General features: G+C 38.5%; 8 protein-coding genes across 15 annotated transcripts; 4 read left to right on the top strand and 4 right to left on the bottom strand.

Annotated features, from left to right (window-relative positions):
- Positions 1-556: 556 nt before the first annotated feature.
- On the top strand, positions 557-19,123 carry LOC122416226 (uncharacterized). Its single transcript, XM_043428980.1, has 3 exons — positions 557-1,452; positions 16,557-16,914; positions 17,537-19,123. Exons 1-3 carry the CDS (start codon positions 1,145-1,147, stop codon positions 17,822-17,824), a joined length of 954 nt encoding a protein of 317 aa, XP_043284915.1. The 5' UTR covers positions 557-1,144; the 3' UTR covers positions 17,825-19,123.
- Positions 19,115-23,705, bottom strand: wap (DDB1 and CUL4 associated factor wap). The gene is made up of 4 exons (XM_043428979.1): positions 23,126-23,705; positions 22,247-22,535; positions 20,988-21,841; positions 19,115-20,280 (listed from the first exon to the last, which is right to left on the bottom strand). The coding sequence occupies exons 2-3, from the start codon at positions 22,497-22,499 to the stop codon at positions 21,054-21,056; spliced, it is 1,041 nt and encodes a 346-aa protein (XP_043284914.1). The 5' UTR covers positions 22,500-22,535; positions 23,126-23,705; the 3' UTR covers positions 19,115-20,280; positions 20,988-21,053.
- A 611-nt stretch (positions 23,706-24,316) lies between these two features.
- Positions 24,317-28,673, top strand: RnrS (ribonucleoside-diphosphate reductase subunit M2). Its single transcript, XM_043428978.1, has 7 exons — positions 24,317-24,473; positions 26,012-26,077; positions 26,172-26,372; positions 26,464-26,699; positions 26,822-27,050; positions 27,278-27,496; positions 27,604-28,673. Exons 1-7 carry the CDS (start codon positions 24,405-24,407, stop codon positions 27,754-27,756), a joined length of 1,173 nt encoding a protein of 390 aa, XP_043284913.1. The 5' UTR covers positions 24,317-24,404; the 3' UTR covers positions 27,757-28,673.
- Adi1 (acireductone dioxygenase 1) lies at positions 28,657-30,602 on the bottom strand. 2 transcript variants are annotated; one of them, XM_043428990.1, is made up of 5 exons: positions 30,561-30,602; positions 29,785-29,938; positions 29,511-29,630; positions 29,034-29,213; positions 28,657-28,948 (listed from the first exon to the last, which is right to left on the bottom strand). In XM_043428990.1, exons 2-5 carry the CDS (start codon positions 29,905-29,907, stop codon positions 28,814-28,816), a joined length of 558 nt encoding a protein of 185 aa, XP_043284925.1. In that variant the 5' UTR covers positions 29,908-29,938; positions 30,561-30,602; the 3' UTR covers positions 28,657-28,813. The 2 variants fall into 2 exon arrangements, with proteins under 2 accessions (XP_043284925.1, XP_043284924.1); XM_043428989.1 differs by lacking the exon at positions 30,561-30,602 and having other exon boundaries at positions 29,785-30,118.
- Positions 29,588-35,234, top strand: LOC122416223 (uncharacterized). The gene is made up of 2 exons (XM_043428977.1): positions 29,588-29,705; positions 30,589-35,234. Exon 2 carries the CDS (start codon positions 30,610-30,612, stop codon positions 33,478-33,480), a length of 2,871 nt encoding a protein of 956 aa, XP_043284912.1. The 5' UTR covers positions 29,588-29,705; positions 30,589-30,609; the 3' UTR covers positions 33,481-35,234.
- A 483-nt stretch (positions 35,235-35,717) lies between these two features.
- Positions 35,718-43,089, bottom strand: Rap2l (Ras-associated protein 2-like). The gene has a single exon (XM_043428991.1). It carries the CDS (start codon positions 41,487-41,489, stop codon positions 40,944-40,946), a length of 546 nt encoding a protein of 181 aa, XP_043284926.1. The 5' UTR covers positions 41,490-43,089; the 3' UTR covers positions 35,718-40,943.
- Positions 43,090-43,226: 137 nt separating this feature from the next.
- LOC122416227 (phospholipid scramblase 1-like) lies at positions 43,227-69,205 on the top strand. Of its 7 annotated transcripts, none has more exons than XM_043428982.1 (7): positions 43,227-43,383; positions 56,778-56,965; positions 65,219-65,317; positions 65,547-65,743; positions 66,007-66,168; positions 68,050-68,211; positions 68,499-69,205. In XM_043428982.1, the coding sequence occupies exons 2-7, from the start codon at positions 56,812-56,814 to the stop codon at positions 68,523-68,525; spliced, it is 801 nt and encodes a 266-aa protein (XP_043284917.1). In that variant the 5' UTR covers positions 43,227-43,383; positions 56,778-56,811; the 3' UTR covers positions 68,526-69,205. The 7 variants fall into 7 exon arrangements, with proteins under 7 accessions (XP_043284917.1, XP_043284918.1, XP_043284919.1 ...); XM_043428983.1 differs by lacking the exon at positions 43,227-43,383 and adding an exon at positions 43,784-44,147; XM_043428984.1 differs by lacking the exon at positions 43,227-43,383 and adding an exon at positions 52,675-52,866.
- Positions 69,206-72,971: 3,766 nt separating this feature from the next.
- LOC122415659 (arginine kinase) lies at positions 72,972-78,761 on the bottom strand. The gene is made up of 3 exons (XM_043427983.1): positions 77,556-78,761; positions 74,299-74,653; positions 72,972-73,899 (listed from the first exon to the last, which is right to left on the bottom strand). Exons 1-3 carry the CDS (start codon positions 77,594-77,596, stop codon positions 73,177-73,179), a joined length of 1,119 nt encoding a protein of 372 aa, XP_043283918.1. The 5' UTR covers positions 77,597-78,761; the 3' UTR covers positions 72,972-73,176.
- Between the last annotated feature and the right edge of the window lie 22,198 nt (positions 78,762-100,959).

The raw sequence follows: 100,959 nt of genomic DNA on the forward strand, positions 1-100,959 counted from the left end.
GCGAGATTTCGACCCCGTCGTAGAACCTCTTGTAAATGACAGTAAAAGTCTACCGCAAATGGTCGGAATAAACTCTTTTCATAGACCAATCTGTCAACACAATCGTCCCCCATGCCCTTCAAAGGTGGTTGGAAGCGGCGAATGGCCGAATGGCGAAGAAGGAAAAGAAGAAGAAGAATGAAAAGAGGCGGAGTAGCTAACGTTTACAGAAAACAAGACAGGTAGAGGGCTGCGGGCAGGAGATGAGAACGCGTAAGCCGCTCTCAAGACCACCCCGAAAACGAAATTACAGCTTTGAAGTAGTCTCCTCTATTCCCGAGTCGCCGGTCGCCGCTTATACAAACAAACACGTGCGCGCGGACAGAGCGCGGTAAACGAAAAAGCGCCAACACTTTACAAAGAACACGTGCCCCCTCCCCCCTCCCCCAATCGATGTCGCAGCTCGTCGAAAGATTTTTCATGGGTGTGCGCTCACCGCGTTAGGTGCAGCGATGCTTTGTTTCGTGTAGAGGGAGACCCGAGAGAGGGGGAAAGATTCGTGCTTGGATTACACGACGGTTCAAGTCGAGCCTCTCTCAACGGCTGAACCAAGACATCTCATTGGGCACTCGCCTCGCCTCCCCATCGTTCCACATCTCTCCTCTTCATCACTTTCAACTCCTTCTCTCTCACTTACCTTCGCCCCCTCTCGCCCCCTCTCAACTCTTTCTCTTTTCTCTCACTCTGGCTCCTTCAGTCTCTAGAGAATGTGTCGAGCTCGTGTGCCCGACACGTAGGTGTATATAAAAAGAGCCGCGCGTTCGCACCGAATCGCCACTGTGCAAGACGACACAGATACGTTGAGATCTCAATTTCGTAATAATTTTCGTAAATTTCAGTTCGATCGAATCGAGTGTTGTGTCGGAGAAAAATCAACGTTTTTTCCAATTCGATAATCGCTTTCGAAGAGTATTAACGTTAAAACGACGAGTGTTTTTACCCGGAAGAGAGCATCGACGCGATTACAAGTACGAGCACCCGTCACCGCGAGGGATCGAAGCATCCTGAAGATTCGAACGCTTGGATTCGCCTACCAATTTCGCGAGTCCCAAATTCCCCTGAAATATTGTCACGGGGATTTCAACAATTCGAGAAACCCGAGAAAATGTGTGTTCGAACCGGAACGGACGATACTATTGGGGGACGTCGTACGATCGAGGAAAACGTGCCGATCGATCGCACCCAGTTTCCGAACAAACTGACCAGAGCCAAGGAAAAGTACATGAAAATACACGACGAGATCGTCGAGCGAGAACTCGCCGCAGGAAAACAGATCGTCGATGATAACGACGAGGATATCGCTCATGCCAACTTAGCTGACAATCTACTTGCCAAATGCACCATCAAGTATGGCAACTTGATGAACCGTCTCGTACGACATTACGAAAACTTTCGGCAGTCCGACGCCTGCAAGTGAGTACGCACGACGATTTTTTATCTTTTCTATTACGCTCATCTTATTTCTTTGCTGGTCCCCCTAAAGGGACCCCTTTTTCGTAAACGAGCACCCAGAGTGCGCGCAATCATAACAATAATTCATGCAAACGCAACGTCAAAGGCATTCCGCAATCGTCCTTTTTTCGATCATTTTACAATCGGGTGTCTGCGAGAATTTAAAATGCGCTATAGGAAAAACTCTTTTTCGAAGAGATAGCAATAGGAATGAATAAAAATTTTTTTTACACGTTGATTATAAGTATTTAAAATTCGTAAAAAAATATTTCTTTTTTTTTCAATAATTACAACATAAAAAATCACGTTTCCCAAAGCACTATGAAAAAAGAGTGTACATTTTCTGTTACGAATATGTCACACTTTAATTGTGTTTGCAACATTTTTTCATCACAGTTTCAAAAATCCGGCTCGACAGACTACAAAGAAAACAATTTTGAATATTTAAAAACAAAAATGCATGAGAAAATATTGAAAACTGTACGAGTTATATCGTGCACGGGCCCTCTCGTTGGACAGTCACGTTTTCTACGATAACTTTCGATCTACAGAGAATTTTTATTTTATTTTTATTTTTTTTTTTTCACTTTTACAATCGACTTTCACAGAAATACGCCTATGGAGATTAATAATCTATAAAAAATATCGATTTTTTGAAAAATTCTGGACGTACGTAAGGCCTTAAAATATCCCTACAAAATGTGATTTATTCCGAACGATCGTTTCGAACTTTATTCGTAATCCCCCCCCGCTGACAGCCTCAACAAAAGATTCTTTCAATTTAACCGTCAAACGACTAAGTCTCATTGGAAATGAAAGAAAAACCAATTGTTTCAAACACTTTGATAGAACTTTTGAACCGCGAGCTCCCCGGATCATCGAACCCTCGATGAACACACCCGCGATTGCTTTTATTCGCTCGTTCGTCACGTATGCACTTAGGATTCGCACACGCTCTATGTCTGTATATTTATATATTGTTGTATATATATAAATGTATTTCGTTCTAACGAGTTCCTACTTAACTGACCTCAGCTCTCCCGCTCTCTCTCTCTCTCTCTCTTTTTCTCTCTTTCTCTTTCACCTACACAATGTTGGTTACGATACACCGATTATAGCAATACCGGTAGCCTTAATTATTCCCGGTTGAATTATCGCTCGCTGTACGATCGTGCGAAATCATGAGATCTGAGCTCCGTGTATATTTGTACACAAAACAGCATTTTTATTCCTCGCCAATTAGCGGCGACTCTGCGTTATGTCATTTCGTCGCACGATTTACGTCGGCATAAATCGATTCCCTATCGATTGAACACGGAGAGACCTTTATACGAATATTTCGGATGAATACATAGAAAAATTTTCTATGTTTTGTAGCAACGCTTTTCTTCATCGCCATTCTATTTTTCACCAAAGTGTATTGGAATATGAGCAAAAATAATCCATCAGCATGGTAATAAAACTTGATATTAAACAGTACACATGAGAGCGTGCTCGCAGTCCTATAAGTTTGTTTTTAAAACGAATATACAGATCAAGAAAGAGGTCGACACGAGGCCCTTTGTCGTTAGAGTCAGAGTCACTTTTTCGACCACTGCAACGCTCAGTTAATCGATAGATCTCTTAGAGTAAAGTTCATTGAATAAAATATGTAATTGCTCTGCTTAAACTTTGTGCCATTTATTTCGAAACCTGCTTCCATAATCCAATAAAGTGCATAGTAATTTTGATGCCGAAAGCAGTTCTTTCAAATTTTACTATGTACGACAGGCAAAGTGTTTAGGTCTGTGACATTCTTATATCGAACGATGTATCAATATCCGAATGTCACTCGTCTCTTTGGTGAAATGTCAAAAATTTTTGTATCGTTGAATCGCACCGTCCGAAAAGAAGTTGATTTTCTTTTCGACAAAGATTCACTTGACAAAGTCCGCTTATGAACGAAGCGATTGCTTGAAATTTTATTATGTGCCACTAGTTAATTTTCATGTTTATACTCGCCACGTCTCGTATAATTAGTGGACGCATGAATTTTGCTATGTTATCGAGAAAAATTCAGTGCGGTAAAAAGGAAAATACAAAATTATGCAATTTTTCGTATAGCACAGAGAAATGATTGCTATTTTATCTCCTAAATTTTCATCAAATCATTTCATCATTTGCTATGTTTTTAATCAAAATTCGCTCGGTGTTCATTTTTGATATAGCACAGCACGTTATTTACTATGGACTGTGGTAATGGTTCCCCAAACTTTTGCATTATTTGTCACACTCTGTAGCGATTATTATTATAATATCGATATGGTCGACGTCACTATAAAAACATAGTAATTTTTGCTATAAAAGTCTCTCCGTGAACTATCGAACGACTTTACCGAGCCGATCAGTTATTGTGCGTTGAAAAAGAGCTTTATGGGGAAACAAAAATCTCAATGTTTCCAATTGAACGAAAAAATTCGTCGTTTCGACAAAATTCAACGATCTCGTTACGCAAATTTCTGGCACGACACTGAAGTTTGCAACGTTGGAGTCCAACGAAATGAATGAAAAAAACTTTTGTAAATCACCCATTTTTTATTTCACGAAGTATCGGTGCAGGTTGAAAAACTGCGAATTGCAAATTCGGCAGGGAACGAAATTGGAGAACTACTCGTATTATATTGGAGGCTTTTTTGACAACATTTCGTTGAACTCCAACGTTGCAAACTTCAGTGTAATTTCGCTGGCTAATTTAGCTCGCAAGTTCAACTAGGAGGAAAAATTAATTGATCTTAAAACACCCTCATCCAGGACGATACGTAACGATTGAATTATTCCAAGACTATGTCATGAGAAATATCGAACGAAGACACATAAATCCCTTCGAACTCGCACGTCACGATCCTTTTCGATCGATGTACGACGAGCTCTTAGCGATAATATAGTATTCTCTGAAGTACTGTAATTATTTAATTATTAAAGAAACAAATTTTGAAAATTTTCGAAAACAATTGGAAACGCTATCGCTCCTGTAAAGACTCTCTGGCAGCGACTCGTCATATAACATAAATGTACTTGTCTCAAAGTCGCTGCCGCGACTCTAGATTAATTCACAGATAATGATCGCTCGCGATAAAGCCATAATTCACGAAGTCATTTTCCAAGAACATCATGAATACTCGAATTCTGACACGCGTAGAGCTCGAGATATATTCCGAAAAATGTTTTGTCACCCGTAGTCATTTAGAATTTCTCGCGGAGTATATACACGTGGTTGAATACGAACTAGCGAATAATTAAACTCATACTCGTCGATTCATTTTTTCGGATGATTTATTTTCCGTCACAAAGTTTCAATTAGTTACGACTCATTTGAGAATTACTGTTCTCATTACATTACAATTGAATTACATTTGAAAATTATTGTTCCGTTGTAACGGTGCGAGTTCACCGGCTCGTTAAGAGTCATTTTTCCTATTCGCGATGAAAACCGGTAGAAACGGATTTTAGTTTAATTTTTGAACACTTGGAACCTTCAGTCTGAAAATAAGGGGAAGATAAGAAAATAAGTGTAGATCACTCGAAGTTGTTAAGGTTCGCCATTTTGAGATCGGGAGTTGTTAAAAATGGTGAATCTGTCTGCGACGATCTCTTTGGCTGGTGACGCCATTTCTTAAAGTCTCATCCTTCGCTATCTCCTTGGGGACTTTGATCATCGTTTTTTGTCTCTCTCTCTCTCTCTCACATGCCAGCCTCGCGAATATTCTTCGGCATCGAAGCGTCTTAATTAATACAATTTGGGTCATCGATTTATGGATGCTGCGATTCATTGAGCCAATAAAAAATGAAGTCTCGTGCACGCAACGAGATCGAACAAACCGTATTGACTGTTACTTTTTTCGGCCTCTACAAAGCAAAGGGATCAACGGACATTGCGATATCCGCGTGAGAAGAACAATTACTTCTCAAAGCTCGCGTTAATCCCTGTTTTTTCAAACCATCGATCCAGAAAATTTCCAATAAATAGCTTAAAGATAAACTCTTTGCAAAGGTTTCAATTTGCTCCTCTGACGTACGATCAAACGATACTTGGCGTACGTGTGAAATCGTTCAGAGGAAATAATAGTTGAATATTCATCTACAATTCGTCAAATGTTTGGATCACGAGGTAATTTCATGAACTTCCACACGAAGAGTTCGAATGCTCGTAAATATTGTTTGCACAAGCTCAAATGATCAGAAGTTTCTTGTATTCGAAGTTCGTAGTTCCCAGTTAAGAGGATGGATCAGTCGGTATATCGCAACCGTGAGTGCGAGAGAGATAGCTGCAAATTTCTAAATCGAAATTCTTTGACACAGTTTGACCGATTAAAAAAAGGCTCTGTCAGCAGACACAGGACGATGACGAAAATCGGCTGACAGAGCCTTTTTTTTGTGATAATCGACTGATCCATCCTGCTCTTAACAGTGTATTTTTCTATCCGAAAAATATCGTTTCAATGACTATCAATCGATACAGAGAACCCAATGCTTTTTCGTCACGTTATACCGAGTGTTCAGCTGAGTAATTAATTTCCGAGCCCCGACGATATATGACTGTGAAGAAAAAAAATATTCTAATTTGCACAGCTTCGCTGTTTGCTTTTTCAATTGTTCACACTGCCAAAGAAAAAATTATTATCGCACGGTACTCGATAAAAAAGTAAAAATGCTCATTTTTATCTACTCATAGTGTTTGCCCATATGGAAATATGGAACTTTATGCGACACATTTTTTTAGTAAAGTCACAAAAACCGTGTCATGAGGAATCTCACGTAGGCTAAACGTGAAATTGGTCTCTGAAGTTTCATCAGAATCAAAACTCGATCCGAATTCTTACAATGGCGAATGGAGACTCTTCCATTGCAGAGTTGTCGATTTTCTGTCTTCCACTGACGATAGTTCTGGCCAGTCGATATTCATTTCACAGTTTCCTTTTAAAAAGGCTCTTGAAAAATTCCGAATCGTTGGAATCCGATGATGAGAAACGGCGACGGACATAATTGGGAACGAGGCAAAAAAAATATCAATAGCAGACGCAAAATGTGATCGATTTTCAATCACATTTATGGGAATTCAACAAGCACGAATCGAGCACATTTTCCAATCGGTGCATACATTCTCCTTAATATTTATGATGCGCACCAAAGATCGTGCTCGACATAAAGACAATTATTGTGTGTCACTGCAATCTTTCTCCTACGACACACTCGCACGCATATTACTAATATGAGAGGATACCGCGATGTCTGGAGGTCGAATGAAAAAAAAAGTTCTTCGAACTCTGCTGCAATCTCGAATGCTCCAAATTGCCATCGTATTTATCAAGAGACCCGCGCAATGAGTCTCGAAATCCTCCGTAATAAAAAGGCAAGTTTAAAGATTTCCAGATTCTCGTTGCTCCCAATCCAACGCTTCTCGATCTGTTGATCAATTTTTTCCTCAATTCATTAATTTTCGTTTGTCTGACACATTAAAAATTCATTCTTTTCGGAGCGAGAAGATTTATCATTTTATGCCGAATCCGACAGGATTTACGACGCTGAAGTTTGCAACGTTGGAGTTCAACGAAATGAACGAAAAAAATATTTATAATTCATTATTTTTTTATTTCACGAATTATTGATGTGGCTTGAAATATGACGAATTGGAAATTCGACAGGGAACAAAATTGGAGATTTACTGGAATTATTTGAGAGTTTTTTTAGACCATTTCGTTGGACTCCAACGTTGGAAACTTCAGCGTCATACAGGATTTCAAATAATAAAAAAATTTACGATCTTTCAGTGCAAATGAATCCTGAAAATTTTTCAGCTCGGGTAGGGTTCAATATATCAAATAACCAAATTGTAGAACGGTCGATATTTCGAAATTTTTTAAGTTGCAATATCAGATTGGAGAAAAATAAGTTATTCGAAACTCTTATTTTCGATCGACCATTTAGCAGATTACGCGTTTATTCGAACTTCTTTGAATTCGTATTTACTCGAAAATATATATTTTGATAGGTTTCATTTTGAATGCAATTTTCCAAAAGCTCATATTTTCGAATTCAAAATCGAAAATAGTTGTTTTATAGCCAGACTATAGCTCGAAAAAACGAAAGTCAAAATGGCGACGTTTCAAATTGGAGATCACCGGTCTGAGTAAGTGAATGAGTGAGACGCGTGTATTTTGAGCTCCGCTGCATTTCTTCATTTCGATCGGTCTTAACGTTTCGCCATTTTGGCCGTTCGACTTTTTGGCATTTCAGTATTTCAGTAATATTTAATCTTTCGTTATTATATTCTCGAAATTGTGAATATTCACAGTATTGCTGATTGTAGAAATTCATGAATCGAAAGAGTGATAGTCGAATTTTCGGAAAAACGATATTTTAGTGGTCGTTCTATGGGCGATTGTTACATTCTATTTTCGATGTAAACGTGCTTCTACTTTATTTATTTTCGACATTCAAAGCTCTAGTCGAATTAACCTGTCTCCATATTATCATTCGAATTTTATAAACTCGAAATTTTAGCTGTTTGAATTTGTTAGTCATTCCAGTATTTTATCCCTTTCGGCTCGATTGCCGATTGAAAGTCGATTCTCTTGGTTTTATCGCGACGACGGACGGCCTGGGAAAATCCAAGCCACTGAAAATGCTGTTCAACCTTATAGAACATTTATAGAAATCATGAGTGAAATCATATCGGAGGGAAGTGTACACAAAACGATGTACCCGGTGAATGAATAATTAGAAGCCGGTGATTATGCATTTTGCGTTATCTCGAGTCTGCATCGTTCCTGATTCGATAAAAATCTCCGATAATATTCTCTGACTCTTGTGAATCCGTTGCCGAGTTTTTTTTCATCTCCGGGTGATCGAATTTCTTCACCATGTAGCAATGAATAAAGAGCCACTAATTTCGAAGGCAAAGAATTTGATGCCTCGGAACGAGGCATGAAAAACATTTAAATTTCTCGCTGTCGAGACTCTCGCCGGAATCTCGGCGCATGCTCAGTGTTTTTTTTACTAAACGTGCACCTGGTCGAGGAAAAATTGAGTTCAGCGAATAAAAAAAAACATTCGAAGGTAGCGAGAGCAGTTTCTGAGGCAACGAGAACCGAAATACTTTCAAGATGGTTGAGTGTCCGATCGCCTCCACGTTTCTTTCGAAACGGGGATCCTCTTTGATCCTTGATCGAATACGAACGTGCAAGATTTCATTGCGACGGCGATGATTTAAAAAAAATCCCGGAGCCCTCGATCACATCTCAGCGTTCCATTTCAGCGAGCATGGACTTTTGATAACTGCGCATTAATGGTCGTCCCGCGCAAGGACGATTAAATAAAACGAACTCTCGATCGATTCGTGACTCCGAAGAGACTCGTGGTCAACGACTTTTTCGATAAGCTATATTCGTTAACGGATTTCCGTTGATCCTGATAATAACCCGGTTGGATTTCGTGCACGTAATACGATAAATTTTCTTCATATTCTCCAATAGCTTCCTAGAAAATTTGAGAGTGGAGTGAAGAGTTCTAAATCGATCCAAGGCTCGAAGACGTCAAAAAAAGGTCGTAACCGTCCAACACTTTCAATACCCAATTATATCATTTTTAATTTACCGATAATTCGATGAAAATTGAATTCCCGAATTGAAAGTTCCCCACGAACGTTCAACCGCGAGGTAATTGTCGCGAAAAAACGAGGTACACGATGATCGTAGACGCTCGTGACGTCCGTCAGTTGTTTCATTGGAACTCCGATAAGACGTCACATGCATTTATGTGTTGGCACGTTGAGATTTGCACATTCGTATTATCAGTTCACTGGCGAATGCAATGCGGATGCATGTATACTTGTTGGATTCGCGAACGACAATGCAGGGTTTATTTAATTCATACATATAGCTATAGAAGATGCGTTCTAACGTGGAGAGACTCCGTGCGATATCGCACGTTTGCCACAACTCAGGGGTCACAATGAACAAGAAGAAGGACACAATATGCAAGCGTTTAACTGCATTTAAGATAGATCATGTCCAACCGATCCATAAATCGGGTCGATTTTTACTTCCTAATTAAAAATATTATCACTTGAAATAACGTCAGAGTTATTAATTCGAAATTGTAAATAAATTTGTTCAACTTATCGTTTGGCGAATGAAATTACAAGGTTTTAATTAATTGGGGATCCATCACTGACTGAACCCCAAATTTCATTCGTCCCTGACGAAAATACTAAAGTTTTTTATGTCAAAAATCGCATTAGAGAGCACAAAGGGAAATGGATCAAGAAAAAAGTGTTAATAAAAAGACAGAAGGGTATGACAGCAATAAACCGGGCCAAGAAGAAAGAAAATGCCGAAATAAGCAAACATGTGAGATTACGAGTGCTCGTTTTACCAATTTCGTTCAATCTTTAACGTAATACATCGTTATTACTAGTAAAACAATCGTCTCGAATTTTTTCCCAGATCTTCATTATATACTTCATTGTTATTGTGTAGTTTTTTATAAACGTCGGAAGAAGCGTTCATACGACGCTGAAGTTTCCAACGTTGAAGTCCATAACGAAATGAACGAAAAAAACGTTTTTAATTCACCAATTTTTTATTTCACGAATCGTTGGTGCAGCTTGAAAAATGACGAATCGCAAATTTGGCAGGGAACAAAATAGGAGAATTACTGGAATTATTGAAGAGTTTTTTCGATCATTTCGTTGGACTCCAACGTTGGAAACTTCAGCGTCATGCGTTCATTCGTTATATGGAAAAATAACGATTTTTTATGCCAAGTCTGTGATTGTCGAAGTTTCACAGCTGCGTACAATGTGGAGATCGTAATTATTGTCTGTAAGAAAAATTCCAAATTTATTTTTCCATTTTCATATATTTTCTTTCCATATGAACTTATAAAAACCCGAAAAAATTGCCAAATTTTATATTTACAGCACGTTGAAGTGTACTCTTCTTTCTTAGAAACGTTTTTTTTTATTTTCAAACTCCCTAAAAATATAGAATACACACACATTGTACGCAGCTGAGAAAATTTGACAATCAGACTTTGCGCATAAATTATGTACAAACTATCATTTCTCACATTAAAAAAATATTTTTGTACTTTTTAAATATCCTATACCGAAAAGTTCGCTATGGTGAGTTATTTCCTTCTATCCTAAAAACATTCCCGAAAACAATCGAGTTTTTGGACTCTCTAATGCAGGGCCCCCCCTTAAATGTTCGATAACCTGACCTAAAGTTTCGCCAATTTGTTCGCATGCACTTTTACTTCACTGTAATTCAGAATCGATGTCAAATCATTAGATTCGAATCGGCGTGGGAGTTCGAACAAGCGTTTGAGTAAGAAAATTTTCAAGTATTTCAAAAGATAGATTTCTTGCTCGTAAATTACTCTCGTGATTGAAATTCAAGAGTGTTTTAAATTAACCGCTGGAAAGATTCGAATGTTCAGAGATTCGAATGCTTTAACCGGTGGAAAAATATTTCCGTTACTGTTTTTTCCGTCTTCGTGCACCTCTGGCTCGGCGAGGGGTGCAAAGTTTATAAACGAGTCGCGTAATGCTCGATGATTCGAATGCTCAGGAAAAAATGGTGACTGATAAACGTTCGACGACCCAGAGTCGCATGGAATAATTAATGGGATCAAGGATGGAAAGATTATTCGAGAATATCGAAAGTTTAGCGGCCTGTTTTCGTTCGGATTTCTGGGTATGAAAAAATTCGATTTTTCGAAAAAATTTCATTTTTCAAGGCGATAACAGTTCAACGAATTCTCAACAGATTTACATTCTTTTACAACATTCTCAATCGCTTGATGGATAATAAAACTGCCTCGAGAACAGATAAAATAATTTCTTTCACGCCGCTATCTCGAACTAAAGAACAACACTCGCAGTTACAAAAACAACAATTTTTTACATAACGCAAAACGATTGGACACATGCAAGGAAACTCGAACGCGAAGGCCTTGCTCAGACGTCCCTCAGACTCTCCTGACGCTGACTCTTATCGCCATTTTTTGTTCTTTTGCTCTCGCCAATGCCATTATCTTTTTCATTTCGCTGATTAAAGCTTAACAAAATGCAGCGAGAGGAAAATACATTTTGCTCCAAGGATGAAGCCGACTCGTCTCAATAAAATATTATTTACAGCTTCAACATTGTCGCTGAATATTGTTTGTGAGGAAAGTTGAATAGACTTTTCGTAATCGTCAATTCCATAGAAAAAAAGATTCCAAGTTCCCTCGTCGAATTCGAGGCTCGGAAGCTTTCAAGAAAAATGCATTTTTTTCTCGCTTTCGCTACGGTTGCTCAAGTTTGATGATCAACTCGTACAATATATTTACATCGCTTCGTCGCTGACCTCTCGTGCGAAACGTTCGATATTATGATACGAGTGATTAGCGAAGATTCGTTGTCGCGGGGAAATTCGGTCGAAGCAGTTTCGAGGATTGCTTAATCACCGTTTCTGTATTGACGAGAAATAAAATGCTTCCATTCTTTTTATCATTCGTTTGAATTTTCAGCTTGAAGCGAAGGAGAGAGAGCTGGAAATTCCGCGCACGCTATTACACTCGGCGTAATAAATCATTTTTTGAACGTCCCCCCGACAGGGCGCCCGGTCGCTCCTTTGCGCCGGTGCATCGACCGTCGTTTCTGAGAAATAATGAATTCGGTGGTCCAACGCGTTAGTCTCAAAGACACGATAATATTTTTCCTCTCGAATTCCTTCTTTTTCGTTTTATTCGTTTCCTTTCGAGTCGAAATTCACTGGGAGGATCGAGCCTCGCACGAAAACGTTGAATCCTTACACGAAAAATCGAGGCGAATATGCACACGGAGATAACAGATTCGTTTTGTATAGTGAGGAATATATTATTTTTCAAGAATTTTCAAAGCATTTAACCACCGATTGCAAAGAGCATAGTATTTTAAGAATTTTCCTATTTTTCCTCCCTTCAATTCTAGACAGCTTTATGTGGAGTGCAGAAAGTGATGCACCTCAGAACTATATTTCGTTTTGTTTTCGAGTGTCAGACTAGCACTTACCCATAAGTGAAAATGTATTGTTATAATCACAAATTTGGACTGTCAGCATTTCTATGATAAATACACGAATGTACACCGAATACGTGTGACATTTACGACGCTGAAGTTTACAACGTTGGAGTTCAACGAAATGAACGAAAAAAAGATTTATAATTCGTTATTTTTTTATTTCACGAATTATTGATGTGGCTTGAAAAATGATGAATTGGAAATTCGGCAGGGAACAAAATTGGAGATTTACTGGAATTATTTGAGAGTTTTTTTAGATCATTTCGTTGGACTCCAACGTTGAAAACTTCAGCGTCATTGACATTTTAGCATACATTTTTTCAGGGTTGCCCGAGCATATTTTACAATATAAACATTTGAATTGACTGAAAAGATTTTTTATTATGCTTATAGAGAAAGACTCTTGAGTCCTTTGAGTGAAAGGTATGGGTTTGGTCTTTTTACTATGGTGGAGAGAACAATTCTTATTATTGGTCTTCGAATTAGTGCTGCAATCCAGTACGTATCCGAGACGCAATATTCCATCTAGAATTTTCGGCCCCGTTTTCTCCGTGCACTTGAAAAAAATGGAAATAATAGAGAAAATAAATTTTTCTCTGATTGGAAGCACCAAAAAAGTGTCAAGTCAAAGAGATTGAATTGAGAAAACCTGATGGCGAAGAATCGTGCGTGGTGTGGGGCTCGCTAAACGTGGCAATTATTTCAGCACACAAACAAACGAGTTACGCGTTCGCACGACAAATACCGTCATGTTTTTACGATAAAGATTGCAAAAAACATTGTCAAATGCTCGCTAAATCGTATAATGGAGAACTTAAAATAATCCGATTCCAATTACGTACGCAAATTTAAAGTGACGCAAAAAATATACGGCATCGAAAGAAATCCAAAACAAACGTCGTCTCGAGTCGTGTTTGAGTTTTAAATCCACGCGCTCGTTTTTTTTTCACTGCTTACAATATGTTGCCCTCGTTTTCCCTGATCTGCTGCGTTTCGCGTGTGCAAAAGTGCCATCCGGATCATCTTCACACATGACGATGTGCGCACACGTTTCTAAAAACAACCTGCTATTTCGCCCTCTCCCAAAGGACTATACAGCGACGTGGGAGGCAATCTTTTTCTCTCTCATGATTAAAAGAGCTCCACTTTTTTCATGCACACAAAAACGTCATTGAAACTCAGCGACTTATTAGTTTCCTCTCCAATCTCCATGAGCAGTGATCCTATCGATTCTTAGCAGTTTTTTTTCGAATTTGTGTACTTTTTTCTTGACCAACGGATACAAAATTCGCCGTACAATAGTGTATATTAAGAAATAATTGTAAATTAAGACAAACCGTGTAAGCACTCAGAATAGATAAAGAAATATGGACAAAGATAAGGGAGAAATGAACGACGTTCGAATGCAACGTACTGAACGAGAAAAACATTGGAATTCACCAATTTTTTATTTCACGAAATCATTGGTGTAAGTTGAAAAATTACGAATTGCAAATTCCATGCGGAATAAAATTGAAGAATTACTAGAATTATTGGAGTTTTTTAGATCATTTCGTTGGACTCCAACGTTGCGAACTTCGACGTCATAGACATGGAAAGAAAGGGAAGGAGGAATGGATGTGCAGGACGTGCAAGCATAAAAATGAAACATTGGACCATCTAATAATTTGCGAAAAAGGCAGATGGTCGATAACAGAGGAAACGAATTAGAAGGGCGGACAAAAGAGGCTAAAGAAGGGAGGGGCATCAGGGAAGAGTTGATAAAGATACTGAAAGGAGAAATCAATGTGCAAATGTGTCAGTTTTTTAGAGAAATAAAATCAATATGCAGAAAAAGAGAAATGTAGAAAAGAAGAGGAGGAGAGTACTGTTATTAACCCTTAGTGTGCACACCTTGACAGCGAGACATTTCGTGCCCATGGGGTCACTTTGACCCCAGGTCATTTTTGACATCAAATATCTCGGTAACTATGCGCTTTTCGGAATAAAAGGTTTAGTCACTTTTTGCAGTTAATTGATCTAACTTTAAGGCTGCAAAGTCGGATTTCCAAAAAAATCTTTTTTCATTGTTCAAAAATGTGCTCAAAGTTGATAGTGCGCGTAAAAAGCACTTTTTTCCGTTAAATCTCTCGTAAGAAATTAAATTTTGAGTTTTGAAAAAAATCCTTAAAGAGTTTTACAGACGAGGGTCCATGCTTTAAGGGAAAAATAGTCCACTTTGCAACCGTTCCAAAAAGTGTATTTATTTTGGAGTATGAAGTTGGCTGTGCTCCCTACTTTTAGAGAGGGGATAACGATTTCTTAATATTGGGGGTTTTACTTGTGAGATGCTCATCTGTAAATGCTATTCATGTGAGAAAAAAATTTTGGGGTCAACCTGACCCCAGATGCACACTAAGGGTTAATATATAATAAGGACATATGTAAAGAACATAAATTTTGTAAGAGGCCGCAGAGGTCGTGCAAATAAAACTCATTACTACTACTACTTTTTTCTTGGCACATTCAATTTTTGTTAATATTTCTTCGATCGAAACTTGATCTCAATTTTTGGGAGTTTCATTTACTTTTCTAGCGAATAATTTCAAAGTTTACTTTTTACGAGCCCAGTAAAATCGTCTTTTTGCAACTTTGAGGCTCCCTGCTTCGCAACACTCGCGATTGGAAAATTACTGATTTCCTGGATTCTAATAAAATAAAAGTCCTCTCAAACCGAGGACGAGAGTGGAGTGCAAGAGAAATTATTTTGCAAAACGAATAAAATGTTTGGTGCGAGTGATCGAATCGAACGAGAATTTAAAGATAATTTGTCTGTTTTGTTGTCGATGAGGAATTTGGCAAAAGTAGAGCCAAAAAGCCGACCAGCCTCAACGAGGAGGAAAAATGCAACAGTTCGTTCCCGTCTGTATGGCGAAATTTGTTGATCTACGTGTTCTTCGCGCGCGTTCACCAGTAACGAAAATAGTTTTGAAATATCGTACCGTCCCTGACGAACACGAATGTTCTTGAAAGCAGGCCAAGTTAGATTTCGATCGTACCAAAAATACGATTTTTCCAATCTCAACAACAATCTTGATAACTTCGCTTTAAAATCCTATTTTGTATTTTTGCAGCTTTGATAAGATTCCAATTGATTCGAAGCCCATGAGATCATAGGAAGAGAAAATAAAATGTAAGAGTAGGCTTCCCTGAGCTCGACACGATCGAACGAGGTCCAAACCGTTTCGTCATTCTTCTACTTGATCTCTCACAATCTCGTTCTTTGATCAAGACGATAAAAGAGACGAAAATTTAGCTCGAAAACGTCCTAATTAACCTAATTTTACTTCCTAATTAAAAATATTATCACTCTAAATTAGTGTCAGAGTCATTCATTCAAAATTGTAAATAAATTTCTTCAACTTATCTTTTGGCGAAGGAAATTACTAGCCATTAATTAATCGTGGATCCATCACTGACTGAACCCCAAATTTCATTTGTCCCTGACGAAAATACTAAAGTTTTTTATGTCAAAAATCATTAGAGAGCACAAAGGGAAATGGATCAAGAAAAAAGTGTTAATAAAAAGACAGAAGGGTATGACAGCAATGGACCAAGAAGAAAGAAAATGCCGAAATAAGCAAACATGTGAGATTACGAATGCTCGTTTTACCAATTTCGTTCAATCTTTAACGTAATACATCGTTATTACTAGTAAGACAATCGTCTCGAATTTTTTCCCAGACCTTCATAATATACTTCATTATTATTGTGTACTTTTTCATAAATTTCGTAAGAAGCGTTCATTCGATATACGATATTTTGCTTCATATACGTTTATCTCAATACCCAATAAGACGAACCCCTTAAAATTTGATATGCGTATCAGTCGACTACTGATTTAAATTCTGTCTTTCAAGATTTCCTTAAGAAAATTGTTTCGTGGATGAACTAGCTTAAACATTCCTTTTCATTTTTTCGTCGATTTATTATTTTTCAGAATTCTCTTCTCGACGACGCAGCCGGCTCACGTGATCACAATCGTTGCTGTTCTCTGTGTGACTTCTGCTCTCGTACCTAATACCGAGAGGAATCAGATCGCCGGACATCCGCACTCACACGCAGCCGCATTCATTTATCTCGCTTCGTTTGTCATGCATTTTGGCGCCCAGATCTGGATGACCTTCGTTTCCGGTCTCTCCCTGTACTTTGCGCTACCGAGACACACCTTCGGCGAAGTTCAACGCGTGCTTTTCCCTCGCTATTTCACAATCAACGCTTGCTTGAGCCTCACCACTTTACTCATCTTCGTCAAGCATCATCCGGCTCAAACTTGGGACAGAGAGATCACGATTCAGGTACGAAACTTTCTGTTTTTAAATTCATCATTCTGGAATTTATCAATCGAAAATGGCCGGGGATAGTAGAAAAAGTTTGGATCAATGAAAATCTCCTCGAAACTTTAACCCGTAGAGACCACAGTGGTGCAAATTTGCACCCATGAAAAAAAAAACGGTTTTCTAAATTCCTTTCTTCAATTTGGCCATTATAATAAAAATTTATTTTTCAATTTTTCCAATGATTTTAATCGATTATTAAAGAATTGTTACCCCTAATAAAAGTCTCGTTGCACGATTAATTCCATACATTCATGAATGAAATAGAAAGTTTTGAAACGTCCAAGTGAAAATTTGCACCAATTCGGTGAGGGTGTGACCCCAAATAATTGTTTCATTTTTAATTCATCAAACAAAATCAACATTTTTTCATTCAACCATCTCTGGTTGTCCAAGTTTTTATGGAAACAAAGAGAAAAAAAAACTTTATCATCATACAACATCCCGTAATGGTGTTTATCGGTTTCCGCGAATAGATCTGATGAAAAAATGTGTACAAAGAAATAACAAGAAATGTCAATAAGTGGATGAGCTTGGAAATGTGTGAACAAAAATTTTGAAATTCCGTAAAATAATGTTTCAGGTTCTGGGAATGTCTAGTGCATTTTTCGTGGAGCTTTTGATTCGTCTTTATCTGACGCCACCTCTGCTGTCTCTGATGATCCAGAAGACGATGATAGAGCGCGCTGCTGGTGTTGGGAACGAAGTGGGCCGTCAAAATCCCGGATCGCTCAAGCATTGTCCTCATTATTTAAAAATCCATGAAGCTTTTCGTCGTATGCACGTTGGAATAGCGATGGGTAACATGTTCACGATGGCGTGCACGGTTCTCCACCTTCATTACATAGCGAGCAAATTGTGTGTATTATAAGAGAAAATGGAATTAGAGGTTGAAAAAAGTCTTTCGAGTCGAAAACACGCCTCGTCGCAGCTTGTTAGAAATAATTTTTTTTAATTTAATGACATCGTCTGGTAAAAAACTATCGAAATAATTATCCAGACTCCGTTGCAGGGAAGCCTTGAACGAAAACAGGATTGCCAGAGTCGAGAAAGAAAAAAAAAAGAAAGAAAAAAAGTGAGAAGACAGTAATAATGCAGTCCCTTATAAAATTGAGAATGAGCAGAAAACAAAAAGCTTCTTCGCTCTCCTGAGAATTTAAAGAAGGGGAAAATAAATAATCTCAATTCTTAGTCATGAACCAGAATCTCTCTGCTCATTCGAGGAACTCGGACCACTCGTAACTGATTATATTTATGTGAAATTATGAGCCGGATTTATTCAGCTTCGCTCGACTCTTCATTAACGAGATCGCAGAATTGATAGAAATCGCGTAATTAGCCATTCCGCTATCACGATCTTTCAATTTTACAACACGAATCGAATCTAGCGATATATTTCAGGAAAAAGAAATTGATAAATATTCAAGTGGCACTGCGATACGAACTTCCAATGAGTTTAGATTTAACAAATTCCTAAGGCTTGCTCTGTATCAGAGTTGCATCAGTATTTATTCTGATTTCACTTACGATGGAGCACAAGATATTGCGCTCAGTATACAATCGCTGTCATTTTTAGGCCAACAAATGGCAAAAGATGTATGAAAAAAATTTATAATGAAATTCGATAATTTCTGACTGTTTTTTCGGTAGAAAAAACTGCGTTCATGATATTTTTATCTTGCCAATTTAGGTCTTGCCAACTTAAAGAAATCTAATGTTCTAGAAAATTAGCCTCGTGATGATATACCTCGGTGTGTTCGATCGAAAAACCGTTTTCGACTGAACGAACATTCAATCTGGAACTAATAATCCATACTTCCGATCACACGAATATATGATACATCGATTACCAATAACATTGTGATAAAATGATTTTTTATTCGAGCTACACCGTTCCGTGAGACAACACGAAAGTGAGCAAGTTTCGATGAGGCATATTGAAACAATTAATGTAAAATATCCGGACTATGTCCTAAAATATAAAAAAATGATCGGGAAAGACGAAGATGCGATGAAATTTTGTTGTATAATAACAAATTGACTGACGTTTTATTTATATGCATACCGCGAGTCGTATCACGATTGTAAATAATACATTACGTCGTCTCATTCAGTGTATCGGCGTAAGGATTGATCGTTGAAAATATAAATATTACTTAGGTTTCCATTATTTCACATTTGTTTTATTTTCATGTACCTTGTAAAAAACTCTATTCCTTCGCAAATAAATTATCTCAACGCAATGACCATATTTCGGGATTTTCGAGCATCTTCCAACATTTTATTTCCTTCGCAATAAATATTGGCAAAGATTATATAATTTTCTTACGCGTTTACGACGTCATGATTAATCGTAATTACTGTTACACGTACAAATATAAAATTATAGAATACTACAATGGTATGGATTTGTATTTTCAACACACTGTTTATTTATCATTACTGAATTGTCTTCTCGTATTTCATTGCACTAATATATATATATATATATGTATATCCGAAATATCGGTGGCGACAATCACAACTTTTAATTTATCCTTCTCCTCCTCATAATTTATCGTCTGAATTCGGTATTTTTTCCTCGCACACCATCGATATAAACATATTTACAAATTATTCAACGAACAGATTCATTTTGTTCCAATTATATTTTCTTATTTCCTCGAATCAATGAAAAATCATTTTCATATCGACGTTTATTAGTTTTTTTATAGGTATTGTTTCACACGTTGATCGATTACGTCACTAGAATCGTACATTTCACTGACAGTAATAATCGCACTAGATTTATTCATCTCGTTTTTCATTAACTGTTTAGTTTATCAGATACAAAACAAATGGGAATATTCTCAATAATCACGATCGAAGTCTCGGTTATGTATTATTGTATTTTTTATGAAAAAATATGAAATATCGTTGCATCGTACGATCGGAAAAGCAAATAACGACGTACGCGATTTTATCGAAAGTAACATCATGGATTTTTGTTACTTTACATTCGAAACTTATTCGATTCTTTTTTGTCATCATTATCAAATGAATGGAACAATCAATCATTCGTCCATGCACGCTCTCAGTCACATCCATTCGCACTCACAATACACGGGATTGGAAGCAAAATTTTTCCAAGATCGGTACAAATTTAACGATCGTCCTTGTGTTAAAATTATCGGTTTCGTCACGTTTCATTTTCGTATAAATAATATTTATTTATAGTCCATCAGTCTGTCGTAATTTGCACCGCTGTTTGACAAAACAAAAATCACCATTTCACACGTTCGCATTTTGCTTTACCAAATTCTCGTTATTCGCCAACACTCGAACGATCTGAAATGAACAAAACATGAAGAGAATCGTTGATTATTTTTTGATAAAATTTTTCTCCAACAGATAAAGAATTTCATGTTTTTCAAACGTTTTGGTCTCGAAAATTCATAGAAAATTTAGAGCATTTTAAAGACACGTTCGATCAAACTTCGACCAAAAGAAAACACCTGTGCAAATATTCAAAACTAATGACAAACATATATATAAATGATAATTCATACGATTCTAAGAATTTCCGTCGGAATATGATTTGCAAGTAATGATTTGTAAATACACGTATAAATTTCAATTAATGCTAGATATCAAATTCTCAGGCGAATGACGTGATAAGATAGCAATTAATAAAATTCGTACCGAGACTTTCAGAACAATCGATCGACTGATTAGAATTTGACTCATGAGATCAATGTTTGACTATGAAGAAGGATCACCAAACGAGCATACTTTTTATTCAATACGATTTTATAAAAAAATACCACTGAAGCGAATTTATGAAAGTAGAAAACTGGAAATGTTTCGCTACTTATTTTCTCAAAACCAAAGGACTAGATGTGAGTAAACACAAAATATTCCTGCACCGGGGTAAGAACTAATTTGTTTCTTTTTTCAGAGTTATTTTTGACCCAGTTGCAAATTTTAAAGGTTGAAAAATCTTAGTTGAGTGGTGAGAACGTCTTGTGCATAATTCGGTCTTTCATATTACGTACCACGATGATAAAAGTAGTAGTAAAAACAGCAGTGGCAGCAGCATGGTAAATTCCCTTGAAATTCCGTTATACTCGTAAAATTTCAGCGGCTTTGTTATAACAGATCGCGATCCAATCTGGTTGAGTGGCGCCCCATTGTATCTGATTGACTTCACCCTCGGCAGCGGTGTAAGCAAGAATAGGATCTTCAATAGCGCGAGGCATTTGTTGAATATCCCAAATGAGAGCTTGATGGTCATCGCCAGCGGTGCAAATGTGACAAGAAGAGTGCGGTGCCCAAGCGATGCCGTTAACGCTCGCGCGATGGTTGTTCAAACGTGCGACCGGCGTGCAAGGTACTCGAACATCAAGTATTATAACTTCGCACGCGTCCATCGCAACAGTAGCGAGATAATTAGGATCTTGCTTGTTCCAAGCCAAACGAAGGAGCGGCGTGTGTTGCGGATCTTCGTAAATAATGGTGGAATGCTCGAGATGACGGAGATCGAACATTCGAACCGAGCCATCAGCGCCTACCGACGCAAACATGTCGCGTCCACCCCCAGCTCGACTGAACGCGATGTCGTAAACTTCCTTGTCGTGCGCGATCAATTGCGTTTTCACGTGTCCCGTGACCATATTTATTCGACCGAGTACCTGACCTGTTTCTAATCCCCAAATCGTACAAGTCGTGTCGATACTCGATGTACCTATCAAATTTGGATCAACCTCGTTCCAATCGAACGATGTCAGGGGCGCACAAAAATCTGAATTTTTGTTATTGTTTAACACACATTCTAGACGCGTATCTGGCTCAGCTGCTCTCCATACTCGCAAATAATCGCCTGACGTCGCCAGCAAATCTGGAAACAAACCTGAACCACAAAAAGCCATTAAGTCTCTATGAATAATTGACATGACGCTGAAGTTTGCAATGTCGGAGTGCAACGGAACGATCTAAAAAAACTCCAATAATTACAGTAATAAAAAATTGGCGAATTATAAATGTTTTTTCCGTTAATTTTGCTGGACTCCAACGTTACGAACTTCAACGTCGTTCATATTCAGTTTTGGGTGAGAAGAATAATTTTTTACGATATTATGCTGTTCAATAATAAGTTGAAAAGTTCTGACTGAAATTCATTGAAATCACAGATTTCATAGTACTGCAGTTTTCAACATTTCATGTTTCAACACATAAAATGTATTATTTTTGTGCTTCCATCATTCTTAATACAATATGCAAGAATATTGCAGGGATCTAGCCATAAAAAATGTACCTTTGCTATCTGGAATCCACATAATTTTGGTAGTTGGATAGGGATGATCAAAGGTGCTTTTGGCACTGAATTCCGAAGTCTCTTCATCTAAGGAAACTATCTGAACTTTGTTATTATATTCTTCCACAAAACTGCCAAGGGCCAGTCGAAATCGTTTGTCCGGTCGCACTGACCAATTCATGCTGTAAAGAGGCCATGGTGCCTCATACTTGTAAATTTCTTTGCGCTTCGGCGGCACACTGTGTAAAGCCATTTCTATATTTAGTTCCTATAGAACTATGACGGTTCACTGCAATGAAAATAACAGTATTTTAATTTTTTTCTTTTGAAACCAATTTAGAATGTTGAATCAATGTCAGTAAAATTTAATGTGACATGTGTACAATTTCCAGAATAAGTGGAAAAAATATTATTAGAGTTGAAAAGAACAAAAAAAATATGAATAAAAAATTTATACATTTGTCAAAACCAAGAATGAATATCTAATAAATCGTGAAAATCTGTATCCCTAAGAGTGTATGTGTTAGTGCAGTCATAATTTTTTTATCATATAAATTGAATATCATTTGTTTTTGTAACTTTTCAACCATTTATGCCAGTAGTTGTTACAAATAGAATACATAAACAAGTATAATAATGGAAATTTAACAGGTAAGATTCCAATCAATGAAATGATTTCATAATTTTGACAGCAACATGATAAAGTTTTATTTCCACTATTATTTTTTTGTGTCTATAATTGGAAACATTAAATGTAATGCCAATGTGCATTAAAAAAAATGACGAGCGATAGTATGATGAGAATATTAAAACCCAACTTTTAATTGCTCAACAACTGATCAAGTGATGAAGGAATGGTTCATTTGTAACAATACTTACGATATAAAATAATGTTCAAGTTTTAATCGCTGGTCCAATGAAATGTACAGAAATCTCAACAAGGATTCGTTTTTTTACACACACTTCAAAATCCTAACCCCTTCAAGCTCGTCAATTCACTCATCTAGACACCGCACTAGTCTAGAGCGCGTGATACCGGTCAAAACGTTAAGCGTACATTCAACTTGTGCAACAAATCAGTTTTTTTCCACACCTAACACTTTTCCGACATGTCTTAACAAGGGAGATTGTGACGCGATCGATCAATTATTCATGGAAAAAAAAGGTTTTCACACACGTTTTTCACGGTAGCGTCGACGCTTCGACAGCCTGAAGCCGACTCCATTTTTAAAAAATGGCGTCTATAATTAACACTTGTGAATTATTATAATGTCTAGTTTAAAACCCAATGGATGAAATCAATTATATTGTGGAGTATTTTGTTTATATTATTGTTCCGTTTATTCGTGTTTTATGTTGTTTTTCTTTAATTCTTTCAATGTCTGCTGCTTGATCCTTTTTGTGCTCCTCGTACCTGTCAATCGATGCCGAGCCGGAAGTTCCCTCTATGACCGACGTTAGATGGCGCGTATATGCGGAAAAATGGTATAGCATGAAATTTCTTTACCTTATAATTGCATTTGCGAGCATTTAAATTGATTTAGTAAACATGCGATCAAATTGCGAGATAATAATTCATCGTAACGGATCCGATGAAGGAAGGAAGATATTATCAATAAATTAAGTCCCATAGGCACTGACAATTAAGACTTTCTTATAAAAATCACATGGAAGATTTATTGATGAATGACTTCGAGTGAATCATTTCGTTGAATTCGGCGGTTATTGGTCACTCAACGAAGGCGCTGTCAGTACCAAAAGTAAACATAACACGTTTAGTATCGAAAGCGCGGGAAACGATTGAGTGCCAAATAAAATAACAAAACAATAATTTGTACAATTTTTCTTCGATATTGATGAAGAAATTTATTATCGCCATTACAGATCACGTGTTTGTAACAAATTTTGTTAGTTAACGTTACGCTGGAAGCATAAGTAGGATATGGCGGGAAACAAGTGTCATTTCATTGGCTACGAAGGACTTTTACTGATGTGCACAAGTTCCTGAACCAATCGTACAAGTTGTGAGTGTTTAATTTTGGAGCGATTTCGTAGTTCGTAGTATCCCAGCATTTATTTCATCACCTGACGTCTCGCGAGTTACACGTAGCTCTTTTACGCGGAAAATTTTCTATTATAACTATAACAAAGCAACAAAATGCCGCTCCAAGTTTCCAACAAAAATAACATCGTGCGAACATTGGAAAAAATCAGCTTCAAAGAAAATGTAAGTCATCAAAATTTGTTTTAACTGGATAGAATAGAAAAAATTTTCCAATCTTTCCCTCCTACTTTTCCCGCTCGAAGCCATTCTTGTTTTTATTTTTTGAATGATTCTATTCGAAGAATTTTGATTGTAAATTTCCAAAAATCTAGCACAGCAATCTCAACACATTCTTTCATCACAAATTCGCTTAAATTTTTTTATTTTCGGTTTCCTCATTTACCTAAACTCCTACATTTTGCCTGTTCTCTTAACGTTCTCGAACCTCGAAGATTATTGTGAATTGACCCGATTAGCGTTGATCGTTCATCAATTGCTAAGTAACGATACAAATTTTGTTCACCGTTAGATATTGACGTGGTTTTACCAGAGTTTTTCATCCCGATCAATGGCGTCTTATCAAAAATTCTATGCAACAGATTAGATAATTCTGCTCTCCGTTCTATTCGTTGCTTGTATTTATCTCACGTGTGAGGATTTCTGTAACAAATGTGATCATTACTCCTTTAAAAAATATAAATTTGTATTCTAATATGAATTTTCCATACTGTTTTATCTGTTTTATCTATTTCCTAGCTGTTGGAATAAACCAATAGCATTAAAACATTACCTCTTTCTTGCAGCTAAGACCTCTGTCATAGCATTCAACGATATTAAAATTTACAAAGTTCAACACAAAAAAAGAATATTTCAAACTTTTTAAAAACAGTTTCTTTTTTTTTTAACTGGTAAATCAATTTTGAATTTATCATTTTTCCCATCTTTTAATTTATAGCGCTAAACAAGCCACATTGTTGATTTAACTTATAATGAAAATGATTCTTTTTTGAGCCTCCGTATCCATCTATCATTCTTTTAATGCAATTTTCATATTTAATAAGTTATTTAAAAAGAGATCCCTGTCATACAGCTATTTTGGAGGTTTTTCATTATTATTACCTTTATTAGTAAAAAAGTAGTGCAAATTTTTTTCAATACTTTGAACGGTCCTCAGCTGACAGTGTCACCTATGCATAGAAAGTTCTATTAAAGGGCATGTTACTTCACAGAATATTTCAAACAACCACAAGTTCAGCATGTGAAAACCAAAGAGGTTATACATTTGTATAAGTGTATGGAAAACTAAAGATGTAATATGATATCAAAGAAGAGTTATTTGTTCCGATGAAAATGATCTTTAATCATGTCTAGTTATTTGAATTCAGTCTACGTGAGTAAAAATTATTTAAAAAATTCTTGTTCATCATTGGATTCTTGATAGTTGGAAATTTTGTCTCCGTGGTGCAACGAACAGTTGCGATAGCTTCATATTTTCAAGAACCAAAAGTTTTATTAAATTTTTTCACACAAACGAAGCTCTGAAATTTATAAGAACATTGAGACTTCTGAAAACATTTAAAATGATCATAAATAATGTATTGAGAATGAAACTTCTCATTAAGCGCGATGACACTATTGAATTGCGTTGGCAATTAAAGAGGTATTGCACATCATTGCATAATAATCCAGAAAGGAAAACTACAATGAAACTTGGGTTGCAGGTATCACCAAAGAAAAAGTTATGTCTGAGTCCGGAAAAGCTTCAAGAAAATGGAACTAAGAATGGGGTAAGCGAAGGAATAAATAAAAATCCATTTCCCAGTGTTTTTCTTTTCAATCATCGAAGCGATAGAAAACTACTTATTTCTCTTCCTCTTACAGATTGACAAATCAAACGTGGTTTCAAAATTGGATCTGTCTGAAAGTGGATCAGTATCAAAATTCGACATCACATTGGAGCCTTTGCTCAGAGAAAATCCCAAACGATTCGTTATATTCCCGATCCAGTGGCAAGACATCTGGGACATGTACAAAAAAGCTGAGGCATCTTTCTGGACAGTGGACGAAGTCGATCTCTCCAAGGTTGGGATGAAATTTTTTTTAATTCACTTTTCTAAACTAACATTTTCAGCGGAATTTTTAAAGAATAAAATATCTCATTTTTTCATAACAGGATTACAGCGATTGGAAAAATCTCAACAAGGACGAGCGTCATTTCATTTCCCACGTTTTGGCATTTTTCGCGGCTTCGGATGGCATTGTTAACGAGAATCTCGTAGAACGTTTCAGCCAGGAAGTTCAAGTTACCGAAGCTCGCTGCTTTTATGGCTTCCAAGTTGCCATGGAAAACGTCCATTCGGAGATGTATTCCCTTTTGATCGAGACTTATATCAAAAATCCTAATGAAAAGTAAAACATTTTTACGACTATTTTTGATAATGAGAATATTTTTTATCCAATTTTATACACTAGTTCATGCATTTTCCACACTTGATGCTTATGGAGAAAAATCTTTGTATCCATTTTGACAGAGACTTTTTGTTTAACGCCATCGAAAATCTTCCGTGCGTTGCAAAAAAAGCAAACTGGGCATTAAACTGGATAAACAATGACGAAGCAACTTTTGCCGAACGTGTAGTCGCCTTTGCAGCGGTCGAGGGTATATTTTTCAGTGGCAGTTTTGCAGCTATATTTTGGTTGAAAAAACGAGGTATCATGCCCGGACTTACCTTCAGTAATGAACTCATCTCAAGGGACGAGGTACTTTTTTCATCTTTTAAAATTCTTCAATTAGTTTTGCCTTCTTACGATTTTTGAACAATCTTTATTCATCAGAGTTGAAATGATAAAAGAAATGAAAAATATGAATAATTACAAAACTTTTCCGAAGTTTTGATATTCGTCGAGTGAATTACACGATTTCAATTCCATTTATTAGTTTGTTTATCTTTGTTTCATAGAAATATCAATGTACTTTCGTGTTACAGGGATTACATTGTGATTTTGCCTGCCTGATGTTCAAGCACATCGTACAAAAGCCAACGGAAGAGCGTGTAATATCGATAATAAGAGACGCGGTAACTATCGAACAAGAATTCTTGACAGAAGCATTGCCAGTCAACATGATTGGCATGAATTGCGATTTGATGAAAACCTATATTGAGTTCGTAGCCGACCGTCTTCTCGGGGAACTCGATTGTCCAAAGGTACTTGACCACAGGAGGAAAAAAGCTCTTATTTTGACGGTTACGCCTTGGACGCGTATTATCGAATGAATTTCCCATTAACTATTTTTTTCCTCGGCTATTTACAGATTTACAATTCTGAGAATCCCTTCGACTTCATGGAGCATATTTCGCTCGAGGGAAAAACGAATTTCTTCGAGAAGAAAGTCGGCGAGTACCAAAAGTGGGGAGTGATGGAAGAGGAGAGTACGTCAAATTTCGGAGTGAATGCCGATTTTTAACGAGATCGCAGGTGATCTAGAAAACAAAAACGACGACGATTTTTAACATCGTTTAAGAATCCAATCCACAAACATTGAAAACTTTGTGCTTAAACCAATCGATTTTTTTTACTAAGTTTTCTCGAGACAAAGTAGTCACGATCTTTATTCTTCGATAGACATCCATAACTTTTCTTTTGCACTGTTTCACAGTTTTTCTTGACGCATTCTGTAAAACAAGACTTATTTGTGATTAATCACAGAAATATCAATTGAAAATTGGACGTATTTTTCCAGCGCCCGATTTCAAATGTTCGTGAGTATTTGTGAGCGAATGAGAGCGTAAATGTGATGTCTGAATGTGTATGAGCTTTGAAAACCACACGCGGACAAAAAATAAGAGGCTTCCCCAACTAGCCAATTTCATAGTTAGTTTTTTTTATGTCGTGACTGCAATACATAACCTTGTAAGATAAATCGCACGGTAGCCACGCTGCAGTGAATTATAGAGACCAAATTCGTAATACCCGAATACTAAAGAGAGGACAAACGATTTAGGTCAACTGAACACATGGCTCGATTGTAATAATTTTCGACTTTTGTAATCTTTTTGAAAAATCTCGCTGGAAAATAATTATTTCGATATATTTTGTTAAAGAAAAAAAAAACAACGCTTATGTGTGAACAGGAATGACGATTATTGAGAAGAACTATGATTTTCATGCCCGTTATCCGAAGATTCTAATCGATTATTGAAAAATACCCAAGTTCTGCCTTGGCTACAAAAAATGAATGGGAATCTAAGCCTTAACAAATTATCAAGCGTTTCCTGAAAAGAATCGAATCGGCGTCGATTACTTTTGTAATTAAAACGTTTTGCAGTATTTGCATGTAAATAATCGAATAAATAAAATTTTGTAATTTACTGATGGAGAAAACTTTTTGTTTATTGATTTATGAACTTTTCAATACACGATTGTCAAAGTTCTGGATATTCTGGAAGGTTTTTGGAAGTTCACTTTGTAAATTGCTCGCGAAACGATTCGGTCAGTGGTCCCCCGTGGGAAATAATTCTTTGTCAATTCATATCGATCCTAAATCCATGCTTTACTCGGTCGAGATATTGCTGACGACAATCCATTTCATCAGCTGGTCTGTTGTAAGGCAGCCAGACTGGTTCACCAATGAAGTATCTCTTTGCCTTGATAAAATTCTGTTGAAGAAAATTAAGAGAAAAGCGTTTTTGAGAGTATTTTTTTCAGTATCAGAAATCGCGTATTTCGAAAATTTTAACTTACATTGACATTAAGAGTAAATCTGTGATAAATTCCACTCGGTATAATAATCAAATCTCCTTTAGTTACTTCAATACGGATCCATTCGTCGTTCGTGTCTCTAACGTCGAAGTAGCCAGATCCGTCCAAAACAAGACGAATTTCTTCGTCCGTGTGTAAATGTTCCGTGAAAAAAATTTTCAGCTGCATGAATACAATAAACAATAATATTATTCAAAAATTGTGCAATTATAATTTTTTAGTTGACTTGTTAAAGAAATATTTTTTGTGAGCTGCTAGCACAGTGTTGGCCACGTGACGATCAATTGACAGCGCTTTTCATTTTTTCCACATATCTCACGGGGTACACGAATTTGAAGGTTTTTCTTAGGAAAATTCATAATTAATTTGTTATCGACCTTATCAATGAATAGTTGGACAATATACCATAGAGGAATTATAAAGCGTATAGCATATTAAAAAGTGATCGATTCTACATACCTTTTCCTCGTAGTTTGGTAGACACTTTTCCGAGCACACGATCTCATCTTCGTACGTGTAACCGCGCTTTTTTTTGAGTTCACAAAGGACGTCGTCCGCTGCGTAGTTGTCTGCGTCGATCTAAAACAAACAGAACACTCAACATGAAAACTCATTAATCCTCTCGTCGATGTAAACATAAAACTTAAAATACAGGTTTGTTTGAACATTTATTCGAATCACGGTTTCAGTAATATCCGTACGAATGATATGCTGCTATATTATCTTTCCTAACCTTGAAATATTCGACGCCGGAAACCTCGTAAAGTTCATTCAAAGACAACAATTTTTGTGGCTCACGATGATGTTCCAAACGTTGATCAGCATCACTCGTATCCATATACCAAGCTCGCACCATTTTCAGAATTTTTCACACCTCTGAACGATGACTGATTATAAAAATAAACAAATTTTTATGTTCAAGTTTTTATGGTTAGAACTCAAAGCTCGAATTAAGTCGTTCCGAGTCCGAGTTGTTTCATGATTACTGCTGATTGCAATAGTGGATGTTCGTGCGTTATGTAAAATATTACGCATTTATACATAGACACAGACACACCCACGCACCGATAACAAGCATTGATAAATCTTTCTACTGTAATTGGATAACTTAAGATTTCATTGTCAACCTAATCAAATATTTTCTATTATCGTTCCTCAATATATTGATGAAATTTTGATCTCAAATTCTTAATCTGTCAATTATCAAATTTTATGATCAAGCTGTAAATAGTTAATCAGAATGTAATTAGATAGACATGACATAAATTTTATACTTTAAATCATAAAAACATTTTTCTTATTTTCTGTTTTCTTATTGTTGAAAATGTCTTGAGAACATCAATATTTTGAAGTTGCGTTCAAAATGAATTGAATACAAATAATTAACGAGAACCCTGAGTATCGAACGAATGACTCCACAGTACCTACATTTGTACGAATTTGACGTGTCTTTAATTGTACTTAATTCATTGCTACCAAATAAATATTATCTTGTCGATTGTTTCTCACGTTTTTCATTCTTGCTCTGGCTTAACAGTGGAACTGCTGGTCTCCTGCAATGGAGGAAATGGACAATCTTTACGCAAAACTGCAAGTTTACCTGATGAAGAAGGATGACCAATTTGGTAAATTGAGATTTCTTACATCGAGAACGACGAATGAAAATTTTAAGAACGTACAGGAGATTTGTGACACAGTTGGAGAAATATTGAAGGCTTGTGGGATTCCAACAGGAGAAAACACTTCGCTGAAAGATCCAAAGTGTGTGCAGACTTTCAAGTATCTTGTGTTAAACACAAATTTTGAATCGCAGGAAAATTTGGGGGAAGATCCATTAAATGGCTATTTGGTGGACATGTGCCCGCCCCTTTCGCCGTTCCTTCTCATTGAAGTTCTCTGGTCTCTGGAGTATGAAGAAATTTTGGCAAGATCGATACTCCACGTGCCTCTGGATTTGGCAGTCGAATTGATTGAAATATCAAAGCGTTGTGTAGCGCTCTTGGACTTTCCTCGTGCTCTGAACTTTTTGTTTCTTCTAACGGTCAACAATTATAAAAAACTGCATTTGATTGCTGCAAACGGTGCAATAACAACGAAACTTGAGGAGAGCCTCGAAGAATTGATCATTTATTGTCAAGACTTAATGTCTTCGTACATCGACGTTATTTTCATGCGAATAAATGAAGTTGTGAGCATTGAAAAATCTGAGCGACATGGTTTGATCATAAAAGCGATGATCAAGCTGACGCAGGATTGCCTTGAATGTGCAGAAAACGGTGTGAGCTTGTCGGACGAAGAAATAAACCTATACAAATTGACTTTTGGCCGTGAGCCTCGCAAACTTGTCAAAGAAAATTTCGCATTACATCTGAACGAGTTGGACCAAGAACTCATTTATAATTTACTGAAAAAGGTGACAGATGTTGACATTGCGACTTACATTGATTGGGCTGATCTCGAAGATTTGTCCAACCCAACAATGTCCCTTCAAAAGTCGCTCGGCATAGATTGTTACAACTTCATCGAATTCATCAAGAACCACAAGAATTCCATAGAAACGAATAAATTGATCTCGTGTCTGCAACAAATAGCTTCGAAACCCGAACATTCCGGAGCCACCAATGCGAATCTCGATCTCGAAGCATTGCGAAAAGGTTTGATTGACGGAAAAAAGGAGTGTTTGAAAGGCCTCATGGAACGCTATCGCGAATGGAACCACGAGATTTACGTTGTTGTACGAAAGCATTACGCGTCGATGGACAAGCAAGATTTCCTTAATTTACTCGAATATCTCACGTACGTTATGACGAAGGAGGGACAAGAAGAGCACAAACGCGACGTTTATATCACAGTTGTTAAAGCTCTACTTCAGCAGGATATCAAGAACGTTTACGAGACGGTAGTCGATTATATATTGCAGCACGATGCCCGTAACACTCTCGAGTGCTCGTTCACCGAAGAAGCATTCAAGAATTTTATTTCGCACAACAGAAATTTGAAAACAGCGACAAATTTGCGAATGTTGTTGTTTTTCCTCGTTAAAAATCCAAGTAAATTTCTTACCATTCTCGTGAAAATGTGCATCGGACATCCCGAGTACAGCAACATCATGTTAACGCCGAGTGACTTCATGCTGGTCTCTCCGATTTTGAGTATCCGTGAAAAACAAGAGGAAAGCTTTATACTCGTGGCCCTCCGAAAAGTTTGCATCGACAACGGCGAATGGAATTCGAAGAAATTTTCACACCTCCTGGTAGTGCTTCTCGACGAGTGTATTCTCGATGTCGACGATCTTGTCAACAAAATATTCATTCCTTACCTCAATGAGAGTTCCAATAATTTGCCAAATATTAATTGGCTGATGAATTTTTTGCGAAAAGTTTTTGCAAATCTCACTGAAAAGACAAATTTCGAGGTTCTGTATCTGACGATCATGAAAAAAATGTCGAGCATACGAAATGACACGAATTTACGAAAGTCCTCGATGACCCAAACTTTTGCTCTTATGGCCAGTTCGATCGAACATACAACCGGAAGGCTGCTTCAATATTCGAGTGAAAATGCGATATCGGAACTCGTAGATAAAGTTGAAGAATCAGTGAGGCCACTGGACCATTACTACTTGCACAAGTGCACACGTCTGTTGCTTTTCAAAGAAATAGGAAGGGTGAATATTTTCAATACGATAAGAGACTACGAGAGGCGATGTTTCGTGGTGTTATCAAAAATTCGTAGCTGTCATGAGATTGTCGAAAACCGTGAGCCGGAAAAGTTCGATTTTCAATCGAGCCAATTCCAAGATGACTATATTCGCCATTTTATTATAACCTCAATCGAGCCCGAATACGTTCAATTTGCTATCGAAGCGGTGATCTCCCAACGGGATGTTTTGCACTGCCAAGACGAGTATTTAGCCTACGAAAAAATAGTCCGTTTGACGATCGAAGCTGGTGTTCTTTGTCTGGAATACCCTGGAGCGCATTCGCCTGACGCTTTGGCAACACTGTTCAAAAGTCTCGCACGATTCACGCGGATGCTCGTGAATCTTGAGAAAATTTCTAACGACAAAATCGATCAAGGACTGCTCGTGAACTTTCGAAATTTGGACGAGTCGATTAAGCCAACGATATTTTCTTCCCTCTACACTAATGCTGTTGTTGAAATGAACAATCGCGACTCTCGCGAATCCGACTACGAAAATTTGAAAGCTCTCGTTACGACGCTCGATAATTTTAGCAACAAGTGTCTCGAAATTACTCGCAACGAGGTTACATTCGAAGGGGCACCCTCTCACCAAGCTAGAAGATTCAAAGTGGCTTTCGATTTCATTCAGGAAGTCACGAGTCCCACTTACGTTGATGACAATTATTCATCGCTATCTAAAATTTATAATCTATTATCTATGAAACAATCGCCCGATGTACCTTGAGAGCTCATTGTTACTGTATTTTTGTTCGTTTAACATGTGATCAAACAAACGTTTTACTCTTAAATAATTTGTTCTCGTTACTTAATTAATGTCGAAGGATGAAAGTCAAGATCTCAGCAAACGCTTCCCTGATATATATGAGCATACAAGTTTTTTTTTTTTTTTCATTTTCATATATTTATTCTCACTTGTTCGATTGTGAAAAAATCTCGTTGAATAAACTCGAGTGGATTTTGGAACGAGTAGAAAATTGGGTAAATTTTAGTCACTCGTTCCATTGAAATCCATTAAAATTGTGATTTATTCGGTGACCGCAGTGATTATAGGTTACTCATGGATGAGAATAACTTTTATCGGATTCTTCACAATTGGTGATCCACACTACCGACGGCGGCGCTCGCGTCTCTCGGAAATATGGCGTTATTGGATAGAAATTTTGACAGTTGTGTACAATTTAGTATTGGAAACATGACTCAGTCGTACTCGAAAATTCGACAAAATTATGAATACGCACATTTTTTTGTTGATAACCGCTGCAAAAACTACTCAATGACATTAATATTACGTGGCAGAGGCTGCCGCTGCTTTGCACTTCAGCAGCAGTTCGAGAAAAATCCGCGAGGCGTCGCACGCTTCGTGTGCGTGCATCGCCAATTGTAATGACAAAAGAGATTTCAGTAATCGATTTATATTTATATGAGACCTTCGATTCGGAGGTATCTTACCAAGTGAGAATATTCTTTCTTAAGAAAAGAGAAGCAACGGTAATAAAAATATTGTAATATAAACCGATCGGCTATTTTTTTTTCTCGCATATGAATTCGACACAAAAGTCTTCGCACTTTTCTGCCTCAAAGCGTATGACGGGTACGATTTTTCACATTTCCTTGCAAGTGGCTGCCGTGATTTCCTCATGATCGAAAACAATGCGCGTTTCTTCAATAATCCCTCACGTTTGTGCTCAAATCTACGAGTAGTGAAGCGGTCGGAGTCGTTTGAAGGCGTCAAAAGAAAAAAAAAAAAGAGAAGCCACAAGTTCCTACCGCGATACGACGGAGAAACGAGATGGAAAGGCTGCGGCTGAATACTTCTGTTTTCCTATCTCTAGCTCTCGTTTTATCACGTTTCATTTCCTACGTATTCATAAATATAAAAACGTGGATTTTGCGAGCTGCATGCCCACAATAAAAACAGAATAAATCGTTTTGTACGTAGATAACAATGAGTTACGACAATAATTTCTATTGTACCCTCAACCTTGGGAGTCAGCCAATCGAGGAAAAAAAACTATCGACGCGGTGTTTATCCGTAAAAATATAATGAAGCAGCGATTTCCAGGTGCGTCCGACAGAGTAAACCATCCATAACCAAGAGTGCCTGTCAATCTAATTTCAAAGTATCTTTTTCTTTTCATCCGACGTTTATATTTGTGCGATATTGACAAAATGTCATTACAATGTGTAATTACAAAAGAAAGGAAAAAATATGTTATTTTTTTTAGTTTCATAAATACACGAATTGTGAGAAAAAAATGTGCATCGCTTGTCGAGATATAATTTGAAGGAGGACGATGAGAAAAATAATGTATAAACTTCGAGAGTGCTACGATCAATCGATGACATTGGAGTTGACAAGTTTTTTCTTCGATCCCCCATAACCGCACACTACTTTCGTTTAATCTTGCCGTTATATACGTTTCTTCAATATTTATTTTGTGCCATTTAAAACGAACAATAAAATACATCTTGTCTTTAGCATCATTTTTTTTCCACGCGAAAAAAAAGAAAATAATTCAGATTAATAATTGCGTTACGCAAGCCCGTAACAGCGTGAGACGTGAATTTTCAAGACTGCGACAGATTTTGTTTTTTCCTTCTCGTTACATGACTAGATTGTTATGCCGTCAAAAAAAAAGAGCCACAATATCGATGCGTCTCGAATATGTAACACGACTAAAAAACGATAGACGTTCGAGACGTTCAAACTGGTATGCTCTGCTACTAGAGGTAATAGAAAACGCATCAACGAGTTGAGTTTCTTTTTGTTTTTTTCTTTTTTTTTTCTCCACTGATAACAACATTCGGGCTCGTTGTCACATCGATTTTTCCAAGGATATATCAAAAGGACGAACCAAGTGTACAACTGCCGATTGAAATGTTTCTGGAACAACGGATTTTTATAATGATTTATTAACAAACGAAAAAAAAAAAAATAATAATAATAATGCAAAAGACGACTCAAGGATCGACAAGTATGTATTACTTTCACCTATAATATTTAATGCACATTTTTTTGCTGTAAGCTGTTCACTGTAGTCTTTATCAATTTTTTACGTGTGAGATAGTTAATTTTTTTTATTGTTATTATTACTATAATGTATACGTATATATATTTTCCTACATATATATTTATATGCGGTTAGACATATAGATATATATATATATATATACATATAACTTGATGCTATAATATTTACAGATTTTTCACATTGTAAAAAATATAACATATTTCGTACTCAATACCATACGCAGGTAGTACTGAAAGGCCGATATACATCTAAATTGTGGTGTTGTTTCTTATGTATTTTGTCTTTTGTTTTCTCAATTATTTTGTTGTTGTTGTTGCAATAGTTAATTTTATTTCATGGATGAATAAAAGTGAGCCAGTTGCGCGAATGAAATGTAATAAATGACTACGATAATATGTAACGATGAGAAAAAAAAAAAATAAAAAATACTAATCGTTTTCGGGAATCGATGACGAAATTAAAAGGGACGCTAAAAATTCGATAGACCGCGGATTCGTGGAGTTTGTTTGTATTTTCTGGTATTTCCTTTCAATATTGTTGTTGTTGTGGTCCTTAAAGATGATATGCTGTCGACACGGAGGCGCTAATTTGCTTCGCCAATGTTACTTTATACACACTGAAAAAGTTCTCGCTATGAATGTTCACCGCGGCAGTAGTGTCTTGTGTAGATTTTTTTTCAACTTTTACGAATCAAATAATGCGCTCAACGTTGTCGCGTTTTTCACGCTTATTTTATTTTTGTTCGCATGGGTGGTTTCGGTTACTTTGTATTTCACTTTTCTGGTACCTTTTTTTTAGAAAAATATGCAATTTCGAGCTCGACAAGCAAACGACTATGAGCTGACGCGGTGTGGCTTACTTTTTCACTATTTTCTCAACGTTCTTTCGTAGAAATATATATAAAATCGATTGTTTGTTTTCTGTTTATTGTTTTCACTCGGATAGCGTTAATCGGATAAAAATGACTGTTAAAGATTTGACAATTGTTATACAATCGCTCGTTTGCTTTGCTTTTGAGTTACAAAAAGTGTGAAGCACGAACGAATATGAAAAAAAAAACGGTGATTATGGAGTTTGAGTAGTTTTGCGAAAATTCATTTTTTTTCTTTTCTTAATTTAGAAAATTGTTCGGTATTGAAACTGCCTGGATTACCGAAAAGAACGAACAATGTTGATTTTCATGAAGACGTCGTCGCGAGAGATTTTTGTCACGAATCTGACATTTTTTGTTCTTTTACAAAAGTGTGCAGACTCGAATGTTCTTGCGTTCGCTTTAACGTGTGCGTGTCTTGTTTATCTTTTCTCCGTTTGTTTTAAAAACGTGGTTTACATCTACAGGATCACAGAAAGACTATTCGGTATATCGAAGTGAAAAATTCATAATGACAAAAACACGTGGTTTCTTCTCGATTTAGTTTGCCCTTTTTTACACATGTCCAAACGAATAATGCAATTTGTTCGACAAAACGAACGATTCGACCGTTCAAAAATTTGCTTTTCCCGCTCTCTCACACATTCTGTACGCTCTCGTTATTGGTATTTTCACATTTAAAATATTCGCCGTCGCATTCTGTAAAAAATGGTAAAAAACAAGGTTCCTTCTTTACACCGAGACTCTTCTCGAGAGTTATCTTTAGCTTAGAGGTGTTATTAAAAAATTGACGTGCAACAATATTGCCGTAGTCCTTCGTTTTCTCTCGGAGTTTGTTTTTCTAGTATTTACTCACGGGAAATTAAACACCGTGCGCTTCTCTTGCTTCGATCGTACGAAGATCGCTTTTTTTAGTGCGACCGAGGAAAGGTACGAATCTCTTATATACCGCAGTTGGAGAAAGGAACGAGCATCGTTCGGTGATGAAAAAAAAATCAAATAAAAATCAAATCGTTTCCAAATGACTTGCAGTAACGTAAGGCAAACATTCGTAAATTGAATGAATTTCAATAGTTTTATTAATTTGTGCATCCAACGCCTATGAATTAATCATTTTTCTTCGAATAAGATAGTCAAGATAGTCAAAGGAACCTCGGGAGTAACTTTGAAAGAACTGTGACGATTCATGATTTTCCATGATTCCGCTTTCATTTATTGACGATGAATATTTCTCAATTTTTCTTTACAAAAATGCTCGTCCTTGTGTTATTTTTTTAATTTTTTTTTTTAATTTTTTATTTTTCATTTTTTTACTAATTCCTGATATGCGCACACGGTTGCCGAGTAAAAATCGATTTCGCAGTTATCAAAGGGCTTCTTAATTCAACTATTATTATCGTCGCGAGTTAACGAGCTTTTTTCGCACAATTACTCCCGTCGAAGCAACGTTACGAACCCAGCTGTACACATTATGTTCATTTCTCTTGGTATAAATATACGAGAGACAAAAAAACAATGAATCGAAGACAATGGAAATGAAACGTTTATCAAAAATTTTCGGGTCCGGTGCATATAGCAAGCTCTTCATGTAAAAATCGATCGTTTAAGTCGTTATCATGTTACGTAGTAATATGTTTGTGTGTGTGTGTGTGTGTATTTTAATTCATTTTTATTTGACCATTTTTGCCGTCATTTGCGAAACGACACTCCTCTGGACACAAATCTCGTACGTTCAGTCGGTTTTTCGATAGTTATTCTTTTCCGTTTATTACTATAATCATTATTTCCATCTCGTATATCTTCTCCTCCTTCTCATTATTTCGCGTGAAAAAACCTTTGGATATAGCATCAAACGTTATCGAATACACGTTCTTTTTGCAAAAACATCATCGCCGTTATTTTTACTCTTCTCAAAATAGTACAAAGTATAATAAATTCCTATCTGTGACTCATTGACTTCAGGTAAATTCTTCTGTACAGTTTTACAGCATGCAGAGATGCGGATACATTTACGTGTATGTTTTTTTTCCTCTTTTTTGTTCTTTCTTTCTTTTTATATATACGAGTTATCTGCACGCAACACACAGTTGGAAGAGAGAGCTCTTGAACGAAAAAAAAAAAAACAAAACAAAACAAAAACAGACGAAGAAACGAATTGAAGGAAAGAACGTATGTTTTATCGAAAATCTTAAAAACAACGGGGCAAACATTAAGGGCGAAAGGGTCGCTTTTGTAACGCGAGATCTAACAACCCCGGTTTAGAGAGTTTCATCTATTTTTTTTCTTCTTCCTTCCATAATCTGCGAAAATGATTAATCTAGCCGAACGACATCGCTGAATTCTTCATTTTAGAAAAGTACATTTCTTTTGCAGACGAATCAACGCTGTTCCGAGACATTACAAACGCATTCGAGAGCGCGATTAAAGATTTTATAACGTCGAGGAAAAAAAAGTGAAAATTCCAAGTGGATGAATTTCTTGCAATGACCGGAAAAGACTGAAATTAGTCTGAAACTGCAGATCTGTATTTTCATAAAATGCAAAAGCAGAACTGTTTTTATTTCGATATTTGGGAGTTTGTTCCATCGTGACATTTGTTTTTATCGTTTAATCACTAATGGGAAGAAAAGCCCGGAGGAAGTTCTTACGATACATTCATGTTAATATCGACTATAATATTGAAAATTCGATTGCACGGCTTCCTTAAAAGAAAAGTAATGAGTAACGATAAACCAAGATGAAAAGAATTTCATGTGGGCAGAGAAATACAACTGGGATAGTTGTCTTACGATTTACAGCGATCATTGCTTCCATCAACGCTTTGGATACGAAGGAATTTAGTCAATTGCCATAAAAAGAGGGTTTGTAAAGTTCTATCAAGAAGTTTGACCAGAATGTTATTTATCACGCAGGACCAAAAGATGATGAAACGAATGATCAGTTTTTCATGAAAATCGAACAAAATCCCAAGACACAAATCAAATTTACCCTGATTGAATTATTGCAACAGAACGCGAAATTCTTTCGCTGGAATGATAAAAACAAACAATTTCCCTTGACTCCCATCTAGGTTCGCTCTCAAGTTCACCAATTTATCATAAAAAAATATTCAAAAGCAAAATCTCAATGATTGTATCGCAAAAACAACCTGCCGCTGCAGAAAATTCACAATTTGAATACAGAAGAGTTGGTGCATTGAATGTATCATCCGCAACCTGCGACGATTGAATTCTGGTTCGATTGAGCGTAAAGTGAACTAAAGTTCAAAGAAATCCGGAAAATCATTGTGCAACTTTTAGCAATGATTAGCTCAAGTGTTCTCATTTTCTATTTCACGCTCGTTTATAGCACCTCGCAAATGTTGGTAGCAATTTAAAGATGGCAGATGCAACGATAATTTTTAATGTTCTTTGAAAGCAAAGGAAGAGCGTGTACCAAAAAACCCGGTTCAGTGAATTCACATCTCATCCTGTCTGCGTCTCATTAATTGAGCAAAGCCAAACACAGGGAATATCGAATAAACATTATCTTTTGCAGTCCCTAACAATTAACAAACTCTCTCACAACGAGGGAGTATAGACAATATCTTCTTTTGTCTCAGCCTCTCAGTACATTGGTCCTTTAAGTCCACACATTCTCTCTCTATCTCTCTTGTTCTCTTTTACACACGCTATCTCTCTCGGCCCTCTTTGTTGCCCGCTTAACAAACTATGATTAATCAATACATATACATATATATATATATGATCACATATATATATATATATGAATATATATTACAATATGATGTTTACACATAATACTATTCGCGTATATTAAAATATTTGGCCGTGGCAATTGCAGCCACGATCTTTTCGTACAAAAAACAAAATCGAAAACAAATGTGCAGCCGGCGCATTTGTTTCATTGTCGTACATAGTAAATAGTCTTCCATTTCATACATTTTCTATCTTCTTTCTCGCTCTCTCTCTCTCTCTCATTTTCTTTCTTTCTTTTCTCGTTTTCGTACGTCATAAATTATAATTACAGAGTTTTTGCAATTTATTCACAGGTTTGAACGTTGCGACTGTTACGTAGCAACTTTTGCAGACGTATCTCCTAGTGCCGAATATTGTTCATTTTTTTTAATTGATTTCTTTCTGTCGAGACGTTGTTCACTCTCTTATCAGCCGGAAGAAACTGATTTATATTTTTCTCTTTGATACCAGTTATTGAATCATCTTTTTTCTCAACTTCTTAACTAACACTTTAATCTCTGGAGCTCCGAATTAGTTTGATTAATTATTAGAGGACGCTGCAACAGCAGTAACTTTTTTTTTCTTTCTCCGGACTGAAGTTCATCTCTCGCACTATTTCAGCAAACATCTCATTGACGTTTGTACGGTTTTTTGCAGACGCCTCGACGAAAGGACAACCCCACAATTGCGCCAGTGCGTTCCCCTCTGCCGTGTCGACTTCTCGCTGATGATCGAGATCCAGTTTATTGGCTACTAACAAAACAGGAACCCTCTCGGTGCCTTTCACTCGGGTTATCAATTCTTTCATTGCTTTGATGTCCTGAAACGTCTGATGGTTCGTGAGACTGTAAACAACGACAAAACCTTGACCATTCTTGATGTAGAGATCCCTCATACTGGCGAATTGTTCGGTACCCGCCGTATCGAGAATTTCGAGTACGCAAGGTGAGTTATCGACCTCGATTTCTTTTCGATAAAAATCCTCGATCGTAGGATCATATTTTTCCATAAAACAACCAGACACGAATTGCACCGTAAGGGCCGACTTGCCAACACCACCCGAGCCCAATACCACAACCTTGAATTCACGCATTTTTTACGTTTATGTATTATGTATTCACGATTAGACACAGAAAGCACTGGTGTTTTAGACGTTTTTCCGAAAATCAACGGAGATTAATGAGGAAAAAGTAATTAAAATACACAAAAAAAATAATCGTCACGAGAATATAATGCGATCTTTGACGTATTCACAGCCGAAAAATTCTTCATGCGCGTAGCCCTTTATTTTTATATATCTCTCTGGTTTTGACACTGCTGTACACCCTTTGAAGAATACACATAAGATCGGTGGAAAAAAAAAGAAAAAACTTGATGGTCTGTCACTTTATTACATGTAATCCTTGCCACGATTTACGGGTTAATAATGTCCTATAGCACTGAATCACGAAACACACACAGATTTTTTTTAAACGAAATGAAAAAAAAGTACTGAATTATTCCGTGTGTGTGCTACTGTTGTTTTTTTCCTCTTTCTTTTTCTCGCAGCGACACGCCGCTACAAAGTTCTCCACCTTCGTGATCCAAGTACGGCGACTAAAACGGCAACGTCAAATGAGCCTCTTCTTCTTCTCGATCGTTTCTTCGACGAGGTCTTTTGCTGATCGAGACAAATCATTTGACGACTATGTTCCACCTTCTTCGTTCACCGTATATTTCTTCTTTTTCCTTTTCGATTCTCATCGAATCTCTTCACCATTGGCACAAAGGAATTTCTCGTAACTGAGCAAAGACATGACACACACACACACCTTCCCCTCGCACTCTCCCTCTCCGTGTTTCACTCTTCCTCTCTCGTGCTTGCGTTCGCGTAGTAACCGTAGTCACCGCTCGTGTCGTTCTGGTCGGCCCTGATTTTTGATATATGTATATATTTTTCAATTTTTCAATTTAGCCAAAAAGACGAACTTCACTTTCACGAAGTTTTACCATTTTTCACCGGAACAGTCGTTTCTTTTTGGCGAATCAATATTTCCGTCTGTCCGCACGTCACCGTTCTATTTTTTCACTTCTCAAAAAGACTGGACGTGCTGCCGCGTGACGCCATTTTATCGTAACTCCGAATTTTCCTCTGAACGTGCCAGACGTATAATTCTGCAAGTGCTTGGATGCCTCTTTATCCTGCACATACGCATTTGTGTACATAAACGTATATGTCCTTAATAGACAGGCGTATTCACACGCACGATTGCAGCACGTAAGTAGAAAAACCGATTAAAATTCGTCTGTCAGAGAAGAAAACTCTTCCCAATAAAGTTCAGTTAAACCCGTCAATTCGGTACTGATGTATGCGAACGTCAGTCGAATCACACACACACATACGCACTGTATAGAAAACTTCGTGTTATATTAAAAACGGTTTATTCGCGTATATTCCCACGAGAGCGTCGCCCATATAAATTCACTGTAACAAGAGAAGGGGAAAAATATGAACGAGCCAAGAATTCGTTTAAAATACTAGATTATCGTTGGTCACGATGTAACAATACGAACAGGGTGACACTGCGATGGAACGACAGACGGACAGACACAGTGACGGGAAATACGTGTGTATATATATATATATATATATGCGGTGGGACGGGATTTTATTGAGACACCCACGACGTGTGCTCGTAGACTGCACGAAGCGCACTGTCTCACTGTGCTAGTCCACGGAACTTAAAGGCTGCGTTTTAAGCCGACCAAGATGGCTTGTTTCGTCTCTCTCTTTCTATCTTCCTCTCTCTATCTCGCGCGCGCACTAGGCCTTTTTCAACGAATCTCATTGGTCAGAACCAGTGCCAGTGAGCTGGAGCTGTCGCACCCGTCGTACTTTTCAGTGCTTTTCAGAAATCATGTTATCACATTTTGTCGTATGGTCAAACTTACTTATATATGTGAACATCAGAACTAACGATAAAGAAAGAAGAAAATATAACTTAAAGGTATGTTCGTTGTGAAATTCAATTGGGATAACACTCGATGAACCAGTGTCATACATTTTTTCCAATTCTCATTTATTTCGGGATTTTTCACGGCAGACGCATTTCCCATCGCATATTACGCTCGCTGTGTCTATTCGACATGACAACTGTTGTTATGGCCGATACGGAGACGAGACGTCATATTTAATGAGCAATCTTCATCATATACGTTATTCGTCATAGACTAATCAATTACTCGCGGACGCATTTTCCAAACTATAGCTTTTCTACCATAACAGTGCGTAAATAAATCTCGATCGGCAAAAACAGTAAAAAGGCTTGCGAATCTTAAAGAAATAAATCATCCGAATAAAATGAAAGTACGAGTGGTTCGAAGTATTTTCGTGAGCCCCGAGGATCCACGTGCCATATGAAGGGCCTTTCCATTCCAAAGCCTGTTGCTTTAGATTCGCTCGAGTGTTTTTAATGTGCGTGCAGCCTAAAGCGAGGCCGATATACAGCTGCGCGAAAATTGACGTTCATTTCGTCAGTTATCTCATCTGCTGTTCGTCTCTCACGCGCTTGTTGAGTTTTTACGCGTTTCCTTCCTCTTTTTTCCATTGCCTCATCTCGTAGCGTGCACTCGTAGGCCAACGCTAGTGTACCAAGGGTACTCGAGCAGCTTTACTTCGTGCGACGACTCTGCAGGGATCGCGCGCTAAATTTTTCCCTCCCATAGTGTGCTCTTTCCACTGTTTCGCCAACTGTCGCTTTTCTCCTGCCACGTAAGTATTGTCGAAAACACCTGAAAGTGTCATTGTTGAAGGTACGTGGCACGGCCATCGGAGAATAATAAGATCCTCGTACCTGACCGATTTTTCGACTCCTTGTTCGCGGAAACACCACCAACGGACCACATTATAATTCAAAACAAAATCCGCTTATACCTGCATGTCTATTAAAATTTGTCCATTACACCAAAGCACTGTCGTCCTTCCCAGGGTCAGTGCTGCTTCGTATTTATTCTTCCTTTCTTTAATTCTCCCCTTTTTGAATTTCTATACGTTTCACTAATTATGAAGACCGGTTTTATAGCCAAATGGGCCTAATTCCAGGTTACCGCCAATTCGGAATTGTTCTTTTGTTAGGTGTGTGTCGCGATACGAAGGCACCGAGCAATAAATTTCAACTTTTATGCTTTATGTAGAATTCAGTAATTCATAGCGATACTTGGAATTCGTAGAAACATTATTGTTCCATGGATTTACGTTGAAAAAAAGGTTGGTCAAAGTCATGTAGGTATTTGGAAAAATAATTCATTAATTTCTTTGCATATTCTCGGTAAATAATTCAGATTTTTCCTAAATAAATATTGAAAATTCCTAAAAAGTACAAGTTCCAGTTAAAAGTTAAATGTTGGATATCGATTTGACGCTTTTATAAATATTTTCATCGACAGCTCACACCAATAATGACGATCGCTGATCTTTTAGGATTTTTTTTCTCGCAAAGTGTGTTCCGGTGATTTGTGTGTTTGGGTTCGTATCGCAACGTGAGCTGCAGCGTTCGTCACAACATTTTTACATTGAAGAATGACGTCGCGTTCGCTTGCATTCGATTTGTTGTTAAGGTGATCCATCACGTGCGCGAGTGCGAGAGAGATAACTGCAAAATGGTTGCACGGTTTACTCGGACATGCTTGATTTTTTGATAAAAATCAAAGTCACACGTTGTTCTCTAATAAAATGAGAATAGGGTGTAACTCGTATTTTCTTTCAAATATCAAGCAATTCGGCACCAACAATATTTATTGAAAATTTCAAAAGCCTCGCTGTAAAATAATAATTTTATTTTTTTAGAAATATAATCGATAGGGAACCAACATTTTTATACAATTTTATCACAAAAAAACGTTTGAAGAGTTTTCTGACTAGCGTTTACTGTCCAAAGTAGTACTGCAGTGGAGAAAAATGAAAAAATGTGACCAAAAGGTCGACTGACGTCACATGTGATATTTTTTAATATTTCAGCTAATTTTCAACAGCAAGGTTCAAAAAATAAAATACCCGTGTATTCTTGAATATCCACGAAATACAAGGATCGATTTTTTTCTCCGAAATCTTGGATATAACTAATGAAAAAATTCAATAACTTTTCATGTGTGTACGACTTCCGTGTGCCGGAGTGACAGATGTCAGACAAAAGTCGATATTCAATAATCAATTTGCTGCTTAACTACATGCTAACGTATAGCTTCCAAAATTTGCAAATCTTTTCAGTACGTATTTATTTTTGCCTGGTAAAAATATCATCTGTCGTATAGTGTGTAAAATAAATGAGAAAAATTATAAGCACGATGGTAAATGACTACGAGAAATGTCACTGCTTACGTGGATATAGGAATGCGAGTTATACACGTGTGATAACGCTTCTAATTACGGAGACTGAAAAAATCGTAGATTCATAGACTCGTGACTCAGTTGACACGAGCGTTTATGTTGTCCGTGAAAACCTTGGCGACAATGAACACATCGACACGAGTCTTTGTTTCCGAGACGGTGATCCGGCACCTTGTTTTTCCGGACACTAAAAAGGCCCAGAAAACAACACTTGACGGTACTGCTTTTAACCCGTTTCTTGTTTACGAAAAACAATGGTTTTGCTCCCATTATCGAATCAGTTGAATATTTTTGTAGTTCATTTATTTTTTTTAATGCCAATCCGAGGATCGATTTTTCCAAGAATCGGTTATAGAACCGAGCAATAATTCATTTTTCAGATCGATTCTTTCCTATTGATTAATTATATTATATATACCCAAATCAATCTTCCAATTGCAAAATCAATTTTTTAAGGTAGTTCATCCACGGAACGATTTTCTTCAAAAAGCCTTGAAACTTACAGAGTTTAAATGGATAATCGACTGACACGAATATCAAATTTTAAAGGCTTCGTTTTATTGGTTATTCAGATAAACGACTTTAAGGAGGGTGGCTACAATCGTCAAAATGATAAGAAATTGATCAAATTTGGTGACAATGTTCTTCAACGTCAAGTGCGAAGACACCATTTTTTTCAAAATTTTCTTCTGCTTAGTTATCGAGTAATTACGCATTAAAGCAGATTTCTTATGCCCGAAATGTATACCTATATATATGGAAACGCTGTGCTTATACACTTGAACTTTAGTGATCAATTACTCGATAACTGTACAGAAGAAAAATCTTAAAAAATTTGTATTGCCAAATTTGGCCCTAAAGAATATGTTCACCAAATTTTATTAAATTCTTATCATTTTGAAATTTTTAATGTATTTAACATGGTTTAGCATGGCAACATTGTATCGTCGGTAGCCACCCTCCTTAAAGAGTTTCGGTACAGAAGTCTAAATATTAAGAAATTGACCAAATTTGGTGATAATGTTCTTCAACATCGAGTGCGAAGACACAAATTTTTTCAAAATTTTCTTCTACCTAGTTATCGAGTAAATACGCATTAAAGCAGATTTCTTATGCCTGGAATGTATGGCTATATACACGTGAACTTTAGTGATCAATTACTCGATAACTGTGTAAAAGAAAAATCTTTAAAAAATTGTCAAATTTGGCACTAAAGAATATGTTCACCAAATTTTATAAAATTCTGAACTTTTTGAAATTTTTTATGTTTTTAGCATGGTTTAGCATGGCAACATTGTATCGCCTGTACCGAAACTGCTTAAATATGAAGAAAAACACAGAACTATAGAAACTATGCGTAAAAAATCGTCCATCTTTCGATATAACGAACGAACGCTTCTTACGAAGCTTATGAAAAAGTAGACAATAACAATGAAGTATATAATGGAGGTTTGGAAAAAATTCGAGACGATTGTCTTACTAGTAATAACGATATATTACGTTAAGGATTGAACGAAATTGGTAAAATGAGCGCTCTTAATCTTTTGCTTATTTCGGCATTTTCTTTCTTCTTGGCTTGGCCCATTGCTGTCATAACCTTCTGTCTTTTTTATTAATATACTTTTTTCTTGCTCCATTTCCCCTTCTGTTTTTCCTTTGGGCTCTGTAAAGCGATTTTTCACATAAAAAACTATAAATTTGGGGTTCAGTCAGTGACGGATCCCCGATCAATTGAGGCCTCGTAATTTCATTCGCCGAAAGATAAGTTTAAAAAGTATTTACGATTTTGAATTAATAACTGTGGCATTAATTTAGAGTGATGGTACCTTTAATTAGGAAGTAAAAATCGACCAAATTTAGACACCCATAAAATACGATCCTACGGGCATGATCTACCTTAATACTCTTCTGTAAATTGATGATTCGGAAAAAATTTTTATGAAATACAATTCACATCCACACCGTCTTTTCGTATTCTCGCATCGCGTGAGTTCTGCGAGTCGTGAAATGAATTGAAGTATTCAGCCAAATGGAAGAAGAGGAAGTTAAATTGACATAATGGTTTTTACTTCCCTACTTCTACAGAAGAAGTTGACTCGTTTTCCAATTTCTCTGTTTTTTTTTTTTTTTCAAAATCATTGCCATTATTTATTATTTTTTATTGAAATTCACAAAATTGATTCTCACTGGATCGATCTCTGGGTACTCAATTTATTATGAAATTGATTTGTTGTACCTCAATCCGATTCGATTCATTGAATCCATCTTTTTTCAACAATCCAACATCTTTAGTCGGTTGTCAAATAATTTTTGCGCACCTCGGTCGCAAGTTCGACTAAATAGATTCGATTTATCGATATTTTTTCGTTTTATAGCTTTCCTTATGTAATTAGAAGACAAGAAAAAAACTAGTGACTCTTGAATAATTAGTTTCACGTCCCATTTATGAGTTTGCATCGACAGACTGTTTCCCGAGTATCCTGACACGTATCGTTGCGAAGGTTATTTGTCAAGGTTGCCAAAGGAGTTGTTTTCGTCCCGATTTAAGGTATAACTGGAGAAATAAAAATGTGAAAAAATTCAACAACATTTGGAAAGCTATGAACAACAATTATCAATAATAATATTGCCAAAAAGTTAATAACAAATTGTTTAAACAATTAATTATTCAATAATTTTGCGGTGACCTATTGTTCTTTTTTTACGAATCAAATGTGCGTATTTTTCCGAATGCTTATGAATTTTTTCAGAATTTTCGTGGATTTTTGGAATTTCTTGAAAAAATTTTGAAAAAAGTTTTAAAAAATTTGAATTTTGGATATGTTTTAGAAGACATATTTACCATCAGTTTTGAAAAGTCTCAAGGTTACTGGATCAAAAATGTAGAGCCACTTAAAAAATTTAAAAAAGGGAATTTCAAAAATCCACGAAAATTTTGAAAAAAATCATGAGCATTCAGAAAAATGCGCACATTCGATTCGTAAAAAAAAAACAAGGGTTTACTGTAAAATTATTAAAGAATTATTTATTTAAACAATTTATTAATAACTTTTGGGAAATATTATTGTTGATAATTGTTGTTCAGAACTTTCCAAATGTTGTTGAATTTTTTCAGATTTTTATTGCATCCGGAAGTACGGAAATTCCAATCAGATATCATTTTTGGTCGAGCCTATCGATCCAGTTATACCTTAACTGAGCGAACGATTCCCCTTGGACGGATCCTGACAAAGTATTTTCAAATTTACGTTCAACGTGTCAGGAATTCGAGCAGAATTTTTGTCTCCGAATAGTTCTCGTTGTCGTCAAATCAAAAGCGATGTCTGTCAACTTTGCAAAGTCACAACAGTTCGTCCGCACAGCAGTGCTCTCACACCGAGTCTCTCGTTCGTGAGAAATTCAAATCTCGCTAATAAATCCACAGTCACTAATGCTCGAAAATCCTCGCTGTTTTCGTTTACCTGCGTCTCGCTCCGGGCTCAGCTGAGACACGGCATTCCGGTGCCCTCCACGCGCAACATGTGGGCTCCTTATGACCCCCAGGTGTCTCTCGTGCGAAATGCTTCTCGTGCACGAAAAGGACATAGCTGCTTTGCGACAAGGAACCGGAAATGCCTGCGTACGACGCATTATTTTGGGCGAGAGCCTCCTTCAAAAAATTCGACAGCAAAAACGTGCTCGAATGACATCGTAGGAATTCGATAAAAATTGCAATTTTTTTTTTCATCAATGTATTATTATTATTATTAAATATTAATATTTTATAGTTAATTGATAAAAAAAATTGTCTAATTTTTTTTTTAATGTTTATTTTTCATCAAGTTTTTTGTGCAGAGACGAAAAATCAATAAAAAAATATGAAAACGGTTCGAGAGTTTTATTTCCTCTTCTGAAAGATCTCGAAAAATAGTTCGAATCATAAAATACTCGTTAAAACGTTGCTTTTTGCGTTTGGAAATTATCGAAAGAAAGGAAATGATAATAAAACTGTGCGACGAAGAAAGGAAACGAACGGGAAAGATGAATATATCCTCGTTCCCTTGCGAACAGTCGAATGAGTGAATTTCATCGGAATAGAAAGCGCTCGTTTTGCGGATGATGCGCAGGCGTGGCATCTTTACCAATCAGTGCTAATCGCAACGACTCTTTAACACTTGCAACAAGCTTTGGTATCGCGTACGTTTTTTATGACTAAGACTCTCCGGATACTTCGCGTTTCATCCTACGACCAAATACGAACGCAGGTTTGCTCACCGTGAAATTTCACACACTACGAGACAGAGCATAATTTCCATTTTTAAGGACCATTTATTTCCGATTCAGCAAAATTCAGCAAAAATCTTCGTAATCATCGCGATTCCAATTTTCGCCAATATTTTTTCTAAAAACGTCAAAAATTTTCTGTAAATCAATAATTTTGTAAATTTTTAAGCACTTTTCACATTACTTTGCAAACCTCGATCAAAGAGGCTCGTGAAAAAATTTAGTTTTCTTAGAATTTTATTAAGAACGTTAAAATTTGGCGACAAGTGATCGACCTTAAAAAATACCAACAATTCATGATCGATTATTCAAATTTGCCGATTCAAAAATCTACTTTTTTATTGATAAACAATTTTCTAAATGTTTACAAGTTCGATTAAAACGCCTCGTTGAAAATCCCCCCCCCCCTCCCCATGAAACTATGATTTCAACGGTTCGTGTTATTAAGGGGGTCTCCCCGTATGTTTCGCGGTTTTTTCGCGATTTTTTGCGGTGAGGAAAAAACCAGATTTTTGAAATTTGAAGGATTTATTTATTGGTATTTCAATAAAAATACTCCACAGGAACTCATATGTTTTTCCATGATCTCCACGATTCCGAGGGGATCGGTTTATCTGAGATGAAAAAACGAAAGAGCGTTTTGATTCGTAAAGCAGTGATTGTACTAAAATCGCACAGAAATATGAAAAATTGAAGAATTTTCGCGCTTTGAAAGACGAAATTTCAATTTTCAAAAATGTTTAAAATTCCTAAAGCCTGTTTATTTTTCTCACCGCAAAATATCACGAAAAAACTGCAAAAAGTCCGAGCGCCATGTGTGGTGACCCCTTAACACGAAAATAAATTTTTATTGATTTTAGTAATTATAGCAGAAAGAAGTTGGTTTTTTTTCGTTCCATCCTTCGTTCGAGGTTCATCGTTTAAAAAATGGAAAAGATTATAGTCGCAATTTTTGATCGTTGTTATTTCGTATATTGAAAGTGCACACGAGAATTGAGCTGGCAAACCAGCTGATCGAGCTTCCGTCTCGAAATTCGCTCTGGAACCTGATGCTTCGTTGGTTGCTTGCCCGTTCAGCGCGTCTTTACGGGGTCAGACCGGAAACGGGGGTGGGGAAGACCGAGAGAGGCTCTGCGTGAAATCGTACATGATGAGGGCGTGTATCGGCGCGGAGGAAAAAAGATAGTTGAAGAAAATAAACACGGACACATACAGAGCGGCCCGTTGTGTTCGACGCTACCGGGTTGAAAACGGTGACAAAAAACGTCCGAGCAGGACGGAGTCGTCGAGCGAAAAAGTCACTGCACCAACACGTGACTCCACGTGCGGCAGATTTTTTCCCCTCCCTTTTTCTTCCCTCTGCAGACCCCCTCGTTCGCATTATGAATATGTGTTCGTACGCACCAGATGCTTACAGGCTGATTCAGAGTTCAAACATTCCGTCGTGAGCGAACGGACACGACTCGGCTCGAAAAATCAAACAGGTTTTCGAACGAATTTCACCCATTGTTCGGCACTCACGTTATTTTTTTCATCGATCGTTAATCTTCGTCAAAAACACCGCACTTCTTGAGAAAAAGTCTATATGGAACGAGCGAAACTTCGAAGTTTCGAACAATCCCTTGGACAACGTCAATTTTTCTACATCTTCGTCATCGATTTGCAAATTAGTGAAACAATCGCGTGCCTTCGGATGTGCTTCGGATTCGGGGCTCGCAGGCTTCCGAGGCTTCAACGGACAAAAGCGCCCTCTGACGGCCATCTTCGCCACCGTGCCGCGGCCACCGAGAGAACTTTTCCTAACCTAACCTATCTAACCTATTTAACCGTGTCGGAAAGTTTCAATAGCAAAAATTCGAGGTAAGCTTAGACGAGGGTGCTCTCCAAAGACGGTTTTCTACAATCGATAAACTTTTCTTCGAAAGTTCGAGTGTTGAGAGCTCATTAGTCAGAAGGAATCGAGGCGTTTGAACGCCACACGGACAAGAGCACGCGCGCGATGTTTGCGTCCGCTGTGCGCGCCTACGTATACATATATTGAGGGGCTGTCGACCTTCGACTCCGGGGATGTATCATCGGAACGTTATTCAGAAAACTGAGAAAGTCATGTGCCCATTATCTCGCTCATGAGCAGCCGTCAGAAACACATCCTTTCGGTCGTGGATCAAAGAGAGACAGAGGGGCCTTTACAGACACACAATTACGAGGAATACGCGTCGTTCTGCCCGATTCCGAGCGTTTGGCTCCGACACGTCGTCTCAAATACGAGATTCGGCTCGTGATGTTTCGATCCTGTTTTTTCTTCGTGTTCTCAGCAGCAATCTCCTCTTTTACGAGAATGTAAATACTTTGAACCCCGGACGAGAATTCGTTCGACAAAACGTTGTCGAGGTCGTTGCAAAGACATAAACCGAAAACTCTAATGCTTTTCAGCCCGAAGCGAAACGTCCGATTATACTCTCGAGCCGCGCATCGTCGAACGCGACTTTTTCGCAGCGTGAAAATCGAGCTCAACGAAACTTGAAAACTAACCGAATGTCCCCCCATCGATTCGAAGCTCCCGAATTTTTGTCGCGGCTCGCTGGTGAAGCACGTCCAGGAGGCTGCTTCAACACAAGTGTCACTGTGCGTCGAGCACGTTCCAGGATTATCATCGAGGATAAAAATAGTTCGTCGGCCAAATCTAACGTCCTGCTTTGTATCTCGTCGGTTCGGAATGTCTGACACATTCTTATCTGTGTGAAGTGTGCTCTGGACGAAGGAGAGAGAAAGAGAGACAGCCCTGCACAGTCCGACAATTGCTTCTACTTCGTTATGCATCCAGACATGAAGCTCGATGGCGGTAAGATTTTACATATAATAGTGGAGACACGCGTACACAGAAAGGAAGCCACCGACAGGTTTTTTTCACCGCGAGTGCTATCGTGTGCGAGCTGAGAGTAAAAATGTCCATGAAGAGTCCTAAAGCCGATGATATCATCGGACGGATGAAAGTGTACGCGGCACGTTTGTGTAGCCGTGTCGCGAGTGTATGTAGATAGCTCAGTGATGCCTCATTTCACGGAGTTCTCGCGCGATGTCAGTGTGATGACGCGCGTATATAAACGATTATTGAGCAACCCGTTTATACTTGAGTTTTCGTAACATTCGACGGTTTCGCGAATGCACTCGCTCATCTTTCCGATTCGATAGCCGTTTTTTGTCGTTTTTTTTCTCGATACAGAGTTATTGGAAAAGCGTGCGCGTCACCTTTGGAAGCAGAAGATTCTCGGTCTCGGAAGCCTCGCTGTTACGGGGCTGTGAATCCTTCATCACTATTCGTAATAAATTAGAAAGGACGTCGCTGTACGCGGATGAAAATTCGTAAGGTTTATGATTGCAGGAAGTGTCACTGTCGCTTTTATGAGATCGAAAAAGTAATTGGCGATCCACACTACCAACGCTACCGATGGCGGCGCTCGTGTCCCTCGGAAAAATGGCGCTATTGGAGTGCAATTTTGACAGTTGTGTATGATTTAGCATTGGAAACATGGACCAGTCGTATTTAAAACTCCGACAAATTTATGAATACGTACATTTTTGCTGATAACTGCTCCAAAAACCACTTAACGACATTAATATTACGTGACAGGTCGTCTGCTTTGCACTCCAACAGCAGTTCAAGAAAAATCCACGAGGCGTCGCATGCTTAGTGTGGATCGCCAATGCATCATCAACGACGACGTTCGATTCGTCAATTCACTCTTCATTTTGTTTCTTTCACAAATTTCTCGCCGCGTATTCTCACTTCGTAACAAAAATACGCTCATTTTATTAGTTTTTTAGAAAATCAAACATTTCTCCAGCGCGGTTGAGTCGAAACGAAAAACTAGCAAGTGAAGTGAAGTAACAAAACTCCGTGTTGTAACAGCATTTTTTATACAAGCCAGACAAAATGATATTCCGATCCGAGACGCGAGTGAATGGAGAATTGGCCAGAGAAATCCCAAACTATTTTTATCGAGAATCAGCTGACCGGGGCTGTCGGAACTCACAAAAGCTGCCTCCCGCTCAACGACTTATACGCTAGCCAAGCCCACAGCTCAGTGGTCACCCATCCGAGTATTGGATGCTGATCAGCCGCGCAAGCTGGACTTCCGCTTACCAACATTAGATCTTTGACATCTCGTTGCTCATTCACGGAGAGAATTAAACGATAATATTTAGCGTGAAATTCACCGTTAAATTTACCGGATACATTTGACGGTGGGGACAAGTTAAGGTATAACTGGATAGATAGCTCGACCAAAAATTATATCTGATTGGAATTTCCGTACTTCGTGATGCAATAAAAATCTGAAAAAATTCAACAACATTTGGAAAGCTATGAACAACAATTATCAATAATAATATTGCCCAAAAGTTAATAACAAATTGTTTAAACAATTAATTATTCAATAATTTTGCGGTGACCTATTGTTCTTTTTTTACGAATCAAATGTGTGTATTTTTCCGAATGCTCATGAATTTTTTCAGAATTTTCGTGGATTTTTGGAATTTCTTGAAAAAATTTTGAAAAAAGTTTTAAAAAATTTGAATTTTGGATATGTTTTAGAAGACATATTTACCATCAGTTTTGAAAAGTCTCAAGGTTACTGGATCAAAAATGTAGAGCCACTTAAAAAAATTTAAAAAAGGGAATTTCAAAAATTCACGAAAATTTTGAAAAAAATCATGAGCATTCAGAAAAATGCGCACATTCGATTCGTAAAAAAAAAACAAGGGTTTACTGTAAAATTGTTAAAGAATTATTTATTTAAACAATTTATTAATAACTTTTGGGAAATATTATTGTTGATAATTGTTGTTCAGAACTTTTCAAATGTTGCTGAATTTTTTTAGATTTTTATTGCATCACGAAGTACGGAAATTCCGATCAGGTACAATTTATCGGCTGGGCTATCCATCCAATAATACCTTAAAGAAAATCATTCATTTCTGTAACGCACTGTAAAATTTCAAAGATTTTGCGCAATGTTCAGTTTCATAAGAGTAAATATTCCAGACAGGACGTCAAAATTGATTAAATGCTGCGGCGAAGTTCCCACTTGGAACAATAAATATATATTATTTAATTCATAGAAAAATTCAATTTTTCTTCACGAGCTGCAGCTCGTCAATTACTCGCGGTAATGTACCAAATATAATTCTCTCCGTGTTTTATTGAAAAATTAAAATTCAACGAGAGAATTATTAATCGTGGAGATTTTGGAACACAAATTTTCGAAATCCCATAAGCCATGGAGTTGTTACGGAATAAATATGAACTTGTAAAGTTCCGAAGTGCCAACGTGCAAATTTCACATTCTCAGAAGATTTGCCCACTTGAAGTATCTGTTTTTCAGGCCTGCGCATGTTTCCGAGGCATAAATCATTCATAAGAGTTCAGTGAATCAATCGTATCGTTAGTAACGTAATCGGCTGTTAAAACAATGCACGTGTGAGTGGTAAATGCATAAAATGTGCGTTAACGTGCTCCCGGGGTCGTCCAGCTAAGAGAATGAAGTACAAAAGGGTAATTCAGCGTGGTAACGCGCACATTATGGTGTGTGTTTCACATTTGTGTACGTTTTTTTACTGTCGTCTTTTTTCGCACTCTTTCTCTGCCCCCCTCCGCCGTCGCCGTCGCCCTCTTTCTCTTCTGATACATATGCGTGTGCTCTCCGGTTGGTCATACTTCCACCATTCTTGACTGAAGTCTAACGACCTCTAAAATCAATGGTGATACGAGCGCGAGGACGGTACGACGACCTGTGCAATTTTATAATCATAAAAATACTGACCGTCGAGCTCTTGGTGTGTTGTGTCTCGCATACAGAGTCGAGACAGGCTCGTAATATCGTGCCATATTTTTTCGATCGTGACTTCATTCGAGGCCTCCGCGCGCTCGGCGACGCAATATCTCCGACTCTTCCGCGTTTTTAACAGCATTGCGGTTATTAACGGTCGATAATGCAGTTGCCTTTGACGACTTTCGAGCCAATTATTTCGGGATTGTTGACGACTGGGGTTTGCTCGCAGCCAGGGGGCAGGACGGAAAGCCGAGTGGAAATTTCGCAAGGTTTTTTTCGTTGGAGGCGTTATTTCTGCATTTATTGCCTCAACGGCCCGGGATGGGACGAAAGACCAGAGGACTATTTTTGTAGAGCATTAAATTTCCTACGAAAATGTTCCCGGCGATGTTTTTCTGTCTTCAGTGTTTTAGATGTGGTGGCGAACTGAAAAACATGGGTTTTCAGTCTCGCAAGCTGATTCCGATGAATACTTTTGATCTGCTCTCGAGACTAAACTACTGGCGATAAGGAAATCCGACCGGGGACTTTATTGCGGGGAATTTTGTGCTCTACAAGAATGCTCCTACGAACTTTTTTCTACATACGACCGCTTCGGCGGTACGCGAGACAAAAGAGCGGCTTGGTTTTAACTTTGTTGTTCATTGATTTATCGAATTGAAAATGACGCTCCATTTTTTATCGACGCTCACCTTCGTCCTGAACTCGAGTTTTCTTCCTGGAACGTCCCTCCTGGCACTCTGTCCATAAGTTTTATTCGTCCGAGTAAAAATCATTCTTCAACCGAAATTTTCCTTCCCGGATCGAGTCCTTCGTTCGTAGACAAAACTTCTTTCGATCTTTCGTCGATCGCTGACTTTGAGATTTCGTCATTTCGTCACGTAACACGAACCAACATTCATACTATTTTTTCCCCTCACAGATTTGACCAATCCACCTTCAATCAAACGTCCACGATGCAACAAACAGCCTTCGGATCCGAAGGAGCGAGCTGGCCAGGTACGCGACAAGATTTAGCCGTGATGGGCAGGCCGAGAATGTACGAACCGCTGCCAATAACGAGACCGCCCATACCCGGAGTCCACGTCGCCGCCCCATCCGCACCACCGGGTAAATAAAATCAATGTTTTGATGGGAGCAAAAACTTTTTTCCCTGGATAACGCCCCCTCGACTAAAATTATATTTGTAAACAAAATCGAGAATTCAAACGCCCGGAAACACTGTTTCGTGACAGACGACACTGCCGAGAAAACACAGCTTGAATTATTTTCGTAACTTCGATGTTAAATTCATGAGTTTATTCAAACTCCCCGAAAATACGATTCAAAAGTGTGTTGCTGGCTGTTCTCAAACGATCGTTATTTCCATATTTTTCATTCCTGTTTCACGTCGCTTTTTATACGCCTGCAGGTGTCGAGCTCTGAGCGTGTTTCGGGGACTCTGGAGTCTGATACAACTCGTGACTCGCTTTAGAATAAAAATCTTAATACGAGTGTGAATTCCCGAGTACTTTTGTACTCCTTTTCAGAGTAAACGAGCCTGAGACCTCGAGCATGAAAAGCCCGATTTAGGCTAAATATTTACAATACTTAACCCTCTTAGTGTGCACACCTTGACAGCGAGACATTTCGTGCACATGGGGTCTCTTTGACCCCAGGTCATTTTTGACATCGAATATCTCGGTAACTATGCGCTTTTCGGAATAAGAGGTTTAGTCACTTTTTGCAGTTAATTGATCTAACTTTAAGGCTGCAAAGTCGGATTTCCAAAAAAATCTTTTTTCATTGTTCAAAAATGTGCTCAAAGTTGATAGTGCGCGTAAAAAGCACTTTTTCCGTTAAATCTCTCGTAAGAAATTAAATTTTGAGTTTTTAAAAAAATCCTTAAAGAGTTTTACAGACGAGGGTCCATGCTTTAAGGGAAAAATAGTCCACTTTGCAATCGTTCCAAAAAGTGTATTTATTTTGGAGTATGAAGTTGGCTATGCTCCCTACTATTAGAGAGGGGATAACGATTTCTTAAGGAGGTTGAAGCGTATCTTATGTTAAAACTATTTTCCAACTTTGCACATTAAAATTTTTTAAACAGAAAACTTAAAACAGTATTAAACTTCTGGCGTGATATGCCGATGGTTCACCGTCGTGAAATTGAGATATTTATTGTTGAAGTTTGCAATTTTTTGAAAGCTTCCATAAGAGCCCATGTTTAACCTTGTCATTTTCGACAATGAATATTTCGATTACTAGGCGGTGAAACCTCTTCAAATTTTTCACACATAATTAAGCGCTATTCAAGAAGATTCACGTAAATTTTCAATTCATTATTTTGGAATAATAAAATCTAATGTATTTTTCGTATGATGTCGTATATATATCGCTTCAACTTCCTTAATATCGGGGGTTTTACTTACGAGATGCTCACCTGTAAATGCTATTCATGTGAGAAAAAAATTTTGGGGTCAACCTGACCCCGGATGCACACTAAGGGTTAAAAATGGTCCTAACATTTTTTTCCAGCGTTATTGTCAATAATAAATTACGAGGGGCTTCACTTTAGAGAGAGGGAAGGTACAAAAACCAAAAAAAGAAAAAACAATTTTGAAAAAATCCGAATGAAATTTCAGTTTCTTCGCAATTGTCATCAGAGATGAATGGTCCCAAAACTTTTGGCACCGTGTAATATTGATAAAAAATTATATTACGTTCGATTTAAAAAACGGGGAAGGTAAAAAAACACAATTTTGTTTTTCTGAGCGAAATTTCAATTTCTTAACTACTGTAATGATTCATTCTTTCGGTATTCATCGTTCCAAGCCCAGAGCCCCTGTCTTTAACACGTAGAAGTGGTTGGGTAGTTTCAGAACACTTTTAATCTGCGTGCGGTATCGTTCCTGCCTCCGCTTCATAATTTTTTCCTGTTCCAGAGAGAAAACTTTAAATAAAAATTTTTTTACTTTTCCCCTCTCTAAAACTGATTGCGGTACCATTCGTTATCGATGACAACGCTTAAAAAATAATTTCGCATCCTCTTTAACGAAAGAAAGTATCGTGAATATTTGCCCCCTTTAGATTTGACTCAGACCCGAAGAAAAAGTGGATTGTTTCAGAAGCTTATTCTTCACCGAGCTTTCGGAAAAATTGAAAAAAAAAATAGGCATCCCAGAAAAAATTGGAGCGAATTTCAGCGGTTTTATTCCAAATGTTGCGACGCGGAGTCACGTCTTTCCTCGAACGGCCGCTCGTCTGGGCCAAGCCGCAAGGAAAAAACAAAGTAATTGAAGAAATAACGAGCCTCGCAGGCCCCGCACGACTCGGCAACAACTGTCGCACGGCACATGTTTTTCTCCAATTTATCTACGCGGAGAATTCTTCGCTGGGCCTTATCAGACTGTTCAAACACGAGATAGGCCGTAAAACTGTGCTTTCCTTGTGAGTGAGAGAGCAGACGTCAAAATTTTTCGTCGTTTCGTCTCATTAGTGTACCTCCGATTGATACGCGATCGTCGCACCGTGCAAGTGCCACATTTCACTGTCATTTTCCCCCTGAGCCACATCGGACTGTCGGCTTCGAGGTGCGCTAAAAACGGTCCGAGTGGAGCTTTCTAAAAATCGCAGTGAGTGAGTGGAGCTGCGAGAGCAGTCGTGCAAATGCCCGAATTTTGGAAACGCAATCGAGGATCCTTTTCATTTTGAATATCGCTGAAAAAAGAGCCTTCAAGGTCGACCTCGAGGCTCCGAGTCCCTTCGGAATTGGAAAGCTGAATCGACACAAAAATTGAAAAGCTGTCAACTCCGGGCGTTGCACAAGGAGGAATACGAGAAATCTCCAGACGTCGATCGATCGCAGACAAATAATTGGCACGCCAAGAAAAGCTCAAGAGTTTGCAATAACGTTGGGAACAACAATGAAAACAGTGTTGAAAATGCGATAATTGTGAGGAGCGAAGACACAATGCGCCGGAGCCGCACACCAGCCTCAGCTCAAAAGTTTATTCCACACAGTTCGAACGAATTGGAGCGGTGAATTAAAATTGGAAGTAGATAGAATAATCGATGTTGTTGTGAGCGTGAAACTTTGACATTAATGTGCTTTGGCCTCGTGCGATTGGACGGTGCTCGTGTGTTACGATTGTACGACGACGAGGGTCGGAGGAAGAGTTCTCGCTCGGCATTATTCTCTCTTCGTGTCACTGGAGTCGTACAGCGGCTCAGGAGCGGAGTGCACTCTCGGTTGTCTCGAGTCTCCGTTATTCATCGCGCTAGAGCGATCTTTCCCTGTGGAACACGCACCTTCGAGAATTGAGAATATTTTTTAATAATTCATTGATAATATTTACTTTCTTATGCATATTATTATTATATAATTATACAAAATATAATTAATATTATTAATAAATAATAAAATTGAAATAATAAACTCTTATCAGACGAAAACATAAATCAAATGATAAGAGATTCGTGTCGTCCAGTCGAGGCGAATAAACTAATTGAACTCGCAGCACACACACACACGCGCCGGCTTATTCTCTTCAGATCAATGATTTTCATCAGTCGAACGATCCAGACGTCCGGTGGTGCGTCAAGTTCGAATTTATTCCATCGATGAAGGTCTCGGTCAGGGGATACGAACTTGAGTAAGGAAGACTTTGAAATAAAGTAGCGCCGAGTCTTTCCAATCTTTTGGTACTCGCAACAAAAAAAGCTCGTTGTATAAGATTATTAATTGGGACAAAATTTGATTGTTTTTTAGAGACTCGTGAAACGTGGCAACCTTCGAAGAAACTTGGGGAGCAGTTTAGTTTGGAAAATATTGTGATGACAAATTCACTCATCGGCTCGGACTCGGAGACCTGGAAAATCGATGGAAAAACGCGTTCACGAAGGACGTGATTTTCGGTTTTCAAGTTGCCAATGAGCTGGTGAAAATAGACCGAAAAGTCTGCAGCTATTTTTTAATGGGAATGAAAAAAACGTTTCTTCGGTTTGAACGCGACTGTGGAGCGTTGATAAGAAGCTTTTATCTCGCGCGTGCTAAATAGACAGGCTTATTGATATTTACCAGCTGACTTTCCAGAACGAAAGTTCCTTCCCTCGTGACAGTCCGAATGAGCCAACTAACATTGCGGAGATAAGTTGTTCCCGAAAGCGGAATCCGATCGAAGGGGAACCGATGAAAATATTTTTTTCACTCACTTCAGTTCACTTATTCACTCACTTATTCGCACTAGCAAAACACTCGAAAATACCGATTATGCTTCCCGTCGAATCTCTTAAATGTGTTGACGAAGACCTTTTCGAGGAAACTAGCGAATTAAAATTGAAGTCGAGGCCAGGCGAGGGAAACGAAAATCACAGAAAGTGTGGAAGTTCAAATTGTACGCGATCGAGAGCCCTTACATTCGAATCATTCCACAATTCGTTAAGGAAGTTCATCCGGTAGCGAGTCAGTCAAAAGAAAAATTATTGCAACTGTACCGTCCACAGAGCTGCTATTGACACAATTTTTCACGCGAGTCCATGTCACAATCAAACGTTCGACGTCGTTAAAACATGCCAAAAATGTCTAAAAAAACAATTTTTTATTAAGGAAGTTGAGGCATTAAAATGAAAATGATGCCACCGCTTTTAAACCGATTGCATCTTATAAAGTGAAGTGTAAAAAAAAATCAGTTAAATTTTCAGTTTAGGAGCGTTGTTGCTGAGAAAAATCAATAACAATTTGGGCCAAATAACATGTAATCTTATGGAAGTCAAGACATATTCAGTGATATCTCCGTTAAAAATGATGCTAAAAATATGAAATTTTTTGGACAACATGAGCAAGGCTTGCCGAACAATGTCAATTTTTTTCAGATTTATTAGGAGGTTTGCTGAGATTATATTAATAATAATCTGTTTCCCGTGCAGTTTTTTGAGGCTAGGATCGTCACTGTTCGTGTTTTCGACTGAGCTTTCACCAGTCTTTCGTCTTTTTTTTCAACTTTTCTTTAACGTGAATGCAACATTGCCAAACTGTAAACTGGCCTAACTTTTGAAAGGTACAGGTAATCACTTTTGGGTAAAAAAAATGACTGTACAGCCTCAACTTCCTTAACTACATCAATACTTTCTCACCCGTCTTTCATATTTCAACGTTCCCATGGTGAAAGCAACACATGGGTTGACCTCCCAATAATCACCGTTTTTCGAGAAAAAAATCATTGATTGCGAACTTTATAAAGTATTGAACGGATTTTACCAAGCTGTAAATACATTCTTCGCATATTTTTCCATCACTTATGGAAGTTTGTGCCAGAACGGTTTGTCAATGCCAGAAAATTTTGAATATAGAGACGGTAAAACCACTGAAACCCGTAAGAAACCGTGTTAATTTGGAGAATCCGTTTTAATTTTGTTCTCCCGAACAATTTTCTTTGTTGTTCAGTTTTTAAATCTCGAAATTTTGTTAATTCCCTTAGCAGATGAACTTCGTTGAATGTTAATTCGAGTGACTTTTCAAAACTCCACAAATTTAATGGAGCGCATGAAATGAGATGAGTTTGCTAATATTCGGTGGGATTCCCCACGAATCAATGTATCAATGCGCTCGGGTCAAAGTTTAAATAATCCGGGGATTGACGACTCGTCAACTGGAAGGAGATAGGAATAAAGAAAGTGTGAATAAGAGCTATAAATACGAGGAGCATCTTGAAGCGTTGACAACGAGGGATGACGGAGAGAAGAAGTAGAAGAGGAACGGTGCGAGTCAGCGTGTCACAAATCCTCGTTGATTACAACCGAGAGAAGTGATAAAGTAACGATCGGGGTTACGAGACGGGGAACGAAAACAGTTGGACGGTACGCGAGCAGTCTCGAGCACGAGAAGAGCGTTCTCCGGCTCTCCTCGGAGCGAAGTGGATCGAAAAGAATATTTCGCGAAACCCGAGAAGATTTTAGTGTCCCTCGTGACACAAGCTTTACGAGAGCGACGAATTAACATTAATTCGTTTTAATTCGGGCTCAGGCCGTGCTCCGGAGAACGGAAACGAGTGGGTGATCGTCAATCCCGTCACGTGTACTGGCGCTCCGTGGACTCTGAGGAATTCAACTTCGCTCTAGCGACCTTTCCCTTCTCAAGACACTTTGGGAATCGCTCAATTTGGTACTCGGACGATGGCTGGTTTTAAAGTCAATTAATTCCTCAAAAAACTCTTTCCATTGCTGGAAAATAATCGCGGGGAATCGTTTGAAATAATCGCTTTTGGAGGACCACAAATATTGTGATGCGGAAGGAGCAAAGACGCTCACGCTTCTCCAGAATCGATCCCCGATCGTGAGCCGAGAATTTCGAGGACTCCCGGCGAGGAAGAAACGTCCAACGAGATATATTAATTCTCATTGAATTCAGCACTTCCGGTTACCAATGTCGGACGCGTCTGCTCGCCGGATTGGGATAATTACTATGCATAACTCGATGCCCACCCTGATTGAGATCGGCTCAGACGACGTGGAAAAATAACATTGGCAATGTGCACGCACCGTTAGATCGGAGACTCTTTGGGGTTTAGTGAACTGGCAATGCTCGCTTGAGATTACGTGTCTTACTGTCGAACTGCAGTTTCTTCATATTTTATTCTGATTCCGAAAATTGTGGAAAACTCTTAGACAGGCCAGAGCGAATGAACTTTATGATTTTAAATCATCCGCCTGGATCTTTCCCTCTGGATATTGGATTGAGAAATGTTTTTGGAGAATTCGTTGATAAGAAAATCATTGCTGACGAGATAATCGAAGATAGAAAAGCTCGATACGTGCAACGCTCGAATTCCTACGATATGGATTCATTAAAATCCATCTCGGAACGAACCTCCTTAATAAACAATCGCGAACGAGTTGCCGACTCTGAATACTTCGAGGTCTCGTGGAGACTTCGACTCGAATGGCTACGCAGGCGCGTCGTTAATTTCATACGTGAAACCACTAAGAAATACAGAAAGAAGAAGGAATACATGAGGTTTCTCACCGCCGAAGAAAGGAGGTTGGGAAAAGTGAATTTTTCGCCCATACGTTTCGCCAACATTCGTAATGACATTCGAAACGTGTGAACGTTTGCACGAGTCAATGAAACGTTGATATTACCATTTGAAATGTTCAGTAGCTTAATTTTTCAGTAGCTCACCTTCGGATTTCATTTTTTCGTCAGTGTCCTCTTATTCGAAGCAAAATTCGCAAAGTTTTTTACGTAGAAACGCTGAAAATATTATCTCACCAATTTATTGTTTTATCATTCTCGTCAGATATTTTCATTTTCATCAAATCCGTAAGAACGTTCAATGCGAGTTTGCCTTTCAGGCACTTTATGAGAAGAAATTAACTTTACGAACAGGCAAACACAGAGGATTTCGAAGGAATAATTGAGAGATTCATTTTTCGATTAATTGCTTTAGAAAGTCAAGAAAACGATCGGTTTCGGGAATTTTTTTAAGATAGACGGAAATAATTCACCGTAGCGAAATTTTCAGTATAGTTTCAAGGATATTTCAAGAGTACAAAAACATTTTTTTCATGTGAGAAATACTAATTTTTACATGGCTTACGTGCCAAGTCTGATTGTCGAAGTGTCTCAGCTGCGAACAATGTCGAGATCGTAATTATTGTGTGAAACAAAAATTCCAAATGTTTTTTCCATTTTCATACATTTTCCTTCCACACGAACCCATAAAAACTCGAATAAATTGTGAAATTTAAAACTTCTTAACCGATGATTTTGAACGTTCTCTGCAGTGCCAATCTGAGCTCCAACAATTTGTACATCACTGTACAATTTAATGTGCAATTTGTTTTTTTTTCCTTTTAATTTGGTAGGAATTTACAATGATTTACGTACTTCTGTGAAAAATAAAAAAAAAACCTTTTTTGCGTGGAAATTAACGTGAGGTTTGACGTATAATGTAATCTAACTGCGAATGAAATTAATCGACGTTGATTGTGGATTATCGAACGAAGTATTGCATTATTTTTATCGCCTCTTTGAACGTCGCGTGCGCAGCGACGTACGAAATGGAATATTTCTCTCATCGCTCAGTCTCAATTATTCTTGTTTAACTTTTCCGAATCGATTGTCCCCAGAGATTTTCAGAAATCGATTGAAAATTTTCTCTTTCTGTAGCACTGAAATTCGGCATTTTTGTCAATTGAAAATTTTGCCAATATTTTTTGATCAGCTTGAATTCGATTTCACAATTTCATTTTTTTTATATGATTAAACAAACAAGAAATTTTTAAAAATGCCATTCATAGTTTTAATTTTAATGGTGTCAGGGAAAATTAATAAACTACAATATTGATTGCAACAATGATTAATTTTTTTCTGTTATTCGACAGGTGGCTGGCAAATGCCGAATACGACATCTCAACCAGGGTTGGAATCCCTTACGCACCTTGATAAAATATTCATTGATCAACACGTGGAGAATCTCGAAAGTTAGTACATTATTGGAGACCACTCGAGGATTTATTGGCAGCATTGAAACCAAGAAAAACCGAAAGGAATTTCAAGTTCAAAATAGTAAATTTTCTCAAATTAAGTTCCAAAGAATTTCCATCGAATTCTAGTCTGAACGACGAGTGAATTCAACAATTCTACGAGCAGAAATGATGGAGTAATTTTTTAATGAATTTAATCGATTGAATTGATTTTTTATGTCGGCAGTTTGGACTGGTTTTCACGGGGAAAACAAGTACACGATAATGAACTCTGACGGTCAGCCACTTTTTCACATGAGAGAGGAATCGTCGTTTCTGGACCGGATGTGTTTTGGTAGATCGCGTAGATTCAAGATCAAAGTGTACGATAATTCAGCACAAAATGTATTCCGTCTCGAAAGTCCCATGAATTGCTGCTCTGCGGTGAGATTCCAACGAAAATTTACTTTTCGATGAATTTTTAATAAACCAACGATCCGAGTTAGAATGATTTGACTGAATTTAAGGGGGGAAAAAAAATCGGAAAGTTTTCTCTCACTATAATCGTTATCGAATCAAATCAAATGTGAATTCAGTAAAATTTCAACAATGAGAAAAAATGAAGTCAACATTTTTCCTGAACGTCACTCATTCCCCAAACTTTCGGTGATCACTGCATTCAATTTTTTTGTATTCTTCATTTCCAGGAAATTGATGTCTACGTGGGTAATAGCTTCATCGGACATTTGAAACAGAGTTACTGTACGCTTAGTCCGAAAGTCGAGGTTGAGTGTGCGCAAGGAATGCCGTTGTTCCAAATTGAGGGTCCTTGCTGCGGATGCAGTTGTTTATGGTCATCTGAATACCAGGTAATCTTTATTTCGACGGTTTGACAATAAACGTGCAGTGAAAAAAAAATCAACGATAATAGGGGTGGACCTTTTCTTGGAGTTTTCACCTTTCTCGTTGATGAAGAATGAACAAAAGACTTTCGTGGCACATTCGTGTTTCTTTGAAGCTCAAATTTCAGTCAAAGTTTTCATTGTTTTGTAAAAAATTGAACAGGATCGCTTGGTCACGAATTGAATCCATTTTTCAAGTGGAAGTCAAATTTAAAAAAAAAGTGAATTATTCGAATTTTTTGCATAGTAAACTATCGTGAGGGGAAAGTATTAAAAGAGGTGGTGGCTGATGGAAAATGTCACTTTCTTCGTCCTCGCTATTAAAAATTTGCTTTCAATTTGACCAACCACTTCCATACCATCAACAGTGTGAATCCTTTAAGATTAAAGACACTGCTTATAAATAAGTGTACTTACAAAAGTGAACTATGGAAAATCAACGCTATTAACGGCTGTCAACGGTGTAAACGTTGGAATTTTAGATGTTTTTTGTTTGTTTGTTTTTGTTATAAATAAAAAATGGTTGAATGGATTTACATAGAAACTTGTTCACATCTTTTACATACTCAGAAGTACTGGAAAAATTTTTTAAACAATTTTTTAAAATGTTTTATTTTTATGCAATGGTGTGTTGAAAATGGCACCTCTTGAATCGGCGTTGACGTTTTTTTTCTTTTATAAACAATTTTCTACCGAGCAATCCACAAAAACTGTAATTTTTTCTTCGAATGGTCGCCATTCTTGTTTCTAAAGAATATTTTGAAAATCCCCTACGTCATGCGGTAGCTAATAGCATATATTTTGAGAATCTTTTTGGTTTTTTGTCCTGAGATGTTCCATTTTTGAGATTTGCTGCCAACGCCAGTTCAAGGGATGCCATTTTCCACACACCATTGTACAAAAAAATACCATGGAAAAAATTAAAAAAAGATTTTTCCAGTACTTCTGAGTATGAAAAAAGTATGTACGAGGTTCTATTGAAATCCATCCAACCAATTTTCATTTATAAAATAAACAAAAAAACACCTAAATTTCCAACGTTTACACTGTTCATAGCCCTCAATTGATACGCAAAAATGTTAGTTCACGAATTTGTTACGAGACTCCTGGAAGAAAAAGTATTTTGAAGTCTTCTGGTTTATTTCAATTGAACGAAGCTATAATCGAGAATATTTCTTGGCACCACTCGCGTTCAAAATCTCAATGGTGTGTCGATATCACGAGGGAACGTTGAAATTTTATTAATAGACTACGAGAGCACAGCTCTCAGAGAATATTTAAACGCTGTTTGTACAGCACGCTAACAAGGGGTTTTACAACACCATGTCTTTTCCATACTCGGGCTTCTGTTCTACTTTTCCTTAACGATCGAAACTTTTCAATGTATAACCTTAATACGTAGCCTATTTTAAATATACACGTACCGGCACCAAGCTCCAATGAATTTTACGATACGGAAGATTGAACTTCGTGCATCAATTCCCCAAACCCAGAAGTATTCTTAATCTGGCAAAGAATTTATTTACAAAAGGGACTGTACTAAATAAATCAATAATCCAATTTTGTATTCATTAAAAAGTGAAGGAAGCTCATTTTTGTTTATTTAAGAAAGCAAATTGTCGTACAATCGACCATCAAGTTAATTGGATTCCAATGAATCAGCGAATAAGTGAGGGGAAAATGTAAAAAAAAAAATCGCACTTGAATGTGTTTCTGCAGAGAATTTATTTGCAAAACATTGGAATATGAATCCACGAGAAAAGAGCTATTTTTATCAATTTTATTTTCAAATAGGTCAACTTTATCGTGTTCTCAAAAAATAATAACTAAAATCTGAATCATTCGCAGGTGTTCTCGGCTGATAGATCCCGCCAAATTGGGGTTATTTCAAGGGAATGGCCAGGCATAGAACGAGTGCTGTTCACTAATGCTGATATTTTTGGTGTTTCGTTTCCAAGGGATCTCAACGTTAATCATAAAGTTCTTTTGATCGGCTCCACCTTTCTTATCGTGAGTACTGAAGCATTTTTTCATTAGAACACCGTTTCAATAATACAAACATTAATGGATTTATTTTGCTTTTAACATTAGTCGTGTCTTTGAAACTTTATATCTCAGGTGGCAATGTCACGGATGTGTTTTTCGGCCATAAAAAATTCCGATTTATTATTATTTATTAACATTGCGACGTAAAAATGTAAAGTTATTTTTCATTCTTTCAAAAACTCCTTTTTTCCATTTAAATTGACTTTGGTTTGAGAAATATGAAAGTCTGACAAAAATTCACTTTGTTTCAGGACCTTGCATTTCACGAAGGCTACTAATGAAGATTAAACTGTCGGGAAAAGGAGATTATATACTATTATCGATAATCAGCCAACGAAGATTATACGTCGCTGTACCTTTTGGGGTTTTATCGAAAGATTCGATCGAGTCTTGGTGCAAACGACAGCTTCTGCTGTCCCGAGGTCGGCGAGTCCGTAGCACAAGGGTATCCTCGTTGACGTTACGTTACTGAAAACCATCTTCGTTATTTTTCATAATTATTTTTACAACAGTACAAATTTTTATGCTCATGGTGTTTGAGGTTCTGCTCCACCATAATATTACATCACTAGTGCTTGTCACGATGGATTACAAAAAAAATTGAGCCCTTGTGCTGAAACCCTGATTAGAAACAATTCCTGTTTCATTTTATAATAATTGAGATTGTTATGTTTTCGCAGCAATGATAGTCGGGAGGAATAATTTCTTCCCTCAGGGAGTCCTTCGACAAATGTTTTTATGCCGATATAACGAATAACAAATATTTTTATGAAATTTATACAGTAAAAACGTGATTTTCCTAGATTCTCATCTAGTATTCAAGTTCCATTAATTTTGAAGAGAAGTTCAACACTTTCGACGGGTGTTTATTGCGCTCGTTTGAAAACTTGATTCTCAAATGTACGTAACGAAATGTCGTACGTAAAAAAAAAACTTCCAAAAATTATGAACGAAAATTTACACAAATATCGTAGGAAATATGGGAAAAGAATATTTAGAGTTGAACTGAAGTTTCATTTTGTACAAGAAAAAAGAATGTTTTTTGACGGAAGAGTGCTTTTTTCAATGGACTTTCTTCCACACTGACGTCCCTTAAAATAATTTCAAGTTGATTTGCTATCAATACACCGTGCAATTTTATTTTTTATGTATTTCAAGATTGATATCAAGTGAATGCAGTCTCCATGAAATTTGCCATCACGTTCACTCGTTTATACCGAGTGTTTCAATATTTTTAATCATAAGTGTGCCCGCACATTTTTATCACAACTCGCTGATCTATTTTACCCATGAAGTAACATTAATTTTTTGGAAACGACATTAAAAGCAAATACTCACTATTTTGGAGCGGATCTGATGAACAAGGGTCAATAGATTTTTTATATTGATCTCAAAGCAGTGGGAAGTTGGATGATGCCCATAGATATTTTCTTTCGGTATCAATAAACCACAACTCTTTGCCTTAAGGTGATCTATCACTTGCGTGGTGCTTGCGTGAGTGAGAGAGAGATAGCTGCAAAATGGTTACACGTTTTACTCGGACATCCTTGATTTTTTGAGAAAAATAAAAGTTACACTTTGTTCTCTAATAAAATGAGAATAGCGTGTAACTCATATTTTCTTTCAAATATCAACCTACTCGGAATAAAACGTGCAGAATATTTTTCTGTGACACATATACTCTTATACATATTCTGAGGAACTATTTCATACGATAGCAAACCGTACCCATAGGATATTACAGGAAAAATAGAGTTACCGAAACTCGCGTTTTAATTTTTATAGTCAACGAATTATTTCGAATGTTCATTCAATAGCAATTAAGTGCAATTTTTTTATTGAATTGACTAAAGCCCTCGAAAATAACTACCTCCCATTAGAGTAAATCATGAAAATTCTTATTTTCAAGTCACGAGGGCTCAAACTATTGTACAGGACGCATAATACTAGGTGTTCAAGGTCCCCTCGTAGATGACATTTCAGTTTGAAATAAAATGAAGAAACTTCGTTTTCATCAAATTTTTATGGAGGGTGGCTACATTCGTCAAAATGATAAGAAATTGATCAAATTTGGTGTTAATGTTCTTCAACATCAAGTGCGAAGACACAATTTTTTTCAAAATTTTATTCTTCTTAGTTATCGAGTAAATACGTATTAGCAGATGTCTTATGCCCGGAATGCATACCTATATATATATGGAAACGCTATGCTTATACACGTGAACTTTAATGATCAATTACTCGATAATAACTGTACAGAAGAAAAATCTTTAAAAATTTGTATTGTCAAATTTGGCACTAAAGAATATGTTCACCAAATTTTATTAAATTCTTATAATTTCGAAATTTTTAATGTATATTTAACATGGTTTAGCATGGCAACATTGTATCGTCGCTATCCACCCTCCTTAATATCGCCTATACGAATGAACCACTCTTCACTGTCTTCTCATGTTATCTTATTACCTTTGACTTGGGCATTAAAAGTTGAGCCTACGAATGATACCATAGAAAATATAAATATCGTTGATTCTCATTATTTGATAGATTTATTCAAATGATAGACAGAGATATACGAAACGTACACTGTAAGTTACGATTGTAAGACGTTTTTTCGATGTGCCTCAATGCTATGAAACTCATTTTTGTAATAATAATGTACTGTCCAAAATCGAAGAATTTTATGAAATACATCAACTACAAAAAAACATTTCCGCGGTCATAACTTTTTGAAGATTTTAGTAAGTGGAAATAAAAAGGTCAATTGTTAAGCATAAACCATCGCTTCAGTAACTTGGAATAATACAATACTTCGTTCCATCTTATACTTCGACAAATAGTGATCAATATCTTTCGGTTGTGCTGAGTTTCTGAGTTTATTGAAACTAACGATGTATGGTACAAAAGTCTAAATAATTAGAAATTGATCAAATTTGGTGATAATGTTCTTCAATATCAATTCTGAAAACATAATTTTTTTCAAAATTTTCTTCTGCTTAGTTATCAAGTAATTACGCATATTAAAGCAGATTTCTTATGCCCGGAATGTCTATATATATATGGAAACGCTATGCTTATACACGTGAACTTTAGTGATCAATTACTCGATAACAGTACAGAAAAAAAATCTTAAAAAATTTGTATTGTCAAATTTGTCACTAAAGAATATGTTCACCAAATTTTATAAAATTCTGATCATTTTGAAATTTTTATGTTTTTAGCATGGTAACATTGTAAGCCTGTACCAAATATCTTTAATATGTAGTAGAGCATTCAAAATCAAGAGAAAATAAAAATCTTCATCTCCTGATTTCCCCTTTTCCCTCTTCCTCTTCAATCCCTTAACCCCCCCCCCCCCCCCTCCCCTTCCACAAAGTCTACAGATTTCACTAAACAAAAGCTCGAAGGTTTATTATCACTCATAAAAATCAACGTTTTTCAAATGGTGGCAAGTGCAGAATTCGTTCTTTTCATTTTCTCTATCGTGCAATTTTGAGACTGAAAATCTAGGAGTCGATCAGAGTGCTGAAAATTATTACGACAGAAGTTTGTAATGTGAGATAATATTAAGGGAGGAAAGAGAGGGAAATGAAAAAAAAACGAGTGAATCTCTTCGGGTGTATGTCTTTTACTTTATTCTCGTGTTCTAAAATTTGCATTCGATACAATCAGGTTGTTGATTATTCGTTCATTTCTGTCTTCATTTTACGTATCACGTGGCTAAACCAACTTAAACAAAAATATTTCATCCTCGCTTATGTTCTTGATTTTCATTCAAGTATTATCTGTCCGTCTTGAATCCGGTACAAAACAAATAAATCGAGGACTAATACGATTGGGACCGAAAGAAAAAAGTATGCATCTGACAATTCAACGGTTCTTTTATCTTGACTAAAGAATCGCTAGCATTTTGCCGCTCCGTTGTCTTTGCTGTTACGTATTTAAGTTAACTTTTTGTTGTTGTTAACACTCTTTAATAATCTTGTTACAACTACATCCTCATTAAATTCCTAAGTGACAAATGACACCCAATATTTTCGTGTTCGTGTGTGTGTATTGTTTTAAAATTATGATCCGAACAATTATCTTTCACGTAACAATTGGTGTTTATTCATTAATTTTTTTTTTCATTTTTTCATTTTTGTATTATCACCGTGAGAGAAAAATCACAATTTTTATTCAACATTTTTCATTTTTTATTCCGTTGGAAAGGATACGAGGGTAGTGATGATGCGGTGGCAGCACTAGAGCGGTAATGTGGATGAGCAATGAGTGACAAAACAGTATCGCAATAAAATACACGATAACATTGAATAATCATCGATAATCAAAACTTATTTATTGTTTTTCTGCTCTTTGAAATAACTAACAACCGAAGATAAACGAATAAAAGCAAGGATTAAATACACCGAGTACAAGAGTCCGTGTGATCAGCTGGACAATCAAAAAAAGCACACAATCTTGTGGCTCTTGTTGGATTTGCTCGAAAGAGAAACAAAACAAAGGACAAAAAATAATACAATCATTTGAAAAAGAATGATGAAAAAAGGATTATAATGGAGGGCAAAGAAAGAAGCAAACGGAACAACAAAAATACTGACGATAAATAATACGCACAGTTTTCACAATAAAAACAATAGGATTTGCTCTCTCTTTCTGCAATTTCAAATTCTAATGAATCTTTCGATGTTCGCTTCTTTATTCAATCCCCAACCCTTCCTCCGTGGTTGTTATCATTTTTATTATTTTGCCTTTTTCGCCTCACAATTATTTGGTATACGCTAATAAAAAGGAACTTGTCAAACTTTGATGTAGGGATTAGTATGACTCGAGTGTTGGAAAAAATCACGTTTGGGGAAATAAGTCGTTTGTTGTTTCAGGGAGAAAAGGGGCTTTTGATGGACAATCGCAATACGAGATCGTAACTTTTTACAGCTCTTTCTCGATCTTGATGAGTTCAGCGATACCGTCGTGCATTTCCTTGACGGCCTGGTACTCGGTAAGACCGAGACGTCGCTTGTTGGAAATGTCGTAAATACCGCCCTCAGCTTCGGTGTGCTCGCCGCGCGTGCCACGAACTTGGAGATTGAACTTGGAAGCGACCTCCTCGAGCTTGGCCTTGTTCGCAGCGAGTTTCGGTACTTTGATGTGCACCGAAGCACGCACCGTTGTGCCGAGATTCGTTGGGCAGAATGTCAAAAATCCAAAACGATCGTTGTGCGAGAATGGTATTCTCTTCTCAATGTCATTTACGGCGGTTACGAGACGTCGGTAAACCTGACCAAGATCACCACCCATTTGCATCGAAATAATACGCAAATGATCTTCCTCGTTGCACCAGACGAGGAACGTCTTAGCATCGTTGTGGTAGATACCACGTCCAGTCGGCCAGAAACGACAAGCGTTCGCCGCTTGCAAGAAACGATCACCTTCCTTGAAAAGGAAATGATCGTCGATCAACTTCTGCTGTACTTCCTTGCTCATTCCCGTCAACGGGTAGAATGTACCCTTGAGCTCGCCATCCAATCCCGACAGCGTGCTCGATACTTTATCCTCCATCTCCTTGTACTGGGCTTCCGTTAAGCACGGGTTGAACGGATAACCCTCCATTGATCGTCCGCATCTCACACGCGTCGACACGATGTAATCGCCCTGTTTGTTTTTCAAAAATTCATTTATTTCACGTTTATCTTATTGATTTTTTTTTTCAATCATTTGAATCTTCTTTGTTGGAACACAGAGAAATTTCACTTGGAATTTGAACTTTAGTTGAACTGTTCCGAGGATTTGTACTTTTTCTACAGACGATGAATTTTGTGATTGGTTCCCCATCCCAGCGTAGATAATTTGAACGAATTTACAAAAATGCATAATAATATTTGAACTCGACAATCTGAATTGAAAAATTGGAACAATTTCCAAGTAACGTATGACAATTTGAATTCTTTTTCGTCCCAAAACTAATCTTTTTCTCCGAATACACAAATTTTGAAGGCAATTTTGAAAAAGTTTTCAAGTTTTAAAGGTTCATCGATGTTTCGTCATACTTACAGTCGGGTCGAGATTTCCAAGAGTATCGACATCACCAAAGTCCTTTGGTGGATGCTTGTCAGTCTTCTTGAATCCCTGATGATAATCATCAATAATGGGGTCGAAAAGATCACCGAAAACGGTGTAAGCTTCAGCATCCGGAGCGTAAATACCAACGCCAGAGTCGTGATTCTCGAGACCTGATTGTATGACGTCGAGGAGAGTCGAGCCAAAAGAAGTTTTCTTCGTTTTCAACTGATCGAACAATTCCCTCGTAAGATATTTCTTCAAGAGGGATTTGCTGTCGGAAGCAGCGAGCTTGGTGAAGCCGGCTTCCAATTTATCAAGAACTGCTTGGTCAACCATCTTGTTTTTACTGCAAAAACACAAATGAAACATTTCCATTAAACAAGAAGTCAAATCATCGATAAACTTTTGTACGAGATTATAAATAAATCATTTTCCATCCGAAATTGTTGTTCAAATTGTGAGCCAATAATTTTATCATCCTTTCATCAATCGTGCCATTGAATTTATTTATAATCGCTTTATTAAAGTAATTTTTTTTCGAGAGAATCGTGGTAAGGTTCACGAGTGGTCATTTCCCGTTGAAGAGTCAGGGATGCACCTCGATGACTATAAATAGAATGATCGCGAGGGAATATCCGCCCGAGGAAATGCGTGATACGGATTTCGATTGAACGATTCGACTTCACATCCGTTTTGATTGTTACACGTGATTGGACTCACTGAACTCGTTCGTTTTACTTGTTGTCTCGTACTGTTCATCATGTCGCGGTTAGTATGCATGTACGCTCTCGGATGTGCACACGTGGGAGGGCGATCGTATACAGGATATTTCAGAAGGAACTGGCCATCCTGAATATTTCCTTGACTTTGTCAAAAAAAACTGTGAAACGATTGCTCGGGTTTGCCCGGCGGAGTGGGCTGAGCGAGTATTTTTTATCGTCGACTCTCATAGAAATTTTTTACTTCGAAAAAGTAAATGCAACTTAATCAATTTTTCGTGAATCGACAATCCTCATTTTTACGACGTGATTGTGGACAATTTAGACCCTTGGGATTATAAATATTAAGACGCAGCGTTAGACGAGCCCTGAACATTCCTACGAAGATAATCTTTACGAATTTATTTGTAATCTCCACGCATTTATCGAAGGAAATAAAAGACTCGAAAAAAGCGAGAATTCTGTTCGGTAAGAAGTGAAATGACAGCCTTTGTTGTTGACCGTGTACATCGAATGTGCAAGATGATAATTGAAAAAGCTATTTTGACAGCTCGAACCCGAGTTTTTTCGCCGAGGATCGTTTGCCTTAGAGATTAAGTTTTCGCTTGTTCGGTGACCCACCTTTTTTTATCAGATTACACGCTAATTGTTCAATAAACATGATGCCGTTGAGCATTTTTTTGGTATTATTTCTACGTATACAAAATCGTATGACGCAATTTTATCCTTCGTTTCCGGGGCTCTTCCCCCCGGAATGAAACCGAATTACATGCAAGTTTTTTCTTCTTTCATTTTTCGTAAAAATCCCCATTCACCAGTGGTTGCCATCCCACTAATTTGTTATTATTAGAACGAGAGGAATCCGAATAAAAATTCTGAATATAGAGCAATGGAGTTTTTTCCAGCAGAACCAACGACTTTTCTTCTTTCTTTGCTTTATTGGGTGAAAAAAATATCTGAAAAGATATCCTTACAGAATATCCTATGAAAGTTGAAACAGCGTGCACGTTTTCGTATGTCTACGTACGGCTACGAAACCGCTCTCAATTGAACGCGGCAATTTGTCTCATCTCGACTACTTACGATATTTGGGGATCGGCGGTAGCGAGGTGAGCGAGGGCACGACGAACGGAACCGGAAGGGCGTCTAGAGTGTCTCGTTAATTTGGCCGGCAATTTTGATTCTATCAAAGCTTTTAGAACGAATCTCGAACGCGATATGACGTTCATGGTTGAGAGCCTTTTTTATCGGACGGATTTGATGAAACTCCTGGGGGATAAGAGATTCAAGATCAAAAGTTTGGGGCGGTGGAATTGCGATTTTTAAAACGCTCCGAAACGCTTCGTTCGGGAGGTTCGTTAAGTTCGTGTATTGGTCGAAATTACAATTTAGAATAAATTAATTCCCTCGCATTTTCAAATATTCATTATAAGAATGGAAAATTTTTCATGATCTCGTTTGTTCTTTCGTCGTAATCCAAGTTTGCAATTTTACGTACAATTATCGAATTTCGTTCGATTCGAAACGACGTTCAAGTGTTCGCAGCAAGTTTTATTGCCACGATTGAATTCTATAGCGATCGGAAAATTTCCAAAGCGTCACAGTTCCCAGTATTTTTAAAAATGCCACTATGAATGATTCATCCCTGCGGATTATTCGTAGAGGAAAAAATCGAATTCGTACGTGCTGGGCGCGAATAGGCGAGCGAATTTCAAAGGCAGAATGTGTCGCAGCACATTCTATTTTTAAAAGCCTCGACACATAATTTAGAGTACACAGAAACATGTATTTTTTTCATTCACCAAATGTGTGAAAAAAACGATAGAAAAAAGCGTCTTGAAAGCCTGAAAATTCGGGGCTTCTTTCCCGTCGAAAATGAGCATTGATTCGCGCGCATTTTTGCACCTGCGACAGTCGACGGGGTTGGGGAGCTGGGGACAGAGTTGCGAAGTACTCCGAGCTGCGGTGAGCAAAATTACGAGAGTTTCTACTGTGTTCGTGCGAATATTCGAATAATAAATTCATACAAATATCCACAGCGTGGTGTATACTTTCTAAACTCGCAAAGCCTCAAGGTTCTCATCTCATGGTCGACGAAGCTCGTGTTCATCCTTAACGTGACACATCCGTTGCCTTCGCCGAAGATAAATAATCGTACAAAAACTCTGCGTCAGTTGTGCGTCTCAAAATAAGATTTTTTTCCTCGCACGGATGAGATTGATCCAAAATGTATTTCGTGCAGCTTGCTCGAACCGATTGCGAAGGCCGATAAACGTAACTCCGGAATTGGAACGAAATATGTATTTCAATTTCGGTGCATTTCGATCTATCTCAGATAAGCAAAGTCTCTTGGAGACAACAGATTTTCGGGGACTCTTCTCGAGAGGAATTTCGAAAATAAGAGTGACGAGTAAATCCCGAGTGTCGAGGTTTATTTCGCACGCTTTTCCGGCGCTCGATTCTCTCCTCGGAAAAGGTGAGACGGAGAAAGCTCTAAACGGAAAGAAGAGAGAATTAAAAAATACGTACTCGTCAGCGGAAGCGGTATCCTTTGATGTACATCCGCCCATTTTGTTGCGATTATATACTTTAGTGTATATATATACAAATATATGTAATTTTCGTTGGTGCGTAAAAGCACGTAGAGAAAAGGTTAAAAAATCGTTCTCGATATCACTGAAAAATCGAACGTCTTTGTACTCGGCCACTGACGAAATTTCACCACTTGTCAAACTCGTGTATTTCGGCTACAGGTCAATCGACAGAAAAACGTTCACATTCGTAAGTATATATTTCCGAGTGAATAGTGCTTTTTTATCTTCCCTAATAAAACAAGTAGAGTAAGCTTTAAATAATGACAGCCGACAGTTCCTCGTGCCGGCTTCACGTTGTCGTGTCTGCCGGGAGAATCGTCAGGTTGGAGAGAGAGCCGAAAGGGTTGAGCCCCGGGCTCGGGTGAAGGTCGCAGGGGAAAGCTCGTAGCAAGACAGACCGAGAGAGAGAGTGAGATTGCGAGGGGGTGGGGACTCGTAGTACGTTTTTGTCTGGTAATATTGGCACAACCACTGCAGTTATTTAGCCTGGTATAAGGCTGCACTGGGGCGTTCACACGAGCCGAGATCGGAAGGTTATAAGCGCGTGCGGCAAGAAGAAAGGGTGTGTCGTGAGAGTCGGGGTAGCGGCGTGTTCCTCCGGGGGGGTTCCGGACACGATTTGCCCGGAACTCTCTCGCTCCGCACGGACGTTTTTCCTCGCTTTACGCACGGAGAGTAAATTGGACCGTTGAGGGTGTAAAAAAGGCAGGCGTGTGAAGTTTAAGGGAAGAAAAGTTGGGAAGGAGAGAGGCTGGGTTAAAAATTCGACTCGATCCAAGACCGCTGAGAAAAAAGCATCCGTCCTCGGTGCCAGAATGGGCAAATTTGCCTGACGAAAAAAGGAAAAACACGTTTGACAGTAGCCCGTGCGCCCCGACCGACACTTGTTACGTTTACAAAAATATCTGCGTTTACGACGTACTTGTAGAGTTTTATTTACGATCGAACTATTACTTCCTCCCAGTTTCTATTTATTCGAGTTTATTTATAAGAAATTTATTATTTATCATTAAGCACACTGAGGAGGGACGAAAGTGAAAGAAATTGGATGAGGGTTTGCGCGCCGAGGGGGTTTCTTTTTTCGTGTCTTTCTTTATTGAGTGGATAATAATGAATTTTGTGATTTGTGGTGTGTGGTGATGTGAACACTACAGTCTCTACGCTATCACTAAGCGAGAGTAGGCATTCTGCGTGCCTGTGATCTCTCTCTCTCTCTCTCTCTCCCTTACTCTCGCTATCATTCTCCCTCTCCTCCTCTCTCCCTCTCTCTCACTGTATCTTCGGCTCTCGCTCCATCTTCCTCGGCAACTCACGTACAGGAAGTTCATTGGTAGTATTGGACGATCTCTGTCTCTCTCTCACCTACACACAACCCTCGACGCGGCCCCTACTCTCCTGACAAGGGTGGGGCACACCGGCGGCGCTTCGTGCGTCCGGCAGCAGCAGCCCAGCAGCAGCAACCAGGCAATACGCAAAGAGAAGGAAGGACGTCTGGTTCCGGCTTCTGCCGCTCTTCGCCGGTCGATAGCGCACGCATACAACTCTCTTTCTCCCTCGCTCGGTTACTTATTCGTGTGTACGCACCTCCGTTTCGCTTCAACCCCTGAACGCGTAAGCAACACTCACACACCGCAGTTTTCTCTCCCATCCGGCGTCTAGTCTCGTCCCTTGTTTTTCTCATCTTCCTACTCCGAAGCGCACCAAGATTTTTATCCCTTCGGCACCTCGCCTCGCGTAAACTCGGCTCTTTTCCCTCTCAAGGAAGTTGAGGCATTAGAATGAAAATGATTTCATCGCTTTTAAACCGATTGCAACTTGTTAAGTGTACAAAAAAATCAGTTAATTTTTGAGACAGTTTAGGAGCGTCGTTGCTGAGAAAAATCAATAACAATTTGGCCCAAATGACATGTAATCTTGTGGAAGTCGAGACACATTCAGCGATATCTCCGTTAGAAATGATGCTGAAAATCAAGAGACTCGGTAGAGTCTCGGGACAAGTACATTGACAGCCCTGTCGTCCGCTGCTGGCTCGAGGCCCGCGCCGAGTATACTTTCTCTAAATAAAACGATTCACGGTGGAAGGGGGAAAATTGGCAAGTGATTTTTTTGAATTACGAAACTTCTGAGTCATCCGAGGCTTTGAAAATTTAACTGGAGATTAATTAATAAATTCTCTTTCGATTCCACCCAAAATCAGCATGATCGGTGGCGCAATTGCTGAGAAAAAACTGCACGGGCATGAAATTTTTTGGGCAACATGAGCAAAGCTTGCTGAATAATGTCAATTTTTTTCAGATTTATTAGAAGATTTGCCGAGATTATATTAATAATAATCTGTTTCCCGTACAGTTTTTTGAGGCTAGGATCGTCACCGTTCGTATTTTCGACTGAGTTTTCACCAGATTTTCGTCTCTTTTTCCCGACTTTTCTTTAAAGCGTGTGCAACATTGCCAAACTGTAAACCGGCCTAACTTTTGAAAGGTACAGGTCATAACCTTTGGGTAAAAAAATGACTGTACAGCCTCAACTTCCTTAATTTGTCAACTCTCAGTAAAAACACACACGTCGACTCGCAAGTGGTTTTTCCTCCTCTCCGTCTCCCACTCGTTTAACCCTCGCTTCTCTCACATCTTCGGTTCACCCTCCCTCGTATAAATACATACACGCTCTATCGCTCTCTCTCTCTCCATCGCTCTTCTCGCCGGAAAACTCGGCGCTAAATCCCCACGCAAACTCCTGCGCAACTACCCCTTCGAACAATTTGCAGGGAAATAAAAAAACAGCTGAAGCTAATGCTGACGCTGCACGCGCAGGCTCTCCAGAAAAGAGCAACCGCCAGACACCCGCTCCCTCCGCCGCTCTTTTTCACTTCGATCAAAGAATCAACGCGTCGCCACGCGCACTTGGGACTCCTCGGGCACCGGGAGAAACCCATTTTCAACCGAACCTTCACCGGGTCCCGAATTCGATCGAGAACGATTGCCGGGAAGGACTCGAGCGACAGGAGTGCAGCTGTCCTCGAAGCTCCGGATGTGGAAAGTCCGGAGGTTCACGAAAGCATTTTTTCCCAGGAAATCAAGCCAAACTCGCTCAAAAATGCTTCGCAAAATACCCTCGAAGCCCAGCTCCAGCGGAGCTCGGCTCCGTCAAAAATCATCACGAATTTCTCCTCCGTGAGATTCGGGATGGGGATGTCCGATAAGGAAAAATTGCACCGCCGAGAGCTACGAGGGAAGAATGTCAAAGTTGTGAATGAGAATAATCTCCGATTGCTTCCACTTGCGAGCCTCTCCGGGGGTTATATCGCCGGTGCACACGCGACTGCTACCCTCCCCACAAACGAGCCCTCGAGCTCCGGCCTTCGCGCTATTCTTCCGCGTCAATGGATACTTAACGAAGGAGAAGGGCGAAAAGGAGGAAGAAAAAAGGGCGAAGGGGAAGAGAAGGAGCTCGCCTTCGCGAACGATCTCGAATTTGCACGTTTTCTGCGTCACCGTAAACTTTTTTCTCTTTAATCTAAGCGCGTCGCGTCATCTTACTGTTGAGGAAGATAAACGGGGAGGCTCATAAAAAATACATGAGAAATATCACGCAAGATCGCTTTGACAAACAGCTCTCAACGCGCCTTCCTACCTTTCTCGCCTTCGCGTGACACAGTTTCGTTTATTTATTTCTTTTCCTCTTTTTATTTTCTAACCGGCTTATCTAACCGCGACGAGCGTCCAATCGACGCGTTTCTACTTCCCTCACTCGCCTCGTATCGCTTCGTAACGCTGATCATAATCACGATAGCAATCGAAATAAAAATTTGGCGATTACTCGATCGTGTTCGAGCATATTTTTCGTCGCTCTACTATCTCCGAGGAAACTTATCGCACTCGCAATCTTTCTACGACAATTGCTCTCTCGACTCCTCAGACACGACACTGAAGTTTGCAACGTTCGAGTCCAACGAAATTATGTCAAAAGATCCTCCAATGATTCCAGTTATTCTCCAATTTCGCTCCTCGTCGATTTTACAATTCGTAGTTTTTCGAGCTGCCTCGATACTTCGTGAAATCTAAAATTGGTCAATTACAAATGTTTTTTTTCCTTCGTTTCGTTGGACTCGAACGTTGTAAACTTCAGCGGCGTTCCTCAAACGAGGTCGATCAACAACTTTGAGGATCCATATTCTTTTGCTCCGCGCTCGACAGGACACCCGCTAGAAACTATTTCGGAACGTTACCATGCACGCGCACATCTTCGCAGGGTATTTTCCACTTGTTTAAACAGTGGCTGCTTCGCAACCTGTTAAATTGAGATCCCCGAGATGCGATTAATTTTATAGCTCGACGACGTTTACTCACACTTGCTCGTACACGAGAAATCCCCGGCCTGGCCTTGCCGATACGCCAGAAACAATTTTTTACTCTAAACGCTTTCGAAGTTCGAACGAATCTTCGATGTACAGAAATTTTCCCGAGTAAATCATGGCGAAACCTTATACGAATTACAAAGCAGCACGAAACTCAGAATTATTCTTAAGCTGCTTTGAAAAGTCAAAAAATCTATTGTTTTCGGACATGTTTTTAGGATAAACGGAAATAACTCACCGCAGCGAACTTTTCGGTATAGTTTTAAGGATATTTCAAAAGCACAGAAACATTTTTTAATGTGAGAAATATTAGTTTATCCGATTGCCGAAGTTTCTCAGCTGCGTACAATGCGGAGATCGTTATTATTGTCCGCAACAAAAATTCCAAATTCTTTTTCCACTTTCATATATTTTTCTTTCATACGAACCTATAAAAACCCGAAAAAATTGCGAAATTCTATATTTGCAGCAAGTTAAAATGATATTTCTTCTTCTTCCAGAGAAGTCTTATTTTTATATATTTTTTTTTTCATATTTTTAGAGAGTTTGATAAAACACAATTTCATAAAATTTCATAATTTTTTCGGGTTTTTACAGGTTCGTCGTATGAAAGGATATGAAAATGGAGAAAGAATTTGGAATTTTTGTTGCAGACGATAAACACGATCTCCGCATTGTTCGCAGCTGAGAAACTTCGACAATCAGTCTTTGCGCATAAGCCATGTACGAATTAGTATTTCTCACATGAAAAAAATGTTTTTGTACTCTTGAAATATCCTTGAAACTCTACCGAAAAGTTCGCTACCGTGAGTTATTTCCGTTTATTCCAAAAACATTCTGATCGAATTTTCAAAGTTAAACAGGCATAAAAAGTGCGCATGATAATTGTGCACAAGGGCTCATTATTGTGTCTACGAATCATATGAGCGAGTACTTGCATGTACAGTCGATCAAATTCCACGACAAGCTGCGAGTGGAAAGGGGGATTTTTTGTTTGTCATCGCGTCACCTCGTACTGATATCGTTACGATCATGAAATCACAACGACGACGACGACGACGACGATAGTCCGCAGTAATTCGCTTATCGCGGTGTAACGAAGAAAATATACGTTGAAAAATGGGACCGCCCAGAAAGGCTGAGCGCAGAAGTGCCTCGGTCACGAAATGCGGAATAATCGCATTTGCGAATATTTGAAGACGAGAGAGAAATGGTTTCCTGTCGCTGTCCAGAGTTATTCTGTCGTTCGCCACCTTTCCAATTCACCGTGCATTTGTCGGGAACGAATTTACAGTCGCTTGGAACAGTGACTCGAAAGTGGAGCACTCTCTTGAAGATCGAACCCTCGGGAGGGCTCGGGCACTCGGTACGAAAGGGGGGGACAAGAAATGTCTGAATAAAGTCAATAAAAAACTGTAAACTCGTTCAGGAACGTTCAAATGTGGAGACACGAATTCAAACAGAGTCACGAGAAAGCCGAAAAAACGTCTTGATTGTTACGACAAATATTAAACTGGGATTAAAAGCGCTGCGGATATTCCCTCTCTGAATTGAAATGTGCTCGTTTTACGTCGCTTAAATATCTCCCTCTCCAATTCGACATAACTCGACGACGACGATGATGCGTCGACGAGGATAATGATCATTGCCGAGGAAATAACGTCACGAAATACCATTGTTCGAGGTATATATAGATCGAGAGTACACACATCGATTTAGAGCGCTCGAGAACGCCACAGACTTCGTCACTTCAGAGGCCGAGTCGTCACGAATCACGCCCTTCTGCTTGCGAGAATGTCGACAGACTCGCACGGGGCTTTCCTCGTAAAATCGATCGCGTTGATCGCGGGATCGTTGGACATTTGAGCGAAAATGCTTTGAAAATCTTTTTCTTAACGCACAGGACGATTGAGACACGAAAAGAATTGGGAGAAACCTTCGTTTCCTCTTTAAATCTGAATCGAAGTGGCCTGTGCTCGCGTTTCTGGCTGTGTGCGCCGGTTCTCGCGGACTCGCGTTCAGTTCAGAGCGTGAAGCGCGGCGTCACGAGTCACCGAGAACGAAGGAGAAAAAAGCAAAGCGCTAGAGACGCGCATTAAGGAGAGAACGAAACGAGAAAAACGAGCTTAGAAGTAGTGCGGAGTGGATCGTGCGTCACCAATTTGCCGGAGGGGAAGACTCCGAGCGTGGAAAAGAAGGCACAGCCTGTGAATCGCTCAACGGTTAAAACCAGGATTTGCACGAATTGCATGAGCAATCTCTCGAGAAGAGGAAAAGAAGCACGAGAGCTTCGGAAACGGCTTAATGAGCAGCTCGCGGAGCCGCTCGATACTGCAGAGTTATTCGAAACGAGAATATTCTTCCTCGACGTAGCAACCGGGCAGCCTTTACGAGCTGCGAGTCGCCAAGGACGTCACAATTATGGTGGGAGCGTCTAACGATCGCAGGGAACGTGAATCGAGTTAAAAGAAGCCAGTTTTCCCCGGAGATTCCTCGAAATTCTTCAGCAACGAATTCTTTTCGCGTCCCCCTCGTTTTCTCACAACGCATCGAGTAGGCTCCGCTCGTGGGTTCCCGAGCTCGAGATCAACCGAGCTGGAGAAAGAGAGACGGATCGCTCGCCCAGCGATAGCAACGGGAATGCCGATTGTTTTATTTTTCACGCAACTCTTCACCGAACCGCAGATTAAGAGCTCGGGTTACGCAGCTAAGATGCACCGCGAGTATACGCCGATTTTTCGTATCTCGTTTCACCTGCTCGAGGATCGTCGTCTTAGCGACAAGACATGTTGAAAGAGATTTTTCGTTATTTATCGCAGGAGCGAGAGCACCCGAGGCTCTGCGAACTAATCGAGCCGGAACTGACAGCTGCGTTGTAACAGCTTCGATATTGTGTTTTTTCTCTTCCGTTTCGAAAGTCGCTTTCCCTTCGACTCGACTATAGACACCAACGAGTAAATCCGGACTGCGAGTCTCCGGGAGCTCCTCGTGGCCTCTACGCTCCGCAATTTAACACTGGAAGCGTTTACTCGAGTGTCCAACTTCTCACGTTTCATCGATTGCCACGGAATTATAACGTCGAGATCGATCCTTCCCTGCTATCGTTTCTACGCAGTCACACACGGACTGTGCGCCGCTTACGTTACTTTAGTTTCGAGTTCTCCCACTCAACGACGACCCTCTGCTTTCTAAGACATTTTCCTTGCGATAGAGAACACCTGCGAATTAAAAAAATGAAATGAGAACAAGGAAACTGACAGTTATCAATGCCCAGCCCCGAGTCCGACCTTGACACATGCATTTTAAATACGCGAACACGAAACTTCGTTTCCCGTGATTCTATTAACTCCCTCCTCAAAATAATGAGACGGAAACCTCCGCTGCTGTGGACACGAGCGAATCCCACATTCCTTCGAATCTCCGCCACGATACCGCGCTAATGAGATCGCAGCTCTGCTGCACCCAGCAGAGGACATTTCAATCGGTGTTTCACCTCCTGAGCAAACACGACTCGACGAATGTCTGGCGACGCGTCTCTATAGACGATGCGGATTAAAATAATTGTACGCCTGTTAATCAGGCCGGTTCGGATCGAGCTACTACTTTGTAGCGAAGAATTTATCGCTGAGAGAAGTGCCTCGAGAGGCACGAGGCGGCCTCTTACCGGGAATTTATCGGAACGAATTTTATTTCGTGGTCCGAGTGAATTGAAACAGATCGAAGCCTGCTTAAAATTTTTGGGCAAGTTTCGGGTGTGAAATAAGTCACGAAATTTCGAAATTTTCGACGAAGGTATTTTGAAAATTGAGAATTTAGGGAAAAATCGATTTTGCTTCCGTGTCAAACAAAATGGGGAGGAATTATTGAAAAATGTTGAATTTTCTAGATATTGGATCGACCGAGAGTCAACGATTCTCGAGCCTCGTAGAAAAAACTCCTGCCAACTCGATCGATCCCAACTTCACTCGTCATCTAATAATAAAACGATCCATTTCGCTTCGCCCTTGCAGCGACCTTGGACATTGACCCACTGACCTGTTCGCGGACCATCGTCGGGCCAGTTTACTCGTGCGAAAGGGAAAGTTCCCCCTGCGGGGTGAACGCCGTACGTTTCTTTTTCGTTCAAAGGGTTGCGAGGTGAAAAAAAACTTGAATGGCGCTCGTTCGAGCGCTTCTGGCAAGAGCCTCGGCGAGGCTATTTTCTTTGTGTCACGACACGTAAAGTTAGGCTCGCATGAAAAGGGACTGTCGAAAGTAAGATTTCCCTTTTTTGTTCAACGATTTTCACGTAGTTGTTCAAACTCGTGAATTTCGATCGGGAAGATTCGGTTTCTTTGTAATTTGTCGTAAACTTTGACTTTTTTCAGTTGCTGTCCAAACTCGAATCGGTTTCGATGACCCCGCTAAATTATTGACAAATTTTAGTTTCATTTTTGCTGCAATCGAATCCGCTGATTTTTTTTCGATACGAAAAACCGTTGCGGATGAGAGACGCGCCATCTATTGTCACAACGGCGTAATAACCCCGAGTGCGTGGGCGACGCGATGCTCGTCGAGGACGGAAAGCTTGCGTCATTTTATTGCAGCACATCTGCTGCTGCTTTTGCGAGTGTCGGTAACATTGTACTTCTGGAACGAATTACCGGAAGTAGTTGAAAGCTCTTTTGGCAAAAGCTCAAGAACTCGGACTCCCTCGAAAGGATAGAGCGTTTTTGAGAAGCCATTTATTTTTAAGCCTCTCGATGAACACCAGTTTGCATGATAAAATCCCTTTTTAAAACCAGTTTTCATTGTTACGTAAGAGAAAAACAAAGCTCCTCGTAATTCGCTCACGAATCCAGATTCATCGATGAAAAATGTTCCTTGAGAAAGCAACTTTCGAAATTATAAATAATTTCATGAAATGAACGATTTTTTCACATGTTTCATTGAAAAAGTTCAACTTTGAGATTGTCGGTGTTCGAGAATTGAAGCTTTATCGAATAGATGTATTTTCTCGATGCAGTCCAATGTCTAATTTCGTTAAATGTGAGAGGCTAGCTCAACATGTTGAACAGACTGATAGAGGATGAGTTGAAATAAACAGCTTTTTCGACCCGGCACGAATTATATTTTTAGGTGCCACCAGAAACGAATTTGCTTGAATTTCAAGTCCACTTTGAGAAAGAATAACACTGAAAACCGACAGAGTTGTTAAAAACATCGATTTTTTAAATAGATTCAAACTATTTTGTTGGCTCTCAAACAATTTCTTACAACTCTTGTCAACAGACCTTTATCGACGTGGACTAGAATCGGTCAAAACCCGAGTTCTGAGGCAGTGTTTATTATTTGCAGGTACAAAATTACGAATGGTTATTGAACAAATATTTTCAATTCAGGTAACAGAATGTCGAATATCAAAACGAAGAGAGCATTTTGTCGAGTGCAAAAAATATTTTGTTGGGCACATTAAGGAGCCTAGCCTAATTAGAATTTTCAAAAAATCGATTTTTTTTCTATTTTTATTGCATTTTTCGTGAGTACACATATTTAAAAGTTTCGTACTAAAATCTTAAAGATCCGAGCTCTACTGAGCAGTATACGAATTTTCGAATTTTGAGTGGAACTATTTTTTTTGCAAAAACGATGAAAAAACGTGCTTTTTCGTAGTTTTTGGAAAAATGACCGCCATTTTGTCGTTTTTTAAAAAATCAAAAATCGTATGATATGCGCTAAAGCCATTTATCTATTTAATCTAAAAGCATTTTTATTTTTTTTCTCCGATCGTCCATTCCAGAGATTTTATCAACGGTGCATCATCCCCATCTTTTTTTGAACCTGTCTTCCCCCCATTTTTCTGTACGAAAACTGAGTAAAAAAAAAAATAAAAAATTTTTTGTGTATTTTAAGAGTGTATTTTTAAGGCTTGACACTTTTTACATCCATATTTATGATTTAAACCGATCAAAAAAATTCGTAAAAACTTTTTTGCACGTCTAATTGGAGTAGACCCCTTAAAAAAACATTTTGCGGTCTCAGTAAATGATTTTATTTCAGTGAAGCATATTCAGAAACGGAAGCGGATCGATAGCGTTAGATTTTTATGAAATTCCAACGCTCGGTTCCTCGTTCCATGGAATACGTCATTCGCAGATTTTCCGTTCCCATTATTTTGAAGCAATGAAATATAAAATCGATCGAAAGTCGGGGAAAAGCAGTGGGCAGCATAATTTTGACGGCATTTGTCAATGTCGCTAAGAGCCAGAGTATAAGAATTTAGTCGATCAATAATTCAGCATCGTATCGTAAAGTTAGCACGATCGTGTCCTCGCTCATCGTGTGCATATACATTTTACATTTTCTAAACATGTACAGAAGACGTACAGTCGTGAAATACCGGACTCGTGTGTGTTCTCCGCGTCAGCAACGACTCGACACATCTTCGCAGGGCTTCTCTTTTGACATTAATGCACGGACTGAGGGATACGAAAATAGAACACCACTGTAAACCACGATACTGATAATAATAGTGGGAAAAAGCTCCCTTATTCTGTTGTGTCACTGCAACGATCGCGATTCGACGATAACGTCGCTCTGACCTGCAATTTATGTGAACTTTCATGTCGACTCGATTTCATTTCTTTTTTTTTTCCACGCAACCGAGCAATTATCGTTGGAAGTAATCGATATGCGGGGAAACTTTTCAAACAGAAAAATCGTGGGGCTTCGCGTGACTTTTTCGTGCGTTTGGTGGCACTTGGAAAATGATGTTGTTGCTGCAATTTGATTCGAGAGCTCGATCGGTGCTGTCGGATCAATAAACTTTGTTTTATTCCCCATTTTTCAATATTCGTTGCATGCACGGAGGGAATTGAATTTGAATAATTACTGTGAGTAACGATGGTGACGAGCTGCAATTCGTCATATTATTTTCGGAGAAAAATAAAAATTTTCTATAAATTAAATAACTTGTAGACACCACACTGGTGCTCATTTGCACCCACGAAAATTGAAAGAAAAAAAACAGGCTTTCGAAGTTCCTCTCTTCAATTTGGCCATTTTTCACGACGCTGAAGTTTGCAACGTTGGAGTTCAACGAAATGAACGAAAAAAAGATTTATAATTCATTATTTTTTTATTTCACGAATTATTGATGTCGCTTGAAATATGACGAATTGGAAATTCCGCAGGGAACGAGATTGGAGATTTACTGGAATTATTTGAGAGTTTTTTTAGACCATTTCGTTGGACTGCAACGTTGGAAACTTCAGCGTCATCATTTTTCTATAATAAAACTTTATTCTTCCATTTTTTTTTAACTTAATCGATGATTAAAGAATTGTCACCCCTAAAAAGTCTCGTTGGAAGATCAATTCCATAAATTCATCGATGAAATAAAAACGTTTTGAAAAGTCAAAGTGCAACTTAGCACCAGTGTAGTGTCTACGGGATAATATTTATTATTATTGCTCAAAGTAGGAACTTTTACCAGAGCATTTAGTAAATTTTGACGTCCTATCTGCAATATTTACTGTTATAACTGACAATTTCGGAAAATATTAAAATACAATGCGTTACAGAAATTAATACTTTTCGTTAACTTGCCCCCGCAGTCAAATATACCAGGATAAATTTGACACCGAATTTAACCACAAATATTACCATTAATTCTCGCAGTGTGGGGATTTTAATAAATTTACACATTCGTGCGACGAGATCGATGCCAAAATAAACGCGGAGATAATTCAGCCGCGGATCCGGAATGGATTTTCAAGTTTTCGAACGAATGTCACTCGGCGTACGATTGTAATTGGAGACACAGAAGAAAAGGCAGGGAAAGAAAGGAGCGAGAAGTGCTGAATACTCGCGTACACGATTTCTCGACAAATGTATTTTCCTCCTCGTCTCGCCGTACACCTTTATAAATAAATTCTCGTCTCTCCCGTACACATCGGTATATTCTGAGAAGCTTAACGATAGTTGGGCAAATTCTGTCTCGGTACGCTCGTACTTCGTGTCTTGAGAGTTCAAAGACTCGAGACGAGCGTCTCGTCGACGAGATGGGAATAGAATCGTCGAGATTTTGGAACCAAGATAAACCCACACGATCGTAAACAAGATTCGAGAACTCGGGGACCGGGACGCTCGCGTTGGTCTCAGACGATTCGTCCAAAATTGCTGTTTCTTTTGTAGTCTCCAAAAATCATTGTGACGATGAAGTTTGCAACGTTGGAGTCCAACGAAATGATGTAAAAAAGCCTCCAATTCCAGTGATTCTCCAATTTCGTTCCCTGCCAAATTTCAATTCGTAGTTTTTTCGTTCATTTCGTTGAGCTCCAACGTTGCAAAGGTCAGCGTCGTAAACCATCGGATTTTCGAGAATCAACGATTCATACACGAAAATCTATGATTTTCCATAAATTCGTAAACCTTAAGGACGAAACTTTCGTCACGTTATCGGAGGCAATAAAAATCGGAAATTTTGCGTTAAACTGTCAACTAAAGTGACCAACTTTTGTTACATTGCTTATGAAAAATTCAGTCTAGCGAAGCCAATACCTTCTACTCTCGTACACAATATTTCGTTTACCAGAGTGTCGGAGCGCCAGTCGAGCTGCTTGCCCTTTGAACATTCCTTGGCTCGCGAACGATTAACGACAGAAAAAAGTACACTTTACCGGAATATTGAGAACAAAAAGCAGTTTTTTTTCCACAGTTCAACTTCGTTGATGAAATGCTACGGAAAAGTGAGAATTCGTCGGCCCGACGATGCTTGCCGGTGTTCAAAAAATCGAGTCGCATCGTTGAAAATTGAGGGACCGAGAGGCATGCAGAAATTTGAAAATTCCGAAAAATCCAAATGATTATGACGCTGAAGTTTCCAACGTTGGAGTCCAACGAAATGATCTAAATAAACTCTCAAACAATTCCAGTAAATCTCCAATTTTGTTCCCTGCCGAATTTCCAATTCATCATTTTTCAAGCCACATCAATAATTCGTGAAATAAAAAAATAATGAATTATAAATATTTTTTTCGTTCATTTCGTTCAACTCCAACGTTGCAAACTTCAGCGTCGTAAATGATTCGGTTTAAGGATCATATTTGGTGATAATGTTATTCAACATCAAGTGCGAAGACACGATTTTTTTCAAAATTTTCTTCTGCTTAGTTGTCGAGTAATTACAGTAATTTTGTATTGTCAAACTTGGCACTAAAGAATATGTTCACCAAATTTTATGAAATTCTTATAATTGAGAAATTTTTAATGTATTCAACATGGTTTAACCTTAAAACCTCCTCCTTAAAAATAACTTCGATCCCACGATCCGGGAACTCGAAAAATCTTTCTTCTCCCAGTGACGAGCGGAATTTCTCATTTTTTCGTAACGTTTATCAAAGCTGCATGATTCCGAGCCGAAATAAGCGAAAAAAGGCGTGCAGCGGGTGGTGGAAAAGGCTGAAAAGCGGAGATGACAAGGAAGGAAAAATTCTGATCGTTCGCGTGGATACGAAGAGGCAGAAAGAGCCACGGAGGACCGTCAACTATCAATTTCCGCTTCGAATTACCGAACGCATAATGTGAGCTCATGCATTCGCTGCTCATACGAATCTCCGGCCACTGTTCCGTCCAGCCTCGCGTCGACTCGTTGGCACACTTGGCCTTTTTTCAACACCGCTTCGCTGCTTCTTTTAATCATTTTGACAATGATTTAGGAAAGTGTCAGAGCCGCGAGTGCATCAACTACAGATTCGCCGACGCTTTTCAGGCATTAATAACTGCCGAACAGAATTTTTGTCCTCTTCGAAAACCGCGTTGGATCCCGATTGTTTTCAACTTCCCCGGAACCGAGATTACTCCTCATCCGATCGCCTAAATCCATTAAACTCCATTTTCTAAACTATTTTTTCAAATTTTCTTGACATCTGTCACCACTGCTGTTTACATTTCTCTCGAAATAAATGTGTTCGCGTACAAAGGTTCGTTCCCAAAACGTCCTTTCTCGGAATCTAATCGAATCGTCGAGCTCAACAAGAACGTCGAAATTCCGACGACGCTGAAGTTTGTAACGTTGAAGTCCAACGAAACGATGTAAAAAAAGCTTCCAATAATTCCAGTAATTCTCCAAATTCGTTCCTCGTCGAATTAGCAATTCGTAGTTTTTCAAGCTGCACCGATACTTCGTGAAATGAAAAATGGCGAATTACAAATGTTTTATTCGTTTATTTCAACAAAAAATATTCTTTCCGGACCGACGATTAGAAGGAAGAAAAAATTCGCTGGCACTGGGAATCAAGAGGCTCCTCGGACGAGGGAATCGCGCAGATCTGTATCGCAGCAATCTGAGAGTTACGTAACCGCGGTGCTGCACCCACACTCGATTCGGGGCGAGCCAGTGTCTCCATCGGTATCGTAATCCATCAATACTTCTGACGGAGCTCACAATTTCTCACATCCTTGTCGCTGGGCTGATGAATAGCGGGCCGGAAATTTGGCGCGATCGCCGCCGCTTTTGTTGTTCCAATGATTTACGAACTGATCAATCTCCGTGCGCGGTTTCGTAACGGAATGAATGAAAGAATAAAAAATCGACGGGTCGGAATTTCGGCGGGTTTTTTCCGCGAGTCGGATATTGCGAAGGGAAAACTGAGAACGAAAAATCGAGAGACTTTTTACCGTCCGATTATACATGAACAACTTTTTTTCGACGAAATGAAGAAAAAAAACGACGAGCCTCGAGTCCTTCGGTCGAGTGGATCGCGGAAGAAGCTTGGCAAAGAAAAATGAAAAAAATCGAAGAGTTTTTATCGCGTGGCCATCATTTTTCTTCTTTTCCCGTCTTAATGAGAGAAAAACGCTTTTTCACAGCCATGGCAACGAAGGGTTTTGTTCACTTCGAGTTCAGGATCGATACGCATCGAGATTGGGATTTTATCGTCGCAGGCAACGATTGATAAGCTTCGCGATAAACACGCTAGACGAAAAAATATTTCGTGACATAATATTGGGGCTCATAGAAAAATCGAAGCACATTAAATCGTTCGTTCCTGTTCGTCGTTACGAGGCAAATCAATCATTTCGACACTCATTTTTTTCTACTACCTTAAAGGCTGCAAATCAGTACGGAATCCTCCCGCCCAGGAACGAGTTTTCTCCCTCAACGTTCCCTTTCATTTTGTTTCTATTTTCTTACCCAGAGGATAAAAGAGATGAGGTAAGCCGAGGGCTCTCCTTCGAGCAACGCTCGAGCGAGCATAGCACGCCAATGAACGTTTCAGAGACACTTGTGCATACAGGGAACGAAAAAAATACAATTTTCAACTAGCAAATAACCTTCCAAACCACTAAAAAAAAAACAGAGACGAAAGAAATTAATCGAGAAAACGTGAATTCAGAAATACAAGCGATTCGCTTCCGAGCTCACCGAATCCTCGTCGGCAAGATTTTTCGTCTTTTTTTCTCGTAAAAATGTCGATTTCACATCCAAACTTTAATTAACTGATGAAAAAAAAAGATGAAAAACACCAGGTGCAAAAATAAGCTGTCGTTGAAAAAAATGACGTTTCTCCTGGCATTGAAACAATGTTAGAAATCGAGGAATTCATTCCTGGAATAAAGGTTGGCGCGGAAAGCATTTTTCGAGCCTCTAATTTACGAGTAGCAACAGCTATGGACACAGATTGTATCACATTGTTAGAAAAAACGTTCAACGAAAGCAAGTGAAAAGGATTTTCACAGGAAAAATGTTTTGGTCTCCCGAATTTTCCAGGTTTCAAAAGAATCGATTAATTTTTCAGGACGTTACGGTTCTTAGAATTCAGGATACGAAAAAACTTGTATTACCGTTAGTCGACGATTCTCGCCTCGATATATACACGACTCGCGAGACAAAGGTATGCGGCGAAGTACGTAGAAGGGGGGAGAAGGAGAGAAAAGGCAACACGAGCTTCGACAGAGACCTCGTTTCGAGTTGACCAACCACCCACCCTGGTGGAGTTACACAACGTTAACCGTAACCGATTCTTGTCTCTTTGTCTCCCCCCCCCCCCCCTGCGCCTCTTTCTCGCGCGTCTTCCGTCGATATCATTTGTCAAGAATTGAACTCGACGATTCCAAGGATCAAATATCTCGGTGGAATTTCTTCAAGAATTTCTGTCATAAAAATCTGTCTCGTTCGGATTAACGACGAAGGAACGATCGATATTTTCGTCACGATTCGGTACGCAGGATCGCGAATCCACGACGAGCGAGGCACGCCGGACAACGGGAGAAAGGGAAAATACAAAATGGACTAGTCCAGGGAACCAAAAAAAAATCGATCGTTCCCTCCACAGAGCCGCGAAAACGGTTTACGCAGGAACGATTCGTAGCCGCCACTCGAAATCGAAATGTCTCTTACAATGAAATATTTACAAACTTTCGTGTTGCCGAATATTCACTCTGTCCCGCCTTTTCTGAACGAACATCGCGCCCTTGTCGAAACGATAAAATCGAAGAAAATTGCGCGAGGTAAGTTGCGAGGATTTTCATCGAAAAAAAGTTGGAATTGGTTAGGAATTGCAGGTTTTATTTGATACTTTTGCTTTATTGTTTAACTGACCTTATTAGCACTGACGAAGAAAGGGTTGTTAGAGCTGAACGAAGACGAGAGCAGGAGCAGACCGCTGTGGATGGGCCACACGTCGAACTGATACGTGAGTCGGGAACGAAGTGCCGCGGATTCGGTTCTCGTCTGTGCCACTCGGCATTCGGCTCTTTCCTACTACTCCCGGGTGGCGCTGTTCTCTTCTATATCTCTCTCGCTGCTTTCGCTCTCGCTCTCTCTCATTTACCACATCTCGCTCCTTCTCTCACTCACTGTTTTACCGTCTATCCCCGCTCCGCAGCCGCCAACATCCCTTCTTCGTCGTGGCATCGCTGGGAATACGTTGATCATATACACACGCAGGCATAACCAATCTTCCACCGAGGACGAGACAAATACGTGTGTAATACGTTGCTGCTCTAACCCCCTCGACGTTCGTTTCTACACGACAATTCTAATTTTGTATCCTATTTTTTCATATTCTCATTGAAGTTTTATATTTTTGGAAAAGACACGCCAAGTTTACAAAAGATTTCAATTTCTTGGTTAGGAAGACCGCTTCTTCGTTCCTACAGAATTATTTCGCGAAAGAATTTACAATTCCAGAAAGGATTTCCGACATCAGGATTTCTTGGTAAAAGCCAATTATTTTGTTCGTACGATGAATTTGTGCCGACTGTTTATACTTCAATGCTTAACCTTGAAATCTATAGTTGAGCATAATTTCGAAGCAGCAACGAATTGCTATCGACTTTTTGTACCAGCGGAGATAAACGATGAGTAACTAAGTTTTTGAAAGCCAAAGTTTTAAAGACGTCGAACGGTATTGTCGAAACTGAGATTTCATTGTCATCAGGTTTTAATTCCTCGGCGACAGTGAATTATTGAAAATCTCTAATTCGACCAAAAAGTCAGTCGTGAAGGTTCATCTTGTTTTATTTTTCAATCTTCGCATTTCGAAAGTTCGTCGGAATATAATTAATTCGACACGCTGGTAAGTCTGGAAATACGTAATAATTATCATTTCTTTTCGTTCGCGAATCGCCGTAGACGGATTGGATTGAAAAAAAGATTGTCGGAGGTTCCGGTGCGGAATTATCACGTAATATTATAACGTAACGCCCAGACTAGGAATGACAAAGAAAGTCGGTTTCGCCCGAGGGAATTGCGTCGATGTTTTGCCAGATCAGCTGGTGCGCCGGTCACGAGCGCTCGCGTCTTGTTGTTCTAGGTCGCGTTGGGGTTTTCTCTCGACACCCCTTCGTCCCGCAGCCCTTAACCAACGATCCGCAGACTCGCTCTCCCACTTCCGGGTTTCACTGTAGTCTGCAACGGCAGCACAGTCGGTCCTGGTCTAGCTCACCCCGCGTCATGCCTGCGCCGTCAATTCGCTGCTCAAGAGCCCAAGTTTTTGCACATTTGCACGGGAGGGCGCTAGCGCACTGCGAGCCCGAGGAGCGAGAGGAGCAGATTTAAAGGTCGACTCGACAGCCCCCGTGCAAAATTCCTCCCGCAGATCAATACTGAATTCCACCTACCATCCGTAGCCAACACTCGTTCCGAACCCTTGAAATTGCAACGTTCATAAAAAATTCACCTTTCCAACGTAACTTGAAATCCAGCTGATCGAGCTACGGACATTTTTCAGTGATCGAACGTCGCTTCAGAGCTCTCCAGGGTAAAAATTATTTCTGGAAAGTCAGCGTCGAGATTCTGGATCCGAGAAAGCCTTGGGGAAAAAAATCATTTTAGGGACTCGTCGAAGAAACCAATGGCGGAATAACGAGGCGGAAGATCGTGATTCGAGCCAATTTTCTATCTCGTGACATTCGTCGACGGATCAACGATCGAAGGATTCTGTAAAATTCTGGGAAAGTACATTTTTTCATTTTTTGTAACCGAAACGACTGAATTTTTTTATTTATTTTAAAAAGAATTTTTGAAAAAAAAAACACGATTTCCACGTCGTTTGTTGAAAAAAAAGTTACCGCTCGATGACGTTAAAAAAAATTTTTTCAATATAAAATATTTAAAAATCCGGGGAAGACCTTCCGAAACAAATGGTCAGTTTACTCTTCGTCCATAGCTGATCAAATGTCGACGTGCATATGAACGATATTGGAATTCAATATCACAAGGACTTCGTGTATGCTTCGTACACGATTTATTTATACAGAGAGACACACACACAATAGCCTGAAGAAGATTCAATTAATTCGGTTAACGACCGATTGATTGAACTCTCCTCGGTTCTACGAACAAATCGAACGGCTGTATGAACACGCTCGTAAATATATATTTCTTCGTGTATCGAGTTATTTCGTTTCTGAATCGTGAATGTCTATTTCGGACGTCAAAACGATTTTTTCTCGACGCACGAGTCATAAATGAGCATTTTAATTGATACCTGGATTGGTCGTTGTGTTCATAATGTAGAAATCTCAAAAATTTAAATTAAAATTAAAATGAAAACTGTACTTTTTGTTGTATCAAAAATGGTTCAACACGGTTTCTAACCTAAAAATGTGATTTTTGATTTTTCTTTTTCTGGTTATAAAAAGTCTCGACTTTTTTGTATGTCAGAAAAATTCTCCGAAATCCTGATAAAAACAAGCGTGAAATGAGCATGTGAAACTGGGTCGTAAGCACTGACAATGAGATGAAGTGGAGCCGTCAAGTTTTCTGTTGAAAATGGTCGTTGTGGTCGATCGAGCACGAGACTACCACGGAGCATCGAAAGCGTCTGGGTTTCTATTTAACTTACTTTTTTCTCGTACACTTGTCAATTTTTCATGACAATAAATACAAGGACACGGTTTGACGGCCGCCTCGAGTTTTGTTGGCTGCGGTTGGTCGAAGGCAACGGAAATTCAACAATTATTCGGGCGAGCGATTTATCCTCAGTGTCGAAGTTGCAAAATTACACGAAAGCGGCGCTGCTGTTCCGGGCCCGAGATCCGATGGCACTCTTTCATGCGCGTGACAGTCGTCACTTGTTTCCGAAGTTTTTCAAGTTCGAAAGAATTTTTTCAACAAAAAACGCCTGAAAACTTGGTATGTGGGAGAAAATATCGAAAAGAAAAATATTTTTCGATCATATTTTCAGCTCTTGTAAGTGTAGGAATCTCTGTCAATGGAATGATAAATTTCGAGACGAAATTTTTTTTTTCAACACATCATTTGTATGAATTATGTACGGAGTTTCAAAAATATAATAAAATCGAGGTGCAAATTTTTTTTTCGGCAAAATATACGAAATTTTCACGCTCGGATTCGCAGCCAAAATTATTTAACCCTGGCATGAGAATATTCGCGACCAAATACTTTGCGTTTGATCCAAAAGTTTTGTAATCGATTACGACGAGATTAAAGAGCGAAATAAAAATCCACAATATTTTTTCGTCGCGAACTACCAAGAACGTTTACCAGGAACAGAAATTCGTGTACGTGACTTTCATCGACTGTAGGAAAGAGGACGAACGAGAGCGAGAGAGAGAGAGAGAGCGTGTGTCGTGTAATAATATTATCGTCATGTAAACACAACGCGTCAGAGTCACAGATCTCTCATCGAATTCGCGTTTTAGAGAGTGAAAATTGAACAAAACCTTCATGATAAAGCGACGAATTTTGACGATCACACAAGCAGTCACCGGGAGCTCTGTTGAAGATTACGTGAATTTCAACCTTCCTCGCACTTCTCACCTTCATTTATATTTCATTCGTACATTCGCGACGTTTTATTCGCGAGCGGTAGATTTTGGAGATTAAGTTTTACCGACGAGACTCACTTTCCACGAATTTTTATGCGTTATGGCAATAGAAACCATAAAAACCTTCATTATTCAATATTAAGAGTATGGATCAGTCGACTAACCTCACTTGGAATTTTTGAAATTTAAATTCTCTGACACGGTTTGACCGATTAAAAAAAGGCTCTGTCAGCCTACGCAGAACGATGGCAAAAATCGACTGACAGAACCTTTTTTTAATCTGTCAAACTGTGTCAAAGAATTTCGATTTCGAAATTTGCAGCTATCTCTCTCGCACTCACGGTTGCGATATACTGATCCATCCTCTTAATGACATTTTTTCATCGATTTTGTGAAGAATTTTTCTACTTCACTTATTTCCCAACGAAATAAACCGAAAATAAAAATACATTTGGAAAGAATGGAGCCGAAAATCCACAAAATTATTCCAGATTTGATAAAAAAGTAATAATGCTAATCGTTCTTTCTTTGTTCACTGAGCGGAGGCCAATTTCTCGAAATCGTCCCTGAGTTAACCTCAAAATAATCTTCAAAGTTCGATCATTAATTTGACTTTGTCCAATGATTTTGCCGTATTTTCCTTCCACTACTCTGTATCAATAAGATTCATAATATTTCATTGTTCATGTGATGAGGAAAAAAAATCCTGATAAAAACTGACCCAGCCCTTAATTTGCATCGAAAAACTGAAAACTCACACGCGCATACACGACGAAACAACGGAACCTGTCAATAATTCGTTCGGTCGTAAATGTGTGTATGCTTACAAACACGTGTGTTCATGTGTGAAAAACTCGCAGCATTGAAAAGAGTACGACAATACATCTTCGTTCTTTCTTTTGCGTAACGGTAGTTGCTAAGCGGAACTTCTCTGTCATTTAGTACGATCGTTACCTGCGAGAATACTACGAAGCGCGCGCGCGCCTCCAAATAGTCTGGGTAGATGAGCGAAGAGTTTTTTGCGATACATAATGAAAGAAAAAATAATATAAAGGACGTTCGTTGACAAAAACCGGAAGTGCATGAAAGACCGATTCACCGGGTGTTTTTTTCTATATTTAGAGAACCTTGCTCTTGGAAAGCTCTCGCAGAGACTTTTCAAATAACCACAAGCGATACACGCTGCCCCTGGGATTCTTACGTAACGCCCCCTCTCGACTTTTTTTCTCACATTCGGAAAGGCAAGAAAAGGGGCGGGGGAGGGGAGCGCGCATTGATACACAGAAGGTGAGATGGGGAGGTGCGAAAATGTATTTTGGTCTTCTTTACGTGGGAGTTTGTCATATTACCTGTCGACTCGATTGTCATCTTTTTGTTAAATTTGAAAAAATAATGTGAATAAAAAAAAAATGAAGCGAAACGTTGGAAGCGTCATTTTTTCAGTTGCGAGGTTGACTCATCTTTCATCACGCGTGACTACTGTCACGACGTTCTTCGAGAGTCTGACGCTAGTTGGCGTTGTTCGGTATCTATGAAAAAAAAAAATATCGAAGTTAACGGATCGCTTGAGAGAGAAAGTACTCGGAGAAAAGTAACGTGGCAGTTTCAGACTTTTCGCAGTATTTGATTTCAATAAAATAGTGAAAATCGCGTTTCAAGAATATCGTGCGTCGATTTTTTCTGATATTGTATTTTCGTTTTCGTTTATCGTTACTCTTTGTGCTGTGGAACGAAATAAATGTAAATGCTGAAATCAGTCGGAAATTGTATTTTTCCCATTCGAATTCGATTTTCGGAAGTGTCTTGGAAGTCTTCAGTTTCTGCTCTCGTGTTACCAGCAAAAAACGCGAGTCTCGGATCGTTGAAATTGTGTATAAGCTTGAGGGAAGCTGGAAGGCGGACGCGTCATGCTAATTAAGACGGACGGTCTACCGACCGCGTATGTGAGGTCGTTAGAGCCACTTGACGTTAGAGCACAATCAGCCTCCCAAGCAACCAGCATTTGTACATTTTTTAGCACTGCTGCGTACATTTTTACGTACATCGTATCTTATGCATATTTAACGCTCACATTCTGAAAAAATAGCGTGAATTTATGAGCAAAGGGAAGGTAAAAAGAGAATATTTAATTTTGAGATTTACAATAAACGGAGATTTACTAGACGAAGAAAAAACAGGAATTCAGCCCCAAGAAAAATTGCGATCTCAGAAGCAGCTCCAAAGAGGAAAAAAATCCGACGAAAACATATATTTTTCGATAATTATAACAAAAATTGGAGTCGCTCCTTAAAAAAAAAAATAGAATTGGTCAATTGCCGAAATTTTATATTTTTTTCAATTTTATAAAAAAGTTTTGGCCCGCTGAGCAATTCCAATTGCACGACGCTGAAGTTTCCAACGTTGGAGTCCAACGAAATGAATGAAAATAAAATGATTTATCCATCAGTTTTTTTTTTCACGAATGATAATTGTGTAGATTAAAAAAATACAAAATACAAATTCGACTGGAAATAAATTGGAGAATTACTGGAATTATTGAGCAGTTTTTTAGATCATTTCGTTGTTCTCCAACGTTGGAAACTTCAGCATCGTTCCAATTGCTACCTAAAATTCCCTTAATCATTTTTTCATCTTTACAAGAGAAAAAGCGGTAGATTGTGTAAAAATAAATAAAAAAAAAAAAAAGAATTTCCATTGTAACGAA

Source organism: Venturia canescens, chromosome 9 (assembly GCF_019457755.1).
Source record: "Venturia canescens isolate UGA chromosome 9, ASM1945775v1, whole genome shotgun sequence".
NCBI lineage: Eukaryota > Metazoa > Arthropoda > Insecta > Hymenoptera > Ichneumonidae > Venturia > Venturia canescens.

Coding starts and splice junctions, on each gene's coding strand:
- wap (XM_043428979.1), bottom strand. CDS start 22,499: ATGGCTTTACACAGTGTGCCGCCGAAGCGCAAAGAAATTTACAAGTAT. Junction 21,842..22,246: donor GTGGATTCCAGATAGCAAAG/GTACATTTTTTA, acceptor TTTGTGGTTCAG/GTTTGTTTCCAGATTTGCTG.
- LOC122416227 (XM_043428981.1), top strand. CDS start 56,415: ATGCTCCTACGAACTTTTTTCTACATACGACCGCTTCGGCG. Junction 65,744..66,006: donor CCATGAATTGCTGCTCTGCG/GTGAGATTCCAA, acceptor CTTCATTTCCAG/GAAATTGATGTCTACGTGGG. Junction 68,212..68,498: donor TCGGCTCCACCTTTCTTATC/GTGAGTACTGAA, acceptor ACTTTGTTTCAG/GACCTTGCATTTCACGAAGG.
- LOC122416226 (XM_043428980.1), top strand. CDS start 1,145: ATGTGTGTTCGAACCGGAACGGACGATACTATTGGGGGACGTCGTACG. Junction 1,453..16,556: donor CGGCAGTCCGACGCCTGCAA/GTGAGTACGCAC, acceptor ATTATTTTTCAG/AATTCTCTTCTCGACGACGC. Junction 16,915..17,536: donor ACAGAGAGATCACGATTCAG/GTACGAAACTTT, acceptor ATAATGTTTCAG/GTTCTGGGAATGTCTAGTGC.
- LOC122416223 (XM_043428977.1), top strand. CDS start 30,610: ATGGAGGAAATGGACAATCTTTACGCAAAACTGCAAGTTTACCTGATG.
- Rap2l (XM_043428991.1), bottom strand. CDS start 41,489: ATGCGTGAATTCAAGGTTGTGGTATTGGGCTCGGGTGGTGTTGGCAAG.
- Adi1 (XM_043428990.1), bottom strand. CDS start 29,907: ATGGTGCGAGCTTGGTATATGGATACGAGTGATGCTGATCAACGTTTG. Junction 29,631..29,784: donor CCGGCGTCGAATATTTCAAG/GTTAGGAAAGAT, acceptor TGTTTGTTTTAG/ATCGACGCAGACAACTACGC. Junction 29,214..29,510: donor TACCAAACTACGAGGAAAAG/GTATGTAGAATC, acceptor GTATTCATGCAG/CTGAAAATTTTTTTCACGGA.
- LOC122415659 (XM_043427983.1), bottom strand. CDS start 77,596: ATGGGCGGATGTACATCAAAGGATACCGCTTCCGCTGACGA. Junction 74,654..77,555: donor GATACCGCTTCCGCTGACGA/GTACGTATTTTT, acceptor GTGTTTTTGCAG/TAAAAACAAGATGGTTGACC. Junction 73,900..74,298: donor TTGGAAATCTCGACCCGACT/GTAAGTATGACG, acceptor AAAAACAAACAG/GGCGATTACATCGTGTCGAC.
- RnrS (XM_043428978.1), top strand. CDS start 24,405: ATGCCGCTCCAAGTTTCCAACAAAAATAACATCGTGCGAACATTGGAA. Junction 26,078..26,171: donor AAAATGGAACTAAGAATGGG/GTAAGCGAAGGA, acceptor TTCCTCTTACAG/ATTGACAAATCAAACGTGGT. Junction 27,497..27,603: donor GGGAACTCGATTGTCCAAAG/GTACTTGACCAC, acceptor GGCTATTTACAG/ATTTACAATTCTGAGAATCC.